The sequence below is a fragment of the Pecten maximus genome, chromosome 15 (assembly GCF_902652985.1).
Source record: "Pecten maximus chromosome 15, xPecMax1.1, whole genome shotgun sequence".
In the NCBI taxonomy this organism is placed as follows: Eukaryota; Metazoa; Mollusca; class Bivalvia; order Pectinida; family Pectinidae; genus Pecten; species Pecten maximus.
The window spans coordinates 179474-323652 of record NC_047029.1 but is presented as its reverse complement, the minus strand read 5'-3'; the positions used below and the strand labels follow the sequence as shown (position 1 = coordinate 323652).

The 144179-nt window shown below is 37.9% G+C and overlaps 1 protein-coding gene across 1 annotated transcript; it reads left to right on the top strand.

Annotated features, from left to right (window-relative positions):
- Nucleotides 1-29212: 29212 nt before the first annotated feature.
- Nucleotides 29213-143717, top strand: LOC117344066. Its single transcript, XM_033906715.1, has 3 exons — nucleotides 29213-30569; nucleotides 142930-143189; nucleotides 143643-143717. The coding sequence occupies exons 1-3, from the start codon at nucleotides 29213-29215 to the stop codon at nucleotides 143715-143717; spliced, it is 1692 nt and encodes a 563-aa protein (XP_033762606.1).
- The last annotated feature ends 462 nt before the right edge of the window (nucleotides 143718-144179 follow it).

Here is a 144179-nt window from a genome sequence, read left to right as displayed (position 1 = left end):
CTTAGGTAAAGTATGGAGGAGGTCATCACTAAGGTAAAGTATGGAGGAGGTCGTCACTAAGGTAAAGTATGGAGGAGGTCATCACTTAGGTAAAGGATGGAGGAGGTAATCACTAAGGGAAAGAATGGAGGAGGTCATCACTAAGGGAAAGTATGGAGGAGTCATCACTAAAGTAAAGGGTGGAGGGAGTCATCACTAAGGTAATGGATGGAGGGAGTCATCACTAGGGAAATTATGGAGGAGGTCATCACTAGGGTAAAGGATGGAGGAGGTCACCACTAAGGTAATGGATGGAGGAGGTCATCACTAAGGTAAAGGATGGAGGAGGTCATCATTAAGGGAAAGTATGGAGGAGGTCATCACTAGGTTAAGGATGGAGGAGGTCATCACTAGGGTAATGTATGGAGGAGGTCATCACTAGGTTAAGGATGGAGGAGGTCATCACTAAAGTAATGGATGGAGGAGGACATCACTAAGGTAATGTATGGAGGAGGTCATCACTAAAGTAAAGGGTGGAGGGAGTCATCACTAAGTTAATGGATGGAAGAGGTCATCACTAAGGTAAAGGATGGAGGAGGTCATCATTAAGGGAAAGTATGGAGGAGGTCATCACTAGGTTAAGGATGGAGGAGGTCATCACTAGGGTAATGTATGGAGGAGGTCATCACTAGGGTAATGGATGGAGGAGGTCGTCACTAAGTTAATGGATGGAGGGGTCATTACTAAGGTAAAGGATGGAGGAGGTCATCACTAGGGTAAAGTATGGAGGAGGTCATCACTAGGGTACTGAATGGAGGAGGTCATCACTTGGGTAAAGGATGGAGGAGGTCATCACTAGGGTAAAGTATGGAGGAGGTCATCACTAGGGTAATGGATGGAGGAGGTCATCACTAATGGAAAGTATGGAGGAGGTCATCACTAAGGTAAAGTATGGAGGAGGTCGTCACTAAGGGAAAGTATGGAGGAGGTCATCACTAAGGTAAAGTATGGAGGAGGTCATCACATAGGAAAAGAATGGAGGAGGTCATCACTAGGGTAAAGGATGGAGAGGTCATCACTAAGGGAAAGGATGGAGGAGGTCATCACTAAGGTAAAGGATGGAGGAGGTCATCACTAGGGTAAAGGATGGAGGAGGTCATCATTAGGGCACTGAATGGAGGAGGTCATCACTAAGGTAAAGTATGGAGGAGGCCATCACTAGGGTAAAGGATAGAGGAGGTCATCACTAGGGTAAAGTATGGAGGAGGCCATCACTAGGGTAAAGGATGGAGGAGATCATCACTAAGGTAATGGATGGAGGGAGTCATCACTAGGGAAATGAATGGAGGAGGTCATCACTAGGGTAATGAATGGAGGAGGTCATCACTAAGGTAAAGGATGGAGGTCATCACTAGGGTAATGAATGGAGGAAGGCATCACTAGGGTAAAGGATGGAGGAGGTCATCACTAGGGTAATGAATGGAGGAGGTCATCACTAGGGTAATGAATGGAGGAGGTCATCACTAGGTTAAGGATGGAGGAGGTCATCACTAGGGTAATGAATGGAGGAGGTCATCACTAGGGTAATGAATGGAGGAGGTCATCACTAGGGTAATGGATGGAGGAGGTCATCACTAGGGTAATGAATGGAGGAGGTCATCACTAGGGTAATGGATGGAGGAGGTCATCACTAGGGTAATTAATGGAGGAGGTCATCACTAGGGTAAAGGATGGAGGAGGTCATCACTAGGGTAATGGATGGAGGAGGTCATCACTAAGGTAATGGATGGAGGAGGTCATCACTAGGGTAATGAATGGAGGAGGTCATCACTAATGTAAAGGATCAGGGAGACCAGCCAGGAGGAGAAGGAGGACATTAATAATTTGTCACTCTCTATATGAGTTGAATGGTTTTATCAGAGTGAGGAGGAGGAGGAGGAGGAGGAGGACTTGATAGGAGGAGGAGGACTTGATACAGGACGAATAGGAGGAGGAGGACTTGATACAGTGGGTAGTACCAGCCATAACTGTTTTAGCATGTACAAATGTACATTGGATGTAAACTAATATACCAGAACTGTTTTGACAATTATAGATTCCTGAGATATTGTCATGTCTATATGTGAGTATTTTAGCTGCCAATCTAGCTCCCTGATGAGTGAGATCAAGTTTACTCTCTTACTTTCTTCTCAGAAGTTCTGGACTTACGCTTATACTATAACAACATTTAGACAAATTGTGAGATAAAACGATACATGCTGCTTTATAAAATGGTTTGCAGTGATTCATAATAAAGTTCTTTCCCTTTTAAAACAGTAGGTTATTGTTAGAGCCATTTACTTATTTACTTATTAATAAATGTGGGACCATTCATTAAAAGGCTTCACAGTTTTATATATAACTCTTTTGTAAAGGAGATGCAGAACTGGTCACATACATCCTTAAGAAAAAGAATATATTTACTCTTTACAATTATGACTTTTCATTTTTGAGGAGTGGCATGCTTTGAGTTTAAAAGAAATTTGGAATGAAATGAGTTCTTGTTAAATATTTTGCTGTAATTTGATTTGTATATAGATAAAAGATCCTTTTTATAGAGTAGATGAGTAGGTAATTTATCCTCCAGGGTGGGGCTACTGTAAATTAGAAAGGAGACGTTAGAAAATCAACAACAGTTAACTTCATTTATACATTTTCAAAAATTAAGTGTTGTACTGTAGATCACGGACATGATAAAGTATTGGATTCTGATTGGATAGTGACTCGCGCAGTACTCCTGAAGTACCATCAGAAAAATGTTAGAAATTAACAATTACAAATTGTATGTTTTCTGTAAGACTGAAATGTTTATCAGAAATTTTCAAATAAAACAAAAAAATATGATGGAAAATTGATATAACCAAGAGTTTATTGCGGTCACATCTCGGACATGGCAGATTGAAAATATAGTTCCGTGATTATGACAAAATACTGATATCTGATTACAGATGGAAAGGCTTTCATACATGCAAATATTTCAAATGTTTGCTTCCAATATTTCATAAAAGTTTTTATTCAAAAACTAATGATATATTTAATGTAAATGTTTCTTCTCCAATTAATATAGCTATCGCCTGATCAAATGAAATGTTTCTGAAACAAATACATGGACACTAATGATATAATTAAGATTTACAGCCTCCGTATCTTTAGGAATTCTACCAATCAGTCTACTAAACTGTTTTCAATCAATCGTCACTTCTCTCTGCCTTTTTGTTCTGTGCCTCCAAGTACAGAAAGTTTTTGTATTTATTTTTTGGACGGGTTCCATTTATAAATGCTAGATATCGAGATTCTGTCCACATGAAGGAATTATATGCCAGGCTATGATGAGTACTTGAGAGAAGAAGTATAAAGAAACTGACACGTTATCGTGTCTCCACAGGGAATTCATTATCAATCTTTTTTTGGACTTTCACTTTCTGGTGTTAAATATCTTGTGTCAGTAGTGAGTTTTGGAGAATGATATCCTCAGTAATTCCATTCTAAATGTTGGTAGTATTCTAAAATTTTCTTAATAATTGTAAAACCGTTCCATCATATGGATATGATTTGCACAGTATGATTGAAAATATGATACATTGTACAATATTTTCTACTTCTTTGTTTGTGGGAAGGTTTGAGAGGGAGCTACTAACCTTCGAGACAGAACATCACAGTAATCTGGGATCTGGTACCAGGAGAATGACTGGGTTGTTTGGGGATCACTGTTTACCAGGAGAATGACTTGGTAATGGTTTGGGGGTCAGTGTTTACCAGGAAAATGACTCGGCTGTTTGGAGGTCACCGTTTACCAGGAGAATGACTCGGTTGTTTGGGGGTCACTATTTACCAGAAGAATGAATCGGTTGTTTGGGGGTCACTGTTTACCAGGAGAATGACTCGGTTGTTTGGGGGTCACTATTTACCAGGAGAATGACTCGGTTGTTTGGGGGTCACTATTTACCAGAAGAATGAATCGGTTGTTTGGGGGTCACTGTTTACCAGGAGAATGACTCGGTTGTTTGGGGGTCACTGTTTACCAGGAGAATGACTCGGTCGTTAGGGGGTCACTATTTACCAGGAGAATGAATCGGTTGTTAGGGGATCACTGTTTACCAGGAGAATGACTCGGTCGTTAGGGGGTCACTGTTTACCAGGAGAATGAATCGGTTGTTTGGGGGTCACTATTTACCAGGAGAATGACTCGGTTGTTAGGGGATCACTGTTTACCAGGAGAATGAATCGGTTGTTTGGGGGTCACTGTTTACCAGGAGAATGACTCGGTCGTTAGGGGATCACTGTTTACCCGGAGAATGACTCGGTCGTTAGGGGGTCACTGTTTACCAGGAGAATGACTCGGTCGTTAGGGGGTCACTGTTTACCAGGAGAATGAATCGGTCGTTAGGGGGTCACTATTTACCAGGAGAATGACTCGGTTGTTAGGGGATCACTGTTTACCAGGAGAATGAATCGGTTGTTTGGGGGTCACTGTTTACCAGGAGAATGACTCGGTCGTTAGGGGATCACTGTTTACCCGGAGAATGACTCGGTCGTTAGGGGGTCACTGTTTACCAGGAGAATGACTCGGTCGTTAGGGGACCACTGTTTACCAGGAGAATGACTCGGTCGTTAGGGGGTCACTGTTTACCAGGAGAATGACTCGGTCGTTAGGGGGTCACTGTTTACCAGGAGAATGACTCGGTCGTTAGGGGGTCACTTATGTACCTGTCCGTAATCCACTGTGGACAATGTACCTGTCCGTAATCCACTGTGGACAATGTAACTCTCCGTAATCCACTGTGGACAATGTACCTGTCCGTAATCCACTGTGGACAATGTAACTGGCCGTAATCCACTGTGGACAATGTAACTGGCCGTAATCCACTGTGGACAATGTACCTGTCCGTAATCCACTGTGGACAATGTATCTGTCCGTAATCCACTTTGGACACAGTTAATAGCCATTATCCACCATTGACAATATTACTATAGCCGGTATATGTATCTGTAGAAAATGTGATGAATTGTTAAAGAAACCACATATGATGGAATTGCTGTCAAATTCTGTTGTGCAGCTAAACCTAATGAATTACTATAGAAAATTCAATGTTCTCTCGTTGATAACAAACCTGTCAAATAAGATCATGTTTCAGCCAATCATGTGGATCATTTTACATCCAGACTACGCTTTTTTCAGTACTAAATGAATGTCTTTAGGATGTTAATTTTTTATTACCAATTCAATCCTCATTCATTATCTATAGTTCATTTCAGATAATCAAGGTCTCTTGTTCATGAATTTAGAACCCAAGTATTGTTCTGACCATTGGCCAGTGGATTTGACCGCTGCCCACCATCATTAAGGTATTTGATTTCTATGTGTATGCTGCATATTAATGGACATGTGCTACACACCTTGATAGAATCTGTGTAGTTAATGTTTCCCCTTCAACAAAGGCCATCCCTCCCTACTCCATACCAGCTATAGGGACAAACTAGCCTCCCTGCCAAGTCACAAGGTGAGGCCATTTACATTCTCTGTGTGCTTTTATGCACCAATATCACAGGAATACAGAGGCAACATTTGACCTGAGGGAGGGTCATATGGCCTGTGTTGGACATTACTGTAGATATATGGCCTGTGTTGGACTATACTGTAGATATATGCCCTGTGTTGGACATTACTGTAGATAACCTAGTTCTCTGAAGGCAGGAAAAGTTGGTCAGTTTGTGTGAGCCTTTACAGTCTGTGTGAGCCTTTACAGTCTGTGTGAGCCTTTACAAACTGTGTGAGCCTTTACAGTCTGTGTGAGACCTTTACAGTCTGTGTGAGACCTTTACAGTCTGTGTGAGCCTTTACAGTTTGTGTGAGCCTTTACAGTTTGTGTGAGCCTTTACAGTCTGTGTGAGACCTTTACAGTCTGTGTGAGACCTTTACAGTCTGTCTGAGCCTTTACAGTCTGTGTGAGACCTTTACAGTTTGTATGAGCCTTTACAGTCTGTGTGAGCCTTTACAGTCTGTGTGAGACCTGTACAGACTGTCTGAGCCTTTACAGACTGTGTGAGCCTTTACAGTCTGTGTGAGCCTTTACAGTCTGTGTGAGCCTTTACAGTTTGTGTGAGCCTTTACAGTTTGTGTGAGCCTTTACAGTCTGTGTGAGACCTTTACAGTCTGTGTGAGACCTTTACAGTCTGTCTGAGCCTTTACAGTCTGTGTGAGACCTTTACAGTTTGTATGAGCCTTTACAGTCTGTGTGAGCCTTTACAGTCTGTGTGAGACCTGTACAGACTGTCTGAGCCTTTACAGACTGTGTGAGCCTTTACAGTCTGTGTGAGCCTTTACAGTCTGTGTGAGCCTTTACAGTCTGTTTGAGCCTTTACAGTCTGTGTGAGCCTTTACAGTCTGTGTGAGCCTTTACAGTCTGTGTGAGACCTTTACAGTCTGTGTGAGCCTTTACAGTCTGTGTGAGACCTTTACAGTCTGTGTGAGACCTTTACAGTCTGTCTGAGCCTTTACAGTCTGTGTGAGACCTTTACAGTCTGTGTGAGTCTTTACAGTCTGTGTGAGCCTTTACAGTCTGTGTGAGTCTTTACAGTTTGTGTGAGCCTTTACAGTGTGTGTGAGCCTTTACAGTCTGTGTGAGCCTTTACAGTCTGTGTGAGACCTTTACAGTCTGTGTGAGACCTTTACAGTCTGTGTGAGCCTTTACAGTCTGTGTGAGCCTTTACAGTCTTTGTGAGCCTTTACAGTCTGTGTGAGCCTTTACAGACTGTCTGAGCCTTTACAGTCTGTGTGAGCCTTTACAGTCTGTGTGAGACCTTTACAGTTTGTGTAAGCCTTTACAGTCTGTGTGAGACCTTTACAGTCTGTGTGAGACCTTTACAGTCTGTGTAAGCCTTTACAGTCTGTGTGAGACCTTTACAGTCTGTGTGAGACCTTTACAGTCTGTGTGAGACCTTTACAGTCTGTGTGAGACCTTTACAGTCTGTGTGAGCCTTTACAGTCTGTGTAAGCCTTTACAGTCTGTGTGAGCCTTTACAGTCTGTGTGAGCCTTTACAGTCTGTGTGAGACTTTGCAGACTGTGTGAGCCTTTACAGTCTGTGTGAGCCTTTACAGTCTGTGTGAGCCTTTACAGTCTGTGTGAGCCTTTACAGACTGTCTGAGCCTTTACAGTCTGTGTGAGCCTTTACAGTCTGTGTGAGACCTTTACAGTCTGTGTAAGCCTTTACAGTCTGTGTGAGACCTTTACAGTCTGTGTGAGACCTTTACAGTCTGTGTAAGCCTTTACAGTCTGTGTGAGACCTTTACAGTCTGTGTGAGACCTTTACAGTCTGTGTGAGACCTTTACAGTCTGTGTAAGCCTTTACAGTCTGTGTGAGACCTTTACAGTCTGTGTGAGACCTTTACAGTCTGTGTAAGCCTTTACAGTCTGTGTGAGCCTTTACAGTCTGTGTGAGCCTTTACAGTCTGTGTGAGCCTTTACAGACTGTCTGAGCCTTTACAGACTGTCTGAGCCTTTACAGTCTGTGTGAGCCTTTACAGTCTTTGTGAGCCTTTACAGACTGTCTGAGCCTTTACAGACTGTGTAAGCCTTTACAGTCTGTGTGAGTATTTACAGTCTGTGTGAGCCTTTACAGACTGTCTGAGCCTTTACAGTCTGTGTGAGCCTTTACAGTCTGTGTGAGCCTTTACAGTCTGTGCGAGCCTTTACAGACTGTCTGAGCCTTTACAGACTGTCTGAGCCTTAACAGTCTGTGTGAGACCTTTACTGTCTGTGTGAGACCTTTACAGTCTGTGTGAGACCTTTACAGTTTGTGTGAGCCTTTACAGACTGTCTGAGCCTTTACAGACTGTCTGAGCCTTTACAGACTGTCTGAGCCTTTACAGTCTGTGTGAGACCTTTACAGTCTGTGTGAGCCTTTACAGTCTGTGTGAGACCTTTACAGTCTGTGTGAGTCTTTACAGTCTGTGTGAGCCTTTACAGTCTGTGTGAGACCTTTACAGTCTGTGTGAGACCTTTACAGTTTGTGTGAGCCTTTACAGACTGTCTGAGCCTTTACAGACTGTCTGAGCCTTTACAGACTGTCTGAGCCTTTACAGTCTGTGTGAGACCTTTACAGTCTGTGTGAGCCTTTACAGTCTGTGTGAGACCTTTACAGTCTGTGTGAGTCTTTACAGTCTGTGTGAGCCTTTACAGTCTGTGTGAGCCTTTACAGTCTGTGTGAGCCTTTACAGACTGTCTGAGCCTTTACAGACTGTCTGAGCCTTTACAGTCTGTCAGACCTTTACAGTCTGTGTGAGCCTTTACAGTCTTTGTGAGCCTTAACAGTCTGTGTGAGCCTTTGCAGACTGTCTGAGCCTTTACAGTTTGTCTGAGCCTTTACAGTCTGTCTGAGCCTTTACAGACTGTCTGAGCCTTTACAGTCTGTTTGAGCCTTTACACAATATTTCATCTTAAAACTTTTCCTACTGACACCATTGACTTCACCTTTAACTGATAATTTTGCTGTTTTTAAAGTATTTTTTTCTCTTTTGATTCTTCAATTGTGAAGGTTTGGTTGACTATTATTACAGCTAATAGTGGATCAATTACATCAGAAAATGTATACATGAGACAAGTTACATCAGAAAATGTATACATAAGACAAGTTACATCAGAAAATGTATACATAAGACAAGTTACATCAGAAAATGTATACATAAGACAAGTTACATCAGAAAATGTATACATAGGACAAGTTACATCAGAAAATGTATACATAAGACAAGTTACATCAGAAAATGTATACATAAGACAAGTTACATCAGAAAATGTATACATAAGACAAGTTACATCAGAAAATGTATACATAGGACAAGTTACATCAGAAAATGTATACATGAGACAAGTTACATCAGAAAATGTATACATAGGACAAGTTACATCAGAAAATGTATACATAAGACAAGTTACATCAGAAAAAATACATAGGACAAGTTACATCAGAAAATGTATACATATGACAAGTTACATCAGAAAATGTATACATAAGACAAGTTACATCAGAAAAAATACATAGGACAAGTTACATCAGAAAATGTATACATATGACAAGTTACATCAGAAAAAATACATCAGACAAAATAATGATTTTCAAAGCAGTTGTCTGTAATTTGCTAATTTTTTTTTCCCGCTCAAAAATTCTTTGTACATTCAAATGAGGCATCAAGCTTTGTAATGTGATAGTCGTGAAAGAGGAGACAATGATTCAACAAGACATCTGACTCATCTAGTCGAGGATAGGGTCTACCTTAACAAGACATCTGACTCATCTAGTCGAGGATAGGGTCTACCTTAACAAGACATCTGACTCATCTAGTCGAGGATAGGGTCTACCTTAACAAGACATCTGACTCATCTAGTCGAGGATAGGGTCTACCTTAACAAGACATCTGACTCATCTAGTCGAGGATAGGGTCTACCTTAACAAGACATCTGACTCATCTAGTCGAGGATAGGGACTAACTGAAGAAAACATCTGACTCATCTAGTCGAGGATAGGGACTAACCGAAGAAAACATCTGACTCATCTAGTCGAGGATAGGGACTAACTGAAGAAAACATCTGACTCATCTAGTCGAGGATAGGGACTAACTGAAGAAAACATCTGACTCATCTAGTCGAGGATAGGGACTAACTGAAGAAAACATCTGACTCATCTAGTCGAGGATAGGGCCTAACTGAAGAAAACATCTGACTCATCTAGTCGAGGATAGGGACTAACTGAAGAAAACATCTGACTCATCTAGTCGAGGATAGGGACTAACTGAAGAAAACATCTGACTCATCTAGTCGAGGATAGGGACTAACTGAAGAAAACATCTGACTCATCTAGTCGAGGATAGGGACTAACTGAAGAAAACATCTGACTAGTCCTTTATGGCCTTTATAGACAGGATTTTGTAATACAGAGGTGGCCTTTTTATACAGGATTTTGTTATATATAGAGGTGGCCTTTATAAACAGGTTTTGTTTTAAGTTGGTCTTTAGGGCAAGTTCTATTGTACTACAGGCAGAATATGTCAGTAGTCTATGTTTTTATAAGGTTATATATAGTTATCCTTTACCAGTATGGCTAATGGCCTTTGGTTTTGTATTGTAGCAGACTGACAGGAACTTTGATTGATTTCCTTTGATTGTTTAAAAGTTTATTGTCAGTATATAGTATGGACATTATCAGGCTTGATAAGTGAAGAAGAATAAACAGGAAATTAAAAAAGAAGAAAAATCTATATTTCTGCCTCATCCAAAATGGAAATCAATCATTCTTTTAAAGGATTACAAAACCTGTTGTCACTCATGTTCATAGGGAGCTCGTCAGTCTGTATACAGGGTTCTCGGAAATTATACAACATTAAACATATATCATGATAATTTAGAAGATGGAGACAAGATATGTAGATGAGTGTTACTGAGTATTACTATAAGAATGTTATTGTAGTTTGTGGTATATATGTTAATTGCTATTGAAGTCACCATATTAATTACTCCAATTAGCCATTTAACTACATTACTTGTGTTAATTGCTTGAAAGATCACAAAGGTTTAGATGGTTATCACTTGTTAAATGTTATACTGCACCGTGAGCAGAGCTGATCAGATGTGGGGGGGGGGGGGGTCGTACAAACGTTTTACGATTCCACATTGTACCATTTGGCATGTGTACAGAAGGCCTGGTGCTTTCTCTTGATTCGTCGACTAGGATTCATGAGTTTCACTTAAGTTATTGATTTCTGACCCGAGTTTTTACAATTTATGAATGACACCTACGGCAGAACATCAGAGCATCGCTGCAGTGTGGCGATCGCTCAGGCATGCGGAAACCGCCAATCACCTTGTAGATCGATTACAATTTCTTCTGTTGTCATGGATAACTGATCGAGTTTAAAACAAACCACACCACATGTTAATGGAGTATACTCTGTTGTGGGTGTTACGTGTTTAAAGTGGAACCAATGTTCATGTTTAAATAACTTTAAATGTTTGTGGTAGTTACTGATTACACAGAAAAAAATTCTGTTTGTAAAAGATGATTCGAGATACTAAATCCATGTTAAAAATATTAAACTTGACACAATAATGGGTGTTCAGAGAATCATGGCGTTTAATCAGAACACAGAAAATCGAAATAGGGATCTAGACATTTAAAATGATCACACCGTAATTGTTTACAGTTTTTGTTTTAGTTTAATCAAAGTAAGAATCCAGAATAGATAGTTATGTTTGGTATGAAAACTCAAGTTTCTTGAATGACATGCCATGACATTGATCCAGTTATCTTATTTCTTGAATGACATGCCATGATATTGATCCAGTTATCTTATTTATTTATGAGTTTCACATGGTTATTGTGTAGGCTCATTAAATAGGAGCTTATATTGATTTGAAAAATAATGAAAAGTAGGTTTTGATAAAATTGTTATAGGTTCTATTTTTCATGCATACTCTTTTCAAAATGAACATTTTAAAAATTCACTTTCAGTTTTAACCATTTTAATGAAGTATTTGCATGTTTGTACTTGATGAGAATTTTTTTTTTGAGTTGCTGGAAAATGCAGAGTAGTTAGTCTGCAGACGGAAGTAGTAAACGCTAGCTGAGTCCCTAAGGGTAAGGAATATTGTGGGCTTGTGCCGGAGATATTGACTGTACAGTGTTATAGGATTAGATGTTTAACTATGTAGAACCATGGACACATTGTCTCCTCTATGATAAAACCTCGAGTTTGTCGCAGTGTTGCGGAACTATTTCCGCATCCAAGTAGCTTTCTCAATGACGACATCATTGTTCTGAAAATACCAATAGTTTCAGCAAGTGTGATCCAGTGGCTGTGGGATTTCACGCTGCTGCATGGCTATAGACTTACTGGAGTATCAGGGAGGGCTCCGCCAGTAGAGATACCATTGCCGTTTAAATATTTATGGATCCTAAGTCAACCAACCTGGAAATGTGTTATTAGTGAAACGATTTCTAGATGCTGCTTTTTCAATCCCCACTCTGGCAGGTTTTTTATAACTGTATGTGTGTAGTGACTAGCAGGGAGATCGTAGACAGAGGAGATCTCTAGGTGTGTGTAAACCTGTCCATGTGTTCCTCTGGATACTGGTGCATCACTGAGGAGACAGCTAATTGTAGCTTCATCTTGTTACTTAATAAGTCAGCGAGCCTTCTAGTGAGCTATCTATATACCTGCAGTTATGATCTGGGATGTAATGCTCCATCGGAGAATTCCCATCATAGTGTTCCGTGTAAGTGAATGTCTGTGATCAATAAACAGGATTTACCATCGATACAATTATACCAGTCGGCTTAATGGACCATTCATGTATCCGTGTGATCGCTGGTTGATGGATAGGTCAGATGACTGAATGCATGTTTACCTGTAATGCACGTGCATAGTTGGAAGGTAATTCCTATTGCACACATCTATAAATAGCTTTACTCCACAGACCTTGGTTATCACCAGTATGGTGAGGCAAGCTTCAGGTGATCATTTATTCTGGAATCTTTGTGTGTAAATATGTCAGAGGCTATTGGTATTCGTAAGTAAACAATCTAACGTTGTTTGTGGTCACTGTGATTCAGAAACTCTGAAAATCTTCCACTGGGACCAAGTTATACGTTTGTGGGTCAAGTTTCCTTTAAAGTGAATCAAAGACTATTGATTTTGGATATTTGACCTACAGCTTCTAAGGTACGCTGGATTTATCAGGTAAATTAATGGGATGAAGAATCAAGATAGTGTAAACAAAGAAATGATAATGTACTTTTGATTACGTGTTATTCAAACTTATGACCTTGTAATTAGGTGTAATTCAAATCTACAACCTTGTAGTTAGGTGTAATTCAAAGCTACAACCTTGTAGTTAGGTGTAATTCAAATCTACAACCTTGTAGTTAGGTGTAATTCAAACCTACGACCTTGAAGCATTCCATTTAGACTCAGTGGTACTCATTACCGGTATTTTATTTAAGCAATTATCCTACATGGTCTCCATGGTATTGTTTTAACAAGCTTGCTTCTGGAATGGATTTGGAAGTGATGGGATATTTTATAAAATCTAATCAATTAAGATGTATTGTTATAATTTAAGTATGAATAAATGCAGGGAAGATTGGCAAGATCTGTAAAGGTTCTATTAATTAAATTAATTTGTATTTAGGCAATCTAATTATCTTTACTAAGGGAACAATTGAGTAAAATCATGGATATAATAATGTTTAACCTATTGATTATATTTAAGGCCTCTACATGAATGTTTAAGAATTTGATATTTTGTTATTTTTGGTTGAAGATGTTGTTTATTGAAAAGTTATAAAAAACTAACCAGGTTTATAGAGAGAGTGTGGCATACATAAGTTATAAAAACTAACCAGGTTTATAGAGGGAGTGTGGCATACATAAGTTATAAAAACTAACCAGGTTTATAGAGAGAGTGTGGCATACATAAGTTATAAAAACTAACCAGGTTTATAGAGAGAGTGTGGCATACATAAGTTATAAAAACTAACCAGGTTTATAGAGAGAGTGTGGCATACATAAGTTATAAAAACTAACCAGGTTTATAGAGGGAGTGTGGCATACATAAGTTATAAAAACTAACCAGGTTTATAGAGGGAGTGTGGCATACATAAGTTATAAAAACTAACCAGGTTTATAGAGAGAGTGTGGCATACATAAGTTATAAAAACTAACCAGGTTTATAGAGGGAGTGGCATACATAAGTTATAAAAACTAACCAGGTTTTTAGAAGTAGTGTGGCATACATAAGTTATAAAAACTAACCAGGTTTATAGAGAGAGTGTGGCATACATAAGTTATAAAAACTAACCAGGTTTATAGAGGGAGTGTGGCATACATAAGTTATAAAAACTAACCAGGTTTATAGAGGGAGTGTGGCATACATAAGTTATAAAAACTAACCAGGTTTATAGAGAGAGTGTGGCATACATAAGTTATAAAAACTAACCAGGTTTATAGAGGGAGTGTGGCATACATAAATTATAAAAACTAACCAGGTTTATAGAGGGAGTGTGGCATACATAAGTTATAAAAACTAACCAGGTTTATAGAGAGAGTGTGGCATACATAAATTATAAAAAAGACTAGTCACCTTAATAACAAAGAATTCTATTTGTGATGTAAAATATCCTAAAGAAAATTAGGATTAAAGACTATTCTAAGGTTGTGAGGATTTCTAGAGATTAACATATAACACAAAACATGTGAAAATAATACAAAATCTGATGAAACTACACACACATACACACACATACACACAAAAAGCTTTGTAACATTTGTAAGTTTTTGTAACATATTGTTAATTTTTTGTAACATTTGTTAATTTTTTGTAACATTTGTTTAGTTTTTGTAACATTGTTAAGTTTTTGTAACATTTATAAGTTTTTGTAACATTTGTTAATTTTTTGTAACATTTGTTAATTTTTTGTAACATTTGTTAATTTTTTGTAACATTTGTTAATTTTTTGTAACATTTGTTTAGTTTTTGTAACATTGTTAAGTTTTTGTAACATTTATAAGTTTTTGTAACATTTGTTAATTTTTTGTAACATTGTTAATTTTTGGTAACATTTGTTAATTTTTTGTAACATTTGTTTATTTTTTGTAACATTTATTAAGTTTTTGTAACATTGGTTAAGTTTTTGGTTAGTTTGTTAAGTTTTTGGTTAGTTTGTTAAGTTTTTGGTTAGTTGTTAAGTTTTTGGTTAATTTGTTAAGTTTTTGTAACATATATAAGTTTCTGGTTAATTTGTTAAGTTTTTGGTTAGTTTAGTTTGTTAAGTTTTTGGTTAGTTTGTTAAGTTTTTGGTTAGTTTGTTAAGTTTTTGTAACATAAGTTTTTGGTTAGTTTGTTAAGTTTTTGTAACATTTATAAGTTTTTGGTTAGTTTGTTATACTTTGAGCTACATGAGTAGACCTGTTATACAGCTTTAAAGTGATATTTGGATGTGTTCAATGCTGAAGTTTGTGATTTCATCAGTATCTTGGCCAATAGGGATTTCTTCAGATCTAAGGTATATGATCTGTCACAGTATTGAGAGGTTTTAGGAAAAACAACAGCTTTACTATATGAATGTGTGTTTGTATTTTCGCCAGAGGTGTGTTAGGAAAACTTGAAAGTTGTTTTTGTATGCAAGTTGTGGAATTTGAGTGTGTTTTATAGACCTTTAGATTAATAGAAAACAAATTTAGATTCCATTGGAATTTTTACCTGTATCTGATGGCTCACCTGTAATATTACCTGTATCTAATGGCTCACCTGTAATATTACCTGTATCTAATGGCTCACCTGTAATATTACCTGTATCTAATGGCTCACCTGTAATATTACCTGTAGCTAATGGCTTACCTGTAATATTACCTGTATCTAATGGCTCACCTGTAATATTACCTGTATCTAATGGCTTACCTGTAATATTACCTATATCTAATGGCTCACCTGTAATATTACCTGTATCTAATGGCTCACCTGTAATATTACCTATATCTAATGGCTCACCTGTAATATTACCTGTATCTAATGGCTCACCTGTAATATTACCTATATCTAATGGCTCACCTGTAATATTACCTGTATCTAATGGCTTACATGTAATATTACCTGTAGCTAATGGCTTACATGTAATATTACCTGTATCTAATGACTTAAGTAATTACCTGTAGCTAATGGCTTACATGTAATATTACCTGTAGCTAATGACTAACCTGTAATATTACCTGTATCTAATGACTTAAGTAATTACCTGTAGCTAATGGCTTACATGTAATATTACCTGTAGCTAATGGCTTACATGTAATATTACCTGTATCTAATGACTTACCTGTAATATTACCTGTATCTAATGGCTCACCTGTAATATTACCTGTATCTAGTGACTAACCTGTAATATTACCTGTATCTAATGACTTACCTGTAATATTACCTGTATCTAATGACTTACCTGTAATATTACCTGTAGCTAATGGCTCACCTGTAATATTACCTGTATCTAGTGACTAACCTGTAATATTACCTGTATCTAATGACTTACCTGTAATATTACCTGTATCTAATGACTTACCTGTAATATTACCTGTATCTAATGGCTCACCTGTAATATTACCTGTATCTAGTGACTAACCTGTAATATTACCTGTATCTAATGGCTTACCTGTAATATTACCTGTAGCTAATGACTTATCTGTAATATTACCTGTATCTAGTGACTAACCTGTAATATTACCTGTATCTAGTGACTTACCTGTAATATTACCTGTAGCTAATGACTTATCTGTAATATTACCTGTATCTAGTGACTAACCTGTAGTATTACCTATATCTAATGGCTCACCTGTAATATTACCTGTATCTAATGGCTCATCTGTAATATTACCTGTATCTAATGACTTATCTGTAATATTACCTGTATCTAGTGACTTACCTGTAATATTACCTGTAGCTAATGACTAACCTGTAATATTACCTGTATCTAGTGACTTACCTGTAATATTACCTGTATCTAATGACTTATCTGTAATATTACCTGTATCTAATGACTTACCTGTAATATTACCTGTAGCTAATGACTTATCTGTAATATTACCTGTATCTAGTGACTTACCTGTAATATTACCTGTATCTAGTGACTTACCTGTAATATTACCTGTATCTAATGACTTATCTGTAATATTACCTGTATCTAGTGACTTACCTGTAATATTACCTGTATCTAATGACTAACCTGTAATATTACCTGTATCTAATGACTTATCTGTAATATTACCTGTATCTAATGACTTACCTGTAATATTACCTGTAGCTAATGACTTATCTGTAATATTACCTGTATCTAGTGACTTACCTGTAATATTACCTGTATCTAGTGACTTACCTGTAATATTACCTGTATCTAATGACTAACCTGTAATATTACCTGTATCTTATGGCTCATCTGTAATATTACCTGTATCTAATGACTTACCTGTAATATTACCTGTATCTAATGACTTATCTGTAATATTACCTGTATCTAGTGACTTACCTGTAATATTACCTGTATCTAATGACTAACCTGTAATATTACCTGTATCTATTGACTTACCTGTAATATTACCTGTATCTAATGACTTATCTGTAATATTACCTGTATCTAGTGACTTACCTGTAATATTACCTGTAGCTAATGACTAACCTGTAATATTACCTGTATCTAATGACTTACCTGTAATATTACCTGTATCTAATGGCTCACCTGTAATATTACCTGTATCTAATGACTCACCTGTAATATTACCTGTATCTAATGACTTACCTGTAATATTACCTGTATCTAATGACTTACCTGTAATATTACCTGTATCTAATGACTTACCTGTAATATTACCTGTATCTAATGACTTACCTGTAATATTACCTGTATCTAATGACTTACCTGTAATATTACCTGTACCTAAACATTTCATGTAAAAGAAGGCTGTGTTTCCTTTAAGTGTTGTTAGTGTGTAATGGAACATTTATACTCATCAACAGTAATGATACGATTTCAGACATTTGTTTGACATAGCAAGACAGATATCTGTTTATTATTGGGCCCCATATCGAAGATATCTGTTAATTAGGGCTCTGTATCAAAGATATCTGTTAATTAGGGCTCCGTATCGAAGATATCTGTTTATTAGGGCTCCATATCGAAGATATTTGTTTATTAGAGCTCCATATCGAAGATATCTGTTTATTAGGGCTCCATATCGAAGATATTTGTTTATTAGAGCTCCATATCGAAGATGTCTGTTTATTAGGGCTCCATATCGAAGATATCTGTTTATTAGGGCTCCATATTGAAGTTATCTGTTTGTTAAGGCCCCATATCGAAGATATATGTTTATTAAGGCTCCATATCTAAGATATCTGTTTATTAGGGCTCCATATCGAAGATATTTGTTTATTAAGGCCACATATCAAAGATATATGTTTATTAAGACCCATATCGTAAATATCTGTTTATTAAGGCCCCATATCAAAGTTATCTTTTTATTAAGGCCCCATATCGTAAATATCTGTTTATTAGGGCCCTGTTCAAAGATATCTGTTTATTAGTTGTCAGTGTGTGAATATCTGGGTGGTCAGTGTACCAGTATACTGATGGTGTACTGTACAATATCTTAGTCTACCTCTAATGTTTTTGAGGTATACTGTACAGTATCTTGAATCATTTCATTATTACCTACTCATTGCTGCATTTGGCTAAAACATCTGAAACACATTGCTTGTGCAGTGTTTACCGTTTGTCTAAATTGAACCCAATTTTCCTTTGTCTATAGAACACATTGCTTGAAAGGTCAAGGTCAGAGGTCGAGGTCAATGGTCTAGGTCTGCAGACACAATATCCTGAAGTACACATGCCAACGATGAAACATAAAATTTACAAAAGTATACAAGTGGCCAACCCTGTGTTTAGGGACTTCTGACTTATTAACGACAGAAGGAATAATAGACTGGCTTCTCCCCGACACTCCAGGTAGATAGACGAGAGTGATTACAGGTCTAGTTCTGAGTAAGGTCTCAAATGATAGAGGTCTGTTACGATCCATTGGGGTTTATTGTACATGGTACCAGGGCACAAAAATGTAGAGAATTATATACAAAGAGACGAGTTATGTATGAATTTACACGATTGGACAGCTATGTATATACTGCACCTTTATATATGAATTTACACGAGTGGAACTTAATATATGTATTTACACGAGTGGACCTTCATATATAAATTTACACGAGTGGAACTTAATATATGTATTTACACGAGTGGACCTTAATATATAAATTTACATGAGTGGACCTTCATATATGAATTTACACGAGTGGACCTTCATATATGTATTTACATGAGTGGACCTTCATATATGTATTTACACGAGTGGACCTTCATATATGAATTTACACGAGTGGACCTTCATATATGAATTTACACGAGTGGACCTTAATATATGTATTTACACGAGTGGACCTTCATATATGTATTTACACAAGTGGACCTTAATATATGAATTTACACAAGTGGACCTTTATATATGAATTTACACGAGTGGACCTTAATATATGAATTTACACGAGTGGACCTTAATATATGAATTTACACGAGTGGACCTTAATATATGAATTTACACGAGTGGACCTATTTATATGAATTTACACGAGTGGACCTTCATATATGTATTGACACGAGTGGACCTTAATATATGAATTTACATGAGTGGACCTTCATATATGAATTTACACGAGTGGACCTTCATATATGTATTTACACGAGTGGACCTTCATATATGAATTTACACGAGTGGACCTTAATATATGTATTTACACGAGTGGACCTTAATATATGAATTTACACGAGTGGACCTTCATATATGTATTTACACAAGTGGACCTATTTATATGAATTTACACAAGAGGACTTTTATGTATGAATTTACACAAGTGGACCTTTATATATGAATTTGCATGAGTGGACCTTTATATATGAATTTACATGAGTGGACCTTAATATATGAATTTACACGAGTGGACCTTAATATATGTATTTACACAAGTGGACCTTCATATATGTATTGACACGAGTGGACCTTAATATATGAATTTACATGAGTGGACCTTCATATATGAATTTACACGAGTGGACCTTCATATATGTATTTACACGAGTGGACCTTCATATATGAATTTACACGAGTGGACCTTAATATATGTATTTACACGAGTGGACCTTAATATATGAATTTACACGAGTGGACCTTAATATATGAATTTACACGAGTGGACCTTAATATATGTATTTACACAAGTGGACCTTTATGTAAGAATTTACATAAGATCTTTATATATGAATTTATAGGAGGGGACCATTATGTATGAATTTATAGGAGGGGACCTTTATGTATGAATTTATAGGAGGGGACCTTTATGTATGAATTTATAGGAGGGGACCTTTATGTATAAATTTATAGGAGCGGACCTTTATGTATGAATTATAGGAGGGGACCTTTATGTATGAATTTACACGAGGGGACCTTTATGTATGAATTTATAGGAGCGGACCTTTATGTATAAATTTATAGGAGGGGACCTTTATGTATGAATTTATAGGAGGGGACCTTTATGTATGAATTTATAGGAGGGGACCTTTATGTATGAATTTACACGAGGGGACCTTTATGTATGAATTTATAGGAGCGGACCTTTATGTATGAATTTATAGGAGGGGACCTTTATGTATGAATTTATAGGAGGGGACCTTTATATATGAATTTATAGGAGGGGACCTTTATGTATGAATTTATAGGAGGGGACCTTTATGTATGAATTTATAGGAGGGGACCTTTATGTATGAATTTATAGGAGGTGACCTTTATTCATCAGGTACTATGTCCCATCATCAGGTACTATGTCCCATCGGGTACTATGTCCCATCATCAGGTACTATGTCCCATCATCAGGTACTATGTCCCATCATCAGGTACTATGTCCTATCATCAGGTACTATGTCCTATCGGGTACTATGTCCCATCATCAGGTACTATGTCCTATCAGGTACTATGTCCAACATCAGGTACTATGTCCTATCGGGTACTATGTCCCATCATCAGGTACTATGTCCTATCAGGTACTATGTCCCATCATCAGGTACTATGTCCTATCAGGTACTATGTCCCATCATCAGGTACTATGTCCCATCATCAGGTACTATGTCCCATCATCAGGTACTATGTCCAACATCAGGTACTATGTCCTATCGGGTACTATGTCCCATCATCAGGTACTACGTCCAACATCAGGTACTATGTCCTATCGGGTACTATGTCCCATCATCAGGTACTATGTCCTATCAGGTACTATGTCCCATCATCAGGTACTATGTCCCATCATCAGGTACTATGTCCCATCATCAGGTACTATGTCCTATCATCAGGTACTATGTCCTATCGGGTACTATGTCCCATCATCAGGTACTATGTCCTATCAGGTACTATGTCCCATCATCAGGTACTATGTCCCATCATCGGGTACTATGTCCCATCAGGTACTATGTCCCATCATCAGGTACTATGTCCCATCATCAGGTACTATGTCCCATCATCAGGTACTATGTCCCATCCTCAGGTAATATGTCCCATCATCAGATACTATGTCCCATCATCAGGTACTATGTCCTATCAGGTACTATGTCCCATCATCAGGTAATATGTCCCATCATCGGGTACTATGTCCCATCATCAGGTACTATGTCCCATCATCAGGTACTATGTCCCATCATCGGGTATTATGTCCCATCATCAGGTACTATGTCCCATCATCAGGTAATATGTCCCATCATCAGGTAATATGTCCCATCATCGGGTACTATGTCCCATCATCAGGTACTATGTCCCATCATCAGGTACTATGTCCCATCAGGTACTATGTCCCATCAGGTACTATGTCCCATCATCAGGTACTATGTCCCATCAGGTACTATGTCCCATCATCAGTTACTATGTCTCATCATCAGGTAATATGTCCCATCATCGGGTACTATGTCCTATCATCGGGTATTATGTCCTATCATCGGGTACTATGTCCCATCATCAGGTAATATGTCCCATCATCAGGTACTATGTCCCATCATCGGGTACTATGTCCCATCATCAGGTACTATGTCCCATCATCAGGTAATATGTCCCATCATCAGGTACTATGTCCCATCATCGGGTACTATGTCCCATCATCAGGTAATATGTCCCATCATCAGGTAAAATGTCCCATCATCGGGTACTATGTCCCATCATCAGGTACTATGTCCCATCATCAGGTACTATGTCCCATCATCAGGTAATATGTCCCATCATCAGGTAATATGTCCCATCATCAGGTACTATGTCCCATCAGGTAATATGTCCCATCATCAGGTACTATGTCCCATCATCAGATACTATGTCCCATCAGGTACTAGCTGTCCCATCATCAGGTAATATGTCCCATCATCAGATACTATGTCCCATCATCAGGTACTATGTCCCATCATCAGGTACTATGTCCCATCATCGGGTACTATGTCCCATCATCAGGTAATATGTCCCATCATCAGGTACTATGTCCCATCAGGTAATATGTCCCATCATCAGGTACTATGTCCCATCATCAGATACTATGTCCCATCAGGTACTAGCTGTCCCATCATCAGGTACTATGTCCCATCAGGTACTAGCTGTCCCATCATCAGGTAATATGTCCCATCATCAGGTACTATGTCCCATCATCAGGTACTAGCTGTCCCATCATCAGATACTATGTCCCATCAGGTACTAGCTGTCCCATCATCAGGTAATATGTCCCATCATCAGGTACTATGTCCCATCAGGTACTAGCTGTCCCATCATCAGGTACTATGTCCCATCATCAGGTACTATGTCCCATCATCAGGTACTATGTCCCATCATCAGGTACTATGTCCCATCATCAGGTACTATGTCCCATCAGGTACTATGTCCCATCATCATGTACTATGTCCCATCATCAGGTACTATGTCCCATCATCATGTACTATGTCCCATCATCAGGTACTATGTCCCATCATCAGGTACTATGTCCCATCATCAGATACCATGTCCCATCATCAGGTACTATGTCCCATCATTAGGTAATATGTCCCATCATCAGGTACTATGTCCCATCATCAGGTACTATGTCCCATCGGGTACTATGTCCCATCATCGGGTACTATGTCCCATCATCAGGTACTATGTCCCATCATCAGGTACTATGTCCCATCAGGTAATATGTCCCATCATCAGATACTATGTCCCATGATCAGGTACTATGTCCCATCATCGGGTACTATGTCCCATCATCAGGTACTATGTCCCATCATCAGGTAGTATGTCCTATCAGGTACTATGTCCCATCATCAGGTACTATGTCCCATCATCGGGTACTATGTCCCATCAGGTACTATGTCCCATCATCAGGTACTATGTCCCATCATCAGGTACTATGTCCCATCATCAGGTACTATGTCCCATCCTCAGGTAATATGTCCCATCATCAGATACTATGTCCCATCATCAGGTACTATGTCCTATCAGGTACTATGTCCCATCATCAGGTAATATGTCCCATCATCGGGTACTATGTCCCATCATCAGGTACTATGTCCCATCATCAGGTACTATGTCCCATCATCGGGTATTATGTCCCATCATCAGGTACTATGTCCCATCATCAGGTAATATGTCCCATCATCAGGTAATATGTCCCATCATCGGGTACTATGTCCCATCATCAGGTACTATGTCCCATCATCAGGTACTATGTCCCATCAGGTACTATGTCCCATCATCAGGTACTATGTCCCATCAGGTACTATGTCCCATCATCAGTTACTATGTCTCATCATCAGGTAATATGTCCCATCATCGGGTACTATGTCCTATCATCGGGTATTATGTCCTATCATCGGGTACTATGTCCCATCATCAGGTAATATGTCCCATCATCAGGTACTATGTCCCATCATCGGGTACTATGTCCCATCATCAGGTACTATGTCCCATCATCAGGTAATATGTCCCATCATCAGGTACTATGTCCCATCATCGGGTACTATGTCCCATCATCAGGTAATATGTCCCATCATCAGGTAAAATGTCCCATCATCGGGTACTATGTCCCATCATCAGGTACTATGTCCCATCATCAGGTACTATGTCCCATCATCAGGTACTATGTCCCATCATCAGGTAATATGTCCCATCATCAGGTAATATGTCCCATCATCAGGTACTATGTCCCATCAGGTAATATGTCCCATCATCAGGTACTATGTCCCATCATCAGATACTATGTCCCATCAGGTACTAGCTGTCCCATCATCAGGTAATATGTCCCATCATCAGATACTATGTCCCATCATCAGGTACTATGTCCCATCATCAGGTACTATGTCCCATCATCGGGTACTATGTCCCATCATCAGGTAATATGTCCCATCATCAGGTACTATGTCCCATCAGGTAATATGTCCCATCATCAGGTACTATGTCCCATCATCAGATACTATGTCCCATCAGGTACTAGCTGTCCCATCATCAGGTACTATGTCCCATCAGGTACTAGCTGTCCCATCATCAGGTAATATGTCCCATCATCAGGTACTATGTCCCATCATCAGGTACTAGCTGTCCCATCATCAGATACTATGTCCCATCAGGTACTAGCTGTCCCATCATCAGGTAATATGTCCCATCATCAGGTACTATGTCCCATCAGGTACTAGCTGTCCCATCATCAGGTACTATGTCCCATCATCAGGTACTATGTCCCATCATCAGGTACTATGTCCCATCATCAGGTACTATGTCCCATCATCAGGTACTATGTCCCATCAGGTACTATGTCCCATCATCATGTACTATGTCCCATCATCAGGTACTATGTCCCATCATCATGTACTATGTCCCATCATCAGGTACTATGTCCCATCATCAGGTACTATGTCCCATCATCAGATACCATGTCCCATCATCAGGTACTATGTCCCATCATTAGGTAATATGTCCCATCATCAGGTACTATGTCCCATCATCAGGTACTATGTCCCATCGGGTACTATGTCCCATCATCGGGTACTATGTCCCATCATCAGGTACTATGTCCCATCATCAGGTACTATGTCCCATCAGGTAATATGTCCCATCATCAGATACTATGTCCCATGATCAGGTACTATGTCCCATCATCGGGTACTATGTCCCATCATCAGGTACTATGTCCCATCATCAGGTAGTATGTCCTATCAGGTACTATGTCCCATCATCAGGTAATATGTCCTATCATCAGGTACTATGTCCCATCATCGGGTACTATGTCCCATCATCAGGTACTATGTCCCATCATCAGGTACTATGTCCCATCATCAGGTACTATGTCCCATCATCAGGTACTATGTCCCATCATCAGGTACTATGTCCCATCATCATGTACTATGTCCCATCATTAGGTACTATGTCCCATCATCAGGTACTATGTCCCATCATCAGGTACTATGTCCCATCATCGGGTACTATGTCCCATCATCGGGTACTATGTCCCATCAGGTACAAATCAGTGTTATAGCGCCCTATGCTATTTTTGATACAAAATGTTTTGCAGATGTTCAACAATATAAGACTTTCAATATTTTGCGTTGTCCTAATAACTGTAAATCTTCCATTTTTCCTGTTGGTTTTTGAGATTATGTTCTTTTAATATCCAAGGTCACATGAAGCTATAAATAGATTCAGTTTTTGCTAGAATTTACATTTTTGTATATGAGACCTGGGATCAGTCAGTACAGTCAGGTCCTGGAGATTATGGCAGGAATGACATCTGAGGACACCAATTTTTATTTTTGTCAATCACAATATATTGCTAGAATGTTGTTGACATTCAAAGACATGTGTCCTATGAGAAGTGTATATATGATTATATACTGTGTGTTTGTGTACTAGAGTGTTGTGTGGGTGTGTATGTGTGAGATTGTCTGGGTACATGTGTGGTACAGGTTTCCTGCTGAGGAGGATTCCTGAGGATTGTGGTATATTGAATATGTATAGTGTCTGTCAGTCACCACTGTATTACTATTCTAGGGATATGATGATTTTCAATGTGTTAGAAAACTCCATTTTGGAAAATAAGAATATTGTGTAAAATAAGTCAGAGTTTGGAGGTCAAAGGTGAAAGATCTAATTGGGTTCAGAGATCGGGGGTCGAAGGTCAGGTATATGTACTTTTCAGACAAAAATATATATTCAGTCAATTTACAGGAATTTGTTTGATTTAAAGATATAAACATGTTGAATCCTTCAGCAAGATTTTTGACTGATTGTACTGATATATAATGGTAGTGTATTGATTTGTACTGATAATGGTAGTGTATTGATTTATACTGATATATAATGGTAGTGTATTGATTTATACTGATATATAATGGTAGTGTATTGATTTATACTGATATATAATGGTAGTGTATTGATTTATACTGATATATAATGGTAGTGTATTGATTTGTACTGATATATAATGGTAGTGTATTGATTTGTACTGATAATGGTAGTGTATTAATTTGTACTGGTATATAATGGTAGTGTATTGATTTGTACTGATATATAATGGTAGTGTATTGATTTATACTGATATATAATGGTAGTGTATTAATTTGTACTGATATATAATGGTAGTGTATTGGTTTGTACTGATAATGGTAGTGTATTGATTTATACTGATATATAATGGTAGTGTATTGATTTATACTGATATATAATGGTAGTGTATTGATTTGTACTGATAATGGTAGTGTATTGATTTATACTGATATATAATGGTAGTGTATTGATTTATACTGATATATAATGGTAGTGTATTGATTTGTACTGATATATAATGGTAGTGTATTGATTTGTACTGATAATGGTAGTGTATTAATTTGTACTGGTATATAATGGTAGTGTATTGATTTGTACTGATATATAATGGTAGTGTATTGATTTGTACTGATAATGGTAGTGTATTGATTTATACTGGTATATAATGGTAGTGTATTAATTTGTACTGATATATAATGGTAGTGTATTGATTTGTACTGGTATATAATGGTAGTGTATTAATTTGTACTGATATATAATGGTAGTGTATTGATTTGTACTGATAATGGTAGTGTATTGATTTATACTGATATATAATGGTAGTGTATTGATTTATACTGATATATAATGGTAGTGTATTGATTTGTACTGATATATAATGGTAGTGTATTGATTTGTACTGATAATGGTAGTGTATTAATTTGTACTGGTATATAATGGTAGTGTATTGATTTGTACTGATATATAATGGTAGTGTATTGATTTGTACTGATAATGGTAGTGTATTGATTTATACTGGTATATAATGGTAGTGTATTAATTTGTACTGATATATAATGGTAGTGTATTGATTTGTACTGGTATATAATGGTAGTGTATTAATTTGTACTGATATATAATGGTAGTGTATTGATTTGTACTGATAATGGTAGTGTATTGATTTATACTTGTTATAGTGGGTTGATAAAATTAATACACTACCATCGGATTTTCAATTCCTTTTACTCCTTTGACCAGTGTGAACACTCTCTTGAATTCCTTTGGTTTGACATTATAATATATATATTTTCATTGAACAATCAAAATGTTTCTTATATGAGCAGACAGATTATGTGGGTACTGTTATGAGATAGCCGTGATCATATATATGAATCTTATAAAGTTTTGATTTAAATACAAAATGTGGATTATGGTTTCTTTACACATACTGTCTATCAGTTCTGAATTCTGATTGGTTTAATTATAATGAAATGTTTTTAATTGTGAATCCTGATCTGGAATATATTGTATGGATGACAGAGTACCTGTGTGTGAATTAAGTGAATCACGGTTGTAGGTTGTGGTAGATTTGTTCCTCTGTGTTGTGGAATCCTAGAGGTTATGACAGTTCTGTAGTCAATACATACACACAGTTTGGCTTGCTGATCGAGGTGTAAATTTGTTGGTTTATCACAAAGCTCATTAGCGAAAAAAACCCTGAAACATCAGTCTTCAGAAAAATTATCTCAGCTGATAGATGATTGGCAGATAATTACACATACAAGCTTCAAGGTCATAGGTCAAATAAATCACTGGTAGTGCAGTGCTGTCAAATTATTTATTGATGAATTATAATACAGGTGTAGATCTAAATTATTTATTGATGAATTATAATACAGGTGTAGATCTAAACTATTTATTGATGAATTATAACACAGGTGTAGATCTAAACTATTTTTTGATGAATTATAACACAGGTGTAGATCTCAGTTTTGGCCAAAATATTTAAAAGACGCATTTTCAAATAACTGCAAGACCCTGTGATCTTATATCTGGTCTCTGATACACTTGTTCTTAATCATTTTTATGTATGAATAAGATAGCAAGTGAGCGATTCAGGCCCATTTGGCCCTTGTTTATCATAGTGAAGAAATTATAGAGATGAATTTCAATATTTTGACCTAAGAAATGTTACCATGCCCTTCAACTACCCAGAGTTTATATACGATACACACGATAAAGGGAGATAACTGATTAATTGTTATGTTGCAGCAGCTGGGAATGATGTAGTTACTCGAACTCAGACCCATCAATTTCTCCTACCGGATCTGTGGATTAATGTGTTTTACACAATAAATAACTCTCCCTCTACAATAACGTGGACAACAAACTGCTGAGTTTGGTTTCCTATAGTACACGCTACATTTGTGACAGATTTACCCGTGTTTTCTTAGATGCAGATGCAAGATGTACCCTTAAGCTTTGAATCAAAGATTTAGTTGACTGGCACGGTTTATAAGTTTCGATGTTGAATTATTTGCTCTTTACACAAGATTTCATGATACTGTAATAAAGTGTTATTGAGGAAGATACATTTGTTATATAACTACTTCACTTAGATGTCATTGAAGAAGTAACGGAAAAGTTAAACAGCTCCTGCATCAAGATTTTTGTATTTACTATTAACGTCAAAATAATTGCTTTATACATCAATGAAATATGTATGTCTGAACTGACATATTAATCATCGCCAATACAAAGGATAATGGTTGGATATATCAGATATCTTCAGAGCAACAACGAAAACCATAAAAAATGTTTTTATCATCAATACCAAAGTGAATGCTTCCAATATATGTCACTTAAAGCTATGCAAATATCGAGTGAAACTAGGCACAAAAAGGATGTAGATCTGTGTCCCAGGGAAGCTTGTGTAGTGTAAATGGAAAGTGATTGATTTGTGTAGTACCAATATGGGCTCACTTGAGTGTTTGATACAAACCAAGGAGAGAACTTATGGAAAATAGCTGTTATCAGGGTGTCCGAAACTAAGTGATGGGTATACCCAATAATTGTTGATTCAGTGAAACTAGAAAAATGTTGTATCAGTGTATGATCCACTGAGAACATATATATGTATCTGAGGGAAATATTTCTACAAATTTCATTTACTGTGTTTGTGTGTAATTGAAATGAATCGCATTGAACTGAGTGGATTAATTGTACAAGAGGTTTTTAGAACTTAGGAATTACACAGCATGGATAACTATATCTACAAGCAACCATCTGTTGACAATAAAGATTCTCCGAAAAAAGGTACCAAAAATTCCGCAAACAAGGAGAGCAAAAAAGATGGAGGAGTTCTGTCGCTACTTGGTAAGAAAAAGAAACCTGCCCGACAAAAGAAGGCACAGGAACTGAAACGTCAGAGTCGTGTTCTGACGACAGATTCCTCATCTGCCATTGGTAAAAGGTATGGAAGTGTGGACTGTAGTCCTACAAGTCCTCCGTGGCGAGGTGCAGGGCGTGGCTCTGGACGCACCTCCATAGGATCCTGTCCAAACAGTCCGATGATGACAGGATACCAAGGGCCAAAAGCTAACATAATGACAAAGTCAGCTTTTGAGGCATTTTGGAATGGACCGGAGCCCCTGTTTGATCCGACACAAGGTCCGAAAGAGTACAAGAAGGAACTGTCTCCGGAGTCAGAGACAGGAAACAAGGACATACACTTAAAACCCGGAGGAAGTCCGGAGGTACATCGGATACAGCTGAGAGTCAGTACTGCAGCTCCCCCCACTAGGCCCCCGCCAGTGTATCAAAACGCTGCCCAGCTACGATCTCCACCACCGAAACCTAAACATACTGTCGACCACAATTGTGCTGCAGGACATTATACACGGTACAGGTTTCCATCTCCTGGAGTTAGTCCGGAAATTCAACGTAGCAACACACCAAACTCGTCACGGCAAAATTCTCAGGATAATGACATTCCGGCTGATGCACCGAAATCCACTGCCACAAGTGTGTTACCAGACCACTACAAATACCTGAGTGATTATACATACAGTGAGCCACCCCCGAAACCCAAGCACAGCATGCCACAGCAATTCATCGTACAGGAGGGCATATATAACGAGATGGTCACGGAACAAACTCCACGAAATGTTGTCCCACAGCAGTATGTTACACCAGACGAAATTTACTCAAAGGCAATGCCCGAAAAAATACAAAAAAATAATAATCGGAAACAGTGTGATAAAGACGAAGGAATTTTTTTAAGTGCAAGTCCTGATAAGGGACATCGTAATCCAACTCAACAAATCGCATGTTCAGAAGGAATTTATTCTCAGGGAAGTCCAGAAAGAGGACGTCGCAGCACAATGTCTTCATCGTCACAATCAAGTCCAGAAAGTCCTCGTGCACAAATTATCCGTTGTTCTCAACACATTCACTCAGGATCAGGGATTATACGGAGGCAACAGAGTCTCCCAACTCCAGGAAATAGCCCCGAGATTCAGCGTATCTTACGATCATGTCCTCCTCCCGAGGATAGTCCCTCTCCTCCTCTGCGAGCCAGGTCAGCCATGGAAGAAGGTATCTACTGGACCGCGGGTGAGTTTATCATGTATATTTTTTCTGTATAATTAGAGGGTATGTAGATATAACCTGCTGGTAATCGAAATTTCTTTCTAGTTTACTGAGAGCTTCCAATGGCCACATCCATCTGGTCACTCCAGCGGCCTAGGACACTAGGTGGTGTAGTAATGTCACTTGTCATAGAAGATATAGATTACCTGTAGGTTGGGCCGACTTATTACTGTGTAATTTACCTGTAGGTCGGGCCGACTTATTTCTGTGTAATTTACCTATAGGTTGGGCCGACTTATTTCTGTGTAGATTACCTGTAGGTTGGGCCGACTTATTTCTGTGTAATTTACCTGTAGGTCGGGCCGACTTATTTCTGTGTAATTTACCTATAGGTTGGGCCGACTTATTTCTGTGTAGATTACCTGTAGGTTGGGCCGACTTATTTCTGTGTAGATTACCTGTAGGTTGGGCCGACTTATTTCTGTGTAGATTACCTGTAGGTTGGGCCGACTTATTTCTGTGTAGATTACCTGTAAGTCGGGCCGACTTATTTCTGTGTAGATTACCTGTAAGTCGGGCCGACTTATTTCTGTGTAGATTACCTGTAGGTCGGGCCGACTTATTTCTGTGTAGATTACCTGTAAGTCGGGCCGACTTATTTCTGTGTAATTTACCTGTAGGTCGGGCCGACTTATTTCTGTGTAATTTACCTGTAGGTCGGGCCGACTTATTTCTGTGTAGATTACCTGTAGGTCGGGCCGACTGTAGATATAATTACATTGGAAAAGCACAAGGAGAATAAGACCAGGAGATCGGGAAGGTTAAGCGTCTTCTGTTTCCTTGACAACACCCGCCATTGAAATAAGGTCAGGAAATTTTATTCCTGCCACATATAAAATGCTTTTTGGACACAAAGTTGAACTTTGTAGTAAAATTTAGTAACTTTCAGTCATAATCGAGAACCCAAGAAATAGCTCGTAGTTTATTTATAGATATTTCTTAAACAGGCACTGGATTAATCTCACCTGTGTTCCAGAAAATTGGCTGAAGAACAAAGTGTTCATTTAAAAGATGTAAAATTAAAAGGTCATGTGATGATAAAATGCCAGGCTCCTAGCTTTTCACAATTTTCTCTTGTAGATCCACTACAAACAGAATTTTTAGTAATTTTTCATTCAGCACTTAATCAAACTTACTATACATTGGCTTTTGCCTGCTGAACATTTTACTAAGCTATATTTTACAAAGAAGCATATGTCTGGTAGACTGTTGAACTGTGGTGAATAAGATTTTATTTCAGGTGTTTTCAGTATAGTTATGGATGGGTTATATCTGTTCATGAAGGCCGGTGTCATCACCTTCAATCAAACATTGATTTATATAGGTAGAGTTTCCAAATGAAGTACCATTTCATTTTGTTAACCATCAAACAATTAAGACACTTTTTATGCCCTCGCCATGAAATGGGGAGGCATCCTCCTGCGTTCCGTCGCATCACGTCGCGTCTTGTTATGTCGCGATTTAATGTAACAAGCATGAGTATACTTCTGACATTGTTGTGTTTCGATCGGGGTAACGCAGGGGCATTTATGTCTTACAGCTATTTTCTAGTTTCTGATTTTTTCCCAATCTACCTAGTTACAAAATTGGGTATCTAAGAATGCAGGAAACCTGATTGAATTGAAAACTTCACTTTTATAAATTCTAAAATTCAAAATTTCCTGCTTTTTCTTTGAGAGACATGGAACACAAAGAAATGAAAAAAATATTTTGCAAATGAGGAAAAATATCTAATATTGTTTTTTCAATGAAACAATTAAAAAGGTTTGTGATGTCTTTTTTGAAATGGACTATACAGTTGATTTGATATCACTCCAAGATTTGAAGTACAGTACATGTGCTACCTTGTTACAAGATGGCACAACATATTTGTCACTTCTACCAGAGTCCAGCTGTACTCATTTCAGTCCAAAAATTCTGGTAATTCAGACAAAATTGCCTGGTATAATTAATGATCAGTTGTATGTTCCCCTGCTGTCATTGAGAGAGAAGCCTCTAAACAAAGTGGGAAGCCACACTACCCTCATACTATGGCAATTTACAAAGTTCATAAAAATCTGATGGCATTAATTTTGATAGACAATCTAAAATCTCGGTTAAGACTTCTGAAGTTGATAAGGGAGAAAAAACTCAATGTGTCAGTCTGCATTTATTTTAATGATTCAGAAATGAATTTTTCTATGACCATAGGAGATCTGGATTTAGAACAGAAAATGTTACATCTTTTTCTGTCAGGATGGAACTGATGAAAGAACTATAAGCTCAGAGAAATTTTCTTATTCCAATCTTTGAAACAATTTCTATGATTTGATTTAAATACCAGAAATCACCACAAAAAGCCACTCTATATGATGAGGATGTGTACTATACAAGCCCATTGTGCCTCTTCCATTCAGATTTCTTTGTCACAGTCAAGGTCATACTACTCCTCATAATTAATATGGATTTTTTCGGAACAAATTTCTATAAAAGACAATGAGTGACGCGGATGAGGATAGAGTTGCACTGGTTTATTGATTTTACAAGGATATCAATCCAGAGTGGACAAAGGTGATCTGACTGGACAATGGCTAATTTAATGCTTGACCAAATGAGTTTTTAACTTTCACCACCTGTTCCATTCAAAGATACGAACTATGATGACCTCTGGTCATGCTTGAGTAGGTCGTACTGGCATATGTTTGTGAAATCGGTCACAAAATTGTTATTGGAATAAAGCGATAATAGTCAGGCATTTGACGTGGACATGTTTGGAAAATCGATCTGTACAATACAGGGTTGTTTTCTTCATTATAATGACAGAACGAAGTAATCCAGTGGAATAGCAAAGTTTTACTACATATACTGGAGAAAGTTCAAAGATTATCTTTGATAGGAGTTCGTAGTTTTACTACAGATACTGGAGAAAGTTCAAAGATTATCTTTGATAGGAGTTCGCAGTTTTACTACAGATACTGGTGAAAGTTCAAAGATTATCTTTGATAGGAGTTCACAGTTTTACTACAGATACTGGTGAAAGTTCAAAAATTATCTTTGATAGGAGTTCGTAGTTTTACTACAGATACTGGTGAAGGTTCAAAAATTATCTTTGATAGGAGTTCGTAGTTTTACTACAGATACTGGGGAAAGTTCAAAAATTATTTTGATAGGAGTTCGTAGTTTTACTACAGATACTGGTGAAGGTTCAAAGATTATCTTTGATAGGAGTGTGCAGTTTACTACAGATACTGGGGAAAGTTCGTAGTTTTACTACAGATACTGGTGAAGGTTCAAAGATTATCTTTGATAGGAGTGTGCAGTTTACTACAGATACTGGGGAAAGTTCGTAGTTTTACTACAGATACTGGGGAAAGTTCAAAAATTATCTTTTATAGGAGTTCGTAGTTTTACTACAGATACTGGGGAAAGTTCAAAAATTATCTTTGATAGGAGTTCGTAGTTTTACTACAGATACTGGGGAAAGTTCAAAGATTATCTTTGATAGGAGTGTGGTCAGTGTGTTAAAGCCTGGATATGCCGGTAGCTTTGGGTTAAACCCTGCTGTTTCACACCTATGTCATCCAACGTAGATCTGATCCTACTCCACTGAGATGGAGGGTCCAACTCAATTCAGGTCCAACTCCACCAGAGATGGAGGGTCCAATTCCACTCTGACCCAACATTAGAGGGCTCAAATCTACCTGAGTTGGAGCAAAAACAATAAGTCTGCCTCTGTAGAGATAATTAAAAAAAGGCTACATTAGTGTATGTAATTATTGTTTGTATAAAATGTGTATTGAGAGGAAACAGCATCCTTCCTGACGATACTTATACACTCAAATAAAAAGGAAAATAATGAATAAGTTCAATAATGATTTTCAGAAAGGAAAAAAAAATAGTTGTTTTATTTTATTTTTTATTTTTGGTTCTGAATTTAGGATATTAAGTTTTGTTATAAGAAAATCAAATTTGGCTTAATACAGTTTGTATAATAAGACTCCTAATGGGTATATTTGCTGTCTTAAGGTCGCGGCCTGTACCTGATCAACAGTGATATCGCATGTTGTGGATGTATTGCCGGCATTTTGGCATCATTATAATACAGAATAAAAGTCCCTGGCATATCTTCCCAATAAATGTCGCGGTTTTAGACGGTTGGTGTAGAAAAATCGTTATACACTGAAGTAAACTGCCTCCCTGGGAACTTGTCTTAATCCAGGTCTGCATGGTTTGCCAAGAAAATTTCATCTCCCTGGGGAGATGTGGAAAATGTTAGAAGCTTTTGGTGAATGTTGTATAACTTCTTATATTTGATTGCAAGAATCAAATTATTTATTTCTCTATTTCTCTACCCCCTGATATTGAGAAAGATAATTTGAACACACACCCCCTCCCCCCCCCCCCCCCCCCCCCCCCCCACCTCCCCCAATATTGAGTAAAATGATTTGACTCGATCCCCTGATATGGAGTAAAATAATTTGATCCTCTGATATTGAGTAAAATAATTTGACCATCTGATATTGAGTAAAATAATGTGACCCCCTGATATTGAGTAAAATAATTTGACCATCTGATATGGAGTAAAATAATGTGACCCCCTGATATTGAGTAAAATAATTTGACCCCCTGATACTTAGTAAGATAATTTGACCCTTTGATATTAAATAAGATAATTTGACTCCCCTAATATTGAGTAAAATAATTTGACCCTCTGATATTGAGTAAAATAATGTGACCCCTGATATTGAGTAATTTGGTTTGGTTTGGTTTATTTTGTTTAACGTCCTATTAACAGCTAAGGTCATTTAAGGACGGCCTCCCGTGCGTGCGACATGCATGCGTGTGGTGAGTGCGTATGTGTGTTTTGTTCGTGTTAAGTCTCCTTGTGATAGGCCGGAACTTTTGCCGATTTATAGTGCTACCTCACTGAAGCATACTGCCGAAAACACCCAGCAGGACACCCCAACTGGTCACATTATACTGACAACGGGCAAACCAGTGGTCCCACTCCTAATATGCTGAGCGCTTAGCAGGAGCAGCAACTACCATTTTTAAAGACTCTGGTATGTCTCGGCTAGGAGACAGAACCCAAAGCCTTCCTCACAGGGGCGAACGCTCAACTAAAGGCCAAAAGTGAGGCATTGTCAAGAGAGACATTAGAAAGAAGAAAGTTGTTCAGAAAGAAGAGAAAAGATAAGATCCCAAATTTAGTCGCCTCTTACGATCATGCAATGGGGGCAGCATGTACAATTCTTACGCCCTACCTGCAGGGCAGGATATTGAGTAAGATAATTTGACCCCCGATATTGAATAAAATAATTTGACCCCTGATACTTAGTAAAATAGTTTGACTCTCTGATATTGAGTTAAATAATGTAACCCCCGATATTGAATAAAATGATTTGACCCCTGATATACACCCTGAACATCAGTGAAATAGCTTAACCCCTGAACTTCAATGAAATAATATTTTGACTCCTGATCTTTAGTGATTTAATTTGACCCTTGAACTTAGGTGAAATAATTTGACCTCAGAATTTCAATGAAATAATTTTGTCTGGAATGTCAATGAGATAATTTGGCACAGAATGTCGGTGAAATAATTTGGCTGTTTCATAGGATTTTACAGATATTCTGTATTTTGCTCACAAATTATCTAAATGAAGGATATTTATAACTACAAAGAAAAAAAAATTGCAAATAGGGATTATGGTTTGTAGCCATGGTTACAAAGAGTTGACATAGTATTAGCTGGCAATTTAAATAAAGGCTATATGAGCAGGACAATTTAAATATCTAAAGTGTTTTGTGATGTGGCCTTGTTATAATGCGTAATATATTATATATTACTCACCAATATAAATTTGTATAGAGTTATCCCCTATGTCACAAGGATTGGCCTGTGAATTAGGTTTGATGGAGTTTTCAAATTATCTAGAACTTGATGGAAGGTGTATTTGTTTATTTTATGAAGCATTACTGAGTTAAGTTGAAGGAGTTTACAATGCATTGAGGCGTGCAAAAAAGGGAAATCTATCAAAATAAAAAAAAAAATGGAATATTGAACAGGATACATATTTTGGATGAAATTTTAGTACAAATAGTCAATAATATTACGACCCAGATAGTCGTGGTATAATATAAGTCTGTTTATTACGACCCAGATAGTCGTGGTATAATATAAGTCTGTTTATTACGACCCAGATAGTCGTGGTATAATATAAGTCTGTTTATTACGACCCAGATAGTCGTGGTATAATATAAGTCTGTTTATTACGACCCAGATAGTCGTGGTATAATATAAGTTTGTTTATTACGACCCAGATAGTCGTGGTATAATATAAGTTTGTTTATTACGACCCAGATAGTCGTGGTATAATATAAGTCTGTTTATTACGACCCAGATAGTCATGGTATAATATAAGTCTGGTTATTAATACGACCCAGATAGTCGTGGTATAATATAAGTCTGTTTACGACCCAGATAGTCGTGGTATAATATAAGTCTGTTTATTACGACCCAGATAGTCATGGTATAATATAAGTCTGGTTATTAATACGACCCAGATAGTCGTGGTATAATATAAGTCTGTTTACGACCCAGATAGTTGTGGTATAATATAAGTCTGTTTACGACCCAGATAGTCATGGTATAATATAAGTCTGTTTATTGCGACCCAGATAGTCGTGGTATAATATAAGTCTGTTTATTACGACCCAGATAGTCGTGGTATAATATAAGTCTGTTTATTACGACCCAGATAGTCGTGGTATAATATAAGTCTGTTTATTACGACCCAGATAGTCGTGGTATAATATAAGTCTGTTTATTACGACCCAGATAGTCGTGGTATAATATAAGTCTGTTTATTACGACCCAGATAGTCGTGGTATAATATAAGTTTGTTTATTACGACCCAGATAGTCGTGGTATAATATAAGTTTGTTTATTACGACCCAGATAGTCGTGGTATAATATAAGTCTGTTTATTCGACCCAGATAGTCATGGTATAATATAAGTCTGGTTATTAATACGACCCAGATAGTCGTGGTATAATATAAGTCTGTTTACGACCCAGATAGTCGTGGTATAATATAAGTCTGTTTATTACGACCCAGATAGTCATGGTATAATATAAGTCTGGTTATTAATACGACCCAGATAGTCGTGGTATAATATAAGTCTGTTTACGACCCAGATAGTTGTGGTATAATATAAGTCTGTTTACGACCCAGATAGTCATGGTATAATATAAGTCTGTTTATTGCGACCCAGATAGTCGTGGTATAATATAAGTCTGTTTATTACGACCCAGATAGTCGTGGTATAATATAAGTCTGTTTATTACGACCCAGATAGTCGTGGTATAATATAAGTCTGTTTATTACGACCCAGATAGTCGTGGTATAATATAAGTCTGTTTATTACGACCCAGATAGTCGTGGTATAATATAAGTCTGTTTATTACGACCCAGATAGTCGTGGTATAATATAAGTCTGTTTATTACGACCCAGATAGTTGTGGTATAATATAAGTCTGTTTATTACGACCCAGATAGTCGTGGTATTAAGGATGTCATCTGTCTACCAATGTTTCTGTTTTTCCATGAATTTCCTATGAACATGCTGCTGTAGGTAAAATATTTCCAAGGAAATCTCTGTTAGCTGTTTCTAAGGCATTTTGGGGAGAAATTCATTTTAAATGGTGTTGACATCTATTTCAACAACCTAGGTCTTGGGTATAATATGTATTATTTAACAATGTTAATAGACCCGTTATACAGTTATTTCTCCTGTAAATATCAGAATAACAATAAATTCCATTGATAACACAGTGAGAATCATTAAAACCATTTGCCACATATCTATAGCAATTGCTACAGAAAGGAAAACAATTTCACTCAGGGTGCCAATATTTGTATAATTTAGAGGAGAACTGGTATAGAAAGCCAACCTTGTAAATATTTCACGAGAAATTGTAGCAGTTCTGATTATTACGAGTATCTTATGAGACTGAGTTATATTATAACCTTGCTCAGTCAGCAACATGATGTAAGACATTCCACATAGACATCCCACTAAGACATTCCACTAAGACATTCCACTAAGACATTCCACTTAGACATTCCACTAAGACATTCCACTAAGACATTCTACTAAGACATTCCACTTAGACATTCCACTAAGACATTCCACTAAGACATTCTACTAAGACATTCCACTTAGACATTCCACTTAGACATTCCACTAAGACATTCCACTAAGACATTCTACTACACCAAGACATTCCACTAAGACATTCCACTTAGACATTTAACTAAGACATCCCACTAAGACATTCCACTTAGACATTCCACTAAGACATTCCACTAAAACATTCCACTAAGACATTCCATATACAGTCAAACTTGTAATAGCGGACACCCTTATATAGCGGACACCTGTCCATAACGGACACTTCCAGGAATCCCCAATGAAAATCACTATATAAATATCATGTATATAACGGACACCTTCCTAATGCGGACAGCGGACACTTATTTTTGTCCGTAAAGTTGTTAAAAATTCCGTATAACGGACACGTGAAACCATAGCCGTGTTGATATTTGTGTGTAAAACGTTTCTAAATAACAAGCAAAGCCTTAATTACTCAACTCCCCTGGCAGCAATGCTAACTAAGGAAGCCACTTCATCAGTCACTAATTGTCCTGTTACCTGTAAGTTGCTGTAACAATGGGCAGTAATTACAAGAGAGTGACCGATCGCCATCGGCAGAGGTGTTTGTTTACTCAACCGGTGACAGCTAAGCTTAGCCATTCAACCATAGCCTAGACAACAAGAATGGTCAGGGGGTAATTAAATCATTATCAAGACCAACAAAAGAGGGACAAAGCAATAGTTATGTCTGTCATAATTGTTTTACTTACAAAATCCACCGTATGCAAATCTGACAGGGCAGGCACATGGTTGTCAGCCGCCATTTTCTCACAATCGGAACTCCTCGGAATATGACTACGTAACCTATTAAAAACAGCCGAAGAGTTCCGAGTGTCTTTGTATACACTATACTAATTTACTGAACCAGAAAACGGTATTTATTAATTAAATCCCTACATGGATTTCAGAAAATATGTCTCAAAATAAATGCTTAGGGATTATAATTATCAGAGGAAAATGCACTTTCATTTATAAAGAGCTAATGTTGTAATAGAAAAGATATTTCAAACATATTTATTTTCCAAAATATTGAGGATTAATGAAAATTGTTTTACTATGATAAGAATTACCTTTACATTTTTGACTATGTTGAGTATTTGTCTGAATAGATATTCAGTATAGTATGATATTGTGAAGATTGGTTTAAAAACTATAGGCTTAATATAAATTATTAAAAATATCAACTTCAATTTTTGTGTCAGATGAATGATTGAAAATTAATTAAGCATTTATCTTTAATTATTTGTCTTTTATAAGTGTTTAAATATAATAAATCAGGAGACATATAGTGTACTATAAACAGACTTTGGTTTGTTTCTTCTTTTATAAGGGACATAACTCGTTGAACCTCTATATAAAGGACACCTCTCTATAAAGGACACTTTTGTCTTGTCCCTTAGGTGTCCTTTATAGACAGGTTCGACTGTATACATTCCACTTAGACATTCCACTAAGACATTCCACTTAGACATTCCACTTAAGACATTCCACTAAGACATTCCACTTAGACATTCCACTAAGACATTCCATATATACATCCCACTAAGACATTCCACTAAGACATCCCACTAAGACATTCCATTTAGACATTCCACTAAGACATTCCACTAAAACATTCCACTAAGACATTCCATATATACATTCCACTTAGAAATTCCACTAAGACATTCCACTAAGACATTCCACTAAGACATTCTACTACACTAAGACATTCCACTTAGACATTCCACTAAGACATTCCACTAAGACATTCCACTAAGACATTCCACTTAGACATTCCACTTAGACATTCCACTAAGACATTCCACTAAGACATTTCACTAAGACATTCCACTAAGACATTCCACAGAAACAGTAGTACAGGTTCATGTATATAGGACTGCTTGGTGACATTTGGGTTCTGCATGATTTGGGTCTGAAGAAATTAGTTAATTATTAAAGTTTTAATTTCAAGGATGTGTTCATAGAGATGAAATAAGATTGATGCTGTTGGAGACTTTGTGAAGTGATATTGGCTGATCAGATGCTAAACAAGAAGTGAAACCAATTAATTGATGCAAAATTTGAGCCATTGAAATGTTGATATTGTCTGGCTTTGACAATGTAACTGATACACTATTGAGAAAGAAACACTATCAGATGTGAAATGGAGATTACTTATATATGTATTAAATGGTATGATGTATTATTACTTAAATATGTATTAAATGGTGAGATTTAAAGAAATACAATTTAAATACAAACTTAACCAATATATTTTAATACAGGAACATGTCCCTCATCAGTAAGTAACCAGTCTCCGTAACAAGTGATCATGTGACCAAGCTACCAGAAGTAAGCTGTCATTGATTTATAGAATATCTGGTATTCAGGGTTTCGGCTGCAGTAGCTCTGCCATGACTCAAGAATGCAACTTTATGGCCCTTAGAGAATTGCAGAACGGAAACATTTCTGCAAGTTTTTGTATCTGAAATCAACCTATCTACAAACAGGGTGTATAACATGCAGACATCACCGAACTCAGATTCTTACCACCATGATAATCTTCAAACTTCTGTGGTGATCTTTTTATTTTACTTTGAGATAATATTTTTATGTCCTAGCATTTCTTGTTTTGTTTTTCGAATGACTTCGGTAGAAATGTTTTTACTATTTCTTTTTTCATCTTGGGAAATGTTAATTTCATGACGGTTCTGAAAAAAAAGTGTTACAGTCATGCTAAGTTGATATTGTAAATTTGCCAAACCAATTGTCACTAAGAACACCTGTCTATATAAACCAACTGTCTATGAAGATCATCTGTCAATAAGACCACCTTTATATAGAAACCACCTGTCTAGAGATCACACCTGTCTAGAGATCACCTGCCAATAAGGATCATCTATCAATAAGACCACCTGTCTATCAAGACCACCTGTCTATAAAGACCACCTGTTTATAGAGACCATCTGTCTATAAGACCACCTGTCTATAAAGACCTCCCTTCTGGAGAGATCACCTGTCTATAAAGACCACCTGACTATAGTGGTCACCTGTCGATAGACCAACTGTCTATAAAGATCATTTGTCTCAAGAAATCACCTGTCTATAAAGGTCATCTGTCAATAAGACCATCTGCCTATAAAGACCATCTGTCTATGAAACCATCTATCTATAAAGATCACCTGTATATAGATCACATGTCTATAAAGATCACCTGTCAATAAAGATCACCTGTTTATATAGATCACCTGTCTATAGAGACCACCTGATCACATGTGTGTAGTATTGGGAGAGATGACTTATATAAGTCCTATATACCACAACAGTGTGTTAAGTATTGGGAGAGATGGTCTGATATAAGTCTATATACCACAACAGTGTGTTAAGTATTAGGAGAGATGACTTATATCAGTCTATATACCACAACAGTGTGTTAAGTATTGGGAGAGATGACTTATATAAGTCCTATATACCACAACAGTGTGTTAAGTATTAGGAGAGATGGTGTTATATAAGTCTATATACCACAACAGTGTGTTAAGTATTGGGAGAGATGACTTATATAAGTCTATATACCACAACAGTGTGTTAAGTATTAGGAGAGATGACTTATATAAGTCTATATACCACAACAGTGTGTTAAGTATTGGGAGAGATGACTTATATAAGTCTATATACCACAACAGTGTGTTAAGTATTGGGAGAGATGACTTATATAAGTCTATATACCACAACAGTGTGTTAAGTATTGGGAGAGATGACTTATATAAGTCTATATACCACAACAGTGTGTTAAGTATTGGGAGAGATGACTTATATAAGTCTATATACCACAACAGTGTGTTAAGTATTGGGAGAGATGACTTATATAAGTCCTATATACCACAACAGTGTGTTAAGTATTAGGAGAGATGACTTATATAAGTCCTATATACCACAACAGTGTGTTAAGTATTGGGAGAGATGGTGTTATATAAGTCCTATATACCACAACAGTGTGTTAAGTATTGGGAGAGATGACTTATATAAGTCTATATACCACAACAGTGTGTTAAGTTTTGGGAGAGATGGTGTTATATAAGTCTATATACCACAACAGTGTGTTAAGTATTGGGAGAGATGACTTATATAAGTCCTATATACCACAACAGTGTGTTAAGTATTGGGAGAGATGGTGTTATATAAGTCTATATACCACAACAGTGTGTTAAGTATTGGGAGAGATGGTGTTATATAAGTCTATATACCACAACAGTGTGTTAAGTATTGGGAGAGATGACTTATATAAGTCCTATATACCACAACAGAGTGTTAAGTATTGGGAGAGATGGTGTTATATAAGTCTATATACCACAACAGTGTGTTAAGTATTGGGAGAGATGACTTATATAAGTCCTATATACCACAACAGTGTGTTAAGTATTGGGAGAGATGACTTATATAAGTCTATATACCACAACAGTGTGTTAAGTATTGGGAGAGATGACTTATATAAGTCTATATACCACAACAGTGTGTTAAGTATTGGGAGAGATGACTTATATAAGTCCTATATACCACAACAGAGTGTTAAGTATTGGGAGAGATGGTGTTATATAAGTCTATATACCACAACAGTGTGTTAAGTATTGGGAGAGATGGTGTTATATAAGTCTATATACCACAACAGTGTGTTAAGTATTGGGAGAGATGACTTATATAAGTCCTATATACCACAACAGAGTGTTAAGTATTGGGAGAGATGGTGTTATATAAGTCTATATACCACAACAGTGTGTTACATATTGGGAGAGATGACTTATATAAGTGTATATTACCACAACAGTGTGTTAAGTATTGGGAGAGATGACTTATATAAGTCCTATATACCACAACAGTGTGTTAGGTATTGGGAGAGATGGTCTGATATAAGTCTATATACCACAACAGTGTGTTAAGTATTGGGAGAGATGACTTATATAAGTCTATATACCACAACAGTGTGTTAAGTATTAGGAGAGATGACTTATATAAGTCTATATACCACAACAGTGTGTTAAGTATTGGGAGAGATGGTCTGATATAAGTCTATATACCACAACAGTGTGTTAAGTATTGGGAGAGATGGTCTGATATAAGTCTATATACCACAACAGTGTGTTAAGTATTGGGAGAGATGGTCTGATATAAGTCTATATACCACAACAGTGTGTTAAGTATTGGGAGAGATGGTGTTATATAAGTCTATATACCACAACAGTATGTTAAGTATTGGGAGAGATGGTCTGATATAAGTCTATATACCACAACAGTGTGTTAAGTATTGGGAGAGATGGTGTTATATAAGTCTATATACCACAACAGTGTGTTAAGTATTGGGAGTGATGACTTATATAAGTCTATATACCACAACAGTGTGTTAAGTATTGGGAGAGATGACTTATATAAGTCTATATACCACAACAGTGTGTTAAGTATTGGGAGAGATGACTTATATAAGTCTATATACCACAACAGTGTGTTAAGTATTGGGAGAGATGACTTATATAAGTCTATATACCACAACAGTGTGTTAAGTATTGGGAGAGATGACTTATATAAGTCTATATACCACAACAGTGTGTTAAGTATTGGGAGAGATGACTTATATAAGTCTATATACCACAACAGTGTGTTAAGTATTGGGAGAGATGACTTATATAAGTCCTATATACCACAACAGTGTGTTTAGTATTGGGAGAGATGGTGTTATATAAGTCTATATACCACAACAGTGTGTTAAGTATTGGGAGAGATGACTTATATAAGTCTATATACCACAACAGTGTGTTAAGTATTGGGAGAGATGACTTATATAAGTCTATATACCACAACAGTATGTTAAGTATTGGGAGAGATGGTCTGATATAAGTCTATATACCACAACAGTGTGTTAAGTATTGGGAGAGATGGTGTTATATAAGTCCTATATACCACAACAGTGTGTTAAGTATTGGGAGAGATGGTGAAGATATCGCCAGTTATTATGTTTAACTTCCTCAATATAAACTGAGTTGGAATTCAGGAAATGAAATCCCTAAGAAATATGATAGATAAATCGACAATGAAATGTGATTGAAATTTTGATGTATTTGTTCATTAGTAATGTTTTTTTTGGTAAGATTCCCTGTGGGACGTGCGCACATATTTTGATTTGAAGTTTTATTTCTTTTCCAGATATGAAAGGCAATGCATTTAAATTTTTGTTTGAAGCCAAAAATCAACATTTTAGGGGAAGCTGAACAGTTTTGCAGAATTTGTTTAAATCATCATAATGATTTTGCAATAAAATCTTAAATACATGTGAAACTAACCATTAAATCAATGACTGATCTCCCAAACAGATGCTAAATTCCATGATTAGAATTAACTGAAACAGTCTTAAAATTCAAACCAATTTACATATACTGGAATCAGGTCGTCCGTCCGTCCGTCCATCTGTCCGTCTGTAGACACAACTATGTACAGGCTACTCCTCCTGAACTACTGAGGGTATTTCAACTAAACTTTATGGCAATAACCCTTATACATGGTAGATGTGCATAACCTATATCAGTTGTAATTTTGTGGTTACCATGGTAACCAGGTCACTATACTTTGTTGTTTGGGTGAGGGGGAATTTTGTCCAGACAATTCTTCATAAACCTGTGAACTGCTTCAAGTCAAACTACACAGAAGTGATAGGGAATGTGTGTAAATGTGCATGCATGATATTTCTCTACAGAATTTTTGGTTTCCATGTTTACCAGGTTTTAATACCTATATTCTTGTGAAATCTTTGTCAAGACAACTCGGACAACTCCTATATAGCTATCAACCGATTTCATTTGAAATACACAGGAATGTTAGGGACTCATAATGTGTACATATGCATGCAGTTGTTTTTCCCCTCAAATTTAGGTTGCCTTGGTAACCCATTCACTTAAAACAGGTTTTTGTTCGAAAATCTTCACCAGAGGGGCTGTGGAGGGGCGGGGGGTATGAGTTGGCCCTCTGGACGACAGTTCTAGTTTTTTGAGAGAAATTCCTTCATTTTGGATCTAAATACAATTAAACTCCAGTTACCTTACTTAGGGATACATGCTTCCTTAGACATAATGCCTTGAGTTGGTGTTAGAGTTCTCTCCCTTTAGTATATATACTACATTAAACATTATACCTTGGGATTGTGTTAGAATTATCTCCCTTTAATATACATACTACATTAAACATTATACCTTGGGATTGTGTTAGAATTATCTCCCTTTAGTATACACATACTACATTAAACAGTATACCTTGGGATTGTGTTGGAGTTATCCTGAAATATACATGTATGCTTCTTTAAATATACTGTTGTGTGTTTGAGTTCTTGTTCACGATCCAACATTGTGACATAATAATAAAAGCAGAAGTTTTGAAATTGTTCATTATAATCCTGATATAGAACTCATACCAGTTGGATTGCGGTAAGTCCCATTGTACATTGATAGAGTTTTCACCAGGCTCCCATTACACATTAATGTAAACACTTTCAGATTAAGGTGGAATTGATCAGAAAGAATCTGGATGGAATTCATATCTGGATGCTGGTCCCAAAGCAGACTTTAGGGAATCTCCCTGAAATTCTACTGGTACCGAAGATCGGGGGCATACACATTTAGAATTTGAAACGAGAGGTTACATTAAATTTTACATTTACATTTAAGTTTTATGTTCAAAAATTAAAATGGGATATGTATGATAAAAATCAATGGTGGCTGCCATGAGGAAGGGAACTAGATAAATGTGTTTTATTTCTAAAAGTGTGAATCTAGCTCCTACAGGATAGTATAATGATTTTTGTATGAAAGTTCTTTTGGGTTTAAACACCAAGGTTGTCAAATGAAATTAGAACATAATTTTTAGTTGGAAATTTCAAATTCAATTTTTTCTCGAAGACAGATCTGGGATAAATTACGTTTCTCCTGCACATTTCTAGTGATATCCCCACCCCCTGCAAGAAGTTAAAGGGAGTATACCTGAATTAAGTTGTCTGCTGGTAGACACAACAGTGTACCAGCTACTCCTAAACTACTGAGGGGATTTCAACAAGCCATACTGGTAATAATCCTTACACATTGTAGATGTGTGTAATCTATATACAGTTTCTGACCGGTCAGCCAAGATGGCCGCCTCGGCCTCTGATTGTCTAACCAACTACTTCATAATAACTCTTTTACTGTACAATGGAATTCAATAAAACTTTGTGGTAGGGATGGTTCCGAGATGAATTTTAATTTTGTTTAAAAAAAGCTGAAATTTAAAACAAGCAATGACCCAATCCTTGTGTTACCAGACTACAGTAAATCATTATTTTACAAATAACCTCATTGGTAGCAGGGGTGGGTGGGTGGTGGGTTTTGGTTACATAGATACACTTTGCACCAGTAAGTGTTGTAATCGTCAGGTGTCAGGTGTCAGAAGTTTGTAGAGAAGGACTTCAATGGTAACATAGACACACTTTGTACCAGTAAGTGTGGTAATCGTCAGGTGTCAGAAATTTGTAGAGAAGGACTTCAATGGTAACATAGACACACTTTGTACCAGTAAGTGTGGTAATCGTCAGGTGTCAGAAATTTGTAGAGAAGGACTTCAATGGTAACATAGACACACTTTGTACCAGTAAGTGTGGTAATCGTCAGGTGTCAGAAATTTGTAGAGAAGGACTTCTATGGTAACATAGACACACTTTGTACCAGTAAGTGTGGTAATCGTCAGGTGTCAGAAATTTGTAGAGAAGGACTTCTATGGTAACATAGATACGCTATGTACCAGTAAGTGTTGCAATCTTCTTGGTTGTGTGTCAAAAAAAGTGTAAAGCGCATTCTCCCGCCATAAAAGTGGGACTACGGGAAAAATCAATAAGGAGATAATGTAACTAAATTATTGTCTCACACAAACGTGTGTGTTTCCTGGAAAGTCACAAAATGATGTAACAGGAAGGGATACTATCAGTTAAAATTGTATACTTATTGACAGAATGAGAGATACACTGTGAGGCTAGGGAGAAAAACTTGTTTCCTGTTCATTTGACGTTTGACATTTGTGTGTATATAAAACAGGTTTTTCAAAATGAAATTATCAGCCTTTTGAATCGACTAATCATTTTTGTTTAAGAAATCATCTTTAAAGTTGTCTTACTGCTTAAAGTGTAATATGAAGGAAGTGTAATAATCACAAAGTGTAATAATCACAAAGTGTAATAATCACAAAGTGTAATATGTGGGCATTGATATTACCATGTTGACCTTACAGTAGGTACAGACTGGTTACCTTGACCTTACAGTGGGTACAGACTGGTGTACCTTGACCTTACTGTAGGTACAGACTGGTGTACCTTGACCTTACTGTAGGTACAGACTGGTTACCTTGAGCTTACTGTAGGTACAGACTGGTTACCTTGACCTTACAGTAGGTACAGACTGGTGTACCTTGACCTTACTGTAGGTACAGACTGGTTACCTTGAGCTTACAGTAGGTACAGACTGGTTACCTTGACCTTACAGTAGGTACAGACTGGTGAACTTTGACCTTACAGTAGGTACAGACTGGTGTACCTTGACCTTACAGTAGGTACAGACTGGTGTACCTTGACCTTACAGTAGGTACAGACTGGTGTACCTTGACCTTACAGTAGGTACAGACTGGTGTACCTTGACCTTACAGTAGGTACAGACTGGTGAACTTTGACCTTACAGTAGGTACAGAATGGTGTACCTTGACCTTACAGTAGGTACAGACTGGTGAACCTTGACCTTATTGTAGGTACAGACTGGTGTACCTTGACCTTACAGTAGGTACAGACTGGTGAACCTTGACCTTATTGTAGGTACAGACTGTTGTCTATATCTTACAGTAGTAATGGACTGGATGTATATGTTCCTTATCAGTTTGTACCGTAGAGAATACTTTACCATAGCTAATTCAATAAACGTAATGATCAATATATAGATATGCATGAGCAGACTGCCTTAAGTACAAGCAGACATGCACTAGCAGAAGTTGGTCGATCAAAGTATGAATCCATCTTTATTGCAAACCATTATTACGATGTCATCTTGTTTTCAGCTGACGTTCCAAACTTTTTTTGCCGATAAACAAGGTACAATTAATCTTTTGTGGGGCCTGTAGGCAGTAAACAATAATCTTGCTTGTCATTTGTAAAATAATTTCTGTCTGAATTGACATTCACAGTGACAACTTCCTTTGGTTGATTTGCTAGATTCAATAAGTAAACATATATTTAGGTTATTTTACTGTTTTGGGGAAAACTGAAGGCAGGGTTGGCGACAGACTGGGTTGGTGACAGACAGTGTTTGGTGACGGACAGGGTTGGTGACAGACAGTGTTTTAGGTGACAGACAGGTTTTGTGACAGACAGGGTTGGTGATAGACAGGGTTGGTGACAGACAGGGTTGGTGACAGACAGGGTTGGTGACAGACAGGGTTGGTGACAGACAGGGTTGGTGACAGACAGGGTTGGTGAGAGACAGGGTTGGTGACAGACAGGGTTGGTGACAGACAGGGTTAGTGAGGGACAGGGTTGGTGAGGGACAGGGTTGGTGACAGACACTACTAAACACCTGGCCATGAATCAACCCTCAAAAACCCATTAGTCTGTGCCATTAATCCAACCCATTAAAACATGAAAAAATAAGGGGGTGTTTTAACGGGTAAAAGACCATTAAAAGACCATTAAAATCAGAGGTCTTGTTTAATGGGCATTACTTGATATTACTCAGTCGGGGGTAATGGGCATGAAAGGGATCTTGTAATGCCCATCAAAAACATTTGTAATGCCCATTAATGAAGCAAAGGGTGTCATTTATGGCCATTAAAACATGAAAAAATAATGGGGCCATTAGTTTTTTCCTAGTAGTAATGGGCAATTACCTGCCATTACTGCAGCTGCCATTTTGGAATAATGGGCATTAAACTTTTTAATAGACCTGTACAAGGTAGTCAATAATGGCCATTAAATGATTCAAAATGATGATCAACAGGAATAAATTAATGGCCATTACTGTAACTACTATGTTAGAAAATGGGCATTAAATTTCTGGTTTTTAATCCTGACATGTACAAATTCTATAATTATATTGATGGCCATTAAGACACCAGAAGATGAAAATTTGTTTTTTATAATGTACATAATTCAATTCATTGTATTTTCCTGAAATCAAGATTTTCATTCATAAAATCATCATATTTCATGAATATTCATGAACTATTCTATTCATGATAATTCATGATTAATTCATGAGTTATGAACTTATTTAGAAAATGAATTTGCATGCATTTTACCACTTAATTTCATCAAAGTTTGTCATGAACTGTATCACTACGCATGTCTGACAATATCCTTGTAATCCTTCCATTAAAAATTGCATTCAAATGGATCCATCACTTGTTTCAAAATTCATAACTGCTTGAAATGAGTATATTTACACAATCATTTGGATGGAAAATCCTTTTAATATTCTTCAGATAAGAGCGATTTATTTTCATTATTGCATTAATTCTCATTGCACATATGATGTGTGTTTGAACAATTTAGTTAAATGGGCAATGCAATTTAAGAAATGCCAAAGCTATTTGAATATTATGTGCACTATGTAAATTTAGGTCACATGCATGGTGATTGATTTTAAGTTAATTCTTACCTATAAACAGGTTGACATATTTCCAGAGTTGAATATTTCATTTCCTGGTAGTGTTGTATTGGTCATGAAGTAGGTATGAACGATAAATACTTGCCTTCATTTGTAAAATAACATGTTATTCATCTCTGTGAGAAAAGCCTCATGGCTGCCATATATTGGAACTCTCCTGCTAAAAGTTTTTGGGCGGGAAAAATTTGGCGGGAAAGTTTGGCGGGAAATTTGAAGTTTTCTTATTGTTTCCTTATTCTTCTTTAAGCCAACATCAAAATTGTAATATAGACATGGAATTAAATCTAAAACTTTTTAGATATTAAGTTTGTTATTCAATTTAAAATGTAAAGTATTTTTTTATTCAAGAAAATGTTCAATTTTAAAGTCAAATTCTCATTCATTAAAATTCTTCAAAATCCATTACTATTTGATTCATTTTGATGCATTTTAATGAATATCATCAATGCATGAAAATTCATGAATAGTTCATAATCACATAAAATTCTCATTCATTAAAGTTCTTCAAAATTCATTATCAACTTTTTTACTATTTCGTTCATTTTGATGAATTTTAATGAATATCATCTATGCATGAAAGTTCATGAATAGTTCATAATCACATATGATGAACTATCATGAATCTTAATGAATTTGTAAAATTATTCATAAAAGTTCATGAAGAGTTCATGAGAGGTATTTGATGAATATTCATGAACATTTTTTCATGAATCGAAAACTTACAGTATTCTTGAAAGTTCATGAATGATTCATGAACATTCATGAACTCATGAATATCATCTTGCAGGGGAAATGTTAAGTCAACTATTCTATGACCTGCATTGAGCACTGTCTTAATTATATAACTTGTCAAACTAATAAATTATTACATATAATTACTATAAGATGCATAATAGGATAAGAGAAAAATAATGATTCACACCCTTGGGGATGAGACACCTCACTCCCAGGGTAAAATTCTGCTCTGTCAAACACTCAGCAAGCATTGTGCTTGACAACGATCAAACCCCTGAATTGGATGGATGATAATATGGTAACAATTAATGGCTATATGAAAATATATGAAAATATGAGACCATTAATTGTTTGTAAACTAATGCCCATGACAAGTTTTGTGGGAATGTGATGCCCATTAACCAAAGTGTGATTTATTTAATGGCCATGACATTTTTCATGGGCATTGAAACACATTGAATAATGCCCATTATTGACATTCAAACGAGAACTGATGGCCATTAGATATATATTTCTTAAGATTTAATTACCAAGCAAGTATTTTCATGGCTTTTTAATGGGATATCAAGCTAAATTCTAAGAAAGTAATGGGCAGTTCTTAATGGTCATTACAAATTTCAAACGGGAATTAATGGTTCATTTTAATGTGTTTGACGTTTTTAATGGCTTTGTAATGGGTTTGTCATGGGTTTTTGATGGCTTGGTAGTTAAGTAGTGAGACAGGGTTGGTGACAGACAGGGTTGGTGACAGACAGGGTTGGTGACGGACAGGGTTGGTGACAGACAGGGTTGGTGACGGACAGGGTTGGTGACGGACAGGGTTGGTGACGGACAGGGTTGGTGACGGACAGGGTTGGTGACGGACAGGGTTGGTGACGGACAGGGTTGGTGACAGACTGAGATGGTCACATATAAATGATTATAAATCCAGCAAAATTTGGTATTGTCCATCTTCTTTCTGTCACCAAGATAACCTATTTTTCCATGTAGATGTTAGGCATAAAAAAACAATTTAAGATCAATGACTGCTGTGGCTTACTACTAGCATAGTAAACCAGAAACAGCTTGCTAGATTGAGGTTAGTGAGCGATCTGATATTTCTCTGTTACCATTAGTAACGGTTTCTAGGTAATCTAATTTGGGCATCTTATACAACACAAAACATTTAGGGCGAAAACAGACAAATATTCTGTACTTTGTTTGTAGTAATGTCCCTGTGTTTGTAGTAATGTCCCTGTGTAATGTCCCTGTGTTTGTAGTAATGTCCCTGTGTTGGTAGTGATGTCCCTGTGTAATGTCCCTGTGTTGGTAGTAATGTCCCTGTGTAATGCCCCTGTGTTTGTAGTAATGTCCCTGTGTTGGTAGTAATGTCCCTGTGTTGGTAGTAATGTCCCTGTGTAATGTCCCTGTGTTGGTAGTAATGTCCCTGTGTAATGTCCCTGTGTTGGTAGTGATGTCCCTGTGTAATGTCCCTGTGTTGGTAGTAATGTCCCTGTGTAATGTCCCTGTGTTGGTAGTAATGTCCCTGTGTAATGTCCCTGTGTTGGTAGTGATGTCCCTGTGTAATGTCCCTGTGTTGGTAGTAATGTCCCTGTGTAATGTCCCTGTGTTGGTAGTAATGTCCCTGTGCAATGTCCCTGTGCTGGCAGCGATGTCCCTGTGTATTTTCCCAATGTAATGTCCCTGTGTAATGTCCCTGTGATTGTAGTAATGTCCCTGTGTTGGTAGTAATGTCCCTGTGCAATGTCCCTGTGTTGGTAGTAATGTCCCTGTGTAATGTCCCTGTGTTGGTAGTAATGTCCCTGTGCAATGTCCCTGTGCTGGCAGCGATGTCCCTGTGTATTTTCCCAATGTAATGTCCCTGTGTAATGTCCCTGTGTTGGTAGTAATGTCCCTGTGTTGGTAGTAATGTCCCTGTGTAATGTCCCTGTGTAATGTCCCTGTGTTGGTAGTAATGTCCCTGTGTTTGTAGTAATGTCCCTGTGTTGGTAGTAATGTCCCTGTGCAATGTCCCTGTGTTGGTAGTAATGTCCCTGTGTAATGTCCCTGTGTTGGTAGTAATGTCCCTGTGCAATGTCCCTGTGCTGGCAGCGATGTCCCTGTGTATTTTCCCAATGTAATGTCCCTGTTTAATGTCCCTGTGTTGGTAGTAATGTCCCTGTGTAATGTCCCTGTGTTGGTAGTAATGTCCCTGTGTTGGTAGTAATGTCCCTGTGTTGGTAGTAATGTCCCAGTGTTTGTAGTAATGTCCCTGTGTAATGTCCCTGTGTTGGTAGTAATGTCCCTGTGTTGGTAGTAATGTCCCTGTGTAATGTCCCTATGTAATGTCCCTGTGTTGGTAGTGATGTCCCTGTGTAATGTCCCTATGTAATGTCCCTGTGTTGGTAGTAATGTCCCTGTGTTGGTAGTAATGTCCCTGTGTTGGTAGTAATGTCCCTGTGTAATGTCCCTGTGTTGGTAGTAATGTCCCTGTGTAATGTCCCTGTGTTGGTAGTAATGTCCCTGTGTTGGTAGTAATGTCCCTGTGTAATGTCCCTGTGTTGGTAGTGATGTCCCTGTGTAATGTCCCTGTGTTGGTAGTAATGTCCCTGTGTAATGTCCCTGTGTTGGTAGTAATGTCCCTGTGTAATGTCCCTTTGTTGGTAGTAATGTCCCTGTGTAATGTCCCTGTGTTGGTAGTAATGTCCCTGTGTAATGTCCCTGTGTTGGTAGTAATGTCCCTGTGTAATGTCCCTGTGTTGGTAGTGATGTCCCTGTGTAATGTCCCTGTGTTGGTAGTGATGTCCCTGTGTAATGTCCCTGTGTTGGCAGTGATGTCCCTGTGTAATGTCCCTGTGTAATGTCCCTATGTAATGTCCCTGTGTTGGTAGTAATGTCCCTGTGTTTGTAGTAATGTCCTTGTGTAATGTCCCTGTGTTGGTAGTAATGTCCCTGTGCAATGTCCCTGTGCTGGCAGCGATGTCCCTGTGTATTTTCCCAATGTAATGTCCCTGTGATTGTAGTAATGTCCCTGTGTAATGTCCCAGTGTTTGTCGTAATGTCCCTGTGTAATGTCCCTGTGTTGGCAGTGATGTCCCTGTGTAATGTCCCTGTGTAATGTCCCTATGTAATGTCCCTGTGATTGTAGTAATGTCCCAGTGTTTGTAGTAATGTCCCTGTGTAATGTCCCTGTGTTGGTAGTGATGTCCCTGTGTAATGTCCCTGTGTAATGTCCCTATGTAATGTCCCTGTGATTGTAGTAATGTCCCAGTGTTTGTAGTAATGTCCCTGTGTAATGTCCCTGTGTTGGTAGTAATGTCCCTGTGTAATGTCCCTGTGTTGGTAGTAATGTCCCTGTGTAATGTCCCTGTGTTGGTAGTAATGTCCCTGTGTAATGTCCCTGTGTTGGTAGTAATGTCCCTGTGTTGGTAGTAATGTCCCTGTGTTGGTAGTAATGTCCCTGTGTAATGTCCCAGTGTTGGTAGTAATGTCCCTGTGTTGGTAGTAATGTCCCTGTGTTGGTAGTAATGTCCCTATGTTGGTAGTGATGTCCCTATGTTGGTAGTAATGTCCCTGTGTTGGTAGTAATGTCCCTGTGTAATGTCCCTGTGTTGGTAGTAATGTCCCTGTGTAATGTCCCTGTGTTGGTAGTAATATCCCTGTGTTGGTAGTAATGTCCCTGTGTTGGTAGTAATGTCCCTGTGATTGTAGTAATGTCCCTGTGTTGGTAGTAATGTCCCTGTGTTGGTAGTAATGTCCCTGTGCAATGTCCCTGTGTTGGTAGTGATGTCCCTGTGTTTGTAGTTATGTCCCTGTGCAATGTCCCTGTGTTTGTAGTAATGTCCCTGTGTTATGTCCATGTAATGTCCCTATGTAATGTCCCGGTGTAATGTCCCTGTGTTGTTAGTGATGTCCCTGTGTTGGTAGTAGTGTTTTAGGCTGTTCTTATTCTGAAGATCTTTAACATCAAACATTTCGGTCACATGACCTCTTCACATCCAATGAAGAATCACATGACCAATAATCATCAAATAGGTTACATGGCCAATTTCCACATGTTTGGTGTAGATTTATAGATAAGATGGTAATATGTAACACAAACACATGTACCGGTATATATTGATTATAAATTATTGTGATGCTCTACATTTTTATTGATTAATAGATGTGATGCACTAGTTGATTATTATCAGAAAATATGTGGCTTTGATAGTCTAATTCATTTGTCTTTTATGACACAAAACAATTCTTCCCCCGAGGGTGGAATTTACACTCGGTACTTCTCGTGTTCGGGAATCAAAAGGCATCACGTTATTCTAGTAACTGACAGTTGTCCGTTATCCTGGAATTAAATTGTGGAAAAGTTGTCCGTTATCTTGGAATTAAGTTGTCATATGATTCATGTAGAAATAAACTTGTAGGAGACAAATTATTTAAAATTTTGAGAATGAAATACTGTGATAAAAAATCAGTTTAGTATATTTCAGTCAAAAAATGGTCATAAGATACATTTTAATTGAAATGATTAAAATGTTAAACGTTTAATGAAAATTATAGTTAAGACAAGCTTTGTTACTGGATGTTTATAGCAAACAGAGAAAATTATGACATCTTTCTGTATGATTACACTATATGTAAAACAGGAATTAAATAATGACACACTGTCGAAATTTGAGGCAGTATCTTAATGTCAGCTACAGAATTCTAGGACCATGTGGATTATGGATCTCAAAAAGTGCCATTATAAAGGGTGAAGAAGAGTATACCCGTATACACAGTGCATTCCGCTTAATTGGGTTGCCTTTTTGCGGGGGCATTTTACCCGATTAACCGACTTATGCAATAAGCCGAAATGCATGTCGCCATCTTGGATTTGGTCCGTAATGGTTGTCAGACTTGGGTCGATTTTGGATGAAACTATTTGCGTTTATTATTGTTAATAAACAGTGTTTTTGTTTGTGCTTTTACTGATGTCAAATTGTCAGATTACTATTACTAATTGTATAAAAATACATCTATCAAAATAATAAAATCTTACAACTTGTTTCTTATTCGTGACATGGTACAATCATAGCACCTCAAATCGGGGCCATACATCCGTGTTTCATCCATGTGTTCCTAATTTGATATACGATCTAAGGACTCGCATACAACTACAGCTAAAATCATTTATGTTTATCATAGATGCATTCTTTTGTTCGCTATATGAAGTTTTTAATATTCCATATTATTTTCAATTACCAAAGCACAGAGATTGGAGAAACCGAGTTTATTTGGGTCGTTTCCTTTGGTATAAATATGACCTTGACTGGCTTGACACTGGCAGTCACTGATAAAACAACACGAAATCCAATTTGGTGTTTTTATTAACCAGTTCTAATCCTTACCTGAGTAGGAATTATAAGCTAACGTCGGGCGTTTTTCCTTTTATCTGCTCGCTGTTTTTTTAATAGCTCACCTGTGCACCGGTGTCATCACATTTCCCCGTGGCGAACCCCTCACTTTAATTCGCCTCAGTTAGCGGTGATATCAATCGGTCTGTAGCAATGTCAGACCCAGGTCAAAACCTATTGTTTTAGTTTCTGCTTCGAAGATTTTACATCCCAGAAGTAAAAGTTTAATTGTCTAGTAGCTTAATTATGCTTTTAAAACCCCGTTACGTTGGCCTGCTGCTGACTCTAAAAATAACATTTAATTTTACCCACAATGCTTAATCAATTTCCTGTTGGGGGAAAAACCCCACGATGCAGAATTATATATAACAACAACACAGTTCTGAACATGACAAAACCCCGACATAACATTATCGTTTAAGGTAATATTTTACCGTTTTTGACATTATAACCATCTAAATTACCCTATTTGTTGATAAATGTCTAAAACTTAAAGGTATACATGATGACTTTCGTGAAAATTGGAGCATTTCTATTTTTTTCGTCAGATTATCGTAGTCAAATAACCGAAAAATACGACTTTTCCAAACATCTAAACAATTTTTTTTAACATGATTCAAGAGCAAATGGTTTTGGTTTTTGAATTTTTACCCCAATAAACGAAATACCCTATTAAGCGTTACCCGATTAACTGGAATGTACTGTACTAAGTCTTGGGAAGGACAACCAGTAAATGACCTTTAAATGATTGAATATTGAATTGAAAGTATCACAAAGTAGATGTGGTATTAGATACGGGTACATTTCTGGTTACAAGACTAATAAGGTTATTATGATATTTAGATACGGGTATATTTCTGGTTACAAGACTAATAAGGTTATTATGATAGTTAGATACGGGTATATTTCTGGTTACAAGACTAATAAGGTTATTATGATAATTAGATACGGGTATATTTCTGGTTACAAGACTAATAAGGTTATGATAGTTTTACTGAGATTCCGTCAGTTTTAATCTACAGACAAATTATTAAAGATGAAAATTAATCAGATTTTAGATCGCTAGGTTTAATTTTCCAGGGAAATCTAATTCCGATTTGATTGCCTCTAAGTGGTTGTGAGGAATAAAAGACTTTTTAGGAAAGAGGATTTGATAAAATGAAATAAATATAAAATGAGATGATTTAGTATAGTTCCTTGAGTAATGATTTAGTATAGTACCTTCAGTAATGATTTAGTATAGTTCCTTGAGTAATGATTTAGTATAGTTCCTTCAGTAATGATTTAGTATAGTACCTTCAGTAATGATTTAGTATAGTTCCTTCAGTAATGATTTAGTATAGTTCCTTCAGTAATGATCTAGTATAGTTCCTTCAGTGATGATTTAGTATAGTTCCTTGAGTAATGATTTAGTATAGTACCTTCAGTAATGATTTAGTATAGTTCCTTCAGTGATGATTTAGTATAGTTCCTTCAGTGATGATTTAGTATAGTTCCCTCAGTAATGATTTAGTATAGTTCCTTGAGTAATGATTTAGTATAGTTCCTTCTGTAATGATCTAGTATAGTTCCTTCAGTGATGATTTAGTATAGTTCCTTCAGTGATGATTTAGTATAGTTCCTTCAGTAATGATTTAGTATAGTTCCTTTAGTAATGATTTAGTATAGTTCCTTGAGTAATGATTTAGTATAGTACCTTCAGTAATGATTTAGTATAGTTCCTTCAGTGATGATTTAGTATAGTTCCTTCAGTGATGATTTAGTATAGTTCCTTGAGTAATGATTTAGTATAGTTCCTTCAGTGATGATTTAGTATAGTTCCTTCTGTAATGATTTAGTATAGTTCCTTCTGTAATGATTTAGTATAGTTCCTTCAGTAATGATTTAGTATAGTTCCTTCAGTAATGATTTAGTATAGTTCCTTCAGTAATGATTTAGTATAGTTCCTTCTGTAATGATTTAGTATAGTTCCTTCTGTAATGATTTAGTATAGTTCCTTCAGTAATGATTTAGTATAGTTCCTTCAGTAATGATTTAGTATAGTTCCTTCAGTAATGATTTAGTATAGTTCCTTCAGTAATGATTTAGTATAGTTCCTTGAGTAATGATTTAGTATAGTTCCTTCAGTAATGATTTAGTATAGTACCTTCAGTAATGATTTAGTATAGTTCCTTCAGTAATGATTTAGTATAGTTCCTTCAGTATAATGATTTAGTATAGTTCCTTGAGTGATGATTTAGTATAGTTCCTTGAGTAATGATTTAGTATAGTTCCTTCAGTAATGATTTAGTATAGTTCCTTGAGTGATGATTTAGTATAGTACCTTCAGTAATGATTTAGTATAGTTCCTTGAGTGATGATTTAGTATAGTTCCTTGAGTAATGATTTAGTATAGTTCCTTCAGTAATGATTTAGTATAGTTCCTTCAGTAATGATTTAGTATAGTTCCTTCAGTGATGATTTAGTATAGTACCTTCAGTGATGATTTAGTATAGTTCCTTCAGTAATGATTTAGTATAGTTCCTTCAGTGATGATTTAGTATAGTTCCTTGAGTAATGATTTAGTATAGTTCCTTCAGTAATGATTTAGTATAGTTCCTTCTGTAATGATCTAGTATAGTTCCTTCAGTGATGATTTAGTATAGTTCCTTGAGTAATGATTTAGTATAGTTCCTTGAGTGATGATTTAGTATAGTTCCTTCAGTGATGATTTAGTATAGTTCCTTGAGTGATGATTTAGTATAGTTCCTTGAGTGATGATTTAGTATAGTTCCTTCAGTGATGATTTAGTATAGTTCCTTGAGTAATGATTTAGTATAGTTCCTTGAGTGATGATTTAGTATAGTTCCTTGAGTAATGATTTAGTATAGTTCCTTCAGTAATGATTTAGTATAGTTCCTTCAGTGATGATTTAGTATAGTACCTTCTGTAATGATTTAGTATAGTTCCTTCAGTATAATGATTTAGTATAGTTCCTTGAGTAATGATTTAGTATAGTTCCTTCAGTAATGATTTAGTATAGTTCCTTCAGTATAATGATTTAGTATAGTTCCTTCAGTGATGATTTAGTATAGTACCTTCTGTAATGATTTAGTATAGTTCCTTCAGTATAATGATTTAGTATAGTTCCTTCAGTAATGATTTAGTATAGTTCCCTCAGTATAATGATTTAGTATAGTTCCTTCTGTAATGATTTAGTATAGTTCCTTCAGTAATGATTTAGTATAGTTCCTTCAGTATAATGATTTAGTATAGTACCTTCTGTAATGATTTAGTATAGTTCCTTCAGTATAATGATTTAGTATAGTACCTTCTGTAATGATTTAGTATAGTTCCTTCAGTAATGATTTAGTATAGTTCCTTCAGTGATGATTTAGTATAGTTCCTTGAGTAATGATTTAGTATAGTTCCTTCTGTAATGATTTAGTATAGTACCTTCTGTAATGATTTAGTATAGTACCTTCTGTAATGATTTAGTATAGTTCCTTCAGTAATGATTTAGTATAGTTCCTTCAGTATAATGATTTAGTATAGTACCTTCTGTAATGATTTAGTATAGTACCTTCAGTGATGATTTAGTATAGTTCCTTCAGTGATGATTTAGTATAGTTCCTTCAGTAATGATTTAGTATAGTTCCTTCAGTAATGATTTAGTATAGTTACCTCTGTAATGATTTAGTATAGTTCCTTCAGTGATGATTTAGTATAGTTCCTTCAGTATAATGATTTAGTATAGTTCCTTCAGTAATGATTTAGTATAGTTCCTTGAGTGATGATTTAGTATAGTTCCTTGAGTAATGATTTAGTATAGTTCCTTCAGTAATGATTTAGTATAGTTCCTTCTGTAATGATTTAGTATAGTTCCTTGAGTAATGATTTAGTATAGTTCCTTGAGTAATGATTTAGTATAGTTCCTTGAGTAATGATTTAGTATAGTTCCTTGAGTAATGATTTAGTATAGTTCCTTCAGTAATGATTTAGTATAGTTCCTTGAGTAATGATTTAGTATAGTTCCTTCTGTAATGATTTAGTATAGTTCCTTCAGTAATGATTTAGTATAGTTCCTTGAGTAATGATTTAGTATAGTTCCTTCAGTATAATGATTTAGTATAGTTCCTTCAGTGATGATTTAGTATAGTACCTTCTGTATAATGATTTAGTATAGTTCCTTCAGTAATGATTTAGTATAGTTCCTTCTGTAATGATTTAGTATAGTACCTTCTGTATAATGATTTAGTATAGTTCCTTCAGTAATGATTTAGTATAGTTCCTTCTGTAATGATTTAGTATAGTTCCTTCAGTAATGATTTAGTATAGTTCCTTCAGTAATGATTTAGTATAGTTCCTTGAGTAATGATTTAGTATAGTTCCTTGAGTAATGATTTAGTATAGTTCCTTCAGTGATGATTTAGTATAGTTCCTTCAGTGATGATTTAGTATAGTTCCTTGAGCAATGATTTAGTATAGTTCCTTGAGTAATGATTTAGTATAGTTCCTTCAGTGATGATTTAGTATAGTTCCTTCAGTAATGATTTAGTATAGTTCCTTGAGCAATGATTTAGTATAGTTCCTTGAGTAATGATTTAGTATAGTTCCTTCAGTGATGATTTAGTATAGTTCCTTCTGTAATGATTTAGTATAGTTCCTTCAGTAATGATTTAGTATTGTTCCTTCAGTAATGATTTAGTATTGTTCCTTCAGTAATGATTTAGTATAGTTCCTTCTGTAATGATTTAGTATTGTTCCTTCAGTAATGATTTAGTATAGTTCCTTGAGTAATGATTTAGTATAGTTCCTTGAGTAATGATTTAGTATAGTTCCTTGAGTAATGATTTAGTATAGTTCCTTGAGTAATGATTTAGTATAGTTCCTTGAGTAATGATTTAGTATAGTTCCTTCAGTGATGATTTAGTATAGTTCCTTGAGTAATGATTTAGTATAGTTCCTTCAGTGATGATTTAGTATAGTTCCTTCAGTAATGATTTAGTATAGTTCCTTGAGCAATGATTTAGTATAGTTCCTTCTGTAATGATCTAGTATAGTTCCTTCAGTGATGATTTAGTATAGTTCCTTGAGTAATGATTTAGTATAGTTCCTTGAGTAATGATTTAGTATAGTTCCTTCAGTAATGATTTAATATAGTACCTTCAGTAATGATTTAGTATAGTTCATTCAGTAATGATTTAGTATAGTTCCTTCAGTAATGATTTAGTATAGTTCCTTCAGTAATGATTTAGTATAGTTCCTTCAGTGATGATTTAGTATAGTTCCTTCTGTAATGATTTAGTATAGTTCCTTCAGTAATGATTTAGTATTGTTCCTTCAGTAATGATTTAGTATTGTTCCTTCAGTAATGATTTAGTATAGTTCCTTCTGTAATGATTTAGTATTGTTCCTTCAGTAATGATTTAGTATAGTTCCTTGAGTAATGATTTAGTATAGTTCCTTGAGTAATGATTTAGTATAGTTCCTTGAGTAATGATTTAGTATAGTTCCTTGAGTAATGATTTAGTATAGTTCCTTGAGTAATGATTTAGTATAGTTCCTTCAGTGATGATTTAGTATAGTTCCTTGAGTAATGATTTAGTATAGTTCCTTCAGTGATGATCTAGTATAGTTCCTTCAGTGATGATTTAGTATAGTTCCTTCAGTAATGATTTAGTATAGTTCCTTGAGCAATGATTTAGTATAGTTCCTTCTGTAATGATCTAGTATAGTTCCTTCAGTGATGATTTAGTATAGTTCCTTCAGTAATGATTTAGTATAGTTCCTTGAGTAATGATTTAGTATAGTTCCTTCAGTAATGATTTAGTATAGTACCTTCAGTAATGATTTAGTATAGTTCCTTCAGTAATGATTTAGTATAGTTCCTTCAGTAATGATTTAGTATAGTTCCTTCAGTAATGATTTAGTATAGTTCCTTCAGTGATGATTTAGTATAGTTCCTTCAGTAATGATTTAGTATAGTACCTTCAGTGATGATTTAGTATAGTTCCTTCAGTAATGATTTAGTATAGTTCCTTCAGTATAATGATTTAGTATAGTTCCTTCTGTAATGATTTAGTATAGTTCCTTCAGTAATGATTTAGTATAGTACCTTCAGTGATGATTTAGTATAGTTCCTTCAGTAATGATTTAGTATAGTTCCTTGAGTAATGATTTAGTATAGTACCTTCAGTAATGATTTAGTATAGTTCCTTCAGTAATGATTTAGTATAGTTCCTTCAGTAATGATTTAGTATAGTTCCTTCAGTAATGATTTAGTATAGTTCCTTCAGTGATGATTTAGTATAGTTCCTTCAGTAATGATTTAGTATAGTTCCTTCAGTAATGATTTAGTATAGTACCTTCAGTAATGATTTAGTATAGTTCCTTCAGTAATAAACCCGTGCCAACAATCAACCAACCCATTTCTATTGTGGTTTAGGTATTATATCCTAACATATGTGCTGGTCCTCTGAGGTTATTACAGGATATGTATGGTATTTGTACTGGCCCTGTAGGGTTGTTACAGGATAATTATGGTATTTGTACTGGCCCTGTGGGGTTGTTACAGGATAAGTATGGTATTTGTACTGGCCCTGTGGGGTTGTTACAGGATAAGTATGGTATTTGTACTGGCCTTGTGGGGTTGTTACAGGATAAGTATGGTATTTGTACTGGCCCTGTGGGGTTGTTACAGGATAAGTATGGTATTTGTACTGGCCCTGTGGGGTTGTTACAGGATATGTATGGTATTTGTACTGGCCCTGTAGGGTTGTTACAGGATATGTATGGTATTTGTACTGGCCCTGTGGGGTTGTTACAGGATAAATATGGTATTTGTACTGGCCCTGTGGGGTTGTTACAGGATAAGTATGGTATTTGTACTGGCCCTGTGGGGTTGTTACAGGATAAGTATGGTATTTGTACTGGCCTTGTGGGGTTGTTACAGTATAAGTATGGTAGTTGTACTGGCCCTGTAGGGTTGTTACAGGATAATTATGGTATTTGTACTGGCCCTGTGGGGTTGTTACAGGATAAGTATGGTATTTGTACTGGCCCTGTGGGGTTGTTACAGGATAAATATGGTATTTGTACTGGACTTGTGGGGTTGTTACAGGATAAATATGGTATTTGTACTGGCCCTGTGGGGCTATTACAGGATAAGTATGGTATTTGTACTGGCCTTGTGGGGTTGTTACAGGATAAATATGGTATTTGTACTGGCCCTGTGGGGTTGTTACAGGATAAGTATGGTATTTGTACTGGCCCTGTAGGGTTGTTACAGGATAAGTATGGTATTTGTACTGGCCCTGTGGGGTTGTTACAGGATAAATATGTTATTTGTACTGGCCCTGTGGGGTTGTTACAGGATATTTAAGTATGGTATTTGTACTGGCCCTGTGGGGTTGTTACAGGATAAATATGGTATTTGTACTGGCCCTCTGGGGTTGTTACAGGATAAGTATGGTATTTGTACTGGCCCTGTGGGGTTGTTACAGGATAAGTATGGTATGTGTACTGGCCCTGTGGGGTTGTTACAGGATAAGTATGGTATTTGTACTGGCCCTGTAGGGTTGTTACAGGATAAGTATGGTATTTGTACTGGCCCTGTGGGGTTGTTACAGGATAAATATGGTATTTGTACTGGCCCTGTAGGGTTGTTACAGGATATGTATGGTATTTGTACTGGCCCTGTGGGGTTGTTACAGGATAAGTATGGTATTTGTACTGGCCCTCTGGGGTTGTTACAGGATAAATATGGTATTTGTACTGGCCCTGTAGGGTTGTTACAGGATAAGTATGGTATTTGTACTGGCCCTGTGGGGTTGTTACAGGATAAGTATGGTATTTGTACTGGCCCTCTGGGGTTGTTACAGGATAAATATGGTATTTGTACTGGCCCTGTAGGGTTCTTACAGGATAAGTATGGTATTTGTACTGGCCCTTGTGGGGTTGTTACAGGATAAATATGGTATTTGTACTGGCCCTGTAGGGTTGTTACAGGATATGTATGGTATTTGTACTGGCCCTGTGGGGTTGTTACAGGATAAGTATGGTATTTGTACTGGCCCTCTGGGGTTGTTACAGGATAAATATGGTATTTGTACTGGCCCTGTAGGGTTGTTACAGGATAAATATGGTATTTGTACTGGCCCTGTGGGGTTGTTACAGGATAAATATGGTATTTGTACTGGCCCTCTGGGGTTGTTACAGGATAAGTATGGTATTTGTACTGGCCCTGTAGGGTTGTTACAGGATATGTATGGTATTTGTACTGGCCCTGTGGGGTTGTTACAGGATAAGTATGGTATTTGTACTGGCCCTGTGGGGTTGTTACAGGATAAATATGGTATTTGTACTGGCCCTGTGGGGTTGTTTCAGGATAAATATGGTATTTGTACTGGCCTTGTAGGGTTGTTACAGGATATGTATGGTATTTGTACTGGCCCTGTGGGGTTGTTACAGGATAAATATGGTATTTGTACTGGCCCTGTGGGGTTGTTACAGGATAAGTATGGTATTTGTACTGGCCCTGTGGGGTTGTTACAGGATAAATATGGTATTTGTACTGGCCCTGTAGGGTTGTTACAGGATAAGTATGGTATTTGTACTGGCCTTGTAGGGTTGTTACAGGATATGTATGGTATTTGTACTGGCCCTGTGGGGTTGTTACAGGATAAATATGGTATTTGTACTGGCCCTGTGGGGTTGTTACAGGATAAATATGGTATTTGTACTGGCCCTGTGGGGTTGTTACAGGATAAGTATGGTATTTGTACTGGCCTTGTGTGGTTGTTACAGGATAAATATGGTATTTGTACTGGCCCTGTGGGGTTGTTACAGAGTAAGTATGGTATTTGTACTGGCCCTGTGAGGTTATTACAGGATAAGTATGGTATTTGTACTGGCCCTGTGGGGTTGTTACAGGATAAGTATGGTATTTGTACTGGCCCTGTGGGGTTGTTACAGGATAAGTATGGTATTTGTACTGGCCCTGTGGGGTTGTTACAGGATAAATATGGTATTTGTACTGGCCCTGTAGGGTTGTTACAGGATAAGTATGGTATTTGTACTGGCCCTGTGGGGTTGTTACAGGATAAATATGGTATTTGTACTGGCCCTGTGGGGTTGTTACAGGATAAATATGGTATTTGTACTGGCCTTGTGGGGTTGTTACAGGATAAGTATGGTATTTGTACTGGCCCTGTGGGGTTGTTACAGGATAAATATGGTATTTGTACTGGCCCTGTAGGGTTGTTACAGGATAAGTATGGTATTTGTACTGGCCTTGTGGGGTTGTTACAGGATAAATATGGTATTTGTACTGGCCCTGTGGGGTTGTTACAGAGTAAGTATGGTATTTGTACTGGCCCTGTGAGGTTATTACAGGATAAGTATGGTATTTGTACTGGCCCTGTGGGGTTGTTACAGGATAAGTATGGTATTTGTACTGGCCCTGTGGGGTTGTTACAGGATAAGTATGGTATTTGTACTGGCCCTGTGGGGTTGTTACAGGATAAATATGGTATTTGTACTGGCCCTGTAGGGTTGTTACAGGATAAGTATGGTATTTGTACTGGCCCTGTGGGGTTGTTACAGGATAAATATGGTATTTGTACTGGCCCTGTGGGGTTGTTACAGGATAAATATGGTATTTGTACTGGCCTTGTGGGGTTGTTACAGGATAAGTATGGTATTTGTACTGGCCCTGTGGGGTTGTTACAGGATAAATATGGTATTTGTACTGGCCCTGTAGGGTTGTTACAGGATAAGTATGGTATTTGTACTGGCCCTCTGGGGTTGTTACAGGATAAGTATGGTATTTGTACTGGCCTTGTGGGGTTGTTACAGGATAAATATGGTATTTGTACTGGCCCTGTGGGGTTGTAACAGGATAAGTATGGTATTTGTACTGGCCTTGTGGGGTTGTTACAGGATAAGTATGGTATTTGTACTGGCCCTGTGGGGTTGTTACAGGATAAGTATGGTATTTGTACTGGCCCTGTGGGGTTGTTACAGGATAAATATGGTATTTGTACTGGACCTGTGGGGTTGTTACAGGATAAATATGGTATTTGTACTGGCCCTGTAGGGTTGTTACAGGATAAGTATGGTATTTGTACTGGCCCTGTGGGGTTGTTACAGGATAAGTATGGTATTTGTACTGGCCCTGTAGGGTTGTTACAGGATAAGTATGGTATTTGTACTGGCCCTGTGGGGTTGTTACAGGATAAATATGGTATTTGTACTGGCCCTGTAGGGTTGTTACAGGATAAATATGATATTTGTACTGGCCCTGTGGGGTTGTTACAGGATAAATATGGTATTTGTACTGGCCCTGTGGGGTTGTTACAGGATAAATATGGTATTTGTACTGGCCCTGTAGGGTTGTTACAGGATAAATATGGTATTTGTACTGGCCCTGTGGGGTTGTTACAGGATAAATATGGTATTTGTACTGGCCCTGTGGGGTTGTTACAGGATAAATATGGTATTTGTACTGGCCCTGTAGGGTTGTTACAGGATAAATATGGTATTTGTACTGGCCCTGTGGGGTTGTTACAGGATAAGTATGGTATTTCTACTGGCCCTCTGGGGTTGTTACAGGATAAATATGGTATTTGTACTGGCCCTGTAGGGTTGTTACAGGATAAGTATGGTATTTGTACTGGCCCTCTGGGGTTGTTACAGGATGAGTATGGTATTTGTACTGGCCCTGTGGGGTTGTTACAGGATAAATATGGTATTTGTACTGGCCCTGTAGGGTTGTTACAGGATAAGTATGGTATTTGTACTGGCCCTCTGGGGTTGTTACAGGATAAGTATGGTATTTGTACTGGCCTTGTGGGGTTGTTACAGGATAAATATGGTATTTGTACTGGCCCTGTGGGGTTGTAACAGGATAAGTATGGTATTTGTACTGGCCCTGTGGGGTTGTTACAGGATAAGTATGGTATTTGTACTGGACTTGTGGGGTTGTTACAGGATAAATATGGTATTTGTACTGGCCCTGTAGGGTTGTTACAGGATAAATATGGTATTTGTACTGGCCCTGTGGGGTTGTTACAGGATAAGTATGGTATTTGTACTGGCCCTGTGGGGTTGTTACAGGATATTTAAGTATGGTATTTGTACTGGCCCTGTGGGGTTGTTATATGATAAATATGGTATTTGTACTGGCCCTGTGGGGTTGTTACAGGATAAATATGGTATTTGTACTGGCCCTCTGGGGTTGTTACAGGATAAATATGGTATTTGTACTGGCCCTGTGGGGTTGTTACAGGATAAATATGGTATTTGTACTGGCCCTCTGGGGTTGTTACAGGATAAATATGGTATTTGTACTGGCCCTGTAGGGTTGTTACAGGATAAATATGGTATTTGTACTGGCCCTGTGGGGTTGTTACAGGATATGTATGGTATTTGTACTGGCCCTGTGGGGTTGTTACAGGATAAGTATGGTATTTGTACTGGCCCTGTGGGGTTGTTACAGGATAAATATGGTATTTGTACTGGCCCTGTGGGGTTGTTACAGGATAAGTATGGTATTTGTACTGGCCCTGTGGGGTTGTTACAGGATAAGTATGGTATTTGTACTGGCCTTGTGGGGTTGTTACAGGATTATGTTATGAGAAAAGCATGGTTTTTCATATTATTCTGTGGTGGATATCTAAGGGATGAATTTAGAAAAAAATACTTGATGAAGTTAATGTAGGATTAAAGTCAACATTTGTATGCATGTATTCTAAGTAAGAGATCTGTTATCATGAATCTTAATCCAGGGAGCTATAAAGCAAACTCCATGAATGAAGGGAAACACATAGTTAGGCCAGATTTACAACCATGTTGGGGAGGAACCGCTCTACAGTACAGTCCCAAAACATGATCAGGATATTTAATTGATCTCTGGTATTCAAAGATTTAGGGGAAATTTTCAAATCTCATTATATTCTGTGCATATATTTCATCACCACAGACTTCAAATTTTAGTAACAATAAATCATTGGAGGTTTAACTGGATAATAGTTTGATCGAACCACAGTGGAAAGTTTGATTTAAAAATTGAGGCTGATTGCCTGATAGATCAAAATCGAATGTCAAACAGCTGAAGAAGACTGGAATTTTAATCCAGTTAAAGACTTAAAAAGTTAATTGAAAAAAAAAGAAGAAATTCAGCTCTTTTAGCAAATGCATGCACGCATAGCCCCATTGACTGGAACTCTCCATGTTCTATTGACATATGTAATGACTAGTCCCTTAAGTTTCTTTGTGACTTCCACTTTAAATCCAACTTCATGCACTGATCTATAAAACCACATGCAATGACTGGTCCCAATTGTTTACAATCCAAACACCAGCCCTGATCTATAAAACCACATGCAATGACTGGTCCCCATTGTTTACAATCCAAACACCAGCCCTGATCTATAAAACCACATGCAATGACTGGTCCCAATTGTTTACAATCTAAACACCAGCCCTGATCTATAAAACCACATGCAATGACTGGTCCCTGTTGTTAACAACCCCAACACCAGCCCTGATCTATAAAACCACATGCAATGACTGGTCCCCATTGTTTACAATCCAAACACCAGCCCTGATCTTGTTAATGTTGTTGAATGCTCCAAGAGTTGAAATACCATTCTCTCATTTGGTTCATGCAACTGTATAGTCTGTCGAGAAAATTATGATTTGCTCTGCCATTTTACAAATAATGGTGCAATATGGTGCCATAGTTCATTCCCAAGGGCTTGTCTGATTTACCAAAAAACAATTACCAAAAAATGGATTTTATCTGACAAGAATAATTGATAGTGTTGAAATCGGGCTGCTATATGATATCAGTGTGTATGACAAATCAGGATCTCTGAGTGATTACTGACATTAGTCACTTTGAGGAATGATCAAGTCCTTAAGAATGATCAAGTCCTTAAAGTGTACCCTGAACGAAAAATTATATTTAAATATGTTATTGGTATTGATTATTAAACAAGAATGCAGAAAACCGCATCAAAATCGGCCGACCCATTACCGAGTAATTGCGATTTTTCTCGAAAACACACCTGAAGCCCAAAGCCGAATACTTCGTTTTGGTGACCTCTGACATGTGACGTCACAGGTTGAACACGATCGGAGCCGCCATATAGTAAATATATAGAAACAAACGTGAACACGTGCCTGTAATTAATGCGAATAAGACAACAAAAATGAAAGTGCTGAATAAACTCTCTGAGCTATATTTGTGAATTAGTTAATAACAAGTGCTACCGAAACCAGGGACAGATAATTTTCTTTTTAAACGGGCCATATATAACATGTAGCATCTCACTAATTTTCTCTCATAACGAGCCATATACAACATGTAACATCTTACTAATCTTCTATTATAACGGGCCAAATACAACGTGTATCATCTTATTTATTTTCTATTATAACAGGTCGTATATAACATGTACATTAAATTTTTATTTTAACGGGTCGTTGTAACATGTATGACATTTGAATAACGGCCGTTTATAACGACTTACATCATATAGCATTTATTATGAGGGCATGACCGGTTTGTTACATACAAATGTACCAGTATTGATTTCGGTTATAATACTTCTAGTAATACAAGTTTAAAATGCAATTCATACAAGATGTGAAATAAATGCTAATCATTTTGAATTTTTTATTAGCCAAAACAGCAATGATACCGTTATTTGTGATTTTTGGGTAATTGTCCGCAATTGATAAAACGTGTCCATGAAAGATCAGTAACTCCCAGACAAGATTCATAGAGTAAATTTTCAACATCATGGGTATATATATGAATGAGGTAACTTAGGTTAATTATTCTATAGACAAACCTTTGAGATACAAATTTTTTCGTTTGTAAGGAAAACGAAACTCACTGAATTCCAAAAATAATGTGTTTGATTTCAACAACTTGAAAATGTATTCCCTATAGTATAAACGCAATTCTTAATAAAATTCAAGCTCAATTTACGTACAACCTGTAAAAGCATGTCTTTGGAACTTTTTTGAAGTGCACAGAAACCAAACGCGTGAACTCACAAGCAATTATCGGCGTGTGCCGATTAGAACACCAGAAATCACAGACACCTGTGGTGCAGTGACAGGTGTGACGAGCTTGTGGACCGTAATTTCACACCTGGTAATTGTTTAGCGGTATACTAACCCATTCAAACTTGAGAATTCGTAATTCTCCGAACATGTTTATACATCTTTTAAAAGTCCCTTTTTAAGTGAAGATATGACTTGCGACACGAATGGAAAGCAAAACCACAAGGATCTCGATCATTTCATAATAATGACACAATTAAAAAAATAATAGCAAAAAATACATAAAATTTGAAAAAAAATCATACACGAAAATCATTGCGAGTTTATAAGTTTTAGTATTAATTATGATTAGTCAGGATGAAATAAATTGTATGTGTTTTATCATAAAAAACAGAGCTAAAATGATGGTTTTAATAAGTACCTATGCTTTATACCTGTACAGAAAGTATCAATTATATTATAATTGTTGCGAATCACTTTTTAGGTCACCTGAGACAGAGTCTCAAGTGACCTATTCTAATCCCCTTTTGTCCGGCGTCGTGCGTCGTGCGTCCGTAAACAATTTGCCTTTTCGACTTCTTCTCCAAAACCCCTAAACCAAATTCCATGAAATTTGGCAGGAAGCTTCTATGGCTAAAGGTCAACCAAAATTGTAAATTATATGGTCCCCACCCCCCAGGGGCCTGAGGGGTGGGGCTAAAAAGGGTCAAATTGACTAAGACTTCAAAAATCTTCTTCTCTTCTCTCAGATATGGTGGAATCGAACACTCTTCATAGATGGAAGGGTCTTAAGGTGCTTTACCAAAATTGTAAATTTCATGACCCAGGGTCTCACGTTTGCCCCTGGGGAGGGGGTAAACTTTACTATAGTTTATATAGGGAAATCACATTTTTGACTATAATATGTTTTATTTCAATTGGAATTCATTCTAATTTGGTAAACATTGTCAGCATGGGATGACAGTTTGATGGCATGCACATCTTGGCCCTGACTGACCCCCAGGGGCTAATGGGTGGGGCTAAAAAGGGCCAAATTGACTGAAATTTCAAAAATCTTCTTCTCAAGACCAAAATAAGGTGAAATCAAATACTCTTTATAGTTGGAAGGGTCTTAAGGTGCTTTACTAAAATTAGGAATTTCATGACCCTGGGGTCTCAAGTTTGCCCCTGGGGAGGGGGTAAACTTTACTATAGTTTATATATGGAAATCACATTTTTGACTTTTATTTGTTTTATTTCTTTTGGAATTCATTCTAATTTGGTAAATATTGTCAGCATGGGATGACAGTTTGATGGCATGCACATGTTGGCCCTGACTGACCCCCAGGGGCTGATGGGTGGGGCTAAAAAGGGTCAGATTGACTGAAATGTAAAAATCTTCTTCTCAAGACCAAAATAAGGTGAAATCAAATACTCTTTATAGTTGGAAGGGTCTTAAGGTGCTTTACTAAAATTGTGAATTTCATGACCCTGGGGTCTCAAGTTTGCCCCTGGGGAGGGGGTAAACTTTACTATAGTTTATATAGGGAAATCACATTTTTTATTAGCTCACCTGGACCGAAGGTCCGGTGAGCTTATGCCATGGCGCAGCGTCCGTCGTCCGTCCGTCCGTCGTCCGTCGTCCGTCGTCCGTCCGTCCGTCCGTCCGTCCGTCAACATTTGCTTCAAATCGCTACTAGTCATAAAGTTCTTATTGGATTTTGACCAAATTTGGCCAGAAACATCCTTGGCAGAATGGGAACAGATTTTGCATAAATGGTGGCTCTGACCCCCGAGGGGCCAAAGGGGCGGGGCCCAATAGGGGAAATAGAGGTAATTCCTTTAAATCGCTACTTGTCATAAAGTTATGAATGGATTTCAACCCAATTTGGTCAGAAACATCCTTGGGGGAAGGGGAAAAGATTTTGCATAAATGGTGATTCTGACCCCCGAGGGGCCAAAGGGGCGGGGCCAAATATGGGAAATAGAGGTAATTCCTCTAAATCTCTACTTGTCATAAAGTTATGAATGGATTTGAACCCAATTTGGTCAGAAACCTCCTTGGGGGAAGGGGAAAAGATTTTGCATAAATGGTGGCTCTGACCCCCGAGGGGCCAAAGGGGCGGGGCCCAATAGGGGAAATTAAGGTAATTCCTTTAAATCGCTACTTGTCATAAAGTTATGAATGGATTTCAACCCAATTTGGTCAGAAACATCCTTGGGGGAAGGGGAAGAGATTTTGCATAAATGGTGGCTCTGACCCCCGAGGGGCCAAAGGGGCGGGGCCCAATAGGGGAAATAGAGGCAATTCCTTTAAATCGCTACTAGTCATAAAGTTATGAATGGATTTGAACCCAATTTGGTCAGAAACCTCCTTGGGGGAAGGGGAAAAGATTTTGCATAAATGGTGGCTCTGACTCCCGAGGGGCCAAAGGGGCGGGGCCAGATATGGGAAATAGAGGTAATTCCTCTAAATCTCTACTAGTCATAAAGTTATGAATGGATTTGAACCCAATTTGGTCAGAAACATCCTTGGGGGAAGGGGGAAAAGATTTTGCATAAATGGTGGCTCTGACCCCCGTGGGGCCAAAGGGGCGGGGCCCAATAGGGGTAATAGAGGTAATTCCTTTAAATCACTACTAGTCATAAAGTTATGAATGGATTTGAACCCAATTTGGTCAGAAACATCCTTGGGGGAAGGGGAACAGATTTTGCATAAATGGTGATTCTGACCCCCGAGGGGCCAAAGGGGCGGGGCCAGATATGGGAAATAGAGGTAATTCCTCTAAATCTCTACTAGTCATAAAGTTATGAATGGATTTGAACCCAATTTGGTCAGAAACATCCTTGGGGGAAGGGGGAAAAGATTTTGCATAAATGGTGGCTCTGACCCCCGAGGGGCCAAAGGGGCGGGGCCCAATAGGGGAAATTAAGGTAATTCCTTTAAATCGCTACTTGTCATAAAGTTATGAATGGATTTGAACCCAAGTTGGTCAGAGATATCTTATCAGACCTTAGAGAGTCTGGACTTCATTAATCTTTAAAGCAGTTGGGATTCCCACACTATAACCATATATAGCATTGTTAGAATTTTACAAATAAAACAACTTGAATATGAACATTATTTCAACATTTGGTCTAATCCAACCAGGTGAGCGATACAGGCCCCATGGGCCTCTTGTTATAATTTGTTTGAATTCAATTAGAATTCATTCTAACTTGGTTAACATTATCACCTTGTGAAGGCAGTTTGATGGTATACACATGTTGGCCCTGACTGACCCCCAGGGGCTAATGGGCGGGGCTAAAAAGGGTCACATTGACTGAAGTTTAAAAAATCTTCTTCTCAAGACAGAAATAAGGTGGAATTAAATACTCTTTATAGTTGGAAACATCTTAAAGTGCTTTACTAAAATTTTGAATTTCATGACCCTGGGGTCTCAAGTTTGCCCCTGGGGAGGGGGTAAACTTTACTGTAGTTTATATAGGGAAATCACATTTTTGACTATAATATGTTTGATTTCTATTGGAATTCATTCTAATTTGGTTAACATTATCAGCTTGGGATGGCAATTTGATGGTATGCACATGTTGGCCCTGACTGACTCCTAGGGGCTGATGGGCGGGGCTAAAAAGGGTCAAATTGACTGAAATTTCAAAAATCTTCTTTTCAGACTGAAATAAGATAGAATCAAATACTGTTTATAGATGAAAGGGTCTTAAGGTGCTTTACTAAAATTGTGAATTTCATGACCCTGGGGTCACACATTTACCCCCGGGGGAGGGGGTAAATTTTACTATAGTTTATATAGGGAAATCACATTTTTGACTGATTTGTTTGATTTCTATTGGAATTCATTCTAACTTGGTTAACATTTTCAGTATGGGATGAAAATTTGATAATATGCACATGTTGGCCCTGACTGACCCCTAGGGGCTGATGGGCGGGGCCAAAAATGGTCAATTAAATTAACTGAATTATTTCAAATCTCAGGTGACCGTTAAGGCCCATGGGCCTCTTGTATATAATTTCACTGACAACGATCGTATATAAATTATATCTTTCTCAAGCATTTAATCGTCCTTAATCCCTGAGACCATGGCATGTAAAATAAGGGATAAAATCTGTATATGTAGAAGTTTGTTGTAGACTTCAACACTGGTATTCATACGGGATAGATTTAGTCTATTGTAGATCATGATGATTATAATATATTACTTTCTAAATTAAGTGTCCTTCATGACTAGAAGCGGGTTTTGTATAGAATATAACGCATGAATTTACTGTACGTGTGTTCGTCTTTTCTCACAAACCAGAGTATCCAGAACTGTTGTATTGTTTGTATGTTTATTTGAATATTAATTTGCGTATGAAATGGCACATTATTTTAGTTTAAAATGTTGATGTTGTGTTCCTCTCTGTGGTAATGAGTAAGAAATGGTAAACACATAACTAATGTACATTTATTGGTGATTGACCGATTATTACACCAGTCTGTGTTAACCAAGCGGTCATTTTCAGAGTCAATTTCACTATTTTTTTTTTTTTTTAAACTCAAACTTATATTGTTGGATTCCGACTTCTTGTCGGCACTATTCGCCAAATTCAACAACCTCAAATCTCATGTCCAGATCGTATTCAGACATGAATGTGCTGCTACTGTTCACACTGTCCTCTATGCTACTGGCCACCATAACAGTCACTCCATTCAACCTGTGACGTCATAGACTGAAGAGCTCCAAATCAGCGTGACTGACCGATACGCTGATTAGCAGTCGACCGACAGGTGCAAATCGCGTACTTCGATGTGCGATATCTCGGCACTCGGCCAACCGATTTTGATGCGGTTTGCGACATTCTTCTTTGGGGGTTACACAGAATAACATATTTGATTATCGTTTTTCGTTCAGGGTACACTTTAAGAAAGATCTTGTCCTTAAGAATGATCAAGGGTGGGGGATGGCTGGTTATTGGGAATACAGGACAATCTTCTATGCATTTTGACTGAATTAGTACTTCACATTGATGGGTTTTAATACCAGCATGTGCTTATTGACAGATAAATACGGTACATAACTGTATAATCTTAAAAAAATATACTCATAATCATAGAAACATCCACTGAACAACGATCTTCCCTTCAGGGTTAACTATACCTTCCGTTGCCCTCAAATCGAGTTAATGAGTGTACAGTATTGAGTATGTGGTCATTCCTTAACTTGTCCGTGACAGGTCATCAATGATATATATATGTACACTAATGTAAACATGGTACTGTTAGGAGAGGATCAGGGAAACCTCAATGGGACCATAACACTCCAGACATTTACTTAATAGCCCAGAATGTGCTGGAATACGTCAAGGAAATCCAGCAACTGCCTTGGGGTTCCGTGATGGCTAGGGTCAATCTATCATCTTAAAAGTATAAAATGTTTTCATAAGGGTTCTAGATATCCAGATTAAAGGTTAAGGAAAGGGTTCTTGACATTCTGATCAAATGCTAGAGTGATTTTTATAGAAATGGTTTAAAACATTCTAATCAAAAGCTACAGATTTTTAGCTCACCTGGACCGAAGGTCCGGTGAGCTTATGCCATGGTGCAGCGTCCGTCGTCCGTCGTCCGGTGTCCGTCGTCCGTCGTCCGTCCGTCAACATTTGCTTCAAATCGCTACTAGTCATCAAGTTCTTATTGGATTTTGACCAAATTTGGTCAGAAACATCCTTGGCAGAAGGGGATCAGATTTTGCATAAATGGTGACTCTGACCCCCAAGGGGCCTGAGGGGCGGGGCCCAATAGGGGAAATTGAGGCAATTCCTTCAAATCGCTACTTGTCATAAAGTTATGAATGGATTTGAACCCAATTTAGTCAGAAACATCCTTTGGGGAAGGGGATCAGATTTTGCATAAATGGTTACTCTGACCCCCAAGGGGCCTGAGGGGCAGGGCCCAATAGGGGAAATTAAGGCAATTCCTTTAAATCGCTACTTGTCATAAAGTTATGAATGGATTTGAACCCAATTTGGTCAGAAACATCCTTTGGGGAAGGGGAACAGATTTTGCATAAATGGTTACTCTGACCCCCAAGGGGCCTGAGGGGCAGGGCCCAATAGGGGAAATTAAGGCAATTCCTTTAAATCGCTACTAGTCATAAAGTTATGAATGGATTTGAACCCAATTTGGTCAGAAACATCCTTTGGGGAAGGGGAACAGATTTTGCATAAATGGTGACTCTGACCCCCAAGGGGCCAAAGGGGCGGGGCCTAATGGGGAAATAGAGGTAATTCCTTCAAATCGCTACTTGTCATAAAGTTATGAATGGATTTGAACCCAATTTAGTCAGAAACATCCTTTGGGGAAGGGGATCAGATTTTGCATAAATGGTGACTCTGACCCCCAAGGGGCCTGAGGGGCAGGGCCCAATAGGGGAAATTAAGGCAATTCCTTTAAATCGCTACTTGTCATAAAGTTATGAATGGATTTGAACCCAATTTGGTCAGAAACATCCTTTGGGGAAGGGGAACAGATTTTGCATAAATGGTTACTCTGACCCCCAAGGGGCCTGAGGGGCAGGGCCCAATAGGGGAAATTAAGGCAATTCCTTTAAATCGCTACTAGTGATAAAGTTATGAATGGATTTGAACCCAATTTGGTCAGAAACATCCTTTGGGGAAGGGGAACAGATTTTGCATAAATGGTGACTCTGACCCCCAAGGGGCCAAAGGGGCGGGGCCTAATGGGGAAATAGAGGTAATTCCTTCAAATCGCTACTTGTCATAAAGTTATGAATGGATTTGAACCCAATTTAGTCAGAAACATCCTTTGGGGAAGGGGATCAGATTTTGCATAAATGGTGACTCTGACCCCCAAGGGGCCTGAGGGGCAGGGCCCAATAGGGGAAATTAAGGCAATTCCTTTAAATCGCTACTTGTCATAAAGTTATGAATGGATTTGAACCCAATTTGGTCAGAAACATCCTTTGGGGAAGGGGAACAGATTTTGCATAAATGGTTACTCTGACCCCCAAGGGGCCTGAGGGGCAGGGCCCAATAGGGGAAATTAAGGCAATTCCTTTAAATCGCTACTAGTCATAAAGTTATGAATGGATTTGAACCCAATTTGGTCAGAAACATCCTTTGGGGAAGGGGAACAGATTTTGCATAAATGGTGACTCTGACCCCCAAGGGGCCAAAGGGGCGGGGCTTAATGGGGAAATAGAGGTAATTCCTTCAAATCGCTACTAGTCATAAAGTTATGAATGGATTTGAACCCAATTTGGTCAGAAACATTCTTTGGGGAAGGGGAACAGATTTTGCATAAATGGTGACTCTGACCCCCAAGGGGCCAAAGGGGCGGGGCCTAATGGGGAAATAGAGGTAATATCTTCAAATCGCTACTAGTCATAAAGTTATGAATGGATTTGAACCCGATTTGGTCAGAAACATTCTTTGGGGAAGGGGAACAGATTTTGCATAAATGGTTACTCTGACCCCCAAGGGGCCAAAGGGGCGGGGCCTAATGGGGAAATAGAGGTAATTCCTTCAAATCGCTACTAGTCATAAAGTTATGAATGGATTTGAACCCAATTTGGTCAGAAACATCTTTTGGGGAAGGGGATTAGATTTTGCATAAATGGTGACTCTGACCCCCAAGGGGCCTGGGGGCAGGGCCCAATAGGGGAAATTAAGGCAATTCCTTTAAATCGCTACTTGTCATAAAGTTATGAATGGATTTGAACCCAATTTGGTCAGAAACATCCTTTGGGGAAGGGGAACAGATTTTGCATAAATGGTGACTCTGACCCCCAAGGGGCCTGAGGGGCAGGGCCCAATAGGGGAAATTAAGGCAATTCCTTTAAATCGCTACTAGTGATAAAGTTATGAATGGATTTGAACCCAATTTGGTCAGAAACATCCTTTGGGGAAGGGGAACAGATTTTGCATAAATGGTGACTCTGACCCCCAAGGGGCCAAAGGGGCGGGGCTTAATGGGGAAATAGAGGTAATTCCTTTAAATCACTACTAGTCATAAAGTTATAAATGCATGTTGTAAACTCAGAGAGTCTGGACTTCATTATTTCTTTAAAGCAGTTGGGATCCCCACGCTATAACCATAAATAGCATTGTTTGAGGTTAACAAACAAAAGGAATTGAACATGAACATTATTTTGACATTTGGTCAAATCCAACCAGGTGAGCGATACAGGCCCCATGGGCCTCTTGTTAATGAAATTAATAGGGTTCAAGTCATTCTGATCAAAAGTTAGAGAGTTTTAAGGAAAGGTTACTGGAACTGGTTACTATAGGAACTGAGGGATATGCCATGTATTAAAATTAAAATTTCCGATCCCCTATAACTGGTTACTATAGGAAAGTGACAATGTCATGCATTAAGATTAAAATTTCCGATTACCTTTACAACTTTATTAAAACATATATTGTTTCAATCCTTTCCTGTTAGACAGATAAGAAATGTGAAAGGATAAATATAGAGCCAAGTAATAGCTGTAACATTTCACCATTTTGTCTTGTTGGTGTAAAAGTGGTCTACTTTGCTGGGTTCTTACACATTAAATACTAGATGTCTTGACCTTTTGTATTCCAGTAACTTTCTACAAACAAAAGAGTTCAAGCTCCCCAATACTTAATTCCCTAAACCATCCCCATATACGTTTCCTCAAATTTGTCCTTAAAACCAGTTATTTCGAAAATTTTGCTGGACATTTGTTGGCAATAAAACATCGAGTACATGAAATAGGCTGTAAGTTCCTGAGGTGTTAATTATACTTTACACTATACCAAGGTGATCTTTCATTTACATCACTACCTGACCCCCCCCCCCTGTCCACAGAATATCTTTGTGGCTGACAATATCTGGTGTAGCTGACATTTCAACTTTGTAGATCCTGTCATCTTAATGGCAGAGAATATTTCCTTGGCAGAGTTGTAATTTTAGTAACTGCATTGTTGATGTGGCATTTACTGAGGTATAAATGACACTGGAGTTGACTGTACACACACAACCTCTACTTATACCTAAGTGACTTTATGGAATAGATGTAAGTTGAACATTGATAATAAAATTGTTCTAGGGCCTGACACCAGGCATGATTTGTAAAACTTACTTTTTGACTCCCCATGTTGGTATGGACTGCTTAGATAGCTGTCTTAGAATGGATGCAGGGTTTTACACAAGTCATGAGTCTTAAGAGTTGATCTAGGGTCGGACACAAGCTATGATTAATAAAACTGACTCTTTGACTTCCCATGTCACAGGTGTAGACTGCTTAGATAGCTGTCTTTGGGTAGTGGATCTACCTTGGTCTGACACCAGCCATCAATCTCCCAATGTTGCTGTAGACTTCTAGTTGTCTTTGAGTTGATCTAGAATGTGATGCCAGCCATTACTCTTTGACTCCCCGTATTGGTGTAGACTGCTAAGGTTGCTGTTTTAGAGGATAGCTAGGGTCGAACACTAGCCATGAGTCTCGGGTCGAACACTAGCCATGAGTCTCCCCGTATTGGTGTGGACTGCTAAGACCTGTATTCCTAGGGTATAAAAGGTCTATATTCCATTACTTAATGATATATCATCTGCTATAGTAAGAAGAAAACAAATAAAATCCTCAACTATAGGAATGTTTATTAATACCACTATTACCGAAGTGTATTGTGTACAAACTGGTTTAAAATGTGTGATTTGGTTTATGTGTGTTTCAGGACTAGGGCAGGAATATTTATCAGCTTGAATAAGCTACTGTAATCTTTAATACAGGAAATGATTGACAATCAAAACTTTATTGGCTTTGAAGATTGGCTGTTGATAGAGGGAAGGGGGACAACTACAGCATTTCATGTCATGTTGTCAATATTGACCACAGATAAGGATAATCTACAGGTCAGATGCTGTTTAAAGGATGTTCCTAATGTCCAGGGACACATCAAGTCCATGTTGTAACATATCGGGAAATACTAACTTTGTTTTTTTATTGTGTTTTGAATTTAATATTTCAAAATATAAACTGCTGGTTCTGATGATTTATCTGGAATTTGAATTAAATCTTTAATTGGCAATATTTTCCCCAAAATGCCTTTAGAATTTAATTGATAATAACAAAATAAACCAATCTTTAGTGACTCGTCTGTAGAGTAACTCTCAATCAAATCCGTGACTCGTCAGTGGAGTAACTTTCCATCAAATCCATGACTGGTCAGTAGAGTAACTCTCAATCAAATCCATGACTCGTCAGTAGAGTAACTCTCAATCAAATCCATGACTCGTCAGTAGAGTAACCCTCAATCAAATCCGTGACTCGTCAGTAGAGTAACCCTCAATGAAATCCATGACTCGTCAGTAGAGTAACTCTCAACCAAATCCATGACTCGTCAGTAGAGTAACCCTCAATCAAATCCGTGACTCGTCAGTAGAGTAACTCTCAATCAAATCCATGACTCGTCAGTAGAGTAACTCTCTATCAAATCTATGACTCGTCAGGAGAGTAACCCTCAACCAAATCCATGACTCGTCAGTAGAGTAACCCTCAATCAGATCCGTGACTCGTCAGTAGAGTAACTCTCAATCAGATCCGTGACTTGTCAGTAGAGTAACCCTCAATCAAGTCCATGACTCATCAGTAGAGTAACCCTCAATCAAATCCATGACTCGTCAGTAGAGTAACCCTCCATCAAATCCATGACTCTTCAGTAAAGTATTGTTATATTTTTTATCAAACTGAACAGTTGGACTGGAGTATTATTTATCACATGGACTTGATGGATTGTTACACATGGACTTGATTTTAGTAAATACATCATCAATCCTTCTTCATTTCTAGTTTGTAGTTTCTGAATTAATGTATTGAACCTAATAAACAATTATCTTAACCCTTTTGGTACCATGGATGTCAAAATCCACTTCATCTTATATTAGAATAAAGTGCTACCCGTTAACCTCATCAATTCACTGTCAACTCTGATGTTAAAAAGGAACTGATCACAAAATTGACAAATTTCATGAAAGGAGTGGGATGTCCATGTAAATTGTTTGAATGAACCCCCAGACACTTGAATGAGCTATTTTTTTTATTTTATACCCTTATTAGTTGTTTAGAGACTGCTTTTTACCCTTTACACCTGCAGGGGATGTCAATTTGATTCATGATGACCCTTTTTTGACCTTTGACCTGCAAAGACATGTGACTGGTTTACTAATTTAAAGTAATGGAATCTTCAAGTTTTATCATGACCTGTTGTGACCTTTTGGCCTCAAATACATGTGACACCTTATTGTGCACCAGACACTAAATGTGTCTTCAGTTTTTGTGGTGAACCGACATGACCTATTGACATGAAATGTGATGACCCCAGCTGGGTTCATGAGCCGATGAATCAGTAGTTGTGTAGTATTACACCTATTGAGTTGATATGTCTAATGAAGTGTGTCAATAAACTGTGTGTATACCTACAATGATGTACAGCGGGAGAACATCTGTTACTCCGGGACTGTTACTCGGGACTTTATAGTGTGGGGAGGAGTACAGGCTACGGGGAGGAGTACAGGCTACGGGGAGCTGACAAGCCACACGGGGTTGTAGTCAGTACCACTGGTATACTGATGCACAGGTAGTGTGTTATCAGGAGGGCTATGTCAATATACCTGGACATACCTAATGTGATTCTGATGGCAGTTTGATAGAATACCTGTGTGAAATCGTCACCTGGGTATATATAAACACAAGATGTACACAGACTACATTAGTTCTTTCCTGGATTATTTCTGTTATGTTGTGTCGAGTATCAGTATTTTTATCAAATTCTGATATTTGTATGAAACAGTGAATGGTTACCTGGAATAATCTTTTGTTTCTACCTGGATTAATTGTTTCACCTGTAAAATCCGCTGGATATATCTGATAAACTATCAGAAAAAAATATTTAAAAAATGGGCTATATGTAAGCAATTTCCTGAGATTTGTCCATACCTGTATCTCCTACCTGGATTTTACCTGTGGAGCCACAAGTCATCATGGAAAAATATATCATTAAAAAAGGTAATTATTTTTCACATTATCTGTTACTTAATATCCAGTAGTGGGGGTGTGAGTGATTGTGTGATGTAATGACAGGTCCTGGGGAGAAGTACTCTACATGATGGGTATTAAATTATGGCTGTAAGTATAGAGGGATGATGTTATGTACTGTTAACAACAGCTTAGATGATCTGTATCTAAGACAGTAGAGATCACTGTAAACAGGTTTCAGATTATAGAGGTATTATATTAAGACAGTAGATCCCTGTAGACAGGTGTCAGATTAAAGAGGTAATATATGAAGACAGTAAATTACTGTAGACAAGTGTCAGATTATAGAGGTAATATATGAAGACAGTAAATTACTGTAGACAAGTGTCAGATTATAGAGGTAATATATTAAGACAGTAGATCACTGTAGACAGGTGTCAGATTATAGAGGTAATATATTTAGACAGTAGATCCCTTTAGACAAGTGTCAGATTATAGAGGTAATATATTAAGACAGTAGATCACTGTAGACAGGTGTCAGATTATAGAGGTATTATATTTAGACAGTAGATCCCTGTAGACAAGTGTCAGATTATAGAGGTAATATATTAAGACGGTAGATCACTGTAGACAGGTGTCAGATTATAGAGGTAATATATTTAGACAGTAGATCACTGTAGACAGGTGTCAGATTATAGAGGTATTATATTTAGACAGTAGATCCCTGTAGACAAGTGTCAGATTATAGAGGTAATATATTAAGACAGTAGATCACTGTAGACAGGTGTCAGATTATAGAGGTATTATATTAAGACAGTAGATCACTGTAGACAAATGTCAGATTATAGAGGTAATATATGCATACATAAGTAAGTGACTTGTCAAATTTTCTAAATGAGAATTGAAAACTTAATTATCCCCCAATTTCTGAATGAGGATTGAAAACTATATTTAGTTATTTTCTTGTATATAATTTTGATAAATTTATTTCTATCTTGCAATTTAATGCTTAAATATTCCTACATTTTGACTGGAGGTGTTCCCTCTAAATTGGTAAGAAAGCCTGGCAGTGGAGTGAACAGTCTTTATGTTTGTTGGTATATAACTGTTTAGCATTTATGTTGATACGGACAATTGACTTGAGAAACCTGTTAAAAGTTAATCAATGAAACACTTAATATTATTAGTGTGTGTTCCACTGGTGGATATATTTACATAGATAATCTTGTTCAATCTAAGAAATGCAACTTCCAGAGAGTTTCACTTAATTTGTGGACTTTGAATTTTATCACTTTCAACATCAGCTTATAATACCATTACCAAAGTGTTCTATTCATAGCCCTGGGCTTTTCTTTTATAAACACATAATTTTAAATTACTGACAGTAAGGATATAATCATTGAATCCAGAGAGACTTGGCTGGCTAATGTCAACAGTTGGGAAGGTTTTACACATTAAATGATTATGAATCATGATCCTAAACAATTCTTATTTCGCCTTTACTGTAGATTTACAAAGGGTAGTGTACATAGAGTATTTGTAATGGTATGGTGGGTGTGAAAGTCAGTATGGTGGGTGTAAAAGTCGTTATGGTGGGTGTGAAAGTCAGTATGGTGGGTGTAAAAGTCGGTATGGTGGGTGTGAAAGTCAGTATGGTGGGTGTAAAAGTCGTTATGGTGGGTGTGAAAGTCAGTATGGTGGGTGTAAAAGTCAGTATGGTGGGTGTGAAAGTCGGTAAGGTGGGTGTGAAAGTCGGTATGGTGGGTGTAAAAGTCGGTAAGGTGGGTGTGAAAGTCGGTATGGTGGGTGTGAAAGTTGGTATGGTGGGTGTAAAAGTCGTTATGGTGGGTGTGAAAGTCAGTATGGTGGGTGTAAAAGTCGGTATGGTGGGTGTAAAAGTCAGTATGGTGGGTGTAAAAGTCAGTATGGTGGGTGTGAAAGTCAGTATGGTGGGTGTAAAAGTCGGTATGGTGGGTGTGAAAGTTGGTATGGTGGGTGTGAAAGTTGGTATGGTGGGTGTAAAAGTCAGTATGGTGGGTGTGAAAGTTGGTATGGTGGGTGTGAAAGTTGGTATGGTGGGTGTGAAAGTTGGTATGGTGGGTGTGAAAGTCAGTATGGTGAGTGTGAAAGTCAGTATGGTGGGTGTGAAAGTCAGTATGGTGGGTGTGAAAGTTGGTATGGTGGGTGTGAAAGTCGGTATGGTGGGTGTGAAAGTCAGTATGGTGGGTGTGAAAGTCGGTATGGTGGGTGTGAAAGTTAGTATGGTGGGTGTGAAAGTCAGTATGGTGGGTGTGAAAGTTGGTATGGGTGGGTGTGAAAGTCGGTATGGTGGGTGTGAAAGTCGGTATGGTGGGTGTGAAAGTCAGTATGGTGGGTGTGAAAGTTTGTATGGTGGGTGTGAAAGTTGGTATGGTGGGTGTGAAAGTCAGTATGGTGGGTGTGAAAGTTTGTATGGTGGGTGTGAAAGTTTGTATGGTGGGTGTGAAAGTTGGTATGGTGGGTGTGAAAGTTGGTATGGTGGGTGTGAAGGTTGGTATGGTGGGTGTGAAAGTTGGTATGGTGGGTGTGAAAGTTGGTATGGTGGGTGTGAAGGTTGGTATGGTGGGTGTGAAAGTTGGTATGGTGGGTGTGAAAGTTGGTATGGTGGGTGTGAAAGTTGGTATGACAATGTAAAAGACGGTTTTATGATTAGTCAGGTATGTTTTATCTTGTCAATACTAACAAAATTAGGTTTTTCTTCATCAAGGAAAAACTTCCAAATGAGATCATGATGTCAACCATAAAACCTTTGAATATCTAATCAACTGGGATATGTTAACACAGAAGGTTGGGGAAACAGGGATGTTACTATCTAGAAATTGCAAATTAACATAAAGCTTCAATTTCTTCAAGGATGGAATTTCTTGAATCTAAACATTAAATATCAGGATAAATATTTTGTTAATGTATTTTTTTCAATACAGAACATACAATTCTCCCAATTTATCAGTGGTAATACAGATTTGGATTCTGGAAACGGCTATAGACTAAAACGTATATCATGGGAATGAAGAGAGCACAGTTACTCGTAACTCACTCTGAAATGATAACTTGATATGTGTAGTACATTTGTACATTCAGAAGTCCTTGCCCTTTTGCCTTGAGTTTGAAGACAAAACTATTCCTTCCTTGACTGTGTACATTGGAGTGCTGTAACAAAGTTATGTCGTGCCAGAAGTGATTGTGTCTGATGTCCTAGCACCACTGGTTGTCATGGTAACAAATAGTACTGAGTCTATAGGACCTGAGCCAGGGAATGGTATTTTGGTCCGATGAAATCTTGACAGACATCTTGATGAATTTGTCAGAGAGATGGTAGGAGCAGATCTGTGTGTCTTTAGACTGGTGATAGATGTCAGTCCCTTCACAAAACATACAGTCCCTGTAGACTGGTGTCACTACACATACAGTCCCTGTAGACTGTTGTCACTACACATACAGTCCCCTCACTACACATACAGTCCCTGTAGACTGGTGTCAGTCCCCTCACTACACATACAGTCCCTGTAGACTGGTGTCAGTCCCCTCACTACACATACAGTCCCTGTAGACTGGTGTCAGTCCCCTCACTACACATACAGTCCCTGTAGACTGGTGTCAGTCCCCTCACTACACATACAGTCCCTGTAGACTGGTGTCTGTCACCTCACTACACATACAGTCCCCTCACTACACATACAGTCCCTGTAGACTGGTGTCAGTCCCCTCACTACACATACAGTCCCTGTAGACTGGTGTCAGTCCCCTCACTACACATACAGTCCCTGTAGACTGGTGTCAGTCCCCTCACTACACATACAGTCCCTGTAGACTGGTGTCAGTCCCCTCACTACACATACAGTCCCTGTAGACTGGTGTCAGTCCCCTCACTACACATACAGTCCCTGTAGACTGGTGTCTGTCCCCTCACTACACATACAGTCCCTGTAGACTGGTGTCAGTCCCCTCACTACACATACAGTCCCTGTAGACTGGTGTCAGTCCCCTCACTACACATACAGTCCCTGTAGACTGGTGTCAGTCCCCTCACTACACATACAGTCCCTGTAGACTGGTGTCAGTCCCCTCACTACACATACAGTCCCTGTAGACTGGTGTCAGTCCCCTCACTACACATACAGTCCCTGTAGACTGGTGTCAGTCCCCTCACTACACATACAGTCCCTGTAGACTGGTGTCTGTCCCCTCACTACACATACAGTCCCTGTAGACTGGTGTCAGTCCCCTCACTACACATACAGTCCCTGTAGACTGGTGTCAGTCCCCTCACTACACATACAGTCCCTGTAGACTGGTGTCAGTCCCCTCACTACACATACAGTCCCTGTAGACTGGTGTCAGTCCCCTCACTACACATACAGTCCTGTAGACTGGTGTCAGTCCCCTCACTACACATACAGTCCCTGTAGACTGGTGTCAGTCCCCTCACTACACATACAGTCCCTGTAGACTGGTGTCAGTCCCCTCACTCCACATACAGTCCCTGTAGACTGGTGTCAGTCCCTCACTACACATACAGTCCCTGTAGACTGGTGTCAGTCCCCTCACTACACATACAGTCCCTGTAGACTGGTGTCAGTCCCCTCACTACACATACAGTCCCTGTAGACTGGTGTCAGTCCCCTCACTACACATACAGTCCCTGTAGACTGGTGTCAGTCCCCTCACTACACATACAGTCCCTGTAGACTGGTGTCAGTCCCCTCACTACACATACAGTCCCTGTAGACTGGTGTCAGTCCCCTCACTACACATACAGTCCCTGTAGACTGGTGTCAGTCCCCTCACTACACATACAGTCCCTGTAGACTGGTGTCAGTCCCCTCACTACACATACAGTCCCTGTAGACTGGTGTCAGTCCCCTCACTACACATACAGTCCCTGTAGACTGGTGTCAGTCCCCTCACTACACATACAGTCCCTGTAGACTGGTGTCAGTCCCCTCACTACACATACAGTCCCTGTAGACTGGTGTCAGTCCCCTCACTACACATACAGTCCCTGTAGACTGGTGTCAGTCCCCTCACTACACATACAGTCCCTGTAGACTGGTGTCAGTCCCCTCACTACACATACAGTCCCTGTAGACTGGTGTCAGTCCCCTCACTACACATACAGTCCCTGTAGACTGGTGTCAGTCCCCTCACTACACATACAGTCCCTGTAGACTGGTGTCAGTCCCCTCACTACACATACAGTCCCTGTAGACTGGTGTCAGTCCCCTCACTACACATACAGTCCCTGTAGACTGGTGTCAGTCCCCTCACTACACATACAGTCCCTGTAGACTGGTGTCAGTCCCCTCACTACACATACAGTCCCTGTAGACTGGTGTCAGTCCCCTCACTACACATACAGTCCCTGTAGACTGGTGTCAGTCCCCTCACTACACATACAGTCCCTGTAGACTGGTGTCAGTCCCCTCACTACACATACAGTCCCTGTAGACTGGTGTCAGTCCCCTCACTACACATACAGTCCCTGTAGACTGGTGTCAGTCCCCTCACTACACATACAGTCCCTGTAGACTGGTGTCAGTCCCCTCACTACACATACAGTCCCTGTAGACTGGTGTCAGTCCCCTCACTACACATACAGTCCCTGTAGACTGGTGTCAGTCCCCTCACTACACATACAGTCCCTGTAGACTGGTGTCAGTCCCCTCACTACACATACAGTCCCTGTAGACTGGTGTCAGTCCCCTCACTACACATACAGTCCCTGTAGACTGGTGTCAGTCCCCTCACTACACATACAGTCCCTGTAGACTGGTGTCAGTCCCCTCACTACACATACAGTCCCTGTAGACTGGTGTCAGTCCCCTCACTACACATACAGTCCCTGTAGACTGGTGTCAGTCCCCTCACTACACATACAGTCCCTGTAGACTGGTGTCAGTCCCCTCACTACACATACAGTCCCTGTAGACTGGTGTCAGTCCCCTCACTACACATACAGTCCCTGTAGACTGGTGTCAGTCCCCTCACTACACATACAGTCCCTGTAGACTGGTGTCAGTCCCCTCACTACACATACAGTCCCTGTAGACTGGTGTCAGTCCCCTCACTACACATACAGTCCCTGTAGACTGGTGTCAGTCCCCTCACTACACATACAGTCCCTGTAGACTGGTGTCAGTCCCCTCACTACACATACAGTCCCTGTAGACTGGTGTCAGTCCCCTCACTACACATACAGTCCCTGTAGACTGGTGTCAGTCCCCTCACTACACATACAGTCCCTGTAGACTGGTGTCAGTCCCCTCACTACACATACAGTCCCTGTAGACTGGTGTCAGTCCCCTCACTACACATACAGTCCCTGTAGACTGGTGTCAGTCCCCTCACTACACATACAGTCCCTGTAGACTGGTGTCAGTCCCCTCACTACACATACAGTCCCTGTAGACTGGTGTCAGTCCCCTCACTACACATACAGTCCCTGTAGACTGGTGTCAGTCCCCTCACTACACATACAGTCCCTGTAGACTGGTGTCAGTCCCCTCACTACACATACAGTCCCTGTAGACTGGTGTCAGTCCCCTCACTACACATACAGTCCCTGTAGACTGGTGTCAGTCCCCTCACTACACATACAGTCCCTGTAGACTGGTGTCAGTCCCCTCACTACACATACAGTCCCTGTAGACTGGTGTCAGTCCCCTCACTACACATACAGTCCCTGTAGACTGGTGTCAGTCCCCTCACTACACATACAGTCCCTGTAGACTGGTGTCAGTCCCCTCACTACACATACAGTCCCTGTAGACTGGTGTCAGTCCCCTCACTACACATACAGTCCCTGTAGACTGGTGTCAGTCCCCTCACTACACATACAGTCCCTGTAGACTGGTGTCAGTCCCCTCACTACACATACAGTCCCTGTAGACTGGTGTCAGTCCCCTCACTACACATACAGTCCCTGTAGACTGGTGTCAGTCCCCTCACTACACATACAGTCCCTGTAGACTGGTGTCAGTCCCCTCACTACACATACAGTCCCTGTAGACTGGTGTCAGTCCCCTCACTACACATACAGTCCCTGTAGACTGGTGTCAGTCCCCTCACTACACATACAGTCCCTGTAGACTGGTGTCAGTCCCCTCACTACACATACAGTCCCTGTAGACTGGTGTCAGTCCCCTCACTACACATACAGTCCCTGTAGACTGGTGTCAGTCCCCTCACTACACATACAGTCCCTGTAGACTGGTGTCAGTCCCCTCACTACACATACAGTCCCTGTAGACTGGTGTCAGTCCCCTCACTACACATACAGTCCCTGTAGACTGGTGTCAGTCCCCTCACTACACATACAGTCCCTGTAGACTGGTGTCAGTCCCCTCACTACACATACAGTCCCTGTAGACTGGTGTCAGTCCCCTCACTACACATACAGTCCCTGTAGACTGGTGTCAGTCCCCTCACTACACATACAGTCCCTGTAGACTGGTGTCAGTCCCCTCACTACACATACAGTCCCTGTAGACTGGTGTCAGTCCCCTCACTACACATACAGTCCCTGTAGACTGGTGTCAGTCCCCTCACTACACATACAGTCCCTGTAGACTGGTGTCAGTCCCCTCACTACACATACAGTCCCTGTAGACTGGTGTCAGTCCCCTCACTACACATACAGTCCCTGTAGACTGGTGTCAGTCCCCTCACTACACATACAGTCCCTGTAGACTGGTGTCAGTCCCCTCACTACACATACAGTCCCTGTAGACTGGTGTCAGTCCCCTCACTACACATACAGTCCCTGTAGACTGGTGTCAGTCCCCTCACTACACATACAGTCCCTGTAGACTGGTGTCAGTCCCCTCACTACACATACAGTCCCTGTAGACTGGTGTCAGTCCCCTCACTACACATACAGTCCCTGTAGACTGGTGTCAGTCCCCTCACTACACATACAGTCCCTGTAGACTGGTGTCAGTCCCCTCACTACACATACAGTCCCTGTAGACTGGTGTCAGTCCCCTCACTACACATACAGTCCCTGTAGACTGGTGTCAGTCCCCTCACTACACATACAGTCCCTGTAGACTGGTGTCAGTCCCCTCACTACACATACAGTCCCTGTAGACTGGTGTCAGCCCCTCACTACACATACAGTCCCTGTAGACTGGTGTCAGTCCCCTCACTACACATACAGTCCCTGTAGACTGGTGTCAGTCCCCTCACTACACATACAGTCCCTGTAGACTGGTGTCAGTCCCCTCACTACACATACAGTCCCTGTAGACTGGTGTCAGTCCCCTCACTACACATACAGTCCCTGTAGACTGGTGTCAGTCCCCTCACTACACATACAGTCCCTGTAGACTGGTGTCAGTCCCCTCACTACACATACAGTCCCTGTAGACTGGTGTCAGTCCCCTCACTACACATACAGTCCCTGTAGACTGGTGTCAGTCCCCTCACTACACATACAGTCCCTGTAGACTGGTGTCAGTCCCCTCACTACACATACAGTCCCTGTAGACTGGTGTCAGTCCCCTCACTACACATACAGTCCCTGTAGACTGGTGTCAGTCCCCTCACTACACATACAGTCCCTGTAGACTGGTGTCAGTCCCCTCACTACACATACAGTCCCTGTAGACTGGTGTCAGTCCCCTCACTACACATACAGTCCCTGTAGACTGGTGTCAGTCCCCTCACTACACATACAGTCCCTGTAGACTGGTGTCAGTCCCCTCACTACACATACAGTCCCTGTAGACTGGTGTCAGTCCCCTCACTACACATACAGTCCCTGTAGACTGGTGTCAGTCCCCTCACTACACATACAGTCCCTGTAGACTGGTGTCAGTCCCCTCACTATACATACAGTCCCCTCACTACACATACAGTCCCTGTAGACTGGTGTCAGTCCCCTCACTACACATACAGTCCCTGTAGACTGGTGTCAGTCCCCTCACTACACATACAGTCCCTGTAGACTGGTGTCAGTCCCCTCACTACACATACAGTCCCTGTAGACTGGTGTCAGTCCCCTCACTACACATACAGTCCCTGTAGACTGGTGTCAGTCCCCTCACTACACATACAGTCCCTGTAGACTGGTGTCAGTCCCCTCACTACACATACAGTCCCTGTAGACTGGTGTCAGTCCCCTCACTACACATACAGTCCCTGTAGACTGGTGTCAGTCCCCTCACTACACATACAGTCCCTGTAGACTGGTGTCAGTCCCCTCACTATACATACAGTCCCTGTAGACTGGTGTCAGTCCCCTCACTACACATACAGTCCCTGTAGACTGGTGTCAGTCCCCTCACTACACATACAGTCCCTGTAGACTGGTGTCAGTCCCCTCACTACACATACAGTCCCTGTAGACTGGTGTCAGTCCCCTCACTACACATACAGTCCCTGTAGACTGGTGTCTGTCCCCTCACTACACATACAGTCCCTGTAGACTGGTGTCAGTCCCCTCACTACACATACAGTCCCTGTAGACTGGTGTCAGTCCCCTCACTACACATACAGTCCCTGTAGACTGGTGTCTGTCCCCTCACTACACATACAGTCCCCTCACTACACATACAGTCCCTGTAGACTGGTGTCAGTCCCCTCACTACACATACAGTCCCTGTAGTCTGGTGTCAGTCCCCTCACTACACATACAGTCCCTGTAGACTGGTGTCAGTCCCCTCACTACACATACAGTCCCTGTAGACTGGTGTCAGTCCCCTCACTACACATACAGTCCCTGTAGACTGGTGTCAGTCCCCTCACTACACATACAGTCCCTGTAGACTGGTGTCAGTCCCCTCACTACACATACAGTCCCTGTAGACTGGTGTCAGTCCCCTCACTACACATACAGTCCCTGTAGACTGGTGTCAGTCCCCTCACTACACATACAGTCCCTGTAGACTGGTGTCAGTCCCCTCACTACACATACAGTCCCTGTAGACTGGTGTCACTACACATACAGTCCCTGTAGACTGGTGTCAGTCCCCTCACTACACATACAGTCCCTGTAGACTGCAGTTCGGGGAGGTATTACTGTCTGCTTTACTGTAACAATTTGTACATTTTAGAATAGTTTCCTCAGCTAGTCCTGATATCATTTGTTACTAATCTAACATGACTCATATGTCCTCCTTTGTACCTGTCATTATGTTACATCTTTTATCTAGCTTACTTTGTTATCAAATTCCTTATCTGAGACACTGTTTTATCTGCTGAACATTTTAATTGACACTTTTTCATCTGTTTTCTGTTCTCTGTTCTGGATTGACGCCTCCTTTCCTCTTTTGACCATCATTGTTTCAGCTCATTATTTGAGGCAGGTCCTGTATATATGACTGCAGATCTTACCTACACATCACATACATTCTGTATTACCTACATGAGGTCGCCAGTAGACAGCTGTGTCATTGATAAAACAGACTGATTACGACATGTGATACAGAGGAGATTATGTGATAATGGGATGTCAGGTGTAACATATACTGATCTATAGGGTACAGTCCAGGTGTAACATATACTGATCTATAGGGTACAGTCCAGGTGTAACATATACTGATCTATAGGGTACAGTCCAGGTGTAACATATACTGATCTATAGGGTACAGTCCAGGTGTAACATATACTGATCTATAGGGTACAGTCCAGGTGTAACATATACTGATCTATAGGGTACAGTCCAGGTGTAACATATACTGATCTATAGGGTACAGTCCAGGTGTAACATATACTGATCTATAGGGTACAGTCCAGGTGTAACATATACTGATCTATAGGGTACAGTCCAGGTGTAACATATACTGATCTATAGGGTACAGTCCAGGTGTAACATATACTGTTCTCTAGGGTACAGTCCAGGTGTAACATATACTGATCTATAGGATACAGTCCAGGTGTAACATATACTGATCTATAGGGTACAGTCCAGGTGTAACATACACTGATCTATAGGGTACAGTCCAGGTGTAACATATACTGATCTCTAGGGTACAGTCCAGGTGTAACATATACTGATCTATAGGGTACAGTCCAGGTGTAACATACACTGATCTATAGGGTACAGTCCAGGTGTAACATATACTGATCTATAGGGTACAGTCCAGGTGTAACATATACTGATCTATAAGGTACTATGTTCACTAAGAGAGGGAGAGGTGGCTATAGGTCAAGTCCCTAGTGTGGACAAGATAGTTTTCTACTTGCTATATATTTTCTCAGAAACAGTAGGGATGATCACAGGCAGTTAAATCAAATTAAACAATTAAATTGTGCAGTGGTCGACTCTGTACCTGGCAGTGAACAGTTCTACTTCCCCAACAATTAAGGAAGAGAGATTTGACTGTAATAAACACCAGGCCTTAGTTTCATCAATTTATTATTTTTGTCCATAGGAAAGCATTAGACTTTATAAGGAAGTCTCCTTAGCTAAGATTACCCGGTAAGCAGGTATATTGATGACAATGGTGCTTGACGTAAGTCTATTGTTACAGTCTAGAAGTTATAGTGACAGATAAAGGCCATACAGCTCAGACTCATGGCTATGACAAAATGGAGAAATAACTCTAAACAGCAACATGACCAAAGATCAATACGAGGTCACAGACTCATGGCTATGTTGAAAATCATTTAGGTTAAACTTGTAGCTAAAACTCTTTAACAACAGCATGACCAAAGATCAATAGGAGGTCACAATCTCATGGCTATGTTGAAAATTATTTAGGTTAAACTTGTAGCTAAAACTCTTTAACAACAGCATGACCAAAGATCAATAGGAGGTCACAATCTCATGGCTATGTTGAAAATTATTTAGGTTAAACTTGTAGCTAAAACTCTTTAACAACAGCATGACCAAAGATCAATAGGAGGTCACAATCTCATGGCTATGTTGAAAATTATTTAGGTTAAACTTGTAGCTAAAACTCTTTAACAACACCATGACCAAAGATCAATAAATTTTAAACAACTTTTCTCAATAGCCATGACGCCAAGAGACCTGATGGTGAGTCTGTAGCATGTTGAGATAAAGGGCTATCTAGTTTGTTCAAAGGAATGACCTTGACCTACTTTCTAGGTCATATAGGTGTTATAAGATCTATAAGATATAACTTCCTCTCAATAACCAGGATGCCCTGATAATGCTGTATGAAGGAATAAAAGGCTGCAAGTTTGTTCAAATGAAAGACCTTGACTTACTTACAAGGTCACAGAGATCAAGTGTACTAAAATTACATCAGGATTCATTTCCATCCAATCAGAATCTAATAAAACATGGTCCTCTTCTCCTATGTTAAATAACGGTAAAATAAATACCAAGTTCTCAAGATGTATTTGATTTGTCGGCAAACTCTCGGTACATCACAAGTTTTATGGTTCCTAGTCAATGTTTACTAATAGGATAATTTGTTTGCTATCAAAACTAATTTGCTTACTACAGGTTTAATCTGCTCAGCATCAGATTATTTCTACCAGTGAACACCTTGTTGTGGCTATGTATACTGACTGTTTACCCTGCTGTACAGTCTGTAGTTGAGCTAGATAAATGGCCATGTTAATGATGTTTGACAGGTGCTAAAGCCTTCCTTCATTGACAGCTATACTGTTAAGTAGTTTGTGTCAACATGCTGGTGTACTGATGTTTATGTAGACTTGCTATAGTCAATGTATTTGTGTGATGAAGAGGCACTTTTAGGGTAGACTTGCTATAGTCAATGTATTGATGTGATGGTGGGTCACTTTTAGGGTAGACTTGCTATAGTCAATGTATTGATGTGATGGTGGGTCACTTTTAGGGTAGACTTGCTATAGTCAATGTATTGATGTAATGGTGGGTCACTTTTAGGGTAGACTTGCTATAGTCAATGTATTGATGTATGGTGGGTCACTTTTAGGAGAGACTTGCTATAGTCAATGTATTGATGTATGGTGGGTCACTTTTAGGGTAGACTTGCTATAGTCAATGTATTTGTGTGATGGTGGGTCACTTTTAGGGTAGACTTGCTATAGTCAATGTATTGATGTAATGGTGGGTCACTTTTAGGGTAGACTTGCTATAGTCAATGTATTGATGTGATGTTGGGATGCTGACTTGCTATAGACAATGTATTGATGTGATGGTGGGTCACTTTTAGGAGAGACTTGCTATAGTCAATGTATTTGTGTGATGGTGGGTCACTTTTAGGATAGACTTGCTATAGTCAATGTATTTGTGTGATGGTCGGTCACTTTTAGGGTAGACTTGCTATAGTCAATGTATTGATGTAATGGTGGGTCACTTTTAGGAGAGACTTGCTATAGTCAATGTATTGATGTGATGGTGGGTCACTTTTAGGGTAGACTTGCTATTGTCAATGTATTGATGTGATGGTCGGTCACTTTTAGGGTAGACTTGCTATAGTCAATGTATTGATGTAATGGTAGGTCACTTTTAGGGTAGACTTGCTATAGTCAATGTATTGATGTAATGGTGGGTCACTTTTAGGGTAGACTTGCTATTGTCAATGTATTTGTGTGATGAAGGGGCACTTTTAGGGTAGACTTGCTATAGTCAATGTATTGATGTAATGGTGGGTCACTTTTAGGAGAGACTTGCTATAGTCAATGTATTTGTGTGATGGTGGGTCACTTTTAGGGTAGACTTGCTATAGTCAATGTATTGATGTGATGGTGGGTCACTTTTAGGAGAGACTTGCTATAGTCAATGTATTGATGTGATGGTGGGTCACTTTTAGGGTAGACTTGCTATTGTCAATGTATTTGTGTGATGAAGGGGCACTTTTAGGGTAGACTTGCTATAGTCAATGTATTGATGTGATGGTGGGTCACTTTTAGGGTAGACTTGCTATAGTCAATGTATTGATGTGATGGTGGGTCACTTTTAGGGTAGACTTGCTATAGTCAATGTATTGATGTGATGGTGGGTCACTTTTAGGGTAGACTTGCTATAGTCAATGTATTGATGTGATGGTGGGTCACTTTTAGGGTAGACTTGCTATAGTCAATGTATTGATGTGATGGTGGGTCACTTTTAGGAGAGACTTGCTATAGTCAATGTATTGATGTGATGGTGGGTCACTTTTAGGGTAGACTTGCTATTGTCAATGTATTTGTGTGATGAAGGGGCACTTTTAGGGTAGACTTGCTATAGTCAATGTATTGATGTGATGGTGGGTCACTTTTAGGGTAGACTTGCTATAGTCAATGTATTGATGTGATGGTGGGTCACTTTTAGGGTAGACTTGCTATAGTCAATGTATTGATGTGATGGTGGGTCACTTTTAGGGTAGACTTGCTATAGTCAATGTATTGATGTGATGGTGGGTCACTTTTAGGGTAGACTTGCTATAGTCAATGTATTGATGTGATGGTGGGTCACTTTTAGGGTAGACTTGCTATAGTCAATGTATTGATGTGATGGTGGGTCACTTTTAGGGTAGACTTGCTATTGTCAATGTATTTGTGTGATGAAGGGGCACTTTTAGGGTAGACTTGCTATAGTCAATGTATTGATGTGATGGTGGGTCACTTTTAGGGTAGACTTGCTATTGTCAATGTATTTGTGTGATGAAGGGGCACTTTTAGGGTAGACTTGCTATAGTCAATGTATTGATGTGATGGTGGGTCACTTTTAGGAGAGACTTGCTATAGTCAATGTATTGATGTGATGGTGGGTCACTTTTAGGGTAGACTTGCTATTGTCAATGTATTTGTGTGATGAAGGGGCACTTTTAGGGTAGACTTGCTATAGTCAATGTATTGATGTGATGGTGGGTCACTTTTAGGAGAGACTTGCTATAGTCAATGTATTGATGTGATGGTGGGTCACTTTTAGGGTAGACTTGCTATAGTCAATGTATTGATGTGATGGTGGGTCACTTTTAGGGTAGACTTGCTATAGTCAATGTATTGATGTGATGGTGGGTCACTTTTAGGGTAGACTTGCTATAGTCAATGTATTGATGTGATGGTGGGTCACTTTTAGGGTAGACTTGCTATAGTCAATGTATTGATGTGATGGTGGGTCACTTTTAGGGTAGACTTGCTATAGTCAATGTATTGATGTGATGGTGGGTCACTTTTAGGGTAGACTTGCTATAGTCAATGTATTGATGTGATGGTGGGTCACTTTTAGGGTAGACTTGCTATAGTCAATGTATTGATGTGATGGTGGGTCACTTTTAGGGTAGACTTGCTATAGTCAATGTATTGATGTGATGGTGGGTCACTTTTAGGGTAGACTTGCTATAGTCAATGTATTGATGTGATGGTGGGTCACTTTTAGGGTAGACTTGCTATTGTCAATGTATTTGTGTGATGAAGGGGCACTTTTAGGGTAGACTTGCTATAGTCAATGTATTGATGTGATGGTGGGTCACTTTTAGGGTAGACTTGCTATTGTCAATGTATTTGTGTGATGAAGGGGCACTTTTAGGGTAGACTTGCTATAGTCAATGTATTGATGTGATGGTGGGTCACTTTTAGGGGAGACTTGCTATAGTCAATGTATTGATGTGATGGTGGGTCACTTTTAGGGTAGACTTGCTATTGTCAATGTATTTGTGTGATGAAGGGGCACTTTTAGGGTAGACTTGCTATAGTCAATGTATTGATGTGATGGTGGGTCACTTTTAGGAGAGACTTGCTATAGTCAATGTATTGATGTGATGGTGGGTCACTTTTAGGGTAGACTTGCTATAGTCAATGTATTGATGTGATGGTGGGTCACTTTTAGGGTAGACTTGCTATAGTCAATGTATTGATGTGATGGTGGGTCACTTTTAGGGTAGACTTGCTATAGTCAATGTATTGATGTGATGGTGGGTCACTTTTAGGATAGACTTGCTATAGTCAATGTATTGATGTGATGGTGGGTCACTTTTAGGGTAGACTTGCTATAGTCAATGTATTGATGTGATGGTGGGTCACTTTTAGGGTAGTCTTGCTATAGTCAATGTATTGATGTGATGGTGGGTCACTTTTAGGGTAGACTTGCTATAGTCAATGTATTGATGTGATGGTGGGTCACTTTTTGGAGAGACTTGCTATAGTCAATGTATTGATGTGATGGTGGGTCACTTTTAGGGTAGACTTGCTATAGTCAATGTATTGATGTGATGGTGGGTCACTTTTAGGGTAGACTTGCTATAGTCAATGTATTGATGTGATGGTGGGTCACTTTTAGGGTAGACTTGCTATAGTCAATGTATTGGTGTGATGGTGGGTCACTTTTAGGGTAGACTTGCTATAGTCAATGTATTGATGTGATGGTGGGTCACTTTTAGGGTAGACTTGCTATAGTCAATGTATTGATGTAATGGTGGGTCACTTTTAGGGAAGACTTGCTATAGTCAATGTATTGATGTGATGGTGGGTCACTTTTAGGGTAGACTTGCTATAGTCAATGTATTGATGTGATGGTGGGTCACTTTTAGGGTAGACTTGCTATAGTCAATGTATTGATGTGATGGTGGGTCACTTTTAGGGTAGACTTGCTATAGTCAATGTATTGATGTGATGGTGGGTCACTTTTAGGGTAGACTTGCTATAGTCAATGTATTGATGTGATGGTGGGTCACTTTTAGGGTAGACTTGCTATAGTCAATGTATTGATGTGATGGTGGGTCACTTTTAGGGTAGACTTGCTATAGTCAATGTATTGATGTGATGGTGGGTCACTTTTAGGAGAGACTTGCTATAGTCAATGTATTGATGTGTTGGTGGGTCACTTTTAGGGTAGACTTGCTATAGTCAATGTATTGATGTAATGGTGGGTCGCTTTTAGGGTAGACTTGCTATAGTCAATGTATTGATGTGATGGTGGGTCACTTTTAGGATAGACTTGCTATTGTCAATGTATTGATGTGATGGTCGGTCACTTTTAGGGTAGACTTGCTATAGTCAATGTATTGATGTGATGGTGGGTCACTTTTAGGGTAGACTTGCTATAGTCAATGTATTTGTGTGATGGTGGGTCACTTTTAGGAGAGACTTGCTATAGTCAATGTATTGATGTGATGGTGGGTCACTTTTAGGGTAGACTTGCTATAGTCAATGTATTGATGTGATGGTGGGTCACTTTTAGGGTAGACTTGCTATAGTCAATGTATTGATGTGATGGTGGGTCACTTTTAGGATAGACTTGCTATTGTCAATGTATTGATGTGATGGTCGGTCACTTTTAGGGTAGACTTGCTATAGTCAATGTATTGATGTAATGGTGGGTCACTTTTAGGGTAGACTTGCTATAGTCAATGTATTGATGTGATGGTGGGGCACTTTTAGGGTAGACTTGCTATAGTCAATGTATTGATGTAATGGTGGGTCACTTTTAGGGTAGACTTGCTATTGTCAATGTATTTGTGTGATGAAGGGGCACTTTTAGGGTAGACTTGCTATAGTCAATGTATTGATGTGATGGTGGGTCACTTTTAGGAGAGACTTGCTATAGTCAATGTATTGATGTGATGGTGGGTCACTTTTAGGGTAGACTTGCTATTGTCAATGTATTTGTGTGATGAAGGGGCACTTTTAGGGTAGACTTGCTATAGTCAATGTATTGATGTGATGGTGGGTCACTTTTAGGAGAGACTTGCTATAGTCAATGTATTGATGTGATGGTGGGTCACTTTTAGGGTAGACTTGCTATAGTCAATGTATTGATGTGATGGTGGGTCACTTTTAGGGTAGACTTGCTATAGTCAATGTATTGATGTGATGGTGGGTCACTTTTAGGGTAGACTTGCTATAGTCAATGTATTGATGTGATGGTGGGTCACTTTTAGGGTAGACTTGCTATAGTCAATGTATTGATGTGATGGTGGGTCACTTTTAGGGTAGACTTGCTATAGTCAATGTATTGATGTGATGGTGGGTCACTTTTAGGGTAGACTTGCTATAGTCAATGTATTGATGTGATGGTGGGTCACTTTTAGGGTAGACTTGCTATTGTCAATGTATTGATGTGATGGTGGGTCACTTTTAGGGTAGACTTGCTATAGTCAATGTATTGATGTGATGGTGGGTCACTTTTAGGGTAGACTTGCTATAGTCAATGTATTGATGTGATGGTGGGTCACTTTTAGGGTAGACTTGCTATTGTCAATGTATTTGTGTGATGAAGGGGCACTTTTAGGGTAGACTTGCTATAGTCAATGTATTGATGTGATGGTGGGTCACTTTTAGGGTAGACTTGCTATTGTCAATGTATTTGTGTGATGAAGGGGCACTTTTAGGGTAGACTTGCTATAGTCAATGTATTGATGTGATGGTGGGTCACTTTTAGGAGAGACTTGCTATAGTCAATGTATTGATGTGATGGTGGGTCACTTTTAGGGTAGACTTGCTATTGTCAATGTATTTGTGTGATGAAGGGGCACTTTTAGGGTAGACTTGCTATAGTCAATGTATTGATGTGATGGTGGGTCACTTTTAGGAGAGACTTGCTATAGTCAATGTATTGATGTGATGGTGGGTCACTTTTAGGGTAGACTTGCTATAGTCAATGTATTGATGTGATGGTGGGTCACTTTTAGGGTAGACTTGCTATAGTCAATGTATTGATGTGATGGTGGGTCACTTTTAGGGTAGACTTGCTATAGTCAATGTATTGATGTGATGGTGGGTCACTTTTAGGATAGACTTGCTATAGTCAATGTATTGATGTGATGGTGGGTCACTTTTAGGGTAGACTTGCTATAGTCAATGTATTGATGTGATGGTGGGTCACTTTTAGGGTAGTCTTGCTATAGTCAATGTATTGATGTGATGGTGGGTCACTTTTAGGGTAGACTTGCTATAGTCAATGTATTGATGTGATGGTGGGTCACTTTTTGGAGAGACTTGCTATAGTCAATGTATTGATGTGATGGTGGGTCACTTTTAGGGTAGACTTGCTATAGTCAATGTATTGATGTGATGGTGGGTCACTTTTAGGGTAGACTTGCTATAGTCAATGTATTGATGTGATGGTGGGTCACTTTTAGGGTAGACTTGCTATAGTCAATGTATTGATGTGATGGTGGGTCACTTTTAGGGTAGACTTGCTATAGTCAATGTATTGATGTGATGGTGGGTCACTTTTAGGGTAGACTTGCTATAGTCAATGTATTGATGTAATGGTGGGTCACTTTTAGGGAAGACTTGCTATAGTCAATGTATTGATGTGATGGTGGGTCACTTTTAGGGTAGACTTGCTATAGTCAATGTATTGATGTGATGGTGGGTCACTTTTAGGGTAGACTTGCTATAGTCAATGTATTGATGTGATGGTGGGTCACTTTTAGGGTAGACTTGCTATTGTCAATGTATTGATGTGATGGTGGGTCACTTTTAGGGTAGACTTGCTATAGTCAATGTATTGATGTGATGGTGGGTCACTTTTAGGGTAGACTTGCTATAGTCAATGTATTGATGTGATGGTGGGTCACTTTTAGGGTAGACTTGCTATTGTCAATGTATTGATGTGATGGTGGGTCACTTTTAGGGTAGACTTGCTATAGTCAATGTATTGATGTGATGGTGGGTCACTTTTAGGGTAGACTTGCTATAGTCAATGTATTGATGTGATGGTGGGTCACTTTTAGGGTAGACTTGCTATAGTCAATGTATTGATGTGATGGTGGGTCACTTTTAGGGTAGACTTGCTATAGTCAATGTATTGATGTGATGGTGGGTCACTTTTAGGGTAGACTTGCTATAGTCAATGTATTGATGTGATGGTGGGTCACTTTTAGGGTAGACTTGCTATAGTCAATGTATTGATGTGATGGTGGGTCACTTTTAGGAGAGACTTGCTATAGTCAATGTATTGATGTGTTGGTGGGTCACTTTTAGGGTAGACTTGCTATAGTCAATGTATTGATGTAATGGTGGGTCGCTTTTAGGGTAGACTTGCTATAGTCAATGTATTGATGTGATGGTGGGTCACTTTTAGGATAGACTTGCTATTGTCAATGTATTGATGTGATGGTCGGTCACTTTTAGGGTAGACTTGCTATAGTCAATGTATTGATGTGATGGTGGGTCACTTTTAGGGTAGACTTGCTATAGTCAATGTATTTGTGTGATGGTGGGTCACTTTTAGGAGAGACTTGCTATAGTCAATGTATTGATGTGATGGTGGGTCACTTTTAGGGTAGACTTGCTATAGTCAATGTATTGATGTGATGGTGGGTCACTTTTAGGGTAGACTTGCTATAGTCAATGTATTGATGTGATGGTGGGTCACTTTTAGGATAGACTTGCTATTGTCAATGTATTGATGTGATGGTCGGTCACTTTTAGGGTAGACTTGCTATAGTCAATGTATTGATGTAATGGTGGGTCACTTTTAGGGTAGACTTGCTATAGTCAATGTATTGATGTGATGGTGGGGCACTTTTAGGGTAGACTTGCTATAGTCAATGTATTGATGTAATGGTGGGTCACTTTTAGGGTAGACTTGCTATAGTCAATGTATTGATGTGATGGTGGGTCACTTTTAGGGTAGACTTGCTATAGTCAATGTATTGATGTGATAGTGGGTCACTTTTAGGGTAGACTTGCTATAGTCAATGTATTGATGTGATGGTGGGTCACTTTTAGGGTAGACTTGCTATAGTCAATGTATTGATGTGATGGTGGGTCACTTTTAGGGTAGACTTGCTATAGTCAATGTATTGATGTGATGGTGGGTCACTTTTAGGGTAGACTTGCTATAGTCAATGTATTTGTGTGATGAAGGGGCACTTTTAGGGTAGACTTGCTATAGTCAATGTATTGATGTATGGTGGGTCACTTTTAGGGTAGACTTGCTATTGTCAATGTATTTGTGTGATGAAGGGGCACTTTTAGGGTAGACTTGCTATAGTCAATGTATTGATGTATGGTGGGTCACTTTTAGGGTAGACTTGCTATAGTCAATGTATTGATGTGATGGTGGGTCACTTTTAGGGTAGACTTGCTATTGTCAATGTATTGATGTGATGGTCGGTCACTTTTAGGGTAGACTTGCTATAGTCAATGTATTGATGTAATGGTGGGTCACTTTTAGGGTAGACTTGCTATAGTCAATGTATTGATGTGATGGTCGGTCACTTTTAGTGGGGGACTTCTGTTCTTGTCTGGGTTCGCGATCTGCTTTGCTGATGGGATGTGGTACGAAATCACCTGCCAGAACAGGTGTGTTTCGTCCTCCATTAATAATCCCCAGCACTTCCACCTTGGCAAACAAATTGATATGTAGTATATGTGATGAAAAACCTATAAATATAATTGAGCCAAATTTTGTCAGTCAAGATTTTTTGTATCATGCTAATCTGATATGAAATGTGTGTAAAAACTAGCAGTGTGTAAGATATGGTGAAACTAATGATCTTCTGATCTGTTGATTAAGATGAGCTATCATTAATATCATGTATTGGTACCAGCTTGTCTGAGATGTGTACTAACTAGACTGGCTAAAATTGAATGTACTAAATTGTGCTGTAGTCTGTATAGCTGTACAAAATGGAAAATGTCACTTTGGAGAATATAGAATGATGGACTGGCGTCCCCAGGAGAGACACTCGTGTACTTTCAGTAGCCATTATGGATGGAAGTTGTTACTAGACTAAGAACGCCATTAGACTGTTTGATCATTAATGATTGATCTCTGAAGTTTCTCTTGGTAGAATGCCAAGTTCTGCCTTCATTGAAGGCCATTTTGTAATATCACCGTATTTGTGGTACAATATGTCTTAAGTGCAGATTAAACCCACCTCAATTCTTCGACAAATTTATGAATCAGTTTTAAAAGTGTTTATTATATTTGCATTTTGTGTCAGATTTAAGTACCTGTTAATTTAGTTTAACTTCTGAGCCACTGACAACTCTGTGACAACCCGATTCCAAGCATAACAATAAGTGTATACAATACCATATTTACGTTACAATAAGTGTATACAATACCATATTTACGTTACAATAAGTGTATACAATACCATATTTACGTTACAATAAGTGTATACAATACCATATTTACGTTACAATAAGTGTATACAATACCATATTTACATTACAATAAGTGTATACAATACCATATTTACATAACAATAAGTGTATACAATACCATATTTACATAACAATAAGTGTATACAATACCATATTTACGTTACAATAAGTGTATACAATACCATATTTACATAACAATAAGTGTATACAATACCATATTTACATAACAATAAGTGTATACAATACCATATTTAAGTTACAATAAGTGTATACAATACCATATTTACGTTACAATAAGTGTATACAATACCATATTTACCTTGCAATAAACTCAAGGGACCAAAACACAATTTCTGATTTTTATGTATTTTTTTATGTTTTTTATGACAACTTGTTTGTAACATTACATATACACAACAGTGACTTTCTTTGATTAATTTCTGTCGAACAGATTTGACTATTTAAAAATTTTTTGGTCTGTCCTAAACTGTGTTTTATTTTCGAAGATCAGAGACTATCAGGAGTTGAAAGTGTGATGTAGAGAGCTCAGGGGAGATAACCAAACCCTGTAATGGTTTTCTATGATCGTATGTATATTGGACCTCAATTTTCTAAAATAATCATTGATATGTCTTAATAAATACCTTAGACGTTTCTCTGGAGACTGACAATAGCTTCCTGGCCTGGCACTCCCTTGATTTGTTTGATCTGTACTAATTGGTGTTTCATGTATATCTCAGTTAATTGGGCTGAAAACACAGCTGTTTTTGTAAACAGTAATTTCTCTTTGTTAGTATTTGTTCCTTGATGGCTAGGCTTTTATATTTTGTGGATGTTCCAATTTCTAATGAATAAGCTTGGCAGAGTATTGTCTAATGAGATATCTCCACATGACTACTATCTTCAGCAATGTTACGATCTCTCAGCCATCTTTGTTTGACAGATTATCTACAATCTTTCTTTTGAACATGTTTATTTATTGGTTATGACATAAGAAACACTTGTATGGACTTTAAAAGTGTTAGTATTCTCAAAGTAATTCAATTATGTATGATACTGATGAACTTAAACCGTATCAAACTGATATCTCAAATTAAAGGTTGCTGTATATGTTTCTATAATGACAATATTAGTTCACCTGCTCAATTTGACAGGTAAATGAACTGATGAGGTGGTTTGACCTCTGGCAATCATCCATCTGATGTCCAACTTTTCCCTTTAAACATTTTATTTTCTCCTCTTACCAAGAGGCTCAGAGACCTGATATTGTAGCATGCTGTGGTAAAGGGTTACCCACTTTGTTCAAATTCATGACCTTGAACCCCTACTTTCAAGGTTATTGGGGGCCGCGGTGGCCGAGTGGTTAAGGTGTACCGACACTTTAACACTAGCCCTCCACCTCTGGATTGCGAGTTCGAAACCTACGTGGGGCAGTTGCCAGTTACTGACCGTAGGCCGGTGGTTTTTCTCCACCTCCAAAACCTGGCACGTCCTTAAATGACCCTGGCTGTTAATAGGACGTTAAACAAAAACAAAAAAAAACAAACCAAAATTCCAGGTTACAAAAGACAAATTAATGACCTTGAACCCCTAATTTCAAGGGTTATTAAGAGGCACAGTGTCATGTTATTTTTCCAGTAGCATGTTGACATAAATGTCTATAAACTGTATTTATAAGTGATAAAACTTGACTTACTTTGAAAGATTTCTTTTCAAGAACCAAAAGGTCCATGAGGAACAGGATATGGGACCACTCACTGTAGCATGATGGGATGAAGGGCTACAAAAACTGTCAAAGTAATTCAGATTAGCTTATACTCTCATATTGAAATGTAGAGGTATTTTGCTTAGCATCCAAACCAACTAATTTAAAAGTAGCAGTTGTGCGATACATACCCATTGGGCCTCTTTATAGATATACAGATATGGATATATTGTGTGAGATGGTTCATTTATCCCTCCCAATAGATGATATAGGTTATTTAAATTTTTTTATAGAGTGAATACTTTAGAGATGATCACTGAAATCCTTTCTATTGACACCTATCAATTTAGTTATGTGGTTAAGGATTGTTAAAATGTTTTTGAGATGGTCTCTAGTGTTTCACCATAAACACGATACCAATTTGCATCTAGAATTTAGGTTTGAAAGTTTATATTATCTGTAAAAAAAAAGTTTTGAGATGGTCCCTATCTATTTCACCAGTGACACCATTTTTAGCGTACAGATGGTCTAAGACTCAGGTATATTTTACAACTGTGTACTTTTATCTGTGTGTATGATGAACTTGGTATAAGTGTCCAGAGATATGTTACACTACCCCATGGGGAGCCAGTCAATCTCTTACAAACAAACTGGGAGGATTTCGACCTCAAAGTTAATCTTCTCACCAGAAACTTGTTAGAAACAACAGGAATGAATTCTTGAACAGGAAAAAAATGGATACTATTCTGAGCTTTTTGTGTACAATATATGTACATGAACATTGTAAATGAAGTGATTGTTTTGACATCTTGGCCATCTGTGGGTTGTTCTCTCTTTTGTCTGTAAATAATAGTTTATAGGTATTTGTGTATAAATCTGGGCAAAAAGAGGAATCTGCAAGCAGATAAAAGATTTCAGTAGAGGATGATAAATGTAACATTGTGAGAATACAAAAACAATCAACTTATTTAGGAAAAAGTTCAGAAAGCCACAGACAGGAATTAAACTATCAGGTGTTGACATCTTAATGGTGCTCCTGAGATTTTCTGTGACTTCCTGTCTAATTCTGACATAAAACTGACGTAATAAAAAAAACAGAGACGTGAAGGAGAATATCAAATGTTGACAGAAAGTTTGAGAGTGTTCTTGTGAAATTGACATCTGTATGGTAAGTTTTGGAAGAGGTTTAAATTATAGTGGTTCAGTTTCAAGGAGTATTTCATTTTTATGTGTTCATCATGTGATATTTGGGTACAGATTTTCCCTGGAGACGTTTCGCACCTGTATGACCTCTTGGGAGAGTCATGTGTGTCTGTTGAGATGCCCATCTTATTTTGTCGGGTTTATCAGAAGGGATTAACACCTGTGACTAATTCCCAGGTAAGTTTGTATACAAAGTAACAGTTACAGGTAAAATGTCACGGTTACAATACTATATTTATGTGTATGCAGAAACGTGAAACTCTGTGATAGATTTCTCTACACGTTTATAGCATTTGTTATGATCAGGGGGTATTTAAAAGTTGGCAGGAATGTGATGATGACATATACATTTAAATCACACTGACTGTATGTCAAGTTCTGTAAGTAGAATTTGATTTAATATCTTGTCTAGATGGGTCCTGTTTGGAAACTTATGATCTGACAACAAATACACGCAAGTTGACAATAATGTTTTATATAAATTCAAGATGATTTATATATGAAAATTAAATATGATTTTTTGTAATTGTTAAACTTTAGTAAATAAGGTAAAGTTTCTTAGTAATTAGTTTTGAATGTAATGCAAGTTGTTAGATTGTGTTTTGGGCGGAGGTTAGTTGGGGTGTTGGGTGGGGGGTTAGTTGGGGTGTTGGGCAGGGGTTAGTTAGGGTGTTGGGAGGGAGTTAGTTTGGATGTTGGGCGGGGGTTAGTTGGGGTGTTGGGCGGGGGTTAGTTCGGGTGTTGGGAGTTAGTTAGTTTGGATGTTGGGTTGGGGTTAGTTGGGATGTTGGTAGGTAGGTTAGTTGGGGTGTTGGGTGGGGGTTACGTGTGAGGTGTTTTGTGGTGGGTAGGGGCTGTTAGGTGGGGTTACTGGTGGGGTGTTTTGTAGGGGTTAGGGGTTGTTGGGTGGGGTTACTGGTGAGGTGTTTTGTAGGGGTTAGGGGCTGTTGGGTGGGGTTACTGGTGAGGTGTTTTGTGGGGGTTAGGGGCTGTTGGGTTGGGTTGCTGGTGAGGTGTTTTGTGGGGGTTAGGGGCTGTTGGGTTGGGTTGCTGGTGAGGTGTTTTTTGGGGTTAGGGGATGTTGGGTGGAGGTAGGGGGTTCTGGGAACAAAGTTGGATAAATGGAACTGCTTATTAGAATATAATGTTGTTGCGACAGCCAATTTATTTAAACCAAGAATGATATAATGTTTTTGACAAATTCTGCCTTTGTACAGTCCATAAATAGTGTATTTTCTTTTCAGCTGTTTCAGACCCAATCAGTCATTTTATCAGGAGACTATGCCCTTCTGTTACATACTAAGTATAGTGGTCATCACTCTATAACTTATTAAAGATCTGCATTAATTACATTACAGCTTGGGTCACCTGTACTTTTAACAGGCTGTAAACATAAGGTAGCAGTGTACAGTAAAAATGCCAAATTCTGAAAAATATGGCACATGTTTTAGATATGTGAACATTGCCAGTTAACAGGCTGTAAACATATTCTGTAGGTCACCTGTACTGTAACAGGCTGTAAACATATTCTGTAGGTCACCTGTACTATAACAGGCTGTAAACATATTCTGTAGTTCACCTGTACTATAACAGGCTGTAAACATATTCTGTAGGTCACCTGTACTGTAACAGGCTGTAAACATATTCTGTAGGTCACCTGTACTATAACAGGCTGTAAACATATTCTGTAGGTCACCTGTACTGTAACAGGCTGTAAACATAAGCTATAGGTCACCTGTACTATAACAGGCTGTTAATATATTCTGTAGGTCACCTGTACTATAACAGGCTGTTAATATATTCTGTATGATGGGTGTAATTGATTCCCAGCCCCTTATTTTATTGTTGAAATAATAAAAAAAAAGGCTGGAGGTGGTGTGTATGTCCAGGGGATGACGGTCAAATTAAAAGTAAATGGAGTACTATATATGGTTCAAGTTTCCGAAAAAAAAAATATTTATCAACAAATGAATCTAAATGCAGTGGACAGTTGTGTGTTTTGGGGTCAAACAACAATGCTATATAGTCTGATTGATAATTAGATTATACATTTGTACTACAATGTAATAGCTCCACTTCCGCCAAAGCCGGAACACGGACATACATTTTTGATAAAATTATATCAAGGTTATTTACCTCATATGTTAATAATGTATACTAAAACACCTATCTGATGTTTGTATACTAAAACACCTATCTGATGTTTGTATACTAAAACACCTATCTGATGTTTCGATGTACCTTGTTTTGGTGATCATTCGTTAACACCTGTCCACCCATCCACCTGTTCACCTGTATACAGGTATAACTAGGGGTATAGGTTTCCTCCAGGCTTCCAGAGACTTACAGTAAATGTCTGGCAGATTGTTGATAATTATTTAAAGCCTATGTATGTTTCTTGTTAAAAGCTTGGAGAAGTTGTAATTGTTTGATATAAAGGTACTAAATGGATATTAAACTTGTTCCATATCACATCTGTTAACTAAATACATTTCTAGCCATATTATACACTGCTTCAAATATGCCTCAAAGGAGAGCCGAAGTGACTGCTGCACAGAGTAGCTAAATCACCTACATATTGCTTACCAAATCAGTGTTTATAAAATCAAAGCTGAAAATGAAAGTCAATTTAATCTCCTAGCTACTCTTCCAACCTTGGTGTTCACACTGGTCATTTGTTCGACAAAGGCTACATCACCGAAACATCACCAAAACATCACCTAAACATCACCAAAACATTAACGAAACATCATCTAAACATTAACGAAACATCACCAAAACATCACCTAAACATTAACGAAACATTAACGAAACATCATCTAAACATTAACGAAACATCATCTAAACATTAACGAAACATCATCTAAACATCACCAAAACATCACCTAAACATTAACGAAACATTAACGAAACATCACCTAAACATTAACGAAACATTAACGAAACATCACCTAAACATTAACGAAACATCATCTAAACATTAACGAAACATCATCTAAACATTAACGAAACATTAACGAAACATCATCTAAACATTAACGAAACATTAACGAAACATCATCTAAACATTAACGAAACATCATCTAAACATTAACGAAACATCATCTAAACATCACCAAAACATCATCTAAACATTAACGAAACATTAACGAAACATCATCTAAACATTAACGAAACATTAACGAAACATCATCTAAACATTAACGAAACATTAACGAAACATCATCTAAACATTAACGAAACATTAACGAAACATCATCTAAACATTAACGAAACATCACCAAAACATCACCAAAACATTAACGAAACATTAACGAAACATCATCTAAACATTAACGAAACATTAACGAAACATCATCTAAACATTAACGAAACATTAACGAAACATCACCTAAACATTAACGAAACATTAACGAAACATCACCTAAACATTAACGAAACATTAACGAAACATCACCTAAACATTAACGAAACATTAACGAAACATCATCTAAACATTAACGAAACATCACCAAAACATCACCAAAACATTAACGAAACATTAACGAAACATCATCTAAACATTAACGAAACATCACCAAAACATCACCTAAACATTAACGAAACATCACCAAAACATCACCTAAACATTAACGAAACATCATCTAAACATTAACGAAACATCACCAAAACATCACCTAAACATTAACGAAACATCACCAAAACATCACCTAAACATTAACGAAACATCATCTAAACATTAACGAAACATCACCAAAACATCACCTAAACATCACCAAAACATCACCGAAACATCACTGAAACCTTAGCGATCCTGACCCTCTTTAATTTTCTTCTTAACCTTAGCAATCATTGCACATTTACCACTGATCATTGATTACTATGTGTTGGCCTTAGTGTAGTAAATATAAATCTCATTTTGTGATGAAAAACTGCATCTTCTATACACCTTGTATCAGAAGCTGCCTCTCTGCCACAATCTCTGATAAAAGATTTATCATGCCCCGAATCGAAATCAAAATCAACAAAGGAAAATATAGTTTTGATGTTGTTGATAAGGCTGATCATAGTTTGAGGAAATTTACCATAATTGTGTTAAATGGACCTGTATAAATACCATTAAAACACATTTGACCAGGTACAGAGTTCATGTTTGCAAATGTCACAATTTTATTAGCCCACCATCATCAGATGGTGGGCTATTCAAATCGCCCTGCGTCCGTGGTCCGTCCGTCCCTCCGTCCCTCCGTCCGTCCGTAAACAATTCTTGTTATCGCTAATCCTCCGAAAGTACTGAAGGGATCTTTCTCAAATTTCATATGTGGGTTCCCCTTGGTGCCTTGTTATGCATATTGCATTTTGAGACCAATCGGAAAACAACATGGCCGACAGGCAGCCATCTTGGATTTTGACAATTGAAGTTTGTTATCACTATTTATGAGAAAGTACTGAATTGATCTTTCTCAAATTTCATATGTAGGCTCCCCTTGGTGCCTAGTTATGCATATTGCATTTTGAGACCAATCGGAAAACAACATGGCCGACAGGCAGCCATCTTGGATTTTGATAATTGAAGTTTGTTATCGCTATTTCTAAGAAAGTACTGAATGGATCTTTCTCAAATTTCATATGTGGGTTCCCCTTGGTGCCTAGTTATGCATATTGCATTTTGAGACCTATCGGAAAACAACATGGCCGACAGGCAGCCATCTTGGATTTTGATAATTGAAGTTTGTTATCGCTATTTCTGAGAAAGTACTGAAGGGATCTTTCTCAAATTTCATATGTAGGTTCCCCTTGGTGCCTAGTTATGCATATTGCATTTTGAGACCTATCGGAAAACAACATGGCCGACAGGCAGCCATCTTGGATTTGATAATTGAAGTTTGTTATCGCTATTTCTGAGAAAGTACTGAAGGGATCTTTCTCAAATTTCATATGTAGGTTCCCCTTGGTGCCTAGTTATGCATATTGCGTTTTGAGACCTATCGGAAAACAACATGGCCGACAGGCAGCCATCTTGGATTTTGATAATTGAAGTTTGTTATCGCTATTTCTGAGAAAGTACTGAAGGGATCTTTCTCAAATTTCATATGCAGGCTCCCCTTGGTACTTTAGTTATGCATATTGCATTTTGAGACCATTCGGAAAACAACATGGCCGACAGGCAGCCATCTTGGATTTTGATAATTGAAGTTTGTTATCGCTATTTCTGAGAAAGTGCTGAAGGGATCTTTCTCAAATTTCATATGTGGGTTCCCCTTGGTGCCTAGTTATGCATATTGCATTTTGAGACCATTCGGAAAACAACATGGCCGACAGGCAGCCATCTTGGATTTTGACAATTGAAGTTTGTTATCGCTATTTCTCTGAAAGTACTGAAGGGATCTTTCTCAAATTCCATATATATGTTCCCCTTGGTGCCTAGTTATGCATATTACATTTTGAGACCTATCGGAAAACAACATGGTCGACAGGCAGCCATCTTAGATTTTGACAATTGAAGTTTGTTATCGCTATTTTTCAGAAAGTACTGAAGGGATCTTTCTCAAACATTTTTGTAAGTTCCCCTTGGTCTGTAGTTCTGCATATTGCATCTTGGGACCAATAGGAAAACAACATGGCCGACAGGCAGCCATCTTGGATTTTGACAATTGAAGTTTGTTATCGCTATTTATCAGAAATTGCTGAAGGGATCTTTCTGAAATTTCATTTGTAGGTTGCCCTCTGTGCCTAGTTATGCATATTGGATTTTGAGACCAGTCAGAAAACAACCTGCCCGACAGGCAGCCATCTTGTATTTTGACAATTGAAGTTTGTTATCGCTATTTTACAGAAGGTACTGAAGGGATCTTTCTGAAATTTCATATGTAGGTTCCCCTTGGTCCCTGGTGTTGCATTTTGGGACCAATCCCAAAACAACAGACAGCCATTATCGCTAAGTCTTAAATTTTATATATAGGTTACCTTGTTTGAAAAGTACTAGAGGGCTGTTTCTGAATTTACACAGATTAGTAAGACTTAAAGGAAGGGAAAAGTAGAGAAAAGATCAATCTGACATGGAACCTATAAAGATCATTCAATGGTGGGCGCCAAGATCCCTCTGGGATCTCTTGTATAAATAAACAGTCTCTACGATCATGTGTTTTCTATTTTATAAACATTCATTGTTGGGAGCTAGTGTAACATGTAACTACCAGGAATCAAGTTTCATTTCCACCCCCTATCCATGTATACAAGGACAAATACAGGTAGGACACTTTGATAGCTTCTGAGTTAGAGGTCGTTCAAGGACATACAATTTATGTACATTTATTGGACCATGAAGAATGACAGTGAAGTACCTCTGCTTAAATACAGATTGTTGTCTTTTAATTCAATCATTAATTTGTAGTTATATGTGATAAACTTAACTGGATTTTCATAGGAGTTAACACTTTGTGTTGGGGAAAGTGACCTTTTAATGATAAAAAAACATGTACGTCGGATTGATTAGTGTGCGACCTTACACAGGAAACTATGACTACGAGTTTGGTAAGTTGGATAATTACATTTATACGGGAAACTATGACTACGAGTTTGGTAAGTTGGATCATTATACATTTATACGGGAAATTTTGAGTACGCGTTTGGTAAGTTGGATCATTATACATTTATACGGGAAACTTTGAGTACGCGTTTGGTAAGTTGGATCATTATACATTTATACGGGAAACTATGACTACGAGTTTGGTAAGTTGGATCATTATACATTTATACGGGAAATTTTGAGTACGCGTTTGGTAAGTTGGATCATTATACATTTATACGGGAAACTTTGAGTACGCGTTTGGTAAGTTGGATCATTACATTTATACGGGAAACTTTGAGTACAAGTTTGGTAAGTTGGATCATTACATTTATACGGGAAACTTTGAGTACAAGTTTGGTAAGTTGGATCATTATACATTTATACGGGAAACTTTGAGTACGCGTTTGGTAAGTTGGATCATTACATTTATACGGGAAACTTTGAGTACAAGTTTGGTAAGTTGGATCATTACATTTATACGGGAAACTTTGAGTACGCGTTTGGTAAGTTGGATCATTACATTTATACGGGAAACTTTGAGTACAAGTTTGGTAAGTTGGATCATTACATTTATACGGGAAATTTTGAGTACGCGTTTGGTAAGTTGGATCATTATACATTTATACGGGAAACTTTGAGTACGCGTTTGGTAAGTTGGATCATTACATTTATACGGGAAACTTTGAGTACAAGTTTGGTAAGTTGGATCATTACATTTATACGGGAAACTTTGAGTACAAGTTTGGTAAGTTGGATCATTATACATTTATACGGGAAACTTTGAGTACGCGTTTGGTAAGTTGGATCATTACATTTATACGGGAAACTTTGAGTACGCGTTTGGTAAGTTGGATCATTACATTTATACGGGAAACTTTGAGTACAAGTTTGGTAAGTTGGATCATTATACATTTATACGGGAAACTTTGAGTACGCGTTTGGTAAGTTGGATCATTATACATTTATACGGGAAACTTTGAGTACGCGTTTGGTAAGTTGGATCATTACATTTATACGGGAAACTTTGAGTACGCGTTTGGTAAGTTGGATAATTACATTTATAATTATTAATAACTAAAACTTATTCTATTCTTATTAATATGAGTTTTAAACTTGAATGCAACTTGTGTTTTAATTCAGGCACAGATATTATACCTTCATCATCATCTTAACATTCTAACGTACGTAGTTGTACAGATTTCTGTTGGGAATAAAATTGACTGTGTTATAGAGGGTCCATTGTAGTTAGGTAATTCTGAAAGAATTGTTAGAGAATTAATCAAACTTGTACAGCACAATATTTATAATTATCAAGTCCCTGGCACAATGGTTATGATTTTCAAATATAGCACAATGGTTATAATTATCAAGTCCAGCACAATGGTTATACTTATCAAGTCCCTGGCAAAATGGTTATTATTATCAAGTACAGCACAATGGTTATAATTATCAAAATTATCTTGATAAAATGTAAAAAGAAAAGTGGATTTTTTATGACATGGATTTTCTTTGAATTTAATCAATATTTTGTGTGAAGCTTGTAAATCCTCCCAAGGTGTTGATGAGGACATTAAATAGCCATCACAGATCTCCAGGTTAAGCCAGCTGTTGGTCAACATTAAATAGCCATCACAGATCCCTATAGGTTAAGCCAGCTGTTGGTCAACATTAAATAGCCATCACAGATCTCCAGGTTAGGCCAGCTGTTGGTCAACATTAAATAGCCATCACAGATCCCTAGGTTAAGCCAGCTGTTGGTCAACATTAAATAGCCATCACAGATCTCCAGATTAGGCCAGCTGTTGGTCAACATTAAATAGCCATCACAGATGCCTAGGTTAAGCCAGCTGTTGGTCAACATTAAATAGCCATCACAGATCTCCAGGTTAGGTCAGCTGTTGGTTAACATTAAATAGCCATCACAGATCTCCAGGTTAGGTCAGCTGTTGGTCAACATTAAATAGTCATCATACATCACCAGGTTAGGTCAGCTGTTGGTCAACATTAAATAGCCATCACAGATCTCCAGGTTAGACCAGCTGTTGGTTAACATTAAATAGCCATCATACATTACCATGTTAGACCAGCTGTTGGTTAACATTAAATAGTCATCACAGATCTCCAGGTTAGGTCAGCTGTTGGTTAACATTAAATAGTCATCATACATCACCAGGTTAGGTCAGCTGTTGGTTAACATTAAATAGCCATCATACATCACCAGGTTAGGTCAGCTGTTGGTTAACATTAAATAGCCATCACAGATCTCCAGGTTAGACCAGCTGTTGGTTAACATTAAATAGCCATCATACATCACCAGGTTAGGCCAGCTGTTGGTTAACATTAAATAGCCATCACAGATCCCTAGGTTAGGTCAGCTATTGGTCAACATTAAATAGCCATCACAGATCTCCAGGTTAGGTCAGCTATTGGTCAACATTAAATAGCCATCACAGCTCCCTAGGTTAGGTCAGCTATTGGTTAACATTAAATAGTCATCATACATCACCAGGTTAGGTCAGCTGTTGGTCAACATTAAATAGCCATCACAGATCCCTAGGTTAGGTCAGCTATTGGTCAACATTAAATAGCCATCACAGATCTCCAGGTTAGGTCAGCTGTTGGTCAACATTAAATAGTCATCATACATCACCAGGTTAGGTCAGCTATTGGTTAACATTAAATAGTCATCATACATCACCAGGTTAGGTCAGCTGTTGGTCAACATTAAATAGTCATCACAGATCTCCAGGTTAGGTCAGCTGTTGGTCAACATTAAATAGCCATCAAAGATCTCCAGGTTAGGCCAGCTGTTGGTTAACATTAAATAGTCATCATACATCACCAGGTTAGGTCAGCTATTGGTTAACATTAAATAGCCATCACAGATCTCCAGGTTAGGTCAGCTGTTGGTCAACATTAAATAGTCATCATACATCACCAGGTTAGGTCAGCTGTTGGTTAACATTAAATAGCCATCACAGATCTCCAGGTTAGGCCAGCTGTTGGTTAACATTAAATAGCCATCACAGCTCCCTAGGTTAGGCCAGCTGTTGGTCAACATTAAATAGCCATCACAGATCTCCAGGTTAGACCAGCTGTTGGTTAACATTAAATAGCCATCACAGCTCCCTAGGTTAGGCCAGCTGTTGGTCAACATTGAATAGCCATCACAGATCTCCAGGTTAGGCCAGCTGTTGGTCAACATTAAATAGCCATCACAGACCTCCAGGTTAGGCCAGCTGTTGGTCAACATTAAATAGCCATCACAGATCTCCGAATTTGGCCCATTTCACGATATTTATAGTGATTGGTTTTGTAGGTATGAGGTTCACACTACAACTAAGATGTTACAACTCACGTCTTATTTTGTAGTGCTATCACGCCGAAATGTCTGACAAGGAGAGACAGCATGATCAAATGATCACACTTTACTTATCAGACAACAGGGTATCATGCAAAATTTAGAGAAATCTTTGGTTTGACATTTTCGTGGGATGTACCCTAAAACCTTCCTTGCTTGATAACTAATCAAATGCTCAATGCCATGTCAAAAATTAAATATTGTCTAGAAATGATATGAGAATAGAAGGTGATAGTTGTAGGGATATCAATTGTTTGGTGAGAGGTAAACTAGACACCGATTTGTGGTTATAGTTACAGGTGTGAGATATAGACCCTGTAGCTAACAGATTGTCAGATACATGTTTATTATCTGATTCCAAGGTCGTTTATATGTCCAGAGGATATTTCTAACAAACTAATGGAAATTTTAACAGAATCCTTTGGAGATATCTGAGATTGTATCTCTACAGGCCCAGTAGACCTGTTGCCTGTGGGCAATGTTAGTCCTGTTTTGACATTATACCAGACATATTCAGAGTATTCTAAGTAAAAATTGTGGTGTTAGATCTGGTTATAATCAAAGGATGTAAATCAACAGGTTTTTATATGTAGACAAACTCAAACATTCCTACTACAGTTGTGTGGTGTAGACAAACTGTCAAACATTCCTACTACAGTTGTGTGGTGTAGACAAACTGTCAAACATTCCTACTACAGTTGTGTGGTGTAGACAAACTCAAACATTCCTACTACAGTTGTGTGGTTTAGACAAACTCAAACATTCCTACTACAGTTGTGTGGTGTAGACAAACTCAAATATCCCTACTACAGTTGTGTGGTGTAGACAATCTCAAACATTCCTACTACAGTTGTGTGGTGTAGACAAACTGTCAAACATTCCTACTACAGTTGTGTGGTGTAGACAAACTGTCAAACATTCCTACTACAGTTGTGTGGTGTAGACAAACTGTCAAACATTCCTACTACAGTTGTGTGGTGTAGACAAACTCAAACATTCCTACTACAGTTGTGTGGTGTAGACAAACTCAAATATCCCTACTACAGTTGTGTGGTGTAGACAATCTCAAACATTCCTACTACAGTTGTGTGGTGTAGACAAACTGTCAAACATTCCTACTACAGTTGTGTGGTGTAGACAAACTGTCAAACATTCCTACTACAGTTGTGTGGTGTAGACAAACTGTCAAACATTCCTACTACAGTTGTGTGGTGTAGACAAACTGTCAAGCATTCCTACTACAGTTGTGTGGTGTAGACAAACTGTCAAACATTCCTACTACAGTTGTGTGGTGTAGACAAACTGTCAAACATTCCTACTACAGTTGTGTGGTGTAGACAAACTCAAATATCCCTACTACAGTTGTGTGGTGTAGACAATCTCAAACATTCCTACTACAGTTGTGTGGTGTAGACAAACTGTCAAACATTCCTACTACAGTTGTGTGGTGTAGATAAACTGTCAAACATTCCTACTACAGTTGTGTGGTGTAGACAAACTGTCAAACATTCCTACTACAGTTGTGTGGTGTAGGCAAACTGTCAAATATCCCTACTACAGTTGTGTGGTGTAGACAAACTGTCAAACATTCCTACTACAGTTGTGTGGTGTAGACAAACTGTCAAACATTCCTACTACAGTTGTGTGGTGTAGACAAACTCAAATATCCCTACTACAGTTGTGTGGTGTAGACAAACTGTCAAACATTCCTACTACAGTTGTGTGGTGTAGACAAACTCAAACATTCCTACTACAGTTGTGTGGTGTAGACAAACTGTCAAATATCCCTACTACAGCTGTGTGGTGTAGACAAACTCAAACATTCCTACTACAGTTGTGTGGTGTAGACAAACTGTCAAACATTCCTACTACAGTTGTGTGGTGTAGACAAACTGTCAAACATTCCTACTACAGTTGTGTGGTGTAGACAAACTCAAACATTCCTACTACAGTTGTGTGGTGTAGACAAACTGTCAAACATTCCTACTACAGTTGTGTGGTGTAGACAAACTGTCAAACATTCCTACTACAGTTGTGTGGTGTAGACAAACTCAAACATTCCTACTACAGTTGTGTGGTGTAGACAAACTGTCAAACATTCCTACTACAGTTGTGTGGTGTAGACAAACTGTCAAACATTCCTACTACAGTTGTGTGGTGTTAGCCTTGACAGACTTCCTACATTATTGTGAGGAAAAGTCTCTTCAAACATTTTGATACAGATGAAATAGCTGGCACCTCACTGGCCACAGACAGAACTGACCAGTCATTAACTATAGCCATAAGAGCCATGCTGATTACAATGTCTATAAATTAAACTGGACATGGATGACCATCAATAGGGTTGAGGTGACCGACAATCTCCAGAAATATATTACACATCAAACCTGATCTCCAGAAATATCACACATAAAATTGACCACTGCCTGGGTTAATCTGACCAGTAATATTACACATAGAACTGACCACTGCCTATAGTCATAGCCACCAGACCAGCCTGACCAACATTAGAGCTGAGATGACCGGATGGTCAACTCCATTTGGTGCTAATGACTTGACCATATTATGAATGGAGGGTCTCTGTATAGTAACATTGGTGTAGGGTGAGGAAATCTGTGGTAGATTATCTGCATTTCTCCTTTCCAAAAATAGTAAAATAAAATGATGAGAACAACAATTTAACATATTTATTGACCTCTTGTTGTAATATTGTATGTTATATTGACCTCTTGTTGTAATATTGTATGTTATATTGACCTCTTGTTGTAATATTGTACGTTATATTGACCTCTTGTTGTAATATTGTATGTTATATTGACCTCTTGTTGTAATATTGTATGTTATATTGACCTCTTGTTGTAATATTGTACGTTATATTGACCTCTTGTTGTAATATTGTACATTATATTGACCTCTTGTTGTAATATTGTACATTATATTGATCTCTTGTTGTAATATTGTACATTATATTGACCTCTTGTTGTAATATTGTATGTTATATTGACCTCTTGTTGTAATATTGTATGTTATATTGACCTCTTGTTGTAATATTGTATGTTATATTGACCTCTTGTTGTAATATTGTACGTTATATTAACCTCTTGTTGTAATATTGTATGTTATATTGACCTCTTGTTGTAATATTGTATGTTATATTGACCTCTTGTTGTAATATTGTATGTTATATTGACCTCTTGTTGTAATATTGTACATTATATTGACCTCTTGTTGTAATATTGTACGTTATATTGACCTCTTGTTGTAATATTGTACGTTATATTGACCTCTTGTTGTAATATTGTATGTTATATTGACCTCTTGTTGTAATATTGTACGTTATATTGACCTCTTGTTGTAATATTGTACGTTATATTGACCTCTTGTTGTAATATTGTATGTTATATTGACCTCTTGTTGTAATATTGTACGTTATATTGACCTCTTGTTGTAATATTGTACATTATATTGATCTCTTGTTGTAATATTGTACATTATATTGACCTCTTGTTGTAATATTGTATGTTATATTGACCTCTTGTTGTAATATTGTACATTATATTGACCTCTTGTTGTAATATTGTACATTATATTGACCTCTTGTTGTAATATTGTACATTATATTGACCTCTTGTTGTAATATTGTACATTATATTGACCTCTTGTTGTAATATTATATGTTATATTGACCTCTTGTTGTAATATTGTATGTTATATTGACCTCTTGTTGTAATATTGTACGTTATATTGACCTCTTGTTGTAATATTGTATGTTATATTGACCTCTTGTTGCACATCATATAGTGTGCCTGAGCGATAACAGAAAGTTCTGAAATCCATGTTAAAGAGGAGAGTTATGAATTTTAATCTTCCTTTAGTCATTAGTCAATAAAGGATGACTCTTGTGTGAAAATATCATCCTTTAGTAGTCCCCTACTGGTGAAATGGGGGTACTATAGGTTTCCTCTACGTCAGTATGTCCGTCCGTATGTCCGTCCGTATGTCTTTACGTATGTCTGTCCGTATGTCTGTCAGTCTGTCCACTCAGTTTTCCACACTTTCCTCAGCCATACCCCAAGGTATGTCGGTGAAATTTGTTATGCAACTTCAGTATCAATAGCTACAGATCAGCTACTATACTTGTGTTGTTATTAAGTTAATGTTAAATTATGAATGAAATAAAGTTTATATCAAAATGTTTACATTATTCTATTTGGTTGTCCTACAATAAGACAACTTCATTCTTAGATCATGTGTTGGCCTTCTCTGAAAACCTTGAATTATGTCCATCATTGCTTGAGAATATTTACCGTATGGTATGGAGGGAATGGTCCACTAAGTGACCTGCTTGATTGTCAGCCTCTGTACCACTATCAACAGGCCAACACTGTGTACAGCCAGGGATATGTCTACAAAGATTTTCTTTATTTCCTTCCTCAAATTTCATTGAAACCTTTTGGATTTATCATGAATTTCCTCAACAGTTTGCTTGGGTTTCGGGGATCCGGTAAGTATTATGATATAATGGTCTGAGTTACGATAAACTATCATTTCTGAAAATGGGACATTTCTGTACATAGTTTGTCATTTATAGATTAGATAAAAACAATATTTGCTTCATGTAATTACCAGAGTAATATTGATTGTGTCATAAGAACTGTTGACAGCTCGTTTCTGAGTGGATAATAAACAGGATGTTCCTGGCATTCAGTTAGAAAAAAATAACATCTTCGAAAAATGATTTGAAAAAAACATGTATACATTATATTAAGTTTACATGTATGCATTATATTAAGTGTACATGTATGTAAAACCAGCTGTGATCACACCTTACCACTGTCTCTATACTAACTGATGGTCACCAGTGGTCAAGCTCTCCACAGATAATTAAGTTCCATGCATGCATTGAGTGTAAATCGTACAAATTGCAATAGGAATTAGCCTCTGGTGTCCTGTAAGATTTGATAGAGATATTGTCTGCCAGTTTCTGATGGAAATGGATTAATGAGTTTGTAAGGAGTGGACAGGCTGAGGCTCTGGCTGCATGTCCCCATGCCACCATTCATGTGACAAAGAATCTCCACAGATATTCTGTTTGTTGATGTCATGGATTTTATTGGTGATTCTTTCCTATAATTCTTCAGGTTTGACAGATTTTGTTGTGACTGGTGTCATTTTTAGCCTACCATCATCAAATGATTGATTATTCAAATTGCCTTTTGCCTTTTTTTAAATTGATGAAAATGATATGGCTGACCCCCAGGGGCCCAAGGGGCAGGGCATAAAGGATCAATTTGATTATATTGCTATAAAGAACTTCCTGTATTTTTGAAACTTTTGAGATCCCCACTCCTAACCATATATAGTATTGCTGGCCATCGAAAGATAAATACATTCATGCTGCAAAAATAGTCTCGGGGGTCTCTTCCCACCCCTGAAGACCTAGTTCCTTAATTTGTTTAATTATGTATTAGAAATCATTGAGATCCCCAACCTATAACCATATATAGCATTGCAAAAGATAAAAAGGTGTGAAAAATATGTTTGTTTGTGTGGCAGGACACAGGGAGTTATAAGGTTTGAGTAGTAATATTTGGTAATTTTCCAGATTTTCCAATAACATAGTGGGGTGGTGACACTTAAGATATAAATATCTTTCTTAAATGCTGGTCATGATTTACTTTCCAGCTCACTGTAAGTGCAGCTTGAACAGTTTTGAGGAGAATTAATTGTGGTCCGAGGCCAGGTGGCATAGTTCCTTAAGGGAGATAACTCTGACATAAAATACAGGTGTAAAATAAGTTTCTTAAAAAGAGGCTTCACTTAATGAAAACATCATGATATTGTTAGCTGTGTTTGAGAGTGTATACTCAATAGAAATATTACCTCAGGAAACTTATATGAATATTTCTTATTCGCAAGCTATCAAATGTAAGCTTTATCACAAATTTCTTTCAAGTTCCCAAAACCTATTCTGGGCCTAAAAGATGTTTTGTGTCATTAATACTCTATTGAGAGATGTAAAGTGATATTAGCTGTCAATATTGTTGTGTGTTTGTTTCAGAAAACAAGATTGAGATTGCTTGATTTCTCTATAATTATTCTATAATAAACGGATCCTATTTAAAGGAATGGTAGAGTCCATTGACGGGTTACAGAGTTAGTATAAAACTACATTTGTAAAAGATCCCTGGGTTTTTGCCAAAAGTGAAGTTTCAGTAGAGATACTAGTTATTTAATATTTTATCATGCTTCTAGTTTGCCAAATTCAGTGATGTTTTAAGACGTGATGTTTAAAATCATTATGGATTTAATTGAATGGTAAATGTTACATGCTACAGCTACATCCTTATGATGAATGTTGTCTTTGTTTTTACACGTTTAATTAGGATTTTCCTACAGCTTCCTGGGCCTATGTATAATACTAGTATTAACAGTTTCTGCTGAGATTGATGAAGATTGAAGACCTTGATATTACTGTAATTGAGCATGAAATGTAGATTTCAACAAAGACATTGATTGGTCGGTCTGACTAGCTGATCTACAAAGGGAGACAACCATTATGATGTGGCAGACCTTCGGCAATTAATATGAATGAGAACAATTGTTCAACTTCATAAATATACAAACTAAAAAAACTCAGTTTACACAATTCATCAGCTAACTTTACAAATAATTTATAAGTCACATTTCAAAACCAGTCACCACTAATTTGTGAGTTCCACTATCCAGTCACCACTAATCTGGTTGTCACACTATCCAGTCACCACTAATATGGTTGTCCCACTATCCAGTAACCATTAATCAGGTTGTCTTACTATCCAGTCACCACTAATCTGTGTGTTCCACTATCCAGTCACCACTAATATGTTGTCCCACTATCCAGTCACCACTAATCTGGTTGTCACACTATCCAGTCACCACTAATCTGGTTGACACACTATCCAGTCACCACTAATCTGTGTGTCCCACTATCCAGTCACTACTAATATGTGTGTCCCACTATCCAGTCACCACTAATCTGTTGTCCCACTATCCAGTCACCACTAATCTGGTTGACACACTGTCCAGTCACCACTAATCTGGTTGTCACACTATCCAGTCACCACTAATCTGTGTGTCCCATTATCCAGTCACCACTAATCTGTTGTCCCACTATCCAGTCACCACTAATCTGGTTGTCACACTATCCAGTCACCACTAATCTGTGTATCCCACTATCCAGTCACCACTAATATGTGTGTCCCACTATCCAGTCACCACTAATCTGTTGTCCCACTATCCAGTCACCACTAATCTGTTGTCACACTATCCAGTCACCACTAATCTAACTGTCCCATTATCTAGTCACCACTAATCTGTGTGTCCCACTATCTAGTCACCACTAATATGTTGTCCCACTATCCAGTCACCACTAATCTGTTGTCCCACTATCCAGTCACCACTAATCTGTTGTCCCACTATCCAGTCACCACTAATCTAACTGTCCCACTATCCAGTCACCACTAATCTAACTGTCCCACTATCTAGTCACCACTAATCTGTTGTGCCACTTTCCAGTCATCACCAATCTGTTGTCTCATAAGAAAGGAAAGTAAAAATATGTTAAAAATCTTCTGAAAAAATAACACAGTAATATTTTTAATTGCATTTATCAGAACTACTTTGAAGCTAACTGTGTATAATCTTAATTTATGTTTGAAAATTTGGCCAGTAAAGACAGGACAAAAAATGGTGTTGATAATTACGCATGAATTCAGAATACACACACAAAAAACCAGTAGTTCAAAAATTAACAAAATATGTATAAATGATATTTTTTTAGCCCACCATCATCAGATGGTGGGCTATTCAAATCGCCCTGCGTCCGTGGTCCGTGGTCCGTCCCTCCGTCCCTCCGTCCCTCCGTAAACAATTCTTGTTATCGCTATTTCTCAGAAAGTACAGAAGGGATCTTTCTCAAACTTCATATGTAGGTTTCCCTTGGTGCCTAGTTATGCATATTGCATTTTGAGACCAATGAGAAAACAACATGGGCGACAGGCAGCCATCTTGGATTTTGACAATTGAAGTTTGTTATCGCTAATTCTCAGAAAGCACTGAAGGGATCTTTCTCAAATTTCATATGTAGGTTCCTCTTGGTGCCTAGTTATGCATATTGCATTTTGAGACCAATCGGAAAACAACATGGCTGACAGGCAGCCATCTTGGATTTCGACAATTGAAGTTTGTTATCGCTAATTCTCAGAAAGCACTGAAGAGATCTTTCTCAAATTTCATATGTAGGTTCCTCTTGGTGCCTAGTTATTCATATTGCATTTTGAGACCAATCGGAAAACAACATGGCCGACAGGCAGCCATCTTGGATTTCGACAATTGAAGTTTGTTATCGCTAATTCTCAGAAAGCACTGAAGAGATCTTTCTCAAATTTCATATGTAGGTTTCTCTTGGTGCCTAGTTATGCATATTACATTTTGAGACCAATCGGAAAACAACATGGCCGACAGGCAGCCATCTTGGATTTTGACAATTGAAGTTTGTTATCGCTATTTCTCAGAAAGTACTGAAAGGATCTTTCTCAAATTTCATATGTAGGTTCCCCTTGATGCTTAGTTATGCATATTGCATTTTGAGACTAATCGGAAAACAACATAGTCGACAGGCAGCCATCTTGGATTTTGACAATTGAAGTTTGTTATCGCTATTTCTAAAAAACTAATGAAGGGATCTTCCTGAAAATTCATATGTAGGTTCCCCTAGGTGTCTAGTTATGCATATTGCATTTTGAGACGAATCGGAAAACAACATGGCCGACAGGCAGCCATCTTGGATTTTGACAATTGAAGTTTGTTATCGCTATTTCTAAGAAAGTATTGAAGGGACCTTCCTGAAATTCATATGGAGGTTCCCGTTGGTGCCTAGTTATGCATATTGTATTTTGAGACTAATCGGAAAACAACATGGCCAACAGGCAGCCATCTTGGATTTTGACAATTGAAGTTTGTTATCGCTATTTCTCAGAAAGTACTGAAGGAATCTTTCTCAAATTCCATATATAGGTTCCCCTTGGTGCCTTAATCTTAAATTTTATATATAGGTTTCCCTTGTTTGAAAAGTACTAGAGGTTTCTTCTGAGTTTACACAGATTAGTAAGACTTAGAAGAAGAGAAAAGTAGAGAAAAGATCAATCTGACATGGAACCTATAAAGAACATTCAATGGTGGGCGCCAAGATCCCTCTGGGATCTCTTGTTTCATTAGATTGTAAAATCATTACTATAATTGAAGAAAAATCAGTAGGAAATAGATTATAGAAATAGGTTAATATATTATTATCCATTTTAACCCCTGTAGCTTCACAGTTTGGTAATCACACAGGCTCCCTGGCATGTAACCAGCATCATTAGCTAGGATGTTACTTCAAACACCGGGTTTAATATTTGTAACAAGTCTTTGGTATTCCCCAGAGTTCCGTTCTACAGGATATTTAATTATCAACAAAACCAATGAAAACCAGATATAACAGCTAATTTTAAATTGCTCGTTCATTGCATTTTTTTATTGAAATGTATTTAAGTTCAAAGAAATGAATATTTTGGCTTTAGTGGTGAATCTCAAACAACTATTATGGAATTCATTCAAATGTTGTTGACACCTGACTTTGTGACTATACTGTTTATATAGTGTTAATACAAGTTGGACACAAAATGTTCATATTATCTATTAGTATAGCAGTCAAATTTTAATAGATTTTAGATCGAATGACTTCTAGAAAATATTTTCCATAAAGTCAAAAAGGAGTTAAAAAGGATATTGTTTATAATTTCTCTTTTGAGCGAAAACATCCCATTGAAATGACATGCTAAGCTGTGCCCCCCCCCCGTCTGTTAAAATGACCAGGTTATCTCCCCTTCTCACTGTTAAAATGACCAGGCTATCTCCCCTTCTCCCTGTTAAAATGACCAGGTTATCTCCCCTTCTCCAAGTTAAAATGACCAGTATACCCCCACTTCTCCAAGTTGAAATGATCAGGTAAGCTCCCCTTCTCCCAGTTAAAATGACCAGGTTATCTCCCCTTCTCCCAGTTAAAATGATCAGGTTATCTCCCCTTCTCTCAGTTAAAATGATCAGGTTATCTCCCCTTCTCTCAGTTAAAATGATCAGGTTATCTCCCCTTCTCTCAGTTAAAATGACCAGGTTATCTCCCCTTCTCTCAGTTAAAATGACCAGGTTATCTCCCCTTCTCTCAGTTAAAATGATCAGGTTATCTCCCCTTCTCCCAGTTAAAATGACCAGTATAGCCCCACTTCTCCCAGTTAAAATGATCAGGTTATCTCCCCTTCTCCCAGTTAAAATGACCAGGTTATCTCCCCTTCTCCAAGTTAAAATGACCAGGTTATCTCCCCTTCTCTCAGTTAAAATGACCAGTATAGCTCCCCTTCTCCCAGTTAAAATGATCAGGTTATCTCCCCTTCTCTCAGTTAAAATGATCAGGTTATCTCCCCTTCTCCCAGTTAAAATGACCAGGTTATCTCCCCTTCTCCCAGTTAAAATGATCAGGTTATCTCCCCTTCTCTCAGTTAAAATGATCAGGTTATCTCCCCTTCTCTCAGTTAAAATGATCAGGTTATCTCCCCTTCTCTCAGTTAAAATGACCAGGTTATCTCCCCTTCTCCAAGTTAAAATGACCAGTATACCCCCACTTCTCCAAGTTAAAATGATCAGGTAAGCTCCCCTTCTCCCAGTTAAAATGACCAGGTTATCTCCCCTTCTCTCAGTTAAAATGACCAGTATAGCTCCCCTTCTCCCAGTTAAAATGATCAGGTTATCTCCCCTTCTCTCAGTTAAAATGATCAGGTTATCTCCCCTTCTCTCAGTTAAAATGACCAGGTTATCTCCCCTTCTCTCAGTTAAAATGACCAGGTTATCTCCCCTTCTCTCAGTTAAAATGACCAGGTTATCTCCCCTAGTTAAAATGATCAGGTTATCTCCCCTTCTCCCAGTTAAAATGACCAGTATAGCCCCACTTCTCCCAGTTAAAATGATCAGGTTATCTCCCCTTCTCCCAGTTAAAATGACCAGGTTATCTCCCCTTCTCCAAGTTAAAATGACCAGGTTATCTCCCCTTCTCTCAGTTAAAATGACCAGTATAGCTCCCCTTCTCCCAGTTAAAATGATCAGGTTATCTCCCCTTCTCTCAGTTAAAATGATCAGGTTATCTCCCCTTCTCCCAGTTAAAATGACCAGGTTATCTCCCCTTCTCCCAGTTAAAATGATCAGGTTATCTCCCCTTCTCTCAGTTAAAATGATCAGGTTATCTCCCCTTCTCTCAGTTAAAATGATCAGGTTATCTCCCCTTCTCTCAGTTAAAATGACCAGGCTATCTCCCCTTCTCTCAGTTAAAATGACCAGGTTATCTCCCCTTCTCTCAGTTAAAATGATCAGGTTATCTCCCCTTCTCCCAGTTAAAATGACCAGTATAGCCCCACTTCTCCCAGTTAAAATGATCAGGTTATCTCCCCTTCTCCCAGTTAAAATGACCAGGTTATCTCCCCTTCTCCAAGTTAAAATGACCAGGTTATCTCCCCTTCTCTCAGTTAAAATGACCAGTATAGCTCCCCTTCTCCCAGTTAAAATGATCAGGTTATCTCCCCTTCTCTCAGTTAAAATGATCAGGTTATCTCCCCTTCTCCCAGTTAAAATGACCAGGTTATCTCCCCTTCTCCAAGTTAAAATGACCAGGTTATCTCCCCTTCTCTCAGTTAAAATGACCAGTATAGCTCCCCTTCTCCCAGTTAAAATGATCAGGTTATCTCCCCTTCTCTCAGTTAAAATGACCAGGTTATCTCCCCTTCTCACTGTTAAAATGACCAGGTTATCTCCCCTTCTCCCAGTTAAAATGACCAGTATAGCCCCACTTCTCCAAGTTAAAATGATCAAGTTATCTCCCCTTCTCCCAGTTAAAATGACCAGGTTATCTCCCCTTCTCCAAGTTAAAATGACCAGGTTATCTCCCCTTCTCCAAGTTAAAATGACCAGGTTATCTCCCCTTCTCTCAGTTAAAATGACCAGTATAGCTCCCCTTCTCCCAGTTAAAATGATCAGGTTATCTCCCCTTCTCTCAGTTAAAATGACCAGGTTATCTCCCCTTCTCACTGTTAAAATGACCAGGTTATCTCCCCTTCTCCCAGTTAAAATGACCAGTATAGCCCCACTTCTCCAAGTTAAAATGATCAGGTTATCTCCCCTTCTCCCAGTTAAAATGACCAGGTTATCTCCCCTTCTCACTGTTAAAATGACCAGTATAGCTCCCCTTCTCCAAGTTAAAATGACCAGGTTATCTCCCCTTCTCTCAGTTAAAATGATCAGGTTATCTCCCCTTCTCCCAGTTAAAATGACCAGGTTATCTCCCCTTCTCTCAGTTAAAATGACCAGGTTATCTCCCCTTCTCTCAGTTAAAATGACCAGGTTATCTCCCCTTCTCCCAGTTAAAATGACCAGTATAGCCCCACTTCTCCAAGTTAAAATGATCAGGTTATCTCCCCTTCTCTCAGTTAAAATGATCAGGTTATCTCCCCTTCTCCCAGTTAAAATGATCAGGTTATCTCCCCTTCTCTCACTTAAAATGACCAGGTTATCTCCCCTTCTCTCAGTTAAAATGACCAGGTTATCTCCCCTTCTCTCACTTAAAATGACCAGGTTATCTCTCCTTCTCTCAGTTAAAATGACCAGTATAGCCCCACTTCTCCAAGTTAAAATGACCAGGTTATCTCCCCTTCTCCAAGTTGAAATGACCAGGTTATCTCCCCTTCTCTCAGTTAAAATGACCAGGTTATCTCCCCTTCTCTCAGTTAAAATGACCAGGTTATCTCCCCTTCTCTCAGTTAAAATGACCAGGTTATCTCCCCTTCTCCCAGTTAAAATGACCAGGTTATCTCCCCTTCTCCCAGTTAAAATGATCAGGTTATCTCCCCTTCTCTCACTTAAAATGACCAGGTTATCTCCCCTTCTCTCAGTTAAAATGATCAGGTTATCTCCCCTTCTCTCACTTAAAATGACCAGGTTATCTCCCCTTCTCCCAGTTAAAATGATCAGGTTATCTCCCCTTCTCTCACTTAAAATGACCAGGTTATCTCCCCTTCTCTCAGTTAAAATGACCAGGTTATCTCCCCTTCTCTCAGTTAAAATGACCAGGTTATCTCCCCTTCTCTCACTTAAAATGACCAGGTTATCTCCCCTTCTCTCACTTAAAATGACCAGGTTATCTCCCCTTCTCTCAGTTAAAATGATCAGGTTATCTCCCCTTCTCTCACTTAAAATGACCAGGTTATCTCCCCTTCTCTCAGTTAAAATGACCAGGTTATCTCCCCTTCTCTCACTTAAAATGACCAGGTTATCTCCCCTTCTCTCAGTTAAAATGACCAGGTTATCTCCCCTTCTCCCAGTTAAAATGATCAGGTTATCTCCCCTTCTCCCAGTTAAAATGACCAGGTTATCTCCCCTTCTCCCAGTTAAAATGACCAGGTTATCTCCCCTTCTCTCAGTTAAAATGACCAGGTTATCTCCCCTTCTCTCAGTTGAAATGATCAGGTTATCTCCCCTTCTCCCAGTTAAAATGATCAGGTTATCTCCCCTTCTCCCTGTTAAAATGATCAGGTTATCTCCCCTTCTCCCAGTTAAAATGACCAGGTTATCTCCCCTTCTCCCTGTTAAAATGATCAGGTTATCTCCCCTTCTCCCAGTTAAAATGACCAGGTTATCTCCCCTTCTCCCAGTTAAAATGACCAGGTTATCTCCCCTTCTCCAAGTTGAAATGACCAGGTTATCTCCCCTTCTCTCAGTTAAAATGACCAGGTTATCTCCCCTTCTCTCAGTTAAAATGACCAGGTTATCTCCCCTTCTCTCAGTTAAAATGATCAGGTAAGCTCCCCTTCTCCCAGTTAAAATGACCAGGTTATCTCCCCTTCTCTCAGTTAAAATGATCAGGCTATCTCCCCTTCTCTCAGTTAAAATGACCAGGTTATCTCCCCTTCTCTCAGTTAAAATGACCAGGTTATCTCCCCTTCTCTCAGTTAAAATGACCAGGTTATCTCCCCTTCTCTCAGTTAAAATGACCAGTTATCTCCCCTTCTCTCAGTTAAAATGACCAGGTTATCTCCCCTTCTCTCAGTTAAAATGACCAGGTTATCTCCCCTTCTCTCAGTTAAAATGACCAGGTTATCTCCCCTTCTCCAAGTTGAAATGACCAGGTTATCTCCCCTTCTCCCAGTTAAAATGATCAGGTAAGCTCCCCTTCTCCCAGTTAAAATGACCAGGTTATCTCCCCTTCTCTCAGTTAAAATGATCAGGTTATCTCCCCTTCTCTCAGTTAAAATGACCAGGTTATCTCCCCTTCTCTCAGTTAAAATGACCAGGTTATCTCCCCTTCTCTCAGTTAAAATGACCAGGTTATCTCCCCTTCTCCCAGTTAAAATGACCAGGTTATCTCCCCTTCTCCCAGTTAAAATGACCAGGTAAGCTCCCCTTCTCCCAGTTAAAATGACCAGGTTATCTCCCCTTCTCACTGTTAAAATGACCAGTATAGCTCCCCTTCCCTCAGTCAAATAACTAGCTTAGCTCCATTTCAAATAAATCACAGACACACCTATGGAGAGGCCTCCCAAACTGCTCCATATCTAGTGGTAACAGTGGTCATTTGAAGAAAATTGACCAGAGGTCAGTGGAGAGCTCTTGTAAAGATACATAAGTCTTATGATCTCGGGATTCAAATGATGCTGGTTTTGTTTGCATTGTCAGGAATTGTCTGCAGATGAGTGTTTGAGGTATATTTATGACCACTACATAAGATCTGTTATTTCAAAGACAAGAAAAAAATATCTCGTGTTTGAAAGCATTTGTCTCGCAGCAAATATAAAGTATAAAAACCAATATGGCTGTCATGCTTTTAGTTTTGTCAAAGATGGATTGGCATGCTACTTGCCAAGTCCTGTTGATTAGCAGAGAACAGAGGGAACTCTTTGTTGTCATCGAGAGTCGATGTGGTAGAGTGAACTGTGACATTCCGACCTTGTCGTCATGGAGAGTCGGTGTGGTAGAGTGAACTGTGAGATTCCGACCTTGTCTGGACCCGGATGATGATTTATCATTGAGGTCTTATTGTTTTGTAACATTTCATGTCTGGCAATTTATAATGACTTTTTCAATAGTTTACATAGATTATATAGTTTTATATTGGTTTTATAGTTTTACATATTATTTTACATAGATTATATAGTTTTACATAGGTTATAAAGTTTTACATAAGTTTTTTGTTTTACAAAAATTGAATAATTTTACACAGGTTATTAGCTCACCATCATCTGAAGAACCTGTGAGCTACATGTATCTTATGCTATGGTGCAGCGTCCATCGTCTTTCAAAGTTACACTACTAGTCAGAACTATTGAGCAGATTTCAACCAAATTCAGTGTGAAAATCCTTGTGTTTAGAACCAGTTTTGTATAAATGGTGGGCCTGGCCCCATAGAAAGTCATTATGTGATATTTTACTTGACAGGGAAGTCTGGCATGGTCCTAAACCTTTATGACCAGAGATATGATACAAAGTTGATTATTACAAGGTATATATGTACTTTGCTTAATTGACAGAGAGATCACCTTGGCTCTAAACTGTTATGAGTGAGAGTATGGTATAAAGATATTATACATACTTTGTGTTATTGACACAGAGATCATCTGGGCCCTAAACTGTTATGAGTGAGAGTATGGTATAAAGATATTATACATACTTTGTGTTATTGACAGAGATCTGGGCCCTAAACTGTTACTAGAAGTACGGTATAAAGATATTATACATACTTTATTTTATCAACACAGAGATCATCTGGGCCCTAAACTGTTATGAGTGAGAGTATGATATAAAGATATTATACATACTTTGTGTTATTGACACAGAGATCATCTGGGCCCTAAACTGTTATGAGTGAGAGTATGGTATAAAGATATGATACATACTTTGTTTTATCGACACAAGAGATCATCTGGGCCCTAAACTGTTATGAGTGAGAGTATGGTATAAAGATATTATACATACTTTGTTTTATCGACACAGAGATCATCTGGGCCCTAAACTGTTATGAGTGAGAGTATGATATAAAGATATTATACATACTTTGTGTTATTGACACAGAGATCATCTGGGCCCTAAACTGTTATGAGTGAGAGTATGGTATAAAGATATGATACATACTTTGTTTTATCGACACAAGAGATCATCTGGGCCCTAAACTGTTATGAGTGAGAGTATGGTATAAAGATATTATACATACTTTGTTTTATCGACACAGAGATCATCTGGGCCCTAAACTGTTACAGGAGAAATATGATATAAAGATATAACATACATACTGTGTTATTGACAGAGATCACCTTGGCTCTAAACTGCTATGAGTGAGAGTACGGTATAAAGATATTATACATACTTTGTTTTATTGACACAGAGATCATCTGGGCCCTCAGTAAACTGTTATGAGGAGAAGTGTATTTTGGGTATAAAGATATTACATGGCATTTTGCTTTTGTCCTTGACTCACAGCAGCTTCCATTGAATAAAGTCTGGTATGTCTGTCACAGCACCAATGGAATTTCTCCTGTGAGTTTTCCAATACATTCACTGGTTCTGTGTAAATCAATTTGTCTCGTAGGCAACATGGTGGTGTTGGAAATCAGCTTTCTGGGTCTCTTAATCGAAGTGCTTTTTAAAGAACCTGTGGACATTTTTGAAATGTATTGTTTTGAAATTTTAAAAATGTACTGCTTGATTTGATATTGTGGACAGAAATGGAGACTATGAAATTATATATAATCTGTCACATCACATTATAATAGAGTACGTTCTGATATGGTAATGGTTTACATTATATATAGGGTACGTTCTGATATGGTAATGGTTTACATTATATATAGGGTACGTTCTGATATAGTAATGGTTTACATAATATATATGGTACATTCTGATATGGTAATGGTTTACATTATATATAGGGTACGTTCTGATATGGTAATGGTTTACATTATATATAGGGTACATTCTGATATGGTAATGGTTTACATTATATATATGGTACATTCTGATATGGTAATGGTTTACATTATATATATGGTACATTCTGATATGGTAATGGTTTACATTATATATAGGATACGTTCTGATATGGTAATGGTTTACATTATATATATGGTACATTCTGATATAGTAATTAATGGTTTACATTATATATATGGTACATTCTGATATGGTAATGGTTTACATTATATATATGGTACATTCTGATATGGTAATGGTTTACATTATATATAGGATACGTTCTGATATGGTAATGGTTTACATTATATATATGGTACATTCTGATATGGTAATGGTTTACATTATATATATGGTACATTCTGATATAGTAATTAATGGTTTACATTATATATATGGTACATTCTGATATAGTAATTAATGGTTTACATTATATATATGGTACATTCTGATATGGTAATGGTTTACATTATATATAGGGTACATTATGATATGGTAATGGTTTATATTATATATAGGATACGTTCTGATATGTCATTGGTTTACATTATATATAGGATACGTTCTGATATGGTAATGGTTTACATTATATATATGGTACATTCTGATATAGTAATGGTTTATATTATATATATGGTACATTCTGATATGGTAATGGTTTATATTATATATATGGTACATTCTGATATAGTAATGGTTTATATTATATATATGGTACATTCTGATATGGTAATGGTTTATATTATATATATGGTACATTCTGATATGGTAATGGTTTACATTATATATAGGATACGTTCTGATATGTCATTGGTTTACATTATATATAGGATACGTTCTGATATGGTAATGGTTTACATTATATATAGGGTACATTATGATATGGTAATTGTTTACATTATATATAGGGTACGTTCTGATATGGTAATGGTTTACATTATATATAGGGTACATTCTGATATGGTAATGGTTTATATTATATATATGGTACATTCTGATATAGTAATGGTTTACATTATATATATGGTACATTCTGATATGGTAATGGTTTATATTATATATATGGTACATTCTGATATGGTAATGGTTTATATTATATATAGGGTACGTTCTGATATAGTAATGGTTTATATTATATATATGGTACATTCTGATATGGTAATGGTTTACATTATATATAGGGTACATTCTGATATGGTAATGGTTTACATTATATATAGGGTACATTCTGATATGGTAATGGTTTATATTATATATATGGTACATTCTGATATAGTAATGGTTTACATTATATATATGGTACATTCTGATATGGTAATGGTTTATATTATATATATGGTACATTCTGATATGGTAATGGTTTATATTATATATAGGGTACGTTCTGATATAGTAATGGTTTATATTATATATATGGTACATTCTGATATGGTAATGGTTTACATTATATATATGGTACATTCTGATATGGTAATGGTTTATATTATATATATGGTACATTCTGATATGGTAATGGTTTACATTATATATATGGTACATTCTGATATGGTAATGGTTTACATTATATATATGGTACATTCTGATATGGTAATGGTTTATATTATATATATGGTACATTCTGATATAGTAATGGTTTATATTATATATATAGAATACATTCTGATATAGTAATGGTTTACATTATATATAGGGTACGTTCTGATATGGTAATGGTTTACATTATAATAGGGTACGTTCTGATATGGTAATGGTTTATATTATATATATGGTACATTCTGATATAGTAATGGTTTATATTATATATAGGGTACATTCTGATATAGTAATGGTTTATATTATATATATGGTACATTCTGATATAGTAATGGTTTACATTATAATAGGGTACATTCTGATATGGTAATGGTTTACATTATATATATGGTACATTCTGATATAGTAATGGTTTATATTATATATATGGTACATTCTGATATAGTAATGGTTTATATTATATATATGGTACATTATGATATAGTAATGGTTTATATTATATATATGGTACATTCTGATATAGTAATGGTTTATATTATATATAGGGTACATTCTGATATGGTAATGGTTTATATTATATATAGGGTACGTTCTGATATGGTAATGGTTTACATTATATATATGGTATGTTCTGATATGGTAATGGTTTATATTATATATATGGTACATTCTGATATGGTAATGGTTTATATTATATATATGGTACATTCTGATATGGTAATGGTTAACATTATATATATGGTACATTCTGATATGGTAATGGTTTATATTATATATATGGTACATTCTGATATGGTAATGGTTTACATTATATATATGGTACATTCTGATATGGTAATGGTTTACATTATATATATGGTACATTCTGATATGGTAATGGTTTACATTATATATAGGGTACGTTCTGATATGGTAATGGTTTATATTATATATATGGTACATTCTGATATGGTAATGGTTTATATTATATATATGGTACATTCTGATATGGTAATGGTTTACATTATATATAGGGTACGTTCTGATATGGTAATGGTTTACATTATATATAGGGTACGTTCTGATATGGTAATGGTTTACATTATATATATGGTACATTCTGATATAGTAATGGTTTACATTATATATATGGTACATTCTGATATGGTAATGGTTTACATTATATATAGGGTACGTTCTGATATGGTAATGGTTTACATTATATATATGGTACATTCTGATATAGTAATGGTTTACATTATATATATGGTACATTCTGATATGGTAATGGTTTACATTATATATAGGGTACGTTCTGATATGGTAATGGTTTACATTATATATATGGTACATTCTGATATAGTAATGGTTTACATTATATATATGGTACATTCTGATATGGGCTATTTCTATCTTTATTGCCAGAGACTTTTTCTGATTATTAGTTTATGAATTACCAATGTATATGTGATGTTTTACCCCTATACCCAGATATTACAAGTATACCTAAGAATGGCAGAGTTGTGAACTAAAATTGTATTGATTACCTTACCAATTACAGAGTTATTGCCCTTTGATTTTATACTAAATGTTGGCCTGAGAACTTGGATAAGAGATTGCTAAGTCTTCTTAAATTTATTGTTGAAGGTGACAGAGTTATTGCCCTTTGGTTTTTACATCAAAATGTTGGCTGGAGAACAGTTCCCTTGTTTTTCTTTATTGACATCAGAAATGTTGTCTGTAGTGACATCAGAAAGGTTGTCTGTAGTGACATCAGAAAGGTCTGTAGTGACATCAGAAATGTTGTCTATTGACATCAGAGGTTGTCTGTAGTGACATCAGAAAGGTTGTCTAGTGACATCATAAATGTTGTCTAGTGACATCAGAAAGGTTGTCTGTAGTGACATCAGAAATGTTGTCTATTGACATCAGAGGTTGTCTGTAGTGACATCATAAATGTTGTCTAGTGACATCATAAATGTTGTCTATTAATAATTGATAATTGATGTTTTTATGTACATAGGCCTACATCATCGAATTCGAATGGTTATTGTTCAGAAGGTTATTTTTTTAAAAGATATACCCAATAATATGATAAAAAATACAAAATAAATATTGGTTTACCGTGAGGTCCCTTTAACTTTGTTTCGTTTTTAACTGTATATCTGCATTTTGCATTGACTGCTACATTGACCAATCACATACTTCATCTTGACCAGTAACGCCACCTGTCGCGTCATATCCGGGACCAAAACAAAATTAGACGGCTATGCCGAAAAAATGCATTTCAAATCATAATGAAGGTTGTAACAAACAACACAACAGCTAGAGAAATAAGGGAATTGACAGTGGCATTGGAAATAATGCAAGATGGTAGACAAAAATTTAAAGGGGACACTTAAGCTAGGTTAAGATATAAGAGTAAAACTCATGTAAGACTAATACTGTCAGGGGGTGTGATAAGGAAATCAGGCACTGAAATATAACATAATTTGTTGAAATATTACTCCAGAATTTACACTGGATCTGGTGGATGTGTGAAATCTGTAGAAATTAGTTTAGATTATGTTGGAGAATAAGTCTGATGAGAAATAAGACAGATTTGATGAAATGATGTAGGAGTGTACGAAATCAGAATTGACTCCCAGTGATGTGGCAGAAATAGGAGACAGCTAGGAGTTGGAGGTCTGTTATTAATGGCAGTTATGACACACTACTGAAACTTTGGAACATCTAGATCTGTGTGGAACTGTGTGTAATGTTACAGACAAAACGCTATCTAGATAGACAATGTCTCCCGTGAGTAGAGTCGATTTGCACAATGCAGTATATAATTCATCTTGTTTTATGTTGACTGCAAGGCAGAGGCTGCTGTATTACTTCCATAGCTGTCTATATGGTTACGTTTTATGTTCTGTTTCAAATGACGAAATACAAAAGAATAGAGAAATATTTCATAAATAATCAATAATATATATCAAAATCCACAACATTTATACCTTTGTATAATGCTAACTCCTAACACAATTATGTCCATTTTGAAGAGAGTTTGAATTTCTCGGGAATATTTATGGTGTTACCCGACAGGTTTTAAAAGCTTTGAAGACCTGTTGTCTTGTATTCTGAGTAATGGGAGCTATACTTAGCTAAATTTTTAATACCTGTGACATCCCATTTGATGGTGGTTCAAATTAATATAGGCGGGTGGAGGATGACGTGTGGTGAGGAGGCAAGTGTTCAGGAAAACAAAAGGGATATAAGAAGAATGAAAAAAAACAAACACAGAAGAAAAGGACAGACAAGTAAAGGAGAGAAAGAATATATGGATAACATAAAGGAAAAAGAAAGGGAAACAAAAGTATAAACAAATGAAAGAAAGAAAGGGAGAACATATAGTAATGAGAAAGGAAAACAAGAACAAACCAATGAGAGAAAGAAGGGAGAACATGAATAGGAAGGAAATAAAAGAGTAAACAAATGAGAGAAAGAATGGATAACAAAGGAATAAGAAAGGGACAGAAAAGAATAAACAAAAGAGAGAACAAGAAACAATAGGATTCAGGGAATGAGTGACAAGAAAGATATATAACCATATTTATCCTGCAATTGGATCAGTCTATATATAATATCTGACTCCAAGTCGAAGGTGGGCTTATTACTGGACAGTGAAATTGTATATAAGTTGTGGGCTTATTACTGGACAGTGAAATGGTATATAAGTTGTGGGCTTATTACTGGACAGTGAAATGGTATATAAGTTGTGGGCTTATTACTGGACAATGAAATTGTATATAAGTTGTGGGCTTATTACTGGACAGTGAAATTGTATATAAGTTGTGGGCTTATTACAGGACAGTGAAATGGTATATAAGTTGTGGGCTTATTACTGGACAATGAAATGGTATATAAGCTGTGGGCTTATTACTGGACAATGAAATGGTATATAAGTTGTGGGCTTATTACTGGACAATGAAATTGTATATAAGTTGTGGGCTTATTACTGGACAGTGAAATTGTATATAAGTTGTGGGCTTATTACAGGACAGTGAAATGGTATATAAGTTGTGGGCTTATTACTGGACAATGAAATGGTATATAAGCTGTGGGCTTATTACTGGACAGTGAAATGGTATATAAGTTGTGGGCTTATTACTGGACAATGAAATGGTATATAAGTTGTGGGCTTATAACTGGACAGTGAAATGGTATATAAGTTGTGGGCTTATAACTGGACAGTGAAATGGTATATAAGTTGTGGGCTTATTACTGGACAGTGAAATTGTATATAAGTTGTGGGCTTATTACTGGACAGTGAAATGGTATATAAGTTGTGGGCTTACTACTAGACAATGAAATGGTATATAAGTTGTGGGCTTATTACTGGACAATGAAATTGTATATAAGTTGTGGGCTTATAACTGGACAGTGAAATGGTATATAAGTTGTGGGCTTATTACTGGACAGTGAAATGGTATATAAATCCCCCCCCCCCCCCCCCCCCCCCCCCCCCCCTCTGTGGTGTCTATTACTGGAAGTGTGTTCTGTCAGGATAATATGGTGTCTGTCTCTGTCCCTGAACGTGTTTTGTGTCTGATATTTATATACTGCATGGTTCTTATGTATAATAAGTTCCTACACATAACAGAAAAAATGTTACACTATCTCAGAATTTTCCCTTTTAACATTTAGAGGAATTCCGAGGCTACCTGGCAACAATTTCAGTCAGACAGTGACTAAACCATGATGGTATTCCGCAAATTATGTGAGAGTGCAAATCCTGAAAGCTTATATTTCTGTTTGCTTCTCAGCATGGTGAGAAACTGCTAGGAGTCAGCCTCAGGTGTGGGGCCAATATTTTATCCTTGTATGATCTGGAACCAGCAGATGGAACATCCAAATAGTTTTAATGATGTATGCTATCTTAACTTTTGTTATCTCCATGCCTGAAGAGTTAATAAAGTGAATTAAGAGTTATCTCCCTTTTATGCAGTTTTATTGTTAGCAAACTGTACTCTGTGGATGGTAAAACTTTATGTGACCTAATGGCTGGAGAAATCTCCTCCAGTCAAACTCCACCTTGTGGATGGTAAAACTTTATGTGACCTAATGGTTGGAGAAATCCCCTCCAGTCAAACTCCACCCTGTGGATGGTAAAACTTTATGTGACCTAATGGTTGGAGAAATCCCCTCCAGTCAAACTCCACCTTGTGGATGGTAAAACTTTATGTGACCTAATGGTTGGAGAAATCCCCTCCAGTCAAACTCCACCCTGTGGATGGTAAAACTTTATGTGACCTAATGGTTGGAGAAATCCCGTCCAGTCAAACTCCACCCTGTGGAAACTTTATGTGACCTAATGGTTGGAGAAATCCCGTCCAGTCAAACTCCACCCTGTGGAAACTTTATGTGACCTAATGGTTGGAGAAATCCCGTCCAGTCAAACTCCACCCTGTGGAAACTTTATGTGACCTAATGGTTGGAGAAATCCCGTCCAGTCAAACTCCACCCTGTGGAAACTTTATGTGACCTAATGGTTGGAGAAATCCCGTCCAGTCAAACTCCACCCTGTGGAAACTTTATGTGACCTAATGGTTGGAGAAATCCCGTCCAGTCAAACTCCACCCTGTGGAAACTTTATGTGACCTAATGGTTGGAGAAATCCCGTCCAGTCAAACTCCACCCTGTGGAAACTTTATGTGACCTAATGGTTGGAGAAATCCCGTCCAGTCAAACTCCACCCTGTGGAAACTTTATGTGACCTAATGGTTGGAGAAATCCCGTCCAGTCAAACTCCACCCTGTGGAAACTTTATGTGACCTAATGGTTGGAGAAATCCCGTCCAGTCAAACTCCACCCTGTGGAAACTTTATGTGACCTAATGGCTGGAGAAATCCCGTCCAGTCAAACTCCACCTTGTGGATGGTAAAACTTTATGTGACCTAATGGTTGGAGAAATCCCCTCCGGTCGAATTCTGTTGTTTGTAACCTTCTTCTGGGGGACTCTCCCTTTTATCATAATGCCTTTTTAGTTTGGTAAAAAAGTAAAAAACGCATACAAAATTCTCAGGAAAGATGTTATCACTAATGTGCTATATAATTGACATAATTGGTGAGAAAAAAAATCCTAAAACTTGTCACAAATGGCAGATTGCCATGAATACTGTATTGTACTGGGATGTTTTTGTGGTCGCTTCCCTAACAAGATGTTACATATTACTTTGGTTTTTAGTTGTTGCCAATTATTCTTTGTGGAATTCTCTCCAGACAGATGCCAGCTTTTACGTATTTTGTTAACACAAACACTTTAGAAGCTACAGTTTTTTTGTCTGATTAAAGGGAAATAACTCCCAAAAACATCTACAAAACACCTTATCAGTGTTGGCATTCACAACCAACAGTTACTTAAATGTCGGGTAAAGTGTCTGTATCATTCAAAGGAAAGTGTCCTTTATATCCTCAATGTTATTTGATGGTGAAATGAGCTGTTTCCAACTTTTTGTAGGTACGTATATAATGGAATTACTGACCCTCTATACCTGATGATATCACTTAATAAACAAACTATCCAATCAGATGTATGTATGTGACTGGAATAAACAAACTATCCAATCAGATGTATGTATGTGACTGGAATAAACAAACTATCCAATCAGATGTATGTGACTGGAATAAACAAACTATCCAATCAGATGTATGTATGTGACTGGAATAAACAAACTATCCAATCAGATGTATGTGACTGGAATAAACAAACTATCCAATCAGATGTATGTATGTTACTTGACACACAAAGTCATTATCTTCATATTTTCTTTTTCGTTAGTGTGACAAAAAGATTTTATTCTCGTTTTAGCCCCGGTGCAAGTGAAATTGAATCACCATGGTAGTTTGGAGGATATAAAGGGAGGTTACTCCAGTGAGCCAGACACTATCGTGTGGACGTCAAATCATTCAAACTACTCTGCAATACAATCTCGGAGTTTACCACAGAAGCCACCATCTTCAGGTCGAAACCAGGAACAACATCGCAAAAATGCACCTCGTAAAAATCCACGGCGACACACTGTAGGGGGCCCAACCTTAATGCAGGAAACACCCGAGGATACTGCGGAGGTAAGTCAAAGTTTTTCTATTAATAGATGTACAATGTCATTGATACATTTCATGCCTATTTCCGCATTATTGTAAGAAAAGCTGCATTTGATTTAACAAAACAAGAAAAGAAAAAGAATGGATAGGTTTTTGAAAAACCTGCAGATATAGATCTGGGTCTTGGGTAACATAGTAAAACCTAAATGGGAGTCCTTAGCTCACACTACCTATATATAACTAGATCCTAGCAAATACAAAATTATATCAATATGTCCACCCTAGAGAGTGCTCAGTATTTCTATTGATATAGTTGTCATATTTACAAATTTAGATTTGAATGCATCTTGGAATGAAATATTCATCCAAACAAATAGGCAGTACATCACACTGTAGTGGTCAACTGTTGTACTGTAGTGGTCAACTGTTGAGCTGTACATCACATAATGCCTTTTCACTGCATGTCTTACTTTTCAGGAATTTTACAAAAAAAATAAGTGTTGTTTTGGACTAATTGGAATATCTGGGGCAGATATGTACCCAACAACGTAATCAAATTACAGAAAAAAAATATCATTATATTCCAAAATTTTCTTTCAACAGTTTTTTAAGTAGAAAATATCAAAGTTTTAGCCAATAAACATCCTTGATAAAAAAATTGAAACCTGTTTTTGTAATTCTCAGAATAATGTTCAAAGGGAAGCAACTCCTTCATTCTAAAAAGTAATGGAGAAACCCATCGTGTGTGAATAAATCTCTTTTACAGGCTTGTGGAATTTAAATTAAAGAAGCAGATGGTTATACACTCACTAATCTTTGATGTGGAGGGTTAGTGGCTGTTAAAGTACTTTATGAAGTATGATTACTTTGATTACTCTGGTAAAGTACTTGATGAAGTTTTATCATTTGATTACCCGGATGAAAACATGTAGGATAATGTAATAGGTTACACATTGTGTAGTGTTATAACAACGTGCTCTCCTCTCCTATCAGGTTTTAATGCATCATTGAAAA

Coding starts and splice junctions, on each gene's coding strand:
- LOC117344066 (XM_033906715.1), top strand. CDS start 29,213: ATGGATAACTATATCTACAAGCAACCATCTGTTGACAATAAAGATTCT. Junction 30,570..142,929: donor AGGTATCTACTGGACCGCGG/GTGAGTTTATCA, acceptor TTCTCGTTTTAG/CCCCGGTGCAAGTGAAATTG. Junction 143,190..143,642: donor CACCCGAGGATACTGCGGAG/GTAAGTCAAAGT, acceptor CTTACTTTTCAG/GAATTTTACAAAAAAAATAA.